At 37.4% G+C, this 144179-nt stretch overlaps 11 protein-coding genes across 22 annotated transcripts in view; 3 read left to right on the forward strand and 8 right to left on the reverse strand.

Annotated features, from left to right (window-relative positions):
• Positions 1-664: 664 nt before the first annotated feature.
• Positions 665-16470, reverse strand: comtb (catechol-O-methyltransferase b). Of its 4 annotated transcripts, none has more exons than XM_082155217.1 (6): positions 15351-16470; positions 3276-3447; positions 3012-3129; positions 1737-1930; positions 1451-1582; positions 665-1261 (listed from the first exon to the last, which is right to left on the reverse strand). In XM_082155217.1, exons 1-6 carry the CDS (start codon positions 15587-15589, stop codon positions 1082-1084), a joined length of 1035 nt encoding a protein of 344 aa, XP_082011343.1. In that variant the 5' UTR covers positions 15590-16470; the 3' UTR covers positions 665-1081. The 4 variants fall into 4 exon arrangements, with proteins under 4 accessions (XP_082011343.1, XP_082011344.1, XP_082011345.1 ...); XM_082155218.1 differs by lacking the exon at positions 15351-16470 and adding an exon at positions 13945-14053; XM_082155219.1 differs by lacking the exon at positions 15351-16470 and adding an exon at positions 13383-13616.
• A 412-nt stretch (positions 16471-16882) lies between these two features.
• Positions 16883-30578, reverse strand: ccdc120b (coiled-coil domain containing 120b). Of its 3 annotated transcripts, none has more exons than XM_082155215.1 (11): positions 30081-30578; positions 24986-25100; positions 24794-24895; positions 24322-24452; positions 23800-23907; positions 23639-23726; positions 22847-22903; positions 22561-22717; positions 22373-22474; positions 20411-21424; positions 16883-19473 (listed from the first exon to the last, which is right to left on the reverse strand). In XM_082155215.1, exons 3-11 carry the CDS (start codon positions 24840-24842, stop codon positions 19374-19376), a joined length of 1806 nt encoding a protein of 601 aa, XP_082011341.1. In that variant the 5' UTR covers positions 24843-24895; positions 24986-25100; positions 30081-30578; the 3' UTR covers positions 16883-19373. The 3 variants fall into 3 exon arrangements, with proteins under 3 accessions (XP_082011341.1, XP_082011340.1, XP_082011342.1); XM_082155214.1 differs by having other exon boundaries at positions 23606-23726; positions 30081-30569; XM_082155216.1 differs by lacking the exon at positions 22373-22474 and having other exon boundaries at positions 23606-23726; positions 30081-30576.
• Positions 30579-37647: 7069 nt separating this feature from the next.
• On the reverse strand, positions 37648-47606 carry mbd1b (methyl-CpG binding domain protein 1b). 2 transcript variants are annotated; one of them, XM_082155349.1, is made up of 17 exons: positions 47495-47606; positions 46401-47005; positions 46134-46271; positions 45915-46038; positions 44465-44826; positions 44282-44364; positions 44125-44156; positions 43268-43438; positions 42583-42645; positions 42466-42498; positions 42298-42378; positions 41235-41399; positions 40461-40643; positions 40270-40344; positions 39986-40081; positions 38995-39120; positions 37648-38907 (listed from the first exon to the last, which is right to left on the reverse strand). In XM_082155349.1, exons 2-17 carry the CDS (start codon positions 46970-46972, stop codon positions 38431-38433), a joined length of 2781 nt encoding a protein of 926 aa, XP_082011475.1. In that variant the 5' UTR covers positions 46973-47005; positions 47495-47606; the 3' UTR covers positions 37648-38430. The 2 variants fall into 2 exon arrangements, with proteins under 2 accessions (XP_082011475.1, XP_082011474.1); XM_082155348.1 differs by having other exon boundaries at positions 40419-40643.
• Positions 47607-48545: 939 nt separating this feature from the next.
• Positions 48546-53596, reverse strand: cxxc1b (CXXC finger protein 1b). 2 transcript variants are annotated; one of them, XM_082155569.1, is made up of 15 exons: positions 53552-53596; positions 53384-53403; positions 52818-52933; positions 52621-52721; positions 52374-52498; positions 51345-51500; positions 51133-51270; positions 50844-50954; positions 50575-50753; positions 50127-50334; positions 49882-49992; positions 49723-49772; positions 49164-49260; positions 48894-49046; positions 48546-48813 (listed from the first exon to the last, which is right to left on the reverse strand). In XM_082155569.1, the coding sequence occupies exons 1-15, from the start codon at positions 53565-53567 to the stop codon at positions 48667-48669; spliced, it is 1728 nt and encodes a 575-aa protein (XP_082011695.1). In that variant the 5' UTR covers positions 53568-53596; the 3' UTR covers positions 48546-48666. The 2 variants fall into 2 exon arrangements, with proteins under 2 accessions (XP_082011695.1, XP_082011694.1); XM_082155568.1 differs by having other exon boundaries at positions 52359-52498.
• A 1482-nt stretch (positions 53597-55078) lies between these two features.
• On the forward strand, positions 55079-58010 carry LOC309487762 (uncharacterized protein; the record flags this gene model as incomplete). The annotated part of the gene is made up of 4 exons (XM_082155571.1): positions 55079-55187; positions 55267-55404; positions 55480-55701; positions 57105-58010. 4 exons carry the CDS (start codon positions 55079-55081, stop codon positions 57416-57418), a joined length of 783 nt encoding a protein of 260 aa, XP_082011697.1. The 3' UTR covers positions 57419-58010.
• A 266-nt stretch (positions 58011-58276) lies between these two features.
• Positions 58277-72513, reverse strand: gnl3l (G protein nucleolar 3 like). Its single transcript, XM_082155577.1, has 22 exons — positions 72444-72513; positions 72302-72342; positions 72007-72114; positions 71750-71866; positions 71061-71144; positions 70810-70945; positions 70617-70720; positions 69761-69905; positions 69594-69681; positions 69305-69482; positions 69062-69204; positions 68360-68496; positions 68078-68241; positions 67707-67918; positions 65342-65576; positions 64606-64830; positions 63545-63640; positions 62443-62554; positions 62281-62337; positions 62113-62188; positions 61242-61389; positions 58277-61106 (listed from the first exon to the last, which is right to left on the reverse strand). Exons 1-22 carry the CDS (start codon positions 72454-72456, stop codon positions 60663-60665), a joined length of 3063 nt encoding a protein of 1020 aa, XP_082011703.1. The 5' UTR covers positions 72457-72513; the 3' UTR covers positions 58277-60662.
• Positions 72514-77389: 4876 nt separating this feature from the next.
• opn1lw2 (opsin 1 (cone pigments), long-wave-sensitive, 2) lies at positions 77390-78869 on the reverse strand (the record flags this gene model as incomplete). Its single annotated transcript, XM_082155570.1, is given in 10 exon segments — positions 77390-77488; positions 77602-77841; positions 77932-78021; positions 78023-78098; positions 78180-78320; positions 78322-78346; positions 78432-78471; positions 78475-78636; positions 78640-78701; positions 78770-78869. Coding segments are annotated over 10 exon segments (1035 nt in total).
• A 1816-nt stretch (positions 78870-80685) lies between these two features.
• Positions 80686-88250, reverse strand: LOC309487607 (uncharacterized protein; the record flags this gene model as incomplete). The annotated part of the gene is made up of 12 exons (XM_082155328.1): positions 87050-88250; positions 86750-86918; positions 86418-86583; positions 85674-85913; positions 85448-85537; positions 84852-84858; positions 82508-82591; positions 81798-82094; positions 81539-81707; positions 81205-81370; positions 80883-81122; positions 80686-80784 (listed from the first exon to the last, which is right to left on the reverse strand). Exons 1-12 carry the CDS (start codon positions 87438-87440, stop codon positions 80686-80688), a joined length of 2118 nt encoding a protein of 705 aa, XP_082011454.1. The 5' UTR covers positions 87441-88250.
• Positions 88251-98822: 10572 nt separating this feature from the next.
• hcfc1a (host cell factor C1a) lies at positions 98823-132653 on the forward strand. Its single transcript, XM_082155565.1, has 28 exons — positions 98823-98980; positions 100093-100297; positions 102927-103075; positions 103560-103720; positions 103805-104013; positions 104116-104200; positions 104302-104408; positions 104817-104996; positions 106863-107201; positions 107333-107484; positions 107591-107779; positions 118552-118770; positions 118872-118976; positions 119071-119284; positions 121054-121196; positions 121285-121417; positions 121554-121750; positions 122442-123720; positions 124669-124796; positions 125741-126073; positions 126335-126560; positions 126645-126914; positions 128000-128103; positions 128196-128333; positions 128434-128619; positions 129817-130114; positions 130211-130274; positions 130739-132653. The coding sequence occupies exons 2-28, from the start codon at positions 100102-100104 to the stop codon at positions 130776-130778; spliced, it is 5844 nt and encodes a 1947-aa protein (XP_082011691.1). The 5' UTR covers positions 98823-98980; positions 100093-100101; the 3' UTR covers positions 130779-132653.
• Positions 131956-139458, reverse strand: LOC309487763 (ras-related protein Rab-7a). 5 transcript variants are annotated; one of them, XM_082155573.1, is made up of 5 exons: positions 135402-139458; positions 134623-134749; positions 134245-134478; positions 133817-133938; positions 131956-133430 (listed from the first exon to the last, which is right to left on the reverse strand). In XM_082155573.1, the coding sequence occupies exons 1-5, from the start codon at positions 135452-135454 to the stop codon at positions 133271-133273; spliced, it is 696 nt and encodes a 231-aa protein (XP_082011699.1). In that variant the 5' UTR covers positions 135455-139458; the 3' UTR covers positions 131956-133270. The 5 variants fall into 5 exon arrangements, with proteins under 5 accessions (XP_082011699.1, XP_082011698.1, XP_082011700.1 ...); XM_082155572.1 differs by having other exon boundaries at positions 133813-133952; positions 134245-134463; positions 135402-139457; XM_082155574.1 differs by having other exon boundaries at positions 134245-134463; positions 135402-139452.
• A 694-nt stretch (positions 139459-140152) lies between these two features.
• gata1a (GATA binding protein 1a) overlaps positions 140153-144179 on the forward strand; it is a 5849-nt gene continuing 1822 nt past the window's right edge. Inside the window, exons 1-4 of the mRNA XM_082155600.1 lie at positions 140153-141373; positions 143026-143233; positions 143605-144096; position 144179. The exon at position 144179 is cut by the window's right edge and continues 145 nt beyond it. Of these exons, the coding sequence (XP_082011726.1) occupies positions 143026-143233; positions 143605-144096; position 144179 (701 nt within the window). The 5' untranslated portion in view covers positions 140153-141373. The remainder of the gene's footprint in view (positions 141374-143025; positions 143234-143604; positions 144097-144178) is intronic.

Genomic DNA, 144179 nt, shown 5'->3' on the forward strand with positions numbered 1-144179 from the left:
CAACATTATAGTTGAACACTATTATTAAGTATTACCAAACCATCATATCATCAAGTTATCATATCAAGTTTTCATATCCATCTTCATCCTCATCTCCATCTACGCTCTGGAGGCAACACCGTACCATAGAGGGTTAAGGTGTCTATAATATTTTTATTTATAAGTGTGCTTGTGGATGTATTATGTTGAAATGTGTGGCTGGGCTGTAGTGGTTCATTTTCAATGCTATTAAAGATTTATGACTGTTAAATTAAGTTGTGGAATATGACACTATAAAATGTGAGAGGGATGGATCCGAATAATAAATGAACAAAAAATAAAAATGTAATTGTCTGTTATATCTTCATAGTCTTGTGTTTTGAGACAAAGGTAACAATTTTTCACAGGCAATTATTTTTATACTGTACAAACTTTATTCTATCCCCTTACACTAACCCTATCCTGGCTGTTTACCTCATGGGGAACACAAAACGAAAAGAATTTCGGATACTGCCATCTTTGTGGGGACATATTGTTCCCATATTTCACCTTAAAAATTAAATGAATAAAACATTATTGCCAGACACAAATACATTTGCAACATTAAAACATAAAAAAATATGCACCAAAACGTAAATAAAACAGCAATCCATATAAGCCACTTTCAATAAAAAATAAAAATAAAAATAAAAGCTAAAATGAACACACTCTAAATGACATGACCACAAAGTGGCATTGTTTCAATTATTACAGAATAACTATAAAATAACCTAAAAAGGTTACATTTTCTCTAAAAAATATAAATACAGAATCACTGGTATATACTTTTAAGATAAAATTTCTGGTTACACTGTAAGAGGGGGTCTAGACCACCCATTTTAAATGTGATCCTACCCTCTAGTGGTACAGAGTGGTAAAACAGTGGTCTTGTTTGAACAAATGTGCAGAACTGTGTCCTGATTCACAGATTTTAAGTACAGTAAGTCTTAAGGACTTATGATAATAAATTATTCAAAATACACCTCTTGTTAGATCTGAGAAACTCTTAGCATAAAAAGTCAAGCGAAAAAAAGGTAAACATATGAACCATTTCTGTAAATCTCTAGCCCAAAAACACAGACTTTTCCAAGCCGTCCTCTGCCTTGGTATACTCTAAATGGGATTTAAAATAGCAGCTTTTATAGGAAAGGCTATTGCGCACATATTGAAGATAGTCTGGGACTCCCGGACAGATCACATTATCAGCAAGCAGAACGGTGCCTTTCCTTAGTAGACCACAATCCTATAAATAAAGAAGACAGAAAAAAATAGAAGTGCAGAAAAGGTTGGATATATGCTTCCAGTAAAATCGAGAGGAAAACACTGACATTGCAACTGAATTCATGACGTTTTTGGACATATTTGCATTGTAGAGGCACCATAATCTCTAACTGAGATTGAATGAAATTACAGTGGTCAGAATCAAACACACCTCCATTAATTTTGTGTCAGGGAGGTAACGGTCCTTCCAGTGGTCCAGAAAAACGAAATCAAATGTTTCAATTCCAAAGTGCTCTTTCATGCGCGGGATCCAATCTTCAGACGCACCTTCTACAAGCTGGACCTGATGAAGTAAAACATTGATTCAAGGCATTATAAACAGGAAATTACTCCTTTCATTTGAAATATAGGCTACAAACATAATGTTTGCAGAGAGTAAATAAGAACTATAAGGACTGTATGTAATTGAAGTGTTTGTGAAGGAACAGGGACCTTACTCTGTCTTCAAGACCCGCCCAGGCGATTACTTGTCGAGCAATTGCAGCATAATCTGCATTGAACTCCAGTGTTATCAGACGAGCTCCTGGAGGAAGCAGACGAGCGATGCGCACTGTAGAGTATCCACAGTATGTGCCCAACTCTAGGACCTTCTCTGGGTTCAACTCACTCACCACTGAGTCCAGGATAGAGCCTGAGTGTACACACACACACACACACACACACGTTTGTTTCACTATATTAGTGAGGGCATTGCATAGACTTCCATTGATTGTATATCAGGTTAAGGATATTTTCTATGGCCTAACACAACCCCTATCGCTAAACATATCCCTTAAGAAACATGTGCAAAACACTAAATTTAAATAAAAACATGTTTTGGCCGATTTATAAGCCTTTTTAACTAGTAGTGAGAATCCGTAATATGTCAATATGTCACTAGTCATTATATTTTACTGTATAAGTGAGAATATTTGGCCCTGACAAGTATAGCCAAAAAATTTAAAAATTAAAAATATTTAAAAATGATATAGCTGGCTTAGCAAAAGTTAAAAAAAATTGTGAAATTGATTACATATATTGGAATACTTGGAACACTATTTATGTTTATGAAGGAAGTCTCTTCTGCTCAACAAGGCTGCATTTATTTGATCAAAAATACAGTAAAAACAGTAACATAGTGAAATATTATCACAATTGAAAATAACAGTTTTCTATTTTAATATATTTTAAAATGTAATTAATTCATGTGATGGTAAAGTTGAATTTTCAGCACCATGACTCATTCTAATGAAATCATGAAATCATTCTAATATGCTGATTTGGTGCTCAAGAAACATTTTCTTTTATTATTATAAATGTTGAAAACAGTTGAGCTGCTTGATATTGTTTTGGAAACCATGATACAATTTTTCATGATGTTTTGATTAATAGAACATTCGAAAGAACAGCAATAATTTGAAATAGAAAACTTTTGTAACAATGTAAAAGTCTATACCGTCACTTTTGATCAACCGAAGACACCCTTGCTGAATAAAAGTATTAATTTATTTAAAAATGACTGACCCCAAACGTTTATACGGTAGAGTAAACTTCTTAGTTAAGTAATAAAAATTACATAATTAATAAAACCCATTTCCTTATTTTGAAGCAAACATATTCAAATTTTATCTTCAGAAAAGAATCTGACATTTCTTTCAGATTTTCCCCTGAACATTTCTGTGCAATGAAAAATAATAATAACGAGTCTGGAAATACAAAAGCAGTGCTCTGACCTTTCTCATCTCCAATGTTCATAGCCCATTCACTGTGTCGGCAGAAATGATCAATGGCCGAGATCACACTCTGAGGGTCACCTCGGGTCGCATGCTTCCGTACTGCATTCAGCAGACGCTGGTCACAACAAAGACATAAAGGGTTCTGGTGACGACTTTGTTTACTTTATGGGCCTCAATAGTTTAACACCTTTCAGGATCGAGGTACATTCTGTAATTTTGTATTGAGATAGAAAACTGTTAAACCAGGACTAATTGAGTCACCTGTGGTCGAGTGGATCTGGTCAGAGTATCGAGAGCACGCTCAACGATGACATCATGCCAGAGTAACGCGAGACTGCCGTTGAACTGCACAACAGCAGGGATGAACCAGGAGTACAAGACATATAAAAGCACTGTGACCCCGACAAACCAGCACAGCAACACCAGCAACATACTAGAGCCAGACACAGAGATGCATAAACCATTAGAATACATTTATTAAATTAAGCTGTATTTAATCACATAAAGTACAGATCTAGTTAATTGGCTCAGAAAAATCACAATATAAATGAAATCAAATGTCTATTCAAAGCGCTTGCATTGCCTTAAGTATTTTAGAAATTATAGACATGTATTATTTATTATTTTATTTAACTTTGCCACTATGTAAATATTTCAGATACAAAGCGGAGATCAATATGCATCACCGTTTAAAAGTTTAGGATCATTGAGGCATTTTTCATGTTTGTTTGATCACCAAGGCTGAATTTATTTGATAAAAAATACAGTAAAATTGTAAAATAGTATTACAATTTAACATAACATAAAATAAGCCATAAAAAATAATAAAAGCCTGATATTACTGTGCATCCCTTTGAATGGTCTGTGTAAATTTAGAGTTAAAATAATACATCTCTACCACCTTTCAAGACAGCACACACACACACACACACACACACACACACACACACACACACACACACACACACACGTATATGCAATTTAATTACACTCTAATAGAGCCCAGGTCTGCCCTCCTGCAGGTCATGAGATGAATGTATATGGAAATTAATGTTCTCATTCAGTACTGTGCTTTCATCTCTCTGGCCATTCCTCTATTGTATTGGTCTAATGAGATGGGTGGTTACTATGCAGCAAATAAAGCCTGAACTGAAAATCTCTCTCATGTGATTATTTGGTTGCTATTGATACAACATGTTTCTGTTGCTCAATCTTTCCATGAAGCAGACATTGGGATTGGGACAAAACTACAATTTTCTCACAAAATGTGTTTTCCTTAGTCAACACCTCTAGATATTACAATAACATATACAATATTTATTATACACTACCATTCAAAAGGGATTTTTTAACAGATTTTTTTATTTTAAATTAATGCTGTTCTTTTGAAGATTCTATTTATCAAAGAGTCCTGTAAAAAAATGTATCACAGTTTCCACAAAAATATTAAGCAGCACAACTGTTTTCAACATGAATAATGATATGTGTGTTTTTGGTGGAATAGATCTGCTACACTGCTGCTTTGGCTGTTATTACTGCTGCTGCTGCTGTTGATTATTGCTGCTTTACTGCTGTTATTGTTGCTGCTGCTGCTGTTGATTATTGCTGCTGCTGCTGCTGCTGTTGATTATTACTGCTTCTACTGCTGGTATAGCTGCTGCTGCTGCTGTTGTTGATTACTGCTGCTTCTACTGCTGTTGTTGCTGCTGCTGCTGCTGCTGTTGATTATTACTGCTTCTACTGCTGGTATAGCTGCTGCTGCTGCTGTTGTTGATTACTGCTGCTTCTACTGCTGCTGCTGCTGCTGCTGCTGTAGATTATTGCTGTTGCTTCTACTGCTGTTATTGCTGCTGCTGTTGATTATTACTGCTTCTACTGCTGGTATAGCTGCTGCTGCTGCTGTTGATTATTACTGCTTCTACTGCTGGTATAGCTGCTGCTGCTGCTGCTGCTGTTGATTACTGTTGCTTCTACTGCTGTTATTGCTGCTGCTGTAGATTATTACTGTTTCTACTGCTGTTATTGCTGCTGTTGCTGTTGATTATTACTGCTTCTACTGCTGGTATAGCTGCTGCTGTTGCTGTTGATTATTACTGCTTCTACTGCTGGTATAGCTGCTGCTGCTGCTGTTGATTACTGCTGCTTCTACTGCTGTTGTTGCTGCTGTTGATTATTGCTGTTGCTTCTACTGCTGTTATTGCTGCTGCTGTAGATTATTACTGTTTCTACTGCTGTTATTGCTGCTGCTGCTGCTGTTGATTATTACTGTTTCTACTGCTGTTATTGCTGCTGCTGCTGCTGCTGTTGATTATTACTGCTTCTACTGCTGTTATTGCTGCTGCTGCTATTGATGATCATTACTGCTTCTACTGCTGTTATTGCTGCTGCTGCTGCTGTTGATTATTGCTGCTTCTACTGCTGGTATAGCTGCTGCTGCTGCTGTTGATTATCATTACTGCTTCTACTGCTGTTATTGCTGCTGCTGCTGTTGATTATTGCTGCTTCTACTGCTGGTATAGCTGCTGCTGCTGTTGATTATTGCTGCTTCTACTGTTGTTATTGCTGCTGCTATTGATGATCATTACTGCTTCTACTGCTTTTATTGCTGCTGTTGATTATTACTGTTTCTACTGCTGTTATTACTGCTGCTGCTGCTGTTGATTATTGCTGCTGCTGCTGTTGATTACTGCTGCTTCTACTGCTTTTATTGCTGCTGTTGATTATTACTGTTTCTACTGCTGTTATTACTGCTGCTGCTGCTGTTGATTATTGCTGCTGCTGCTGTTGATTACTGCTGCTTCTACTGCTGCTGTTGCTGCTGCTGTTGATTACTGCTGCTTCTACTGCTGTTGTTGCTGCTGTTGTTGATTACTGCTGTTTCTACTGCTGTTATTGCTGCTGCTGTTGATTATTACTGCTTCTACTGCTGGTATAACTGCTGCTGTTGATTATTACTGCTGCTGTGCTTCTACTGCTGTTATTGCTGCTGCTGTTGATTACTGCTGCTTCTACTGCTGTTAATGCTGCTGCTGTTGATTATTACTGCTTCTACTGCTGGTAAAGCTGCTGCTGTTGATTATTACTGCTTCTACTGCTGGTATAGCTGCTGCTGCTGCTGTTGATTGCAGCTGCTTCTACTGCTGTTGTTGCTGCTGCTGCTGTTGATTACTGCTGCTTCTACTGCTGTTGTTGCTGCTGCTGCTGTTGATTATTACTGCTTCTACTGCTGGTATAGCTGCTGCTGCTGCTGTTGATTACTGCTGCTTCTACTGCTGTTGTTGCTGCTGTTGATTATTGCTGTTGCTTCTACTGCTGTTATTGCTGCTGCTGTAGATTATTACTGTTTCTACTGCTGTTATTGCTGCTGCTGCTGCTGTTGATTATTACTGTTTCTACTGCTGTTATTGCGGCTGCTATTGATGATCATTACTGCTTCTACTGCTGTTATTGCTGCTGCTGCTGTTGATTATTGCTGCTTCTACTGCTGTTATTGCTGCTGCTGCTGCTGTTGATTATTACTGCTTCTACTGCTGTTATTGCTGCTGCTATTGATGATCATTACTGCTTCTACTGCTGTTATTGCTGCTGCTGCTGTTGATTATTGCTGCTTCTACTGCTGGTATAGCTGCTGCTGCTGCTGTTGATTATCATTACTGCTTCTACTGCTGTTATTGCTGCTGCTGCTGTTGATTATTGCTGCTTCTACTGCTGGTATAGCTGCTGCTGCTGTTGATTATTGCTGCTTCTACTGCTGTTATTGCTGCTGCTATTGATGATCATTACTGCTTCTACTGCTTTTATTGCTGCTGTTGATTATTACTGTTTCTACTGCTGTTATTACTGCTGCTGCTGCTGCTGTTGATTATTGCTGCTGCTGTTGTTGATTACTGCTGTTTCTACTGCTGTTATTGCTGCTGCTGTTGATTATTACTGCTTCTACTGCTGGTATAGCTGCTGCTGTTGATTATTACTGCTGCTGTGCTTCTACTGCTGTTATTGCTGCTGCTGTTGATTACTGCTGCTTCTACTGCTGTTAATGCTGCTGCTGTTGATTATTACTGCTTCTACTGCTGGTAAAGCTGCTGCTGTTGATTATTACTGCTTCTACTGCTGGTATAGCTGCTGCTGCTGCTGTTGATTACAGCTGCTTCTACTGCTGTTGTTGCTGCTGCTAATGCTGTTGATTACTGCTGCTTCTACTGCTGTTGTTGCTGCTGCTGCTGCTGTTGATTATTACTGCTTCTACTGCTGGTATAGCTGCTGCTGCTGCTGTTGATTATTACTGCTTCTACTGCTGGTATAGCTGCTGCTGCTGCTATTGATTATTACTGCTTCTACTGCTGGTATAGCTGCTGCTGTTGATTATTACTGCTTCTACTGCTGGTATAGCTGCTGCTGCTGCTGCTGTTGATTACTGCTGCTTCTACTGCTGTTGATTATTGCTGTTGCTTCTACTGCTGTTATTGCTGCTGCTGTAGATTATTACTGTTTCTACTGCTGTTATTGCTGCTGCTGCTGCTGCTGTTGATTATTACTGTTTCTACTGCTGTTATTGCTGCTGCTGCTGCTGCTGTTGATTATTACTGCTTCTACTGCTGTTATTGCTGCTGCTGTTGATTATTGCTGCTTCTACTGCTGTTATCGCTGCTGCTATTGATGATCATTACTGCTTCTACTGCTTTTATTGCTGCTGTTGATTATTACTGTTTCTACTGCTGTTATTACTGCTGCTGCTGCTGCTGTTGATTATTGCTGTTGCTTCTACTGCTGTTATTGTTGCTGCTGCTGTAGATTATTACTGTTTCTACTGCTGTTATTGCTGCTGCTGCTGCTGCTGCTGTTGATTATTACTGTTTCTACTGCTGTTATTGCTGCTGCTGCTGCTGCTGCTGTTGATTATTACTGCTTCTACTGCTGTTATTGCTGCTGCTGTTTATTATTGCTGCTTCTACTGCTGTTATTGCTGCTGCTGTTGATGATCATTACTGCTTCTACTGCTTTTATTGCTGCTGCTGCTGTTGATTATTACTGTTTCTACTGCTGTTATTACTGCTGCCGCTGCTGCTGCTGTTGATTACTACTGCTTCTACTGCTGGTTTAGCTGCTGCTGTTGATTACTGCTGCTTCTACTGCTGTTGTTGCTGCTGCTGTTGATTACTGCTGCTTCTACTGCTGGTATAGCTGCTGCTGTTGATTATTACTGCTTCTACTGCTGTTGTTGCTGCTGCTGTGCTTCTACTGCTGTTATTGCTGCTGCTTCTACTGCTGTTATTGCTGCTGCTGTTGATTATTACTGCTTCTACTGCTGGTATACTTGCTGCTGTTGATTATTACTGCTTCTACTGCTGGTATAGCTGCTGCTGTTGATTACTGCTGCTTCTACTGCTGTTGTTGCTGCTGCTGCTGCTATTGATTACTGCTGCTTCTACTGCTGTTGTTGCTGCTGCTGCTGATGTTGATTATTACTGCTTCTACTGCTGGTATAGCTGCTGCTGCTGCTGCTGTTGATTACTGCTGCTTCTACTGCTGCTGTTGATTATTGCTGTTGCTTCTACTGCTGTTATTGCTGCTGCAGTAGATTATTACTGTTTCTACTGCTGTTATTGCTGCTGTTGATTATTACTGCTTCTACTGCTGGTATAGCTGCTGCTGCTGCTGTTGATTACTGCTGCTTCTACTGCTGTTGTTGCTGCTGCTGCTGTTGATTATTGCTGTTGCTTCTACTGCTGTTATTGCTGCTGCTGCTGCTGCTGCTGTAGATTATTACTGTTTCTACTGCTGTTATTGCTGCTGCTGCTGCTGTTGATTATTACTGTTTCTACTGCTGTTATTGCTGCTGCTGCTGCTGTTGATTTTTACTGCTTCTACTGCTGTTGATTATTGCTGCTTCTACTGCTGTTATTGCTGCTGCTGTTGATGATCATTACTGCTTCTACTGCTGTTGTTGCTGCTGATGTTGATTATTACTGCTTCTACTGCTGGTATAGCTGCTGCTGCTGCTGTTGATTACTGCTGCTTCTACTGCTACTGTTGATTATTGCTGTTGCTTCTACTGCTGTTATTGCTGCTGCAGTAGATTATTACTGTTTCTACTGCTGTTATTGCTGCTGTTGATTATTACTGCTTCTACTGCTGGTATAGCTGCTGCTGCTGCTGCTGTTGATTACTGCTGCTTCTACTGCTGTTGTTGCTGCTGCTGTTGCTGTTGATTATTGCTGTTGCTTCTACTGCTGTTATTGCTGCTGCTGTTGATTATTACTGCTTCTACTGCTGGTATAGCTGCTGCTGCTGCTGCTGTTGATTATTACTGCTTCTACTGCTGGTATAGCTGCTGCTGCTGTTGATTACTGCTGTTGTTGCTGCTGTTGATTATTGCTGTTGCTTCTACTGCTGTTATTGCTGCTGCTTTAGATTATTACTGTTTCCACTGCTGTTATTGCTGTTGATTATTACTGTTTCTACTGCTGTTATTGCTGCTGCTGCTGCTGTTGATTATTACTGCTTCTACTGCTGTTATTGCTGCTGCTGTTGATTATTGCTGCTTCTACTGCTGTTATTGCTGCTGCTGTTGATGATCATTACTGCTTCTACTGCTTTTATTGCTGCTGCTGCTGCTGCTGTTGATTATTACTGTTTCTACTGCTGTTATTACTGCTGCCGCTGCTGCTGTTGATTATTGCTGCTGCTGCTGCTGTTGATTACTACTGCTTCTACTGCTGGTATAGCTGCTGCTGTTGATTACTGCTGCTTCTACTGCTGTTGTTGCTGCTGCTGTTGATTACTGCTGCTTCTACTGCTGTTGTTGCTGCTGCTGTTGATTACTGCTGCTTCTACTGCTGTTGTTGCTGCTGCTGTTGATTACTGCTGTTATTGCTGCTGCTGCTGTTGATTATTACTGCTTCTACTGCTGGTATAGCTGCTGCTGTTGATTATTACTGCTTCTACTGCTGTTGTTGCTGCTGCTGTGCTTCTACTGCTGTTATTGCTGCTGCTTCTACTGCTGTTTTTGCTGCTGCTGTTGATTATTACTGCTTCTACTGCTGGTATAGCTGCTGCTGTTGATTATTACTGCTTCTACTGCTGGTATAGCTGCTTCTGCTGTTGATTACTGCTGCTTCTACTGCTGTTGTTGCTGCTGCTGCTGTTGATTACTGCTGCTTCTACTGCTGTTGTTGCTGCTGCTGCTGATGTTGATTATTACTGCTTCTACTGCTGGTATAGCTGCTGCTGCTGCTGCTGCTGTTGATTATTACTGCTTCTACTGCTGGTATGGCTGCTGCTGTTGATTATTACTGCTTCTACTGCTGGTATAGCTGCTGCTGCTGCTGCTGTTGATTATTACTGCTTCTACTGCTGGTATAGCTGCTGCTGCTGCTGCTGCTGTTGATTATTACTGCTTCTACTGCTGGTATAGCTGCTGCTGTTGATTATTACTGCTTCTACTGTTGGTATAGCTGCTGCTGCTGCTGCTGCTGTTGATTATTACTGCTTCTACTGCTGGTATAGCTGCTGCTGCTGCTGTTGATTATTACTGCTTCTACTGCTGGTATAGCTGCTGCTGCTGCTGTTGATTACTGCTGCTTCTACTGTTGTTGTTGCTGCTGTTGATTATTGCTGTTGCTTCTACTGCTGTTATTGCTGCTGTAGATTATTACTGTTTCTACTGCTGTTATTGCTGCTGCTGCTGCTGCTGTTGATTATTACTGTTTCTACTGCTGTTATTGCTGCTGCTGCTGTTGATTATTACTGCTTCTACTGCTGGTATAGCTGCTGCTGTTGATTACTGCTGCTTCTACTGCTGTTGTCGCTGCTGCTGTTGATTATTGCTGTTGCTTCTACTGCTGTTATTGCTGCTGCTGTAGTTTATTACTGTTTCTACTGCTGTTATTGCTGCTGCTGTAGATTATTACTGTTTCTACTGCTGTTAATCTGAAAGCATGCTGCAAACTGCAGATGCTGGCCAAGTATTTGAAAGTTTAGCAGCAAGCTCATTGGCTGCTTTACAGCAGGAACCAATCAGCTTAGCCCTATAGAGAGGACCTAATCAGCCTGTGTCATCTAGAATTTCATGACAAAACTTTGTGTCTATTTTAAATTGTTTTAATATTTCACAATATTACTGTTTTTGCTGGATTGCAACCTTGGTGAGTACGAGACTTCTTTCAAAAACATTAAACAATCTTATCCCAAACTTACCCAAACTTTTGAACCACAGTGTAAATTGCAAATCTAGCATTCACTTCATTGAATGAATGAATTGAGACTACAGGATGGTTTCCAACTCCACTTCAGAATTCTCTGAACTCTTATTTTGATATTCTGTTTCCCTGCTCTGTTTAGTTTCGGGTTTCTTGGTTTCTGATTATGTGCCTGTTTCTTTCTATGGTTACACATGATTATGGAAAAAAGAAATGTGATGTCTGCACACTGAATTCACAGCTCCAAACAACTTTTATTGAAAGCGCAATGTTTCGACCGTCAGGTCTTCATCAGGCACAATACCCATGTTGAAAAATACAACTCTAACAGAAACAGATAATCACCTTAATTAGACACACACTCCAAAACATGTGACAATTAATTCAAATCACGTGAGACAAAAAAATACTTTAAAAAAATGTAAAAACGTAATTATCACATGTATCTAATTTAGTTCCTTGTTATCTCTTGCATATACTTCCCTGTTCAGTTCAGTCCTCTGTCATTATTATGTGTTGTTTATCTCCTGTGTGCTCCTAGTGATTTCCTGAGTTTATTATTAAAGACTTTTTAAAGTATTCCTTTTTCATGCATGTTGCTTACACAACTAAACATTACACCTTTTCTGAATTTTTTTTTTTTTTTTTTTTTTTGCTGAATAGAATAAAAATATCCACTGCAAAGTAAATATGTACTTTATCACAAAAAATAAGATCTGTTAATAATTGTTCAGTTAATAATGAAGACTAAAGTAGTCATGGAGAGTGAGAAATGCACTTCTCAAGTTGGATTTTAGAGTTGCATGGCAACAAGCACAAGGTTAAGAGCTATTAGACAAAGAGTGTATCACCCCTGAGAGAGGACCGTGACAAGGTCTTCTCTGGCTTTCTTTAAATATACACACAAATGTAGCTGGGGTCTGGAGTGGAATGCAGAGTTCAGCCACTTTGCTGGACAGCCATTGTTAGTGAGAAAATCCTCTCAAATGGGTGTCAGAAAGGAATGAGAGAAGCACAGAGGCTGGCCTGGTTGAGGCTGGTTACTATTTTTTTAATAACAAATGTTACTCCTGCTGTAAATATTTACCAGTGTACACATTTAATACATTGGAAAAGTTCAGTATACGTACTATAATGTTAATTCACACTGCAATAGCAAGTATCGCAGCAATAATGCTAAATAGCACAAGGATCTTATTATAAAAGATAAATTATTTCATATCAATATTACATGCTATGTTAAAGATAGTATTAGAGCCACATGATCATTTAAAGAGAACAAGAAATGTGATACACTAAAAAAGACCGTTCTGTCTTCAGTGATGTACAAACATGATAATTGGTATCGGCTGACCAGAACACACACTGTGAAACATTTGCTAAAATAGATTTAACGTAAATTGGGCTTCAATTTTAAACTAAATACAAGTCTAGAAAATACTTAAAAAGTGAGCACAAACACAATGACACATAATAATAAAAAAAATTGTTCTTATTTAAATAATGAAAGAGACCAGAAAGAGGGTTATAGGCAGTGTAACATTATTATGAACACATCATATTTTCATATAAATGTGCAGTAATAAACTATGTTATAAATGGACAACATCTTTAAAAAAGGCAATTAAAGGAAATTATCTTAATGACGGATGGTGTGCAGTACAGCATTTTCTGAATGTTCATAATTCAACAAAAATGAGAGTAAATTACCATTTAAGAATAAATGATAGAGAGAAAACACTTACTTTCGATGAGGGCCTCTCCTTTCCTTTTACAAAAATGACTATTTCACTTATAAGGACCTTCTGTTATAACCAACCTGCAAGGATGCAAATGCACTGTTCAGCTCGCTCGCTCGCTCTCTCTCTCTCTCTCTCTCTCTCTCTCTCTCTCTCTCTCTCTCTCTCTCTCAGCTGACCTTCTAATATGCTCTCAGCTGACCCTGTAATATGCTCTCTCACCTCTTTTGGGTAGTTTGGAGCTGTGAGGAATGTTTGGCCGCAGGCCTTTTCGGGGGATATACACCCCCAGAAAGTAAATAGAAATCGAAGCTACGCCAAAGATTTTTTTTAAAAAGAAGAAAAAAAGGGCATTTTTACAGTCTATGGTCGTGATGCAGCTGCATGTGGCAACAGATGAACATAGATGGTCATAGGCTACCGTTACTCACCCTAATCTACATGCAGATTTTCCATAAAATGGAAGTTCATATAGTGAACAGAAGCGACCAATCGATCAATGTTCCAATATTCCAAGTCTTCTGAAATCATACGATGCATTTATATTAGAATCATACAGGAATTTAAATTGTTATTCGCTGAAAGTTTCCCCTCTAGTTGTTTACTTTTTCTTAAAGCACGCGGTAGCGACCGGATCTTTTACTTGTGAACCAACTCATTCAATTGAACCGATTCACAATTCGATTCGTTCGTAACGGAACGGCATGAAATGAGTAGGCCTAAATAATAACGCTAATGACAGATATCAAATTTGCACATTTTAAACTGTTGCTTCAAAACAAAGGGTTTCAAGACAAACACTGAAATTTCAAGCTAAATAGAGGTCAAATTAAACCCTCTAGGGCTTTAACAGCGTTTTTTACGCTGCTTAGCCTACATGTTAGTTCATCCACAATTTATTATCTAATTTCGACTGACTAAAATGTAGATTCTGTTCTCACGGAACAGGCACACAAATCAGCTATTTGAGTATCTCAAAAAGATAAAACATACGGAGAATGCCAGCACAACACCTCCATACGCCGCTCCTTCCAAAATGCTGCATAAATATAGGCTGAGTAGGCTATACATATACTTTGTTAGACTGATGTAACCCCTGTCAATAACTTCGTCTGCTTTATCTTGTTTATTTTATCTAATGCGATAGAATGTCCCAGCCATACTTATCTAACACATTCTACATGATTAGGCCTACTGCTAGGGGAATGGCATGTAAACAAATTCAACTATTATATAGGCTAGTTTATTTTTTTTATTTTATTTTTTTACAAACACGAGTAAATATAGGCCTAATCATGTCAGGGGTAAATAAATACATGGGGGGAAAAGAAAGGCATTTCACTTTTTTGTGTGTGTATTTATTCAACAGCTGTATAGTTGTCATTGCATAGGCCTAGTTAACATGAATTTTAAATTGTTAAAAAATGTGTATTTTTTCATTCCGTTTGACTTTATGAATATAGAAACGGGCAATTATAACAATTAAGTCAAGATTTTCTTTTTGAAAAAAAATAAACCTCTTCAGATACTGCCCCTTGGAGGTCAGATAAAGAATTGACAGAAACTGTCTACTGAACTCTAAATGTCATTTTATTAAATTGGGTAAATACTTTTACTATTAGTAGTACTTTTAGTTCATACACACAATCAGTAGAAAGTATCTTTCTGTCTATTTAAATGAACCATAGGGACTCCAGACACTGATATGTTGTGGCTGAGCATAGGCACTGGGCTGAGTTCGAGCATGGACTAAGTAAATCACTGAACTGCTGACTCAGACCTTACAAAAATAAATAATAATATAACAATAAGTGCAAAATATGGGGACTGTGACAACCTTCCTGTACCCCCACCTAATAAGGCCCCTCCAATCTGAGAGTGCTCTAAAACATCTTTAGAGCCATTCAACACTAAATAATAAAGACCAACACTAAAAATAGCACAGATCAGTCATAGAAATAAGACCATACTAACTGAAGGTCAGTGGATCCAGCCAAGCTTCCCGGACACTTAATACCAATTATTGAATGTCTTTCCGATATTTATTGGACAATACCCTCCTGAGACCATTCACAGACTTTGATGCAGACAGGAGAGCACGTCATATGTCTTTATCCATTCCTAACAGTCATTTCTTATCCCAGAATAACAGTTGATGCCAAAAATGAACGTAGCACTGTACAGTCTTTTCAAGTCAAAACAAGTGAGCTTTATTGTCATTCTACTATATGTGGAGACATACAGTGGAACGAAATGTCATGCCTTGCAGGACCACATGCTACATGAAAACAAATATAAACAGTAGAAGTAGCCTATAAACATATAAAGAGATATAAACCTACACATAAACTACTGAAAAAAGTGATCTAACTATACCAGTACTATAATCTTTCTGTTACGTTTTAAGCAGGGATGAGGAGAGGTGAGAATCCAAGTGCAGCAACAGTTTATTAAAAAAACACAAACCAAGATAATCCAAGACAGAAACAGGAACATAATCCAAACAGGGGAACCAGAGACCTAATCCGACAATGGGAACAGAAAATAACTTCAAAATAAGAGTCCACATGACAACAGAAATGAACACAGACCCAGGGCACGAGTTACACTTACTATACATATACAAGTAAGTACACATATACTATATATATATATACTTTCCATAAATACTGTACATATACCCTGGACATATAATCTGAATTTCACATGTAACTACACACAGTAGTGCAGTGGTACAAAAAGAGACATTCAGGGAAAGCAGCACAACTGGGAGACAATGAAAGGTGAGTCTGTAGTATATGTACATTGTAAAAAAAAATTATTACCCTATAGTGAATCTGGGTACTAGTGAGGATGTGTCCAGTGCAGATAGAGAGAGAAGAGAGTATAACCACAGATGGAGGGTTTGTATAGGCCACTCATCGTGTGTGTGGTTTCTGGTTCAGGAGGTAGGAGTTTGGACAGGGGTTTTAAAGGTGAGCGGGGTGACTGGAGTTGAAGGCTCTCACAGCCTGGGGCAAGAAGCTGTTGAGTAGTCTGGCAGAGCGGGCTCTGATGCTCCGGTACCATCTTCCTGACGACAGGAGCTGAAAGAGACTGTGGGAATGATGGGCGGGGTTCTTCTTCGCGATCCTGGTGGATTTGCTGGAGCATCGTGCAAAGAAAACGTCCCGTATGAAGGGGATAGAGACACTGATGATCTTTGCAGCTGTGTTCATGTCCTGCAGTAGCGCAGGAAGTGGAGGCGCTGTTGGGTCTGTTTGGGGTGATGTAGTGTTGGTGGTCCAGGTGAGATCCTCTGTGATGTGTGTGCACCCCCTATAATTCAGTGCTGCTGACTCTCTACAGTCGAGCTGCTGATAGTGGGAGGTGGTCAACAGAGTTCCTCCTGAAGTCCATCACAACCTCTTCTTCCCCACATTGAGAGACCGGTTGTGTCACCAGGTATGTTGTCAGGACCAGCAGCCTTTCATGGGTTAATCCTGAATAGGGTCTTCCTTATGTCACCTGGTCATTGGGTAGTTTTTGTGCAGGCGTGTCATTCTGCATTTCAAACCGTGAGTAAAAGGGGTTGAGTGATTTGATGTAACTTACAAAATTTTGTTATATTTATGCTTAAAACATGGGATTAGTCATATAGAAATCAGTTAAATATGAATAGATTTAAGAATAGATGAAGCATGTATCAAAGAGAACTGACTGTACGCCAGTTTGAACAGGAGAGAATCACTTGAAGTGGCCGAAAAACATTCCAACACATTCCAAGTGTTCAGTGGGCATGCAGTGATGTGACCAAAGACCAAAGATAAACGCAAGGAATGGGAATTGAACACCCTTTCAAAATGTACTGTGTAACCCCAAATTTGTGCTTTCATGATGAATTGTATGTGTGATTCATCTTTGAAAAAGAGTGACACAATGTGGAAAAAGATTAGACTTTATATCATGATCTTTATTATGATTTCCCCCCACCTAACAGACCATCTTGATGCAAAATGTAAAAAAACAAACAAAAAAAACAATGGAAACAGTATATAAAAAAATCTAGCAATACATTTATGATTCTAAAAGCTGCAATGATAGCACAATTTAAAGCCAAAACAGGGTGTCATTCATAAAGATGACAACAAGAGTCTCTTTCGCTGGTGTAAACAAACAAGAGGCGTGAACTATGCAAATAAATATGTATACAAAATCTGATCAGTTCATAAATATACAATATATATTGTTTTTTCAAGTTGCTACATATAGGTATTTTTCGTTATTTATAATTAATTACAGTACAGACATTTATGTCACCAAAAAACACTAAGAGAGACTAGCAATGCACAGCTGTTTGGTCATGAGTTTCAGATACCAGCTTGAGGCACCTCACAAACCAGCAACATGAAGAGTAGTAAATACATGTGAATTAACAAAGTATTAAATAAACCATCATCATTTCAAACTTAAACCATCATATGACCTATGTTCTGCAGTGTTAGCGATAATACATAGGCTTAACATTAGTCTACAGTCTTGTTTTTAATAGTGGACACCAAATTGTACTGATTTCAAGGGTAATAATCGGTAATGACAGAATTACTATTTCAGGAAGAACAATCTAAAGAAGAAAAACTAAACCATCAACTCAGGAACTGTAACAAAAGGACTTAAAAACAAGTCGCCAAACTAGTTAGTAAACAGATCGATGACACACTGACTGGTTTAGACAATTATAAGGTATTTTGCTTTCAAAAAGTGCAAACATAAGACCAGCTTATGCCACATCTCAACATGAAAACTACAGTAAATGCTCAGATATATTTGTTGAATACTGTAGAATATCAATTAAAGGGGTTGCCAAGTCGGATGCGACTAATCATGAAAGTATAAAATATATGCAACCAATTTTCTTTCTCAAAATTGTTGAAACAAAAAAGCAACTAAATAAAATAAAAAAATTATATATTATAATAAACATTAATATATTTCTGACTCTGTAAAGGATTTCATAGGGATGCATCATTTCATTTTGAAATCTTATCATGCAGGTTTTAAGATTTAAATTTTTTACTCAAAACTGCCATTTCAGTTCAAGATCACAATATTTTAGGTCAACAGTCCTTTTCAAGTTCTTTGAAATTGTGGAATCGATGACTGTGGACTTAATGGTATAAATCCCTGTATTAGAGCTTTAAAGTTCATTTTAGAGACCAGGCATATGTTTGTTTGCATGTCTAGAACTTCAGAGAATATAAGCCCTCCAGGAGAAAAAGCTCATCACTTCAAGGTCCTCTATATGAAATGCTTTTATCATACTCTTCATAGCTACATATAGATATTTAGATATATAGATATAAACAAACAAGTATGCAACACATTCACTGCTGTTATAGTACATTAAAATGCATGAGTTCATTAAACTTAGAGTAGTCTTGTATATAATTAAATGACTGTTAACCTGAAACATATTAGTTACAAAATAGTAATTAAGAATACATATATCTTATAATCTATTTTATTCTCTGAAAATATATAAATATATCTCAGGATGAAGTGGAGATGATTAACTTTACATTTTGAAAACAAATTATAGATACATTACAATAACATCCCATTAATACACACACAGAGTATGGAGAAAAATAAACAAAATGTATCTTGTAAACACCAGTTTACAATCAAGCGCAGCGCTAGATCTATGACAGCCAACACACTGATCTACTATTTCAGTTCTGTGTCGTTTAAAGACGCCTCCTGATTTGCTGAACAATGTAAGGGATGAATCAATAGGGATGAATGCGGTACAATAATTGTACTTTTAAATAATGGTGTAATTTATATAATATTGTGGCAAGCGGAGCGGGGTCGAGAGCCGTGGGAACGGAGCGAGTGCTAATGAGCGTCACCTGCGCGTCACACAGGTCTCCAGTCCCGTGGAGGAGCTCCGGAAGGACAATAGGAGGAGTGACGACAGTTTAAGACGAGAGAGGACCAGGCCTGGCCTTTTATGTTGGTATTTATTACGTTTATATGCGGCAGTCATCCATGAGGAGCTGCTGCTTTACTTTACTTTTCTTATTTCTTTATTTAATGATTAAAACTTTGCGTTGAACGTTCGCCGGTTCCCGCCTCCTTCTTCCCTGAACGTGAACTTTGTTACAAATATATATAATTTATATAATAATAAATAATTATTATAATATATATATATATAATGTTCAATATCTCCAACCAAATGCTATTTTGTTCTGCTGTCATTTTTTCTTGGTGTTACAGCATTTATGCTACAAACTAAGGGTGAATTATATCAGTTTTTCTTAAGGAGTACTAGTACTTGAGCACAGTTTCAGACCGGTGCATCCCTATAAGAAGGTGACATTTTGCATTGGATTTTGCAACATGTTGCATTAGAGGCCCTAGGGTGTGTTGGCTGCCAGTCAGACCAGTGTTCCAGGTGAAGGGGGCTCAGAGCCGGACTCTTTTTGAGTGCTCCCCTCTGAGGGGAAAGGTTCTGGGTAGAGAGAGAGCTCCACGGACCTGCCATGATGAAGAGAGAAGATCAAACTGAAAATGGCAGCATCAGAAAATATCTAACTAGTTATCTTGCAGCTAAACTATTCAATCAATAATAATAATATTTTAATAATATAATTTAATATAATAATAATATAATAATTTTTTTCTTTACAATTGTGATATATATATATATATATATATATATATATATATATATACAGATATATAGTCAGCAAGGATCTATTAAATTAAAGAAATGCTGTTCTTTTCTATTCATCAAACAATTTTGTTTCAACAGATATTAAGCAGCTCAACTGTTTGTTTTTTTGTTTTTTTACATTGATAATAATAAGAAATGTTTCTTGAGCACCAAATCAGCATATTAGAATGATTTCTGAAGGATCATGTGACACTAAAGACTGAAGTAATGGCTGCTGAACAGCGTTGCCTTAAAAATAAATTTAAGGTAAAATATATTAAAATAGAAAACCATTATTTTAAATTGTTATAATACTTTATAATATTACTGTTGTTACTGTATTTTTAATCAAATAAATGCAGTCTTGGTGAGCATAAGAAACGTCTTTTAATTTTTTTTAAAGATCTTACCCTAATATTACCTACATACAGTATATTAGGGTAAGATGAAATATAATATAATATAAAGGATAAAAAGGGTTATATTTGTATGCATTTATAACACTGCTACTACTACTAGTACAAGTAGTAGTACTACTACTACTACTAATAATACTAATTATTATAATTTCATATTTGTAGCATGGTTCCCACACCTTATGATCAATCAAAATGTTCATGACTAGCTATAAAATTGTATTTACTATAGTAATTTTCAAGGCTATTCCAGTCATTTCCATGATTATTTCACATTTTCTGATATTTTTCCAAAACCATGGGCCCCCTGCTGTGGGGTGAAAGAGAAATGTGAAAAACTCACCTGGCATGCAAGGGATGTCCGTGAAATGAAGCTGACTGAGGTATTTGACGGTGCACAGAGTACAGTGGGTCGGCTGGGATGGACTGAGGCTGGTGCACTAGGTGGTGGTGAGTATGTGAGTGGCGCATGGAAAGTCCGTCGTGACCTTTGGCCGTAGTGGAATAGCCTAAGGCGTTCCTCAGATACCAGTCCCGGAGTCCCTCCAGAGCCAGTGCCTTGTGCAGACTGCGGGTGGAGTCCTCAGGAGTGGGCAGAGAGAACTGAGGCGGCCTGCGTCCGAACGCTGCAGCAGTGGACAGCTCTGTGTGGTGAGGGAGCAGGTTGGGAATAGAAGAGGTCGTGGATCCAGAGGAGGGATGTGACAGATCATAAGCCGAGAACAACACGGCATCCTGTGGGATGAAGGGTCCGCAGGATTTCGTTCGTGTCACTTTGACGCGACGGGGTTCAGACTCTTGACCCCGCAGTAGCATGGGGCTATAGGAAGGTGGAGCAGCAGCCAGATGTAACTGTGAATGTGAGAAACCGTTATAATGCGGAGGGGTGCCCGTTTGAGGAGTGGAGAAATCCGGCCAGATTCGTCCTGTTGACTGGTTCTGCGGAGCCTGGACGGGCCTCTTTTGCTGTTTGCCCCAAATGTAGTCTATCAAAATCTCATTGTAACCAGTGCCACTGCCACCAAGAGAGGAGCGCATTCGACCTTGGTCTTTAAAGCCCATCATCTGACTCTCTGGGCTGCCTTGATATATCTGACGGAGCTTCCCATCTGTGAGGGACTCAGAGCTCTTGTATGGTCCAGCTCGAGGTGGCATGCCGTTGCGGGGAGGGCCGGGCTCAGGGAGACTCGAGCGGTCAAGTAGCGCCTCAGAGCTGTTGCTACGGCGAGCGCGGGAGCTGTAGGGGCAGCTGCGGCGCTCAGATGAGGAGCCCTCCAAAGATGCCAGTGGGACAAACTGAGGAACATCTGGACTGCCACACCACTGCTTTAGTGCAATACCCCCAGACATCTCCGGCCTAGCAGAAGGAGAAGATAAGACAGTAAGAAGTCATTAGTGGTAATAAGATTAAAAAAGAAAAAAAACATTTGGATCTAAAGCCAGTGAGAAGATGGCAGACAAAGCAAGAACAATTCTAAAATATAAAATGTAAAATATTTCATTTCATACTGAAAAGTTTTAAAAGGAAAAGTTCATTTTAAATTGTTTAATTCCCAATATTTGTGTGTAATATGTTCTAAAGTTTGGGATCAGTACTTTTTTTTTTATAAAGAAATTAATTATTTTACTCAGCAAGGACGCATTCAATTGATCAAATGCAACAGTAAAGACATTTATAATGTTATAAAAGATTTCTATTTCAAATAAGTGCTGTTCTTTTGAACTTTTATTAAAAGAAAAAAACATGCATCATGGTTTCCACAAAAATATTAAATGTTTTCAACATTGATAAGAATAAGAAATACTTCTTGAGCAACAAATCAGCTTATTAGAATGATTTCTGAAGGATCATGTGACGTGACACAGAAGACTGGAGTGATGATGCTGAAAATTCAGCTTTGCATCAGAGGAATAAATTACATATTAAAATATATGAAACATACATTTTTTATTTTTTATTGTAATAATGGTTCACAATAATATTGGTTTTACTGTATTTTTGTAAATGCAGCATTGGTAAGCATACGTTTCAAAAACATTAAAAAAATATGAACAACCCCTATCTTTTGACCGGTAGCGTTTGTCTATGCTTATAAGAGTATTTTATTTTTAGCTTCGCAACAAGCTAATATCAAACTATATTAGAATCATTCGTGCAGATTGTGCTATTTCTGTTTTGCTGGCCATTCAAATGCCAGTTTGGGTGTTGCCTTAGTAGGCAACTCATTAGGTTTTGGAACAGAGCCAAAGTGTAGACACTACAGTGTACAAATAGCAGGAGGAATGGCCAGAAAAGAGTTAGTACCTCACATGGACACTGACTGGTGCAGTGCGGGACAACAGCGGTGTTGCTGGAACACTTCTGCCCTCCACATTGGATGCACTTCTTGGCATAGAGTCACTCGGGCTGGATGAACATTCATAAGTTTTAATTATAGTGTAAACCATATCCATTTCAGCTTGTGAAAACATCCCTTCCTCCCCTCCGCTCACCTCACAGAGCTTGAGGCTGAGTTTCGGCGAGTCCTCATCTCGTAGTAGATCTCCACAGGCGACAGCTTCCTACAGAGCCTACTGTCAGGACTGCCTGGGGCCAGCCGGGGGTGAGACAAGGAGCGATGCTCAGGTGCCACACTGGGAGACGAATCCTCTGTAAACCACAGTTGACAAGAGTTGTACAATATCACAGTTACAGCCTGCCAAACACAGGCCAGTGTGGTAAAATGAATCAGAGTACTGAGATGTACATTCATTGTTTTATATTGTTAAGAGGCCTCACCATTGTCATGTGATGTTGAGTCTGACATTGAACTGCTTTCTGACTTCACAGTTTCCTCTGAAAATATTAAAAATGAGAATAATTCCATAAACATAATTGCACAAAGATCAGATTTCTTATTATCTATTATATAAATCATGAGATGAAACAATTGTTTACACTACTGCTTAACAGTTTAGGGTTGGAAAGATTTTTTTGATAATGTAATATAGTTTTTTTGATAATGTAATATAGTTTTTTTTGTTTTATCTTTTATTCATGTGATGGCATTACTCCAATCTTCAGTGTCACATGATCCTTCAGAAATCATTCTAATATGCTGATTTGGTGCTCAAGAAAATTACTATTATCAAAGTTGAAAACAGTTGTGCTGCTGTACAGCATTTATTTGAAATAGAAAACTTTTGCAACACTGTAAATATTTTTACTGTCACTTTTAATTATTTTAATGCATCCTTGTGAATAAAATTTAATCCATAAAAATGTGTCTGACGGTACAAGTTTTTTTAAATATAAATGTTCTGTTGCAGTAATTTATTGGTTAAAAACATATAATCAAGTAATTTATAAATATCAAAGTCTGTCAACATTAGTCCATTGTCCTTTTTAAGCAAAACAACAGTCTTGCATAATGAGGAGAAATTACTCGGTTATCATGCATTTCCTGTAGAGCCATTCCCAGTGCATTTTGTACCAAATAACCAATGTTAACCAGAATATAATTTGTGCTTGTGTGTGTGTGTGTGTGTGTATTGTTACCCGTGTGACATCCCCGATGAACAGTCCTCTTACTGTGCAATGTGTTTTTATCATAATCGATGCTCCGGCGCAGGGCACCACTGAAGAGAGCCTTCATCTGCCTTCTCTGACCTGGGTCATCCTACATGGAAAACAGATATGGTTATTATTGTATTAAACGGTTCCTTTTATTAGCTTTCAGCAAACAGACTCACCTCTCCTTTTGAGGTGACATGAGGGGCCAGGCCAGCTCGGCGCTGAACAAAGGGAGGTCTTTCCCCGTCTCCTAAAGGAAAATCCTGTGGAAGCTTCCCTGTGAGCTCCTGTACAGACATTTAAAATGTTACTTTGTTCCAATCACTTCACTATGGGGAATATTGTGCCGTTTGTTGCCATTCGTTAGAACAGATGGTTCTAATAAGTACGCCTAGTTCAGATTTTTTTTGTACATCTACATATAAAACACAACTTAATAACAAATAGTTCTTCACATAAATGCAAATCCGAACAACCAAACTTCGAACATCAAATGAGAAAATTCGCTTTTAAAACAAAGAGAGGGAGAAAAAAAAAAGAATAAAAAATCATGTAGATCTAGAAACTTTGTTGATCAGCTCGATGCACATTTCCTTCACTGCTGAAGTCATCATTTTGTTTGTGTTTCTTTGAGAGAATACTATTTTATAGCGACTAACTAAAAGTAAAATACAGTTCCAAAATTGAATAAACCATCTCACCGCCTCCAGAAGACACACTTGCCGCAGCTCTCCAAGACGACTGTTCAAAAGGCTCTGCAGACTCTGTTTTCGCTCCTGCAGCTCTGTGATTCGCTCTGCTTGAAGCTTGCTGTCCTGACAGCCCTTGACATCTGTGAAGGAGCACAATGTGCATGAGACAGAAAGCCAAAGTTGTATAAATCCATTCTAAGGGTACAACATTCTTAATTAAATATGCACTTCCCTGCATAATTTTGGGGTCAGTAATAATTGTATTCAGCAAGGATGCATAAAATGAATCAAAAGTGATAGTAAAGACATTAATAATGTTAAAAAGGGTGTATGTGTGTATTATTAAATCATACAAGAATTAAAATTAATAGGTTTAAATGGTACAAATAAGCCCCCAATATCAACAAACACAAAAATATATACTGTGCAGCCCTGCTTTTCATAAGGAATTCTCAACAAGGAATTATTTAAGTAGGCTTACCTGGAGCACCTAAGCCCATGGCAGTGATCAGGTGACCTTTGACCTCCATTTAATGTATTTCAGGAAGTCTTGTGAATTTAGCTCCCAATTAACCCTCAGCTCCTGTGGACAAAGAAGAATGTATATCTAATGAACGTGTCTAAATTAAGATGCCAATGAGCTGAGACTGATCTGAGAAGAACCTCCCATCACCTTATAGTTTGAGTCATGTGAGGCATGTCATTCAGTGGTGAGGGCCACAATACTGCAGTATCCCAGTGGACTGCGGAGGGAGCCACAGTGCGACTTCTCGATTTACTGCTGAGCCCTTAGTGTGGAAGAAAAAAAGTACAATTGTTATACACTGATAACTTCTGTATGTTCCTAAGATCGATTTATTTTGACTTCTGGCTGTAACTCAGTCCTCTAAATGATGGCTTATGGGAGGTTAATGGCTTGTTCTGCCTTAAAATGCAATTTAAAGACACCAGAACACATTAATTTACAGAGGCAAATAGTGCTATCAAAATAAATGAAAAGATGGTGATCGTTTTTATACTTGAATCGTTGCTGTGCCAGTAAATCATTCATTTAAAAATGAATCTCCTCTTACTTTCTGGAAGTTATGTCATCAGAGAGGGTAACATGGCCGAGGGTGTGAAAGTGAAAGCTTATATAAGGTTGTGGAAACCCAGATTATCCAACAATGTTCTGCAATCTGGGGTTGCAGAAACTTGAGTCTCACAACCAAATAGCTCAGATTCTAACGAATGAGTAACAATTAATGAAACATAATAAATAACAACAAATGTCAACAATTTCACCAATATTGTGTAGGCTATGCTAAAATTAATTTTCAAAAAATCTGAGCTCACTTATGAAAATCTTTCAAAAAAAACCCCAGAAATAAATCTTATTTTTATGTCATAAAAAAATACTGAAATTTTATCTCCAGATTTATTTATTTTTATACATTTTGACTACAGTAGTGGCCAAAAGTGATGTCTGGAGGAGATATTTGTTTTGCGTGAGCCTACAAGTTCGATTAAGTCATCAAAATATGAGGAAAATATTTTAAAGGGGTGGTATAGTGCCCCCGTTTTACAATATGTAAAATAAGTCTCTCTTGTCCCAAGAGTGTGTATGTGAAGTTTTAGGTCAAATTATTTTATTTTTTACAGCATGTTTAAATTGTCCCTTTTTGAGGGTCAGTAAAATCACGTTTCGTGTGTGTCCCTTTAAATGCAAATGAGCTGCTGCTCCCGGCACAGAGGGCGGAGCTTCAAGAGCTTGTGTGTCAAGTCACCTTTATTTATATAGCGCTTTTTACAATACAGATTGTATCAAAGCAGCTTCACAGTGATAACATGAAAATAATACAACAAAGTTTGTTTCTAGAAGAAAATTGCGTCATTGTCCACCTTAAGGCAGATCAATAATACTGTTGAATATTAAATGTCCCCAACTAAGCAAGCCAAAAGCCAAGACAACAGTGGCAAGAAACCAAAACTCCATCAAGGTGACAGAAAGGAGAAAAAAAAACCTTGGGAGAACCAAGGCTCAGTCGGGGCCAGTTCTCCTCTCTGTGTGTGTGTGTGTGTGTGTGTGTGACAAACACCAGTCGAAACTGCAGCCGTACAAAATACAACTTATCACTGTGGTTTCCCTCCACCTATTCGCCCCTCTGTATGCCGCAGACACCTGGAGTCAGTAGCCCACATCATGAATAGTTGTTCACTTAAAGGACTATATACTGCCAGACATGACAGACTTGTGGACCTCATTGCTGCTCAGGTTCCCTGCGTGTCTGATGAGCGGATCTTTAAACACACTACTGTACAGTCTGAATGGTTTAACTCACCTGCAAACACTTTTTTAGGAATTGCTAATACACCAGATATTGTTAACATCTCTCAGAATGGCAATACAGTTACACTATCTGAGGCGTCATGTGCATTTGACTTGTTTATGGAGGACTCTTACTGCTCTAAGATTCTAAAATATCAGTCATTGATATCGACCATTGAGAACCTTGGGTACAAATGCCCGTTTATTGTGCTAGTGTTTGGTATTCTAGGTCATGTTCACAGGCTGGCGATCCGTGGACTTTGCATTGGGGGGATTTCTAAAACAGGGGCCAAACAGTTGGCAAAGTACTGTTCAATCTCAGCAACTATAGGAAGCGTGTTTATTTGGAAAAGGCGATGTTTCCTGTACCCTTAGAACTGTATAATCCATAACAATGTGCTGATTTGTTTTAATCTGTTGGATTATAAAAAAAAAAAGATTCCTAGTGAAATTTGACTTGTAATGTGGAATCAAATAAAGTATATAAAATGTGTGTGTGTGCGCGTGCGTGCGTGCGTGTGTGTGCGTGTGCGTGTGTTAGCAGCTCCGATTACCTCACAGACAAGCACTAAAATGTCAGAAACTGTTCTGCCTTTTATGTTTAAACTGGAGTCGGACAATGCTGGAGAGACTCAAGAAGAGGGACAACAAGTAGAATGTAACAGGACGTTTCTGAATGGTTAGTTGATTATTAGTTGTTACTTGTCTGAAGTTTAAAATCATTGGTTACCCGTAAGCCAATCACATAACGTTTGGTTATGACGTGTGTTACTGTAAACACATGTATGATGCGAAAACAAAACCAGCGAGCGAAACACCGGAGTGAACATGGCTGTGAACAACTTTTGCAGATTGTGAAGTAAATCTACGCATCCATGGTACAATCAGCGTCTACATCACGGCTCTCAGCCCGCCCTCTGTTCGTTGATTGGCCGGCTGTTTTGAGGCCGGAGGAAAACTGGGAGATAGACTGATATCTCAGACTGAGTACAGAAGCGAACTGAAATTGAGCGGAAGTACGAAGTCTGACGTAGTCAGGCTAGAGTTAACCATCTTCTATTAGCATATTCTGTCATGATAATCTATAAAATCGCTTGTGTGGGAACTGTTGTAAGATGCCTACAGAGTGACATGCTATTGAATTTGTGTTACGTACTGTATTGTAAAAAGATGGATGCGACAGCTTAAGCAGACCCCGGGGGCGGGGTTTATGTAAATTTTAGGCTTAGTGATGTCACTAACCCGGGAGGAATGTCATGTAGTCGCTACCAGCCGTTTGTTGTAGTCCTTAAAAAACTATTTATTTCAAAGCAAATATCTCCCTTTGCTTTGAACTTTGAGCGTTGTAACTTTGCAGATGTTGTTTATGCTCAAACAGCAACATTACACACTAACTAAAGTTAGAAAAGTGAAATCATAATCAACCACCCCTTTAAATATGAGGGAAGAACAAAACGCTAAACTTGATTAAGGTTTTTATCTGACAAAAGTATTTGGCAAAAAAAAAAAAGGTAAACTACAGCCACAAGTTTTATATTACTATGCAAAAATTGCATTAAAAAACAACAACATTTTCACAACATAATCAATTATTAATATTTAGTTGGTTCTCTCGTTTTTGCATGTATTCAGCATTTCTTTGTATGACAGCCTGGCCAAAAATTAAGTCTGCAAAATGTTGTATGTTTCATTGCGTTATCACAAATAAAACATTATTGACTTACAAGCACAACTACCGTACTCAATACGCTTGCAAATCTTGAACAATATTTTTAAAATATTCGAATAAAGGGTAAATATGTCATTTTCATGTCAATGCATTTAATGACTTGCATACTGACATCTATAATAAAATAACTTGCATACTGACATCCACTTAAAATGTATTTGAATCCATTGTACGTTCACAAACAAGACAAAACATTTCACATGCCAAATGGCACAAAACAGTCTGTTCATGAATCACACTTAGGTTATAAAGCCTGCTGGCAAGACGGACAGAACAAGCAGAATGTGTTTTTGTTTATGAGGAAGTGGCGTGGGTCATGTGGTACGATGGATGGCTGGGAATGCACCCAACAACAAAACAAGACATAAAACTACCATGTGCAGAGTAAACAGACAACAAAGAATAGCAAGTGCAAGTAGGGGTATATGCAAAAAAAAAGGCAAAATATGTATTAAAAAAAGCTGCTCTCATACTCCACAACAGAACAACTGCACGAATAAGATTCTTCAAAACAATATGAGCACATCTGGCAGACACATGCTAGCAGATATCGCACACCTCGGCTCTTGTAGAGACCTGGCAGAGAGCATGATGGGAGGAGAGAGTTGAGGATAAATGCTCCGAGATCAAAACCTGACTCAGAGAGAACTATGAGAGAGATATAAACAAGGGATTTGTGGGAATTTGATGACAAAGCACTCAATGTCCTAGGACAAAATATGTGAAAGAGATAAAGTGTGAGAGAGGGAAAAGCAAGAGAACCGGAGATCCATTATTGTCTCACAAATAAAGATTAGACAAAAAAAAAAATACTAAAGGAAAATACCAAAATCCAACTACAGTATCAAGCATAGTGATAGAAATCTCTTAAAAATAAAACACTGAGAACGTTTAATTCATATTTAGTGTTTGTTCCATGTTAGGCTGATCGTATTTCTGCTGTTGTATATGCATTTACAAGCTTTCATATTCATGGGCCTGTGTATATCATGTAATATTAAAAAAGTTCAAAGTTTAATTTTGAGGTACAATTTTGGTATAGCGTAGAGTAGCCGCTTGTGTAAAACCTGGCTAAAGGGTTACATTCATCAGCCAAAAAATATACAATCTGCTCACCTTGATGTCATTTCAAACCTGGAAAACATTCACAAAAGCAGGTGTTTGGGAGAATGACAGTCTCAGACATTCACTTTCAGCAGCACAGAGGAAAAATGCAATCAAAGTGAATGGTGACTGTAAACTTCTGCCTCTTTTTGAGTTTCATGGGAGAAATAATGTTATACAGGTTTGGAACAAACATAGTAGAATAGAAACATATTTAATAGAAAAAAAATGTCTATTTGAAATGATTGATCTGTTTCTGTTGACAACCACCAATAAAACAAAATATAAGAGTGTGTGAATTGACATGTTAATGACAGCTGTGGCACATGAGACTGTATACACAGCTGTGACCCCAATGCATTTGGAGTATCTACATGACATCCAAGTGTCAAAAGAACGTATATGAAGCGATGTGAATATAAATGGTCCGCTTTACTTGGCTAAGATTTTCATTTTATAGATTGTTATCACTTATCACCATCAACTAAACAGCAAACGCAAGTCAAACGAGAGCAAAAAATCATTCCAATTAACTAACATTTTGAAAGCAATTATTTATCACGTGACACGCTTGAGCTAAGTTACTGGAGAAACTTTTTGCTTTAATGTACAGTTACAAAGACTTACCTTGACCGAATTAAGTCGCTAAGAAGATATCCGAAAAAAGGAGAGAAAAGCAGCTGCTTATTTCGTTACATGTCCGATTTAATTAACATGTTACTCTAGAAAGTTGTCTTTAATGCACGACGTCAAATGTTTATCGCGTTTCTTCTTTGCAGACGTTGCAGCAACTCAGGCAGTAATTTCTACGAGCCCTAAAGGCAACAAGGACGAAACCATTTCCATGCGCTGACGGGGGTTACACACTCATAAAATGGCAATAAAATATAAAAAATACACAAGTAAATTTTATTATACATTTTAAGTTATATATAAATTGTATCTGGGTCTGTCCAGGCAATTTGGCTTTATATAAAATCGAATTCAAGTCCAAATAATCTATATAAATGCAGATTATGTCGGCAAGTTTAATGGTTTGGTCTGAAAAGCGGACAGGTGAGACTGTGGCGTCCGTAACAACCATATGGTTTCTAACTTAAACGTCGCAGACAAGAATGTATACTCTCATTGCATTTCTCTGCAGAACATAAAAGAAAATATTTTGAAGAACATGGGTAGCAAACAATTCATGGACCTCACTGACTTCAATTAGTAGGCTATGAAAAAAACTGGGGTTACCGCCATTCAAGAAAGAAATGTTTGGGCGAACTATCCCTTTAAAATAGCAAATTGTTTTAAAAGAATTGAAAAAATTATATATATATATATATATATATATATATATATATATATATATATATATATATATATATATATATATATAATTGTGTGTCCTTTTTTAAGCTTTACCTCTTTGGTCACCATGCATTCTCATTGAATTAAAAAAGTGCAATCTTCACAATTTCCTATTTTGTTTTCCACAGCTGAAATTATGTCACATAGGTTTTGAATGACATGAGGGTGAGTATATTGAATTTTCATTTTTAGGTGAACTATTCCTTTAAGTCAATAGTCATGTGGTCAAACAAACAAGTGTCAGCAGTGTTTACTTAGCAAGTTACTGACCTCTGCATGCAGCATTCCTCTCAGCTTTCTTCTGTGCTTTGGAAGAAAAACTGTGACAATACCACAGGTAATTTATTTTGTTTTAAAACAGACTTTTTCAAGCTTTAAAACAATCAAGTATTATATTATTTGATTCAGTGCAAAGTCAGTCTGTTATTAGGTGATATTTTTATTAAAGAGTCAACCAAAGAAAATTTGGAACGTAAAATGAGTTTATGAGCTTTCGAGCACTAAAAATGACACATTGAACACTTGTTATTAGTTCTCTGCAATGTTTTACACCTCCATCTGCTAACTGCATTTCTTTTTTGGCTAAACTGATGTTTTAGAGAAGTGTACATGTTTTGCTGAATTTTTATTTATTTTACATGACCTGACATTTAATTTTAGCGTAGGATCTTCTAAGAATCGTACAATCCATGTATACGAAACATTGTAAAAATGCATATGAAATCACTAGCTTCTAAAATAGTTAACGTTTTTTTTCATGGGATCGGTTAGAATGTCTGACAAATGCTGCAACACTATCATATAAAATGACATGAGCATGATGAAACGAACATGCAGCCTAGAAATTTATGACACACTTTTCCTGCACACGACAGCATGGTGAATTGGAATAGCAGAGGGATCTGACGCTATTTGTGACCATGAGACCTTATTGTAGTAGAAATTGGAGGGGCTGAGATTAGCGCTTGGGGGAGAAGTGCTTTCTCAAAGCAGACAAAGGCAATTCCAAGGACTTGTCATGACCTGTCTCTCATTTGCACTGCCCTGTTTTAGCACACCAATAGGGCTCTGGCACTACAAAGAATCAGAGGATTACTGCTGGGAGATTACGCTCATTCTCACTCTCTGTCTTTCTTTGGCCATTGCATCACTTCAGAGTTCAAAATACAACAGAGATGCAATGAAGAATGTTTCTGGGTCACAGGCAAAAGTATTTGAGCATCATCTATGGGACATGCTTTGAGGGTAATCATGCATTTTGTAAGTAAACAAAAATACATAATTGAGGACACATTTAATTGACATGGAGTCTAAAACAATTTGATTGTAAATATGAACAAAGTTTACATATAAAATAAGTGTACACAAGTCAGTATATTAATGTGCCCCTATGCCTTTTTGAGTGTTAACTTTTATTTAGTGTGTAATATAGCTGTTTGTGAATGTAAAAAGTCTGCAAAGTTTTAAAGATCAAAGTGCACGCCAAATAAAGTTATTGTCTCCTTAGAGAAAGAATTGATTCTGAACTGCCGAAACGAGTTGTCAGCAATTCCAGTCTCAAATCCATAACATCTCTAAGTAGGTTTGCAACAAATTTGCTTAATACCAGCCTATGTTCTTCATTGGTTGACCGCAAACAATGTCTACTTAGTACTTAGCCTGCAAACACTAGCTGAGAAGCAACATGTTGTAGCAACATGTCGACATGTCGAGAAGACGCTGTTTTCTGTGCTGTGACTCCATTTTGCATGCACTTCCAAAGGATGAGGACTCACGCTGGATTTGATAGGGTAAAACCGATGCCATTGTTACTGTTTGCGTATACAAGTGCTGAGGAAGCCTTCGGAGCTGAAATTCAGATATGGTAATGGCCGTTTTGTTTCAGAAATACGCTGGGCGGTAGACGAATCACAACAGACTGAGCCATCTGACCAATCAGAGCAGAGTAGGGGTTTAGAGAGTCTGAATCATTTATTGATAATTTCAGACACTGTGAGAAAAGAAGTGGTGTGCAATGTATATTATAAGAAAATTAAAGTGGTTTTTGACCTTGAATGCATGTAAACCTGTTGTAGAAGACCTCTCAAGCAAAATGTAAAATAGCATAATAGGGGCACTTTAAACTTAATGAGCATAAAAGGAAAAACACTGCAGGTGGAGTCTGTTTTATTCCTTAATGATTGAACTGTGTAACCCTATAGCAGTGATTTGTGAACAAAGTTGTCAAAAGTAATATCAAAGACCATTAGTTAAGGGCAGAACTAATAAAAGATGACTGTGCTCAATATAATGAAATACAGCTCCTTCATCTGAGCAAGTGAACAGGAGTGACCCTTCCTCCTTACATCTGATTCTCAAGAACAACCAGCTGCTGTCCTGCCAACCTCTACTCTCTTTCACTTTGATGTCTGCAGATCAGGTTACAGGGGTCAAACAACAATCACTGTGTTCAACCCATTTTACTAGCTACAGAATCCAGGACCTGCCCTATTAAGCACTTTATATGCTTAGACTTAACAGATAGTCTGCTTATTCAGTCACCCTTCATACTTCTACAAGTGATCTTCTATGAACATTAAACAAGTATATTGTATAGGTATATCCTTATTTTCATAGTCAGTCATAAAGGAAGTGACATACAAAAAGCTTTCCTACAACATGTGTGCCCTAAGGTAGTATTATGACAATGTCACTGGTCCATTATATGCAAATTGTATTAGAGATCATTATGTCCTCTAATTCTTATTTAACTTCACTCTTAAAGGGGAAGTTAACAACAACAAAAAACCTGTATGACTTTTTCTGCCCTTAGGCTTCAAAACAACGTTGGACCCCATTGACTTTCATTGTAAGGTGAAAGTTTTTACTTTCAAAAACATACTTTTAAAAACATTTGATTTTGTGTTCCACAGAAGTAAGAATGTCATACAGGTTTGGAACAACATTTTTGGGTCTTTTAAAATAAGTGAAAATATCTCTTGGTGTCTAGAATATTTTTTGTCAGTCTGAACAAGCGTGAACTTCAGTGCAGCTTTAGTGAACATGCCAAGTAGGTAAAACTATTATCCTTTTAGATGAAAAACTATTTCAATTCGGAGATGATGTGAGCAGTATTGCACTACAGAACATCAGAGCCTTACAAAACCCAACATGAAGCTAAACCTCTCGTAGAATAGTCGAATGGCGGCTTAAATTTGTGTTATTTCTGCCTGAGTAATTGCTCAACTCCTCTTTCTTGTCCACCCAAAGATGAAATTCTTCTCTCCGTGTTTTCTTTGCTACTGGATAAACAAAGACAAGACAGACAGTCTGCAACAAAGCTGACCACAGCTTGGCAACACTGTGGTAAATCCCTCTGTGAAAACATGTATACATTCACAGCCTAGCCGGGGTGGAGACAGAGTTTTGCCACCTCAGACCCTGTCCTGGGGTCAGACAGCATGGCAGCTGGACAGATAACAGAAAGCCATTTGTTTGGACACTAACACTCACACCCTGCACTGTAATTTGTGGTGATGACTCAAGACTTTAAAGGGATAGCTCACCCAAAACTTAAACCTTATGTCATCATTCTGTCATGACTTTGTCTTCGAAAGAACACGAAAGAAGCTATCTTGAAAAATGTTTCAGTGTTGTTTTTGTCAATACATAAATGTTTTGATGTGAATGATCCTTTTCAGCATGTAGCTGCCGCCTCTATATATTGTCACTTCCATCTAACATATTTCAAAACCCTGCAAGCTGCAAGACGGGTTGAAAATATAACAAGCTTAAACGATGTTACCCTGAAATTCCCAGCATGAGTCTTTTGTGCCTGCTTGTCTACACATGGCTACAACATCAAGCCACAGTTGACTCAGTTTGAACTCTTTATTGCTGTTGCACCCTGGAGAGGGAGGAGGTAAAAAAAAAAAGGAGATCTGCTGAAAATACACTCTTGACAGTGCTAGATGGAGCAAGAAATCTGTGCTTTGCAAAGCAGAGTGACTCAGAGTCTAGACACTTCAAACCACACCATCCTCAGCAGTGAACATAGTGGGACCTGAGAGAGGGAGCTCAACTCAAGAGCTTCAATTATAGAAGCGCAGTTCATTATGTGAATCTCATTTGAATGAATGGGCAAATCTGCTGATTGTCATACAAAATAAGCATTATGATTTGGTCTGGAGGAAAGTACAAGACATGACATGAGTGACTTTTGTCTTGCTGCGGGTCAGTGTTGTTATGTTGAAACTAAAATGATTAAAAATTGTTTTCGGTAATTGAAATAAAGCTGAAATAAAATTCAATATAAATGTTAGATGAAAAACTTCCAACGAAAATGAGAAAAGTCATTCAAATCAAATCAAAAGTAGTAAATGAATATGTATGCAGACATTATATTTATAAACTTTTATGTTAGATGCGATTATTGCGATTAATCGATTTGACAGCACTAAAAATTATTTAAAAGTACAAAAATTATTCAAACTAAAACTCAAGTAAAAATAAATGTAAGTTTAATAGAAATACTGAAAATACTAAAAAGTAAACTAAAAGCACAAACTTAAATGAAAAATTAAATATATGAAAAATAGAAGTTAATTCAAAATATTAATAAATAAAATTATAATGTAAATAAAATAAAAAACTCACTGAGGATGGCATTTTTTCATAAAAAAAATGTCATGGTGGCATCATGGTAAAGCGATGATATTAGTTTTTGATATACTACTAAATTAATTCTGTAGATGCTATTGATGCTATTTACATGGTTTTATACCATGGTATAAAAAATAAAATAAATAAAAATTTAATAGAGCTTTAATAGAACCTTCAAAGAGGTTCCTTTGTCACTTGTGGGGGAAATTGGAAGCTCAATCACTCCTTTGGTAGATTTGTAGCCTCACGAAAATGTTTAATTTAAGATACGACTTTCGAACGACTCAGTGTTTGTAATGAATCGATTGAATGACTCACTCAAGACACACAAAATTCATAGTAGCATACTAGTACACTTTAGTTTATATCGTTATGCCATAGTAAGACTAGTATGCTATTCCGAATTCAGACTTGTGGTCACTTACTGGCGATGTAACCTGCGGAAAGGGTCACTGAACAAATCTTTTTACTGTAACTGATTCAAAAGATTCGAATCATTTATAATGAATCAAACTGAGACAAACGCATGGATAAATAGTAATAATATTGATCATTGTGGCTTACCCGAAATAACACATACATTGACACATTTACGACACATTTACTGTTAATCAATCCAAGACAATAACAGGCGTGTGACTGTTTTGCAGCATTAATCCATGGCATAGCAACATGCCACGGAAAATCCCATTTAAAGCCACGCGCGACGCTTTCATCAGCAGAACTACATGCTGGGTGAATGAGACGATAAGAGAATGTTTGAACGCTGGTTTTCAATGACAAGACGTTTTAATACAAACATTTAGCACAACACCAAAAAGGTCCTAGAAATCTGACACGACAGGAGGCAGATTTCTCCTCATGCGTCCCTGCATTTAGGGAGCCTACGTTGACTGAAATCTCAAAACCATAATAAATCAAGTGATTAATGGTTCAAATATTACTCCCATACATGCTGTCTGTTTGAGAAAAGGCGACGTTTCATAGAAGACATCGTAAGAAAAGACCATGCACACGGACCTGCGATGCCAATTAATATTCTTCTGCGGCTCTCCTCAGTCACATCTTGCAGATCACATCCTCCCCTTTATGAAAAACATATGGGTCCCTGCATAACGCCAGCACAGTGATATTATAACATCCTTTATCACATTTTAGTATTCATCCCAGTTATCCACAGTAAAGCGCTGTCACACCTCTGGAACGAGACTGGCAAACAGGGAAGAGCAACACGCGTACTTGTCTGATTAACTCTTTCAGTCTTGCCTATTTATATAGACTCAATTGCCTGTAACTATATACAGCGTGTCTGAACTGAGTCTTGCACTGCTTTCTAAGATGTTATAGTCTGTTCGCAACGAAAAACGAATATATAATTACATCATGTGCACATTCCAGTGAACGACTTTTCATGTGCAATGACGAACTGTTTAGATAATTCGATTTTTATATATTATAAATTATAGTATTTTAATAACTACATAATTAAAAACAAATTTTCATTTGAAGTTCAACTTCGCATGAATTGAATGCAGAGGTGCAGTTATACTGTGTTATGGCGCCCCCTGTAGCGCACGTGTGTATTGCATATTTGATCCGTGATACCGCAGGAGAAAATTTACATGTGGATGCTGCAACGAATGTTAAAGAGACTTTTAGTTAATCCAACATCAGTGAGGCTTTTTGCCTAGCATTTAAATTCTGTTTTCTGAGTGAGGCCTCATTAAGATAATTACTACAGGCAAAACCATTGTTTTTTTAGATTTCAATTGCAATGCATATCTTTTTTTCTCATAATGTATTTGCCAGAAATCTTCAGTAGCACTTGCCCCAAACTTTTTTATTCTGAAGTTTTTATTTAATTTAATTTTTTACAAGGGGTTTGTTCATGTATCATTGCGCACTGATTTAATATTTCATTCCTAGAAACGTGTTGAAAATTGACTTTCAGACCAAATTCCTCTCTGTGAAAACCTTTAACTGTAGTATGTCACCAAAATAAAAACAAAAATGTTGAACCTGGCTTTATTTAATGTTCAGTTTTCTGTTCTTTAAATGTATGCAAATTAGTGAATGTATTAATAAAATTATACCTAATTTGCATATTTAAACAAGGTTTCAGAAAACTTGTAAAATTACATTTACTGATTAACTGAGAAAGTATGGTTATATGTATATAACGAGCACATAATGACAGTTATCCAACCGATAATATGATTTATTAAATAAACGGAATTCAGATTATTCATATGAAAGCACATACAAACAAATCCAGAGTGTTTTATAATAAAGGAAACAGAACTTCTGGAAAGCAAAAGACATGTTTATAAAAACATTCTCACTATATTTGATTTAATTTCTCTGCCACCACTTGCACTATGTACAAAATTGTCTATCCAAAACAAGAGAGCAGCCTCACCCCATATCATACAGCAAATATTAAATCTTTTAACAAACATGGATCTTCCACAAGATTAATGCATTCTGAAAAATCTCCCCTGAGAAGTACATAAGCATTCAAAAGATGTACAGATATCATTGGTGTGAGGAATTAAACCTAAATGAATGTGAAGCACTATTATAACTTCAGTGCAAGGCAAGATGTACAGTTAAACTGATCACGGGTTAATTGTGTAAAACATCCCCATTCACTGCCTCCATTTATATGACCAGGATTCAATGTGCATCCTTAGCCAGAGCGGGTACCAGTATGTGTGTCACATTCTCTAGGGTAAAAAAACATCTTTATGTTTAGTGGTCGCTCAATAATGTGGGAAGTAATGCCAGTCATGAGTTGTGGATTAAAGTAACCAAAAATTAATTCAGCATTCAATGTAATGGTGGCATCTCTTTGAGAAAACAAAACAAAACGGTGCTCTAATATTTTTACATTAGAGTAGGGAGAAATTTAATCTAGCAAGTGGGCTGGAATAAGAGATGTATTACTTTAAGACCAATCTCCTTGTGCTGAATAGTCTCTTTATGCCTTTTGTGGAGCTTTGCATTTTTCACAGCATTCTGTCTCTGGGAAAATGAGGAAGTCACAGGTAGCCGCCCGCTCGGGAAGCACAGGCTCTGGCGCTTTTGCTGAATCCTTGTGCCCCGAGCCCTGGCAGACAGAGTACCTTTCCAGCTCCTCGAGGAGGGCAACAACCTCTTCTGTCGTGGTGAGACGAGACGGGTGGCTGTCGTACAGTTTGTGGGTGGGCAGCAGGGGTTGTCCCTGGACGCTGATGTGGTAGTGGAAACTGGGCTCAATATGAACTATGGTGTCTGCCATAGTGGAGCGCTTGGAGCACTGCATCAGCTGTAACCGAGGCCCTTCCACCACAACGCAGAACCAAAGGACGGGAAGCACCATGCTACGAAGAGATTTCAGGAGCGGCATCAGTTCATGATTGTTGTCGATGCCTTGGATGGTGGGGTCACTGTCTGCCATGCTGAATATCTGAGTGATCTGCAAAAGGCAGATGTACATATCACTGTTACCACAATGACTTCCATATTATGGGATTCCGACAACATCCATAAAATAGCTCCTTACCGATGGACAAGACTCGCCCTCCTGTTGCTCTTCCTGACCTGCCGAACCTCTACTCAAACTCTCCCCAGCACAGCTTGATGGAATTGCTGCAGTATCGTATCTAGCTGCAGAAAGGACCTCTGGTCTCTGTTAATAAATGGGAAATGCAAATAAAGCTCGTTAATCAGAACAAGCGAACAAGGCAAGCAATTAATCGATCGACAACGTGTACAACAATTTATTTATGTTTCGAAAGAAATCAAAAATACATTTAACGCAGTAATAGTTTTGAAATATTATTTAAGTTTAAAATAACCGTTTTCAATTTTAATATATTTTAAAATGTAATTTACTTCTGTGATGCAAAGCTGAATTTTCAGCATCATTACTCCAGTCTTCAGCATCACATGATCCTTCAGAAATCATTCTAATATGCTGAGTTGCTGCTCAAGAAATGATATATATATGCTGCTTAATATTTTTGTGGAAACTGTGATGCATTTTGTTGTGGATTCTTTGAATAGAAAGTTCAAAAGAACAGCATTTATTTGAAATGGAAATTTTTTGTAACTGTATAAATGTCTTTACTGTCACTTTTGATCAATATATTGTATCCTTGCTGAATAAAAATACAAACACAAAGTTACATTTTTATATATTTTTCAAATATTAATTATATTGAATTATTATTCATATATATTACATTAATATTTACTAGTATTATTTCATTTAATACACTAATCTAAAGACCATGCATTATGCATTTCAGTCTTGTTTTCTCAGAAAACTTTTTGTCAAGACAACCAAAAATCAGTGTCATTATTGAAACACTGCCTACTCATTCAGCTTCAAAGAAGTCACTGAGTCTGCTGTTTTTTTCCTCTCTGCGTGGGAACAGTATCAGAAGTGTGTGGCTATGCAGCTTACTAGATTTATTTCCCACTTGCTGATCCTTGTTTTTTGTTTGTTTTTATTTGTTTAAGCTTAAGAGAGACACCCATAAGAAGCTTACCATAGACAGAAAGGCTCTGCTACTGATGACACTGCCTTGAAACCCATTTTCTTTGATCATCTCCGCCCGTCCTGCGTGAAGCTGAGGGCCTCTCATCTTCTCAAAAGATGGGGGATGAAGAGATACAAACATATTTATATAGGACTATTCAAACAATAAAAAAAATTATTCTGGCAACCAAATAAGCTTATTTCCGTCTCTAGGGAAATCTTCTCTGGGATTCGTTTTTTGGAAACATCATATTATATTGAGGTATTATATTGATTTTCATGGTGAGAACATACCTCAACTTTTTGTGGATGGTAGAGTGGGATGTTGTTCATCATATGACTGTTTGGAACATCTGTATAAACGTAAGCCTAAAAAAACAGAAGAAAGTTACTGGAAGCTAACAGGAATAAGCAATAATGCTTTAAGGACTCCACTGGGATACCTTTCCATTGTAATTTGGCTGGAGGAGCCTGTCTGTATTTACCATCCGGCCAGCACCCGAGGAAGCCTTTGGCACATACTGTTCAGCCTCATTATCTGAAACCTCGAAATCCCACAACTTTTTGGACCTGGGTCTACCGCGTCCATACGTGTAACGTGGCCTACCGCGGGTAACCCAGCCCTGAGCAAACAACATCTCCGCCTCATCCATGGGCAGCAAATGCTTCTGTAGAACACAACACAATTTACATGATTTTCATTTCTTGTGTAAAAAGTCTTACGCAATAATCAGCAACACAATAACTTTTAGGAAAAACAGAAGGAAAATAAATAAATAAATAAAGCTGCTAAATGAGAAACATAACATACAGCTAATAACACCAAAGAAGCACAAGAGATTTAACTGTTCTCATTCCACTAAACAATTCCAGTTTCTTAACGATTCTTTTAGTGAACATATCTTTATGACAAGTAACAGTACTTGGTTCCTTTCAAACTGAAGAATTTTTTAATTTTGATCATTAAAAGGTTATGACCAGATTATAAAAGTCATTGACCATGAATCAGTTAAAAATTGTGAATTTACTACTTAAAAGTATATATATCTTTTTTTTATTATTATTACATATGTAATATAATGTTATATGTAAATGTGTAACATTTTAAATTAATATTATATGACAATAATCCTAAATCTAGAAGACAATTAAAAGTACAATAATGACCCATTCAACAATATTCTAATTCATATAAAAAGGTGAAAACTAAAATAAATAAAGATACATAATACAATGAAAGTCCTATTTTGGAAGCCCACCATAGCCTCTCTTTGGCACTGTCGTAGACGGCATTTCTGTCTTTTTTTATTTCTGCCTCCAAACTTAGGTTTGTCCATGCAAAAATCACAGCTTCCACAGTCTGTGCGACGAACGCAGCCTTTACACTTCCCGCAGGAACGGCGACGCACCTTAGGAACACCCATCTGGAAATCAAGTGATAAAAATAGAATCTATTAAAAACATTATTTGAAAAGTATTAAGGACATTATTTTAAGTCTCTAATTACATCTGACTGTATTAAATATTTGCAGTTTAAAGGGTTAGTTCACCCAAAAATTTTAATTCTGTCATTTACTCACCCTCATATCGTTCTAAAACCGTAAGACTTTCGTTTATCTTCGGAACACAAATGAAGATCTTTTTGATGAAATCTTCTTTCTTCTTGCTGTCCCTCCATTGACAGCTACGCAACTGACACTTCAAAAAGTTCATAAAGAGATTGTAAAACTAATCCATATGAATTGAGTGGTTTAGTCCAAATTTCCTGAAGAGACTCGATCACTTTATATGATGAACAGATTTAGTTTAGGCTTTTATTCACATGTAAACACTGATCAGCGAACAAACAGAAGCTGTTTGATGCGCGAGAACAAACCTCATTGGTTCTTGTGGAAGCTCAAACATGTTGCACAACACGAGAATTAACCTCATTGGTTCACGAGCCAAGCGAACATGCTAGAGCTTCCGTTTACTTTTTATTTGTGAATAAAAGCCTAAATTCAATCACCATATAAAGTGATCGTGTCTCTTCATAAAATTTGGACTAAACCTCTCAATTCATATAGATTAGTTTTACAATCTCTATGAACTTTTTGAAGCTTCATAGTAGTAGTTGCGTAGACTGTCAATGGAGAGACCAGAAAGCTCTCAGATTTCAACAAAAAGATCTTCATTTGTGTTCCGAAGATGAACGAAAGTCTTACGACTTGAGGGTGGGGGAACAAATACTTTGTTTTTCTCTTCAATCATGTGCATATCTGTGATCAAGGCACTTGGATAATGCTACTGCAGTGAAACAATGCAGTGTAGCTAGAACTCTACCTCATCCAGACCATTGTCACCATCATTACCCCCAAAGAACATAGACAGATCCTCTGAGTCACTGTACTGCAGATAGGGACTCTGCTCACAGGAAAACAACATTTAGATATAGTTGTTTTACAGCAATCCCTCAGATAACTTCTGACAGATTATTTATAAGACTGTTACCTGTGAGTCCTCAAATTCCTCTGAGACTGAGGGCTGAAAAAATAATTAACGATTAATGCTTTTACAAGCATAATGAAGTAATAGTGCACTGTGTGAAAATATACTTTTTTTCCTCACTTTTGAAATATATGAAGCTGTGCTGAGTGATCCAGCAGTTTTTGAAAACTGCCCCTCTGATATCTGTGGATTAGATAAAAAAAGGGTACTTAAGTGACCTATTTAATTATTAGACAAAAAAGGTAAATCCTTATATACACTACCATTCAAAAGTTTGGGGCCAGTAAGATGTCATTTGTATTCAGCAAGGATGCATTAAATCGATCAAAAGTGATAGTAAGGATTTCCATTTCAAATAAATTCTGTTTTTCATAAAAGAATACACTTTTTTTTTTATCACATTTTCCACAAAAATATGAAGCATCACAACTGTTTTCAACATTGATACTAAGAAATGTTTCTTGAGCACCAAATCAGCATATTAGAATGATTTCTAAAGGATCATGTGACACTAAAGACTGGAGTAATGGCCGCTGAAAATACATCTTTGCAAAAACTAGGAATAAATTATTATTCTGTACATTTTGTCATCTAATCCAATGCTATTCATACATTGCAAGTGTGGCCAAGGGTCAAAATGCCTTCTGGGTAACAACTGTAGATTATATTCTTACACAATTTTAGACATAACATTGAAAAAAACAAAAAAACAAAACAAAAACAAAACAAAAAAAAACAAAAAATCATCTGCCCACTGAAAAAAAAAAGAAAGAAAATAATATTATTCAGATTTTAACCACTGTACCTTTACACCCTTGTCCTTACGGATGGGGTGCAAACACTTCCGTTTTCGACATTTAACGACTTTCCGAGAGTGGATATTAAGTCGTAGGCGTAGTCGACCATTTCGGCAACTAACACATTTTCCACAGTCCACTGCAGTTTGGCATGCTCGGCATCGGCCACATGGAGTCCACTAAACAAGCACACACACACAAAAGAACACACACAAATAAATGTCCTCATATTTGTAATGCAATACACTACATACAGGGCTTGACATTTAACTTTTTGCTCACCAGCCACTGTGGCTAGTGGTTTTCCAAAGTTACTAGCCACTCAGCATTTTCGCTGGCCACAATTTTGACATCGATACCATTGGGAAAAACTATAGATATTTTTCAGAATTTGGCAGCAGGTATATTTAGGATGCAATCACTTTAAGACCTGACACATTATGCAGAAGACACACAATCCCACGCTGAAATTCAAGCCCTGTAACACCAACAATATTCATCCGGAGCAAATGAAACGAGTGAGTGAGGGAAGGCGGGTTTGTGTGTAAACTCGCTGTCTGAGAGATGAGAGAGAATAGATACACGGTATCATACACGTGTATCTATTCTGCGGAAAATGAGTATTGGAAGCGTTTCAGATATATTTAACTATTGATATGCATCGAAAAAACTATATTTTTGACAACACTTTAAAAAAAATTATTTAGGCTATATTATAAATAAATTTTAACCCACCAAGGTGGCTAGTAGGAGTGACTGCATTACACGCCACTGCTGAAATCCATCCACATCTGGCGGGTGTTAATGTCAAGCCCTGATTACATAACACAAAAAACCCAAATAAAATAAATAAATAAAAACATACCTTTTTGTAGGGTTTTCTGCGTCTCGTTATTGCTAAAACAACAGAAAACATGATCACCAAAAGGAACAGCAATAGCCAAAAAATACACTTCTGTTATTACGATAAAGCTGCTTTACTCACAAAACTGAATGTAATGCTAAAAATACTTTTGACTTACATGTGTTAACCTCAAGCCTGCAGTTCTGGCACATAGTTTGTCCCTCTTCAAAATTAAAGGTTTTATTACATCTCAGGCAGATGCTGAGTACAAACAAAATGAGAGTGACATGAAGAAAGACATTCACACCACTGTTTTTGACATGTATGCTAAAGTGTAAGAAAAAGAAAAGTCACTGCCTACCCAAACAAACTTTGTCGAGTTCCACCGGTGCCATTGATTGGCCTATCTGCAGACACCGAACCAACCAAGGGAGGAACAGTTGGATTTGCAGCAACTCTAGTCAGATCAACAGGAGATCGAGTGGCAGCATTTGGTAAAGTGGTATCTGTCCCAGGACCAGTAAAGGTACTGCACTTCGGTGGGGTCACAGTATTCACAGCCTTTTGGGTGGAATATGTGCTCAGCTTTGGAACAGTACCACAGCTGAGACTTGCTGAAGACCCTGGACTGCAGGCCGTGCCACCTGCATTCGTTATTTCATTTGAAAAACCGGGTGTAGAAGAGCCGCCATGGTGTGCCATAGGAGAATCCACTCTTCTTTTCTATGGGTACCAGAATCAAATTTGTTTTATAATTAATGCATTTTGCAACATCGACACTGTTATAGAACTGAATCAACACTAACTCGAGGTGAATAATGACACTATTGTCTTCTGTGGAGCTGCTTATAACTGATAAGTATTATAATTGATGAACTTTACACATCTGAAAAATGACACAGTTGTCTCTCTAAAGCTGCTTACAATAGGACTGTAAAACCGATTAATCACAATAAATTGCATTTATCATAAAAGTCTGTGTTTACACACACATATACACATACATACATACAGACATATATACATATACATATATATATACACGCATATAAATATATATATATGTGACCCTGGATCACAAAAGCAGTCACAAGTAGCACGGGTATATTTGTAGCAATAGCCAACAATACACTGTATGGGTCAAAATGATCGATTTTTTTTTTATGCCAAATATCATTAGGATATTAAGTAAAGATCATGTTCCATTAAGATATTTAGTAAATTTCCTACTGTAAATATATAAAAGATTTATTTTTGAGAGTGAATGCAGTAAAATCGCGAACATAAATTGACAACTTTAAAGACGATTTTCTCAATGTTTCGATTTTTTTGCACCCTCAGATTCCAGATTTTCAAATAGTTGCATCTCGACCAATATTGTCTATCCTAACAAACCACACATCAATGGAAAGCTTATTTATTGAGTTATCAGATGATGTATAAATCTCAATATAAAAAATTTACCCATGTGACTGGTTTTGTGGTCCAGGGTCATATATATATGTGTGTGTGTGTGTGTGAGTGTGTATAGTATATATACACAGACACAAACAGAAATATATATAATACATATAAACATGCACATATATTATGTAAACACAGACTTTTATGTTAGATACGATTAATCGATTTTACAGTCCTACTTTAAAAACAGAATTTGAATTAGTCTCATATTTGATTAAGTTTGGATCATTAATTCTGTCATTTTCCCGTTTATTACTGTGACACTGCTTTGAAACAATCTGTATTGTATATTCTATATAAATAAAGGTGACTTGACAATTAAAAAAGCATGCTGAACATTTCCTCACCTTTCTTTTTCGAGGACCGTCACCAAGAAATTGGCCCGTTTTAAAATCAAAATTTGTGAGGTCCACAGAATCGTTTATATGTTTCATAAGCTCAACCCTACTTCTTACTTTGTGACCTCTTGGACTGAAAAAGGAAAAAAAATAAACAGTGATTCAAAATGAAACTCTCATTATTCAGATTGTATCGGTTACATTTTAAACAAACTGTTTTATATATACCTTATATAGTATGTATCACTGCGTCCTTCACTGTTGCCTGACCGACGAAAAACCTGCTTGCGTTTCCATCCTTTCCCTAATGGCGGACAATCTTCCCATCCTTCATCGACCTCTAGTTGTGTTCTCCGTCTAGGTCTCCTAGATGAAAAAGAAAAACATACATCTGTTTTAGCTCAAACAACGTAATGCAATGCATAAGATGAAAGGCATTTTAATAAACAAAAGTTTGATGCGTTTAATGAGGAAGAATCCAGGTCATGTACATACCCAGCACCTCTGCCGCCAGCAGTTTTCAAAACACTAACCACACTCCCACTCCACTCGCTACCAGCAAGGCTCTCTATTTCTCCATCGACGCTCTGGGAATCAACATCCTCACAGTCTTCTTCGAGTGGCTCCAGCCAGTCACAAGGAGGCTTGTCGACATCTTTGGAAGATTCACCTTCTATTTCAGTTACAGCTTCCTCTTTGTTTTTGTCCGTGACATGGTCCTGAATGTCTGTGCTTGTCGTAGGTTCTTTGTTTTCCTCTGTATTTGCATCTTTTCCTTCAGATGTTGGTTCTGCAGGAACAGGTTCTTTATTTTCCTCTGTATTTGCATCTTTTCCTTCGGATGTTGGTTCTGCAGGAACAGGTTCTTTATTTTCCTCTGTATTTGCATCTTTTCCTTCGGATGTTGGTTCTGCAGGAACAGGTTCTTTATTTTCCTCTGTATTTGCATCTTTAACTTCGGATGTTGGTTCGGTGGGTACAGGTTCTTTGTTTTCCTCTGTATTTGCATCTTTTACTTCGGATGTTGGTTCTGCGGGTGCCTCAGCTGCTACTTCCTCTGTCTCCATGTTAGTAAAGCCTCCCTGTTCTGCTTATTTGAGCTGCAATAAGAAAATATGCATTAGTAGAAATACAGTTTCTTTCAAACAACAACAAAAAAATCCTTGATTTACATAACTGAATTTCAAAAGGAGATAAACATCTACTTTTTGTCCATCTGAAGCTCTTATAAAGTCGAATTATCTGAATACTCTCTTTATGTTATGCATTTAGCTCAGACACCTGCAATTGTACTCAACGGTCAGCTGACTCTGCCTATTGTTGCTCTCCCTATAGGGACCAATCGTTTTATTTACAAAAGCACGACTTTGATGCGCAAAATACTGTCTAGGTAGTCAGCACACTAGGTTTTGAGACACAGCCTAACACGTATAAGCGCCAATATTTAGCGTGGTGGCTAAAGTGTTAGCAAGCGTGAAATGATAGTAAATAACACTGGATACTGATATTTACCGAGACTATTAGCTGTTTTTAATGGTTCGGTTAAACTCAAAGTCATACATACAATACGCCATTTTAAAAAAACCTACCTGTGAACCCCTTAACGAGCCCTCACATTGATATATTTTAAATAACTGATAATGGAGAGAAGCCGGAAGTGCTGTTGTAACCCGGAAACACGTGACTCAAGCGTTCTGAATTAAAGATCCCATATCACGTCACACAAAAGATTTGTCGCGTAGCTTGATGTATCATTTACTTTTATTTCATTTATCTGTCATTCTGTTCGTTGTACTGCTACACAACAGATCATAGAGATTTAACAATTTCGAATATATACAAATTACTGTCAGTGTAAACATCTGCGTGAATATTTTAAAATAAAATGTATTTATTATTATTTTAGACTTCAGACTTTTGGATCCTACTGTATGTATATGAAAAAATATGTTATATATACCTAGACATGGTAATACAAATTTAAAAAGGGATATTCCCTTTAATTAAAAATAGTCAAAGATATATATTAATTTCTTTGACTATTTTTTATATTTATTACCATGTGTAGGTATTTATAAAAAAAAATCAGATCCAAAAGTCTGAACACTAAAATGGTAATAAATAAATACATAAATAAATAATTGCAAATCATCCCATAAACAAAAAAATGAAGCAAGAGATCTGAGGATATCAGATTAAATTGTTTTATAAATGATTCACGGATGTATGTTTAAGAATAACACACACATTTTTTTTACTATTTTGTAATTACTTGTGCACAGGTGAAATTACTTAACAGATGCCAATTAACCAGCCATCAATTGGAACCATTTTATTTTATTTTATTTTTTTTTATGTTGGCCGATGTCTGTTCTGAACTTGCACGCAAACAGCATTGCAATCATTTCCCAAAAAGTTATTTGAGTGGAAATATTATGAAGTCTGTAAACAAGATGTTAACACACCGGCAAGAGATGGGACACGCTGAAAAAGCAAGCTCAGTTCGAGATGCTCGAAATATTGGAAGGAACAAATATATATATTGAGGGTTGGGGGGTTAAATGCATATATATCTGAAGAGAACTGACTTCTGAATCTATCTGAATCTTCAGAGCATCCCTAAAATTAATCAATACAGACTGAAGGAGACATGAAGAATGTTTATTATGAATGACTGTCCAAATAATGACAAATATACAATATGAAAAGTATACAAATATAAACAAATAATTATATAAGCAAGCACTGATAGTTCACAAGGCTATCTGTCTTTGCTGCAGCGGAGGTCAGTGGTCAGGGGGTCATGCTGGATGGTCTGGTGGAGCATGAGGGCCAATAGTCCTGCTCTGTTGGTCATGGCCGTCCTCACATTGCGTTCTTGTTCAAACAACTCATCCAGCTTGTACCACTGTTCAGAGGGGAAAAATATGAGTACATAAAAATACATTAAGACTACAATGACAATAAGTTTTGAAGAACTTAACTGACCACTCTGACACGCTCAAGGTCCACCTCTGCCCGTCTGAGCTTCTCCCAGCAGTAATGCTTGTTGCACTTGCGTTTTGAAACCCTGCAGTAGTCTCCAGTTGGCTCAAACACGTTACGCACTAGTGGACATCCACACACCTCATCTGCAAGGACCTGAGAAGAGAAAAGCAGAATGGAGATGTACTGAACACAAATCAAGTCATGAAGAGATTTTATAAGATGTAGTTTAGTCTGAGCAGAATTATGGCAAGACCGTAACTAAACTCTCACCTTTGGATCTCTGGAATGTTCTGGACATAATACTTGGAGTCTCTTGCAGTATGTTTTACTCTGAGGGTTGTACACATCACAGAAGAGTCTTGTTGCCCTGACAGAATAAAAAATGAATTATAAAAAATGTGTGTGTGTGTGTGTGTGTGTATATATATATATATATATATATATATATATATATATATATATATATATATATATATATATATATATATATATATATATATATATATATATATATAATATGCATGTGTGTATATAATAGTATATTATAGTATAAGTATTTTTACTATATTCAATTACAATATTTACTTAAATTAACCAACAGTCTTGGTTTAAAAATAATTCAGTTGCAAATAACCATTATCACATTGCCATTATAAAGTAATAATACATTTATTTATTAAATTCCATAAAAATAACGAGCAAATAGAGGAAGTGTCGATATAACAGGCACACTAAGATAGTGTTTCTCTAAGTGAACTGAGGGTATTCAGGGACATTCAATCGTAACTGCTGTAGTGGATCATAACAATTTCAAATATATCTCTCTTACCCTTCTATTCTGGTGGGGAAAATGGAACCGAATGAGGTCTGGCTTTCGTACTGTTAAAATAATAAACCAAGCATTAGTATTACATAAATTAATTTTCAATGTTCAGGTGATCATAAATCAGTAACCAATAAATGGGCTCAGAAAATAACATATATTGACCTTGGCATAACATCTCTCCATATGCCTCAGCGCCACCTTGGGGTTGATGGGGTGACTGCAGGACACACAGAATATCTGAAGGTCTGTGTCCTCACTGTCAGTTTCATTCACCTGCAAGAAAAGACATTAGCTTAACACCCTAATAAATATGACAAGATCCCTGAAACACACAAATTCCCTCTCTTACCAGTCATTCTATAAAATTCAAATGACATTAGCATGAAAAAGCTTTACTGGAAACTCACATCCTCATCCTGTTGGACCACCTGCTGCTTGGCTTTGGCAATGATGCCCTCGAGCTCGTGGAAACGACGCTCCATTTCGGCAAGGCGCATCCGTGCAGCCTGCTGCTCCCTGCGGATGCGCTCCAGCTGTTTTTTGCCCTGTTCCTCAGCGACGCAGGGGCTCTGCTGCCACTGCTGGATTCGCTGCGGGAGGATCTCGTAGATCCGGCTGCACAGATCGGCAGATCAATAAATCAATACGATCTTTTTAAAACACATCAAACTGTTGTTGGTATAACATTGCGCGATCGTTCAATGCCAGTTGGCTGCACTTAAAGTCGCAGGAAAAAGTTTTTATGGTTTAAAGCAGTATTTATTATAAATAATTTATCTGATTTATCTTTAATCAAAATAACTTGTGACATCAACCAACTTCTGTTTCATGCCGACTTTAATGAAAAAAACCTACTTGGCAGCCAGCTTCATGCCACAGTCTTCAGAGCAGTATTTTGAGTTTGGACGTGTCAGCTCAATACAGTTCGGCCCCAGGCACTGTTGCATGTCTCCTCCATGTCTGCTGTCTCCCCTCTCGCTGTGCCTCAAACGATCACGGTGCTTCTGTTTCTGCTTGTGGCGACGGGACTCCTTCTGTAAAAGATGAGCACAATTAACAAAAACTATTTCTTAAACGCAATCCCAAAAACGATTATGTATTAAGCACTGTGTTCCTCATTGCACCTTTTTGTCAAATTTTTTGTCTCTCCTCTTGACGTGCTTGACTTTTATAGCTTTCTTCCGTGGGACAGGACTGTAAATTGGGCCGTCTTCATCATCATCACTGCCCCATGACTGGTCACAAGAGAAGGGCGAGATTTATTTTTGAGTGCTGAGACCTAAAGCATCATCCCTAACAAGCAAATCTCAAACATACTCATGTTATAAAAACATCTTAGAATTTGACAAGAGTTCAAATGAATGTATGTATATACTAAGTGGTTGTGGTTGAGCAACAGCAATTAGCCGTTACCGCATTTCTGTCCTTGTAGTGCTCATATGGCTCCATATCGTTCTCGTCGTAATCATCTAAGTATCGTCTATCTCTGTGCATTATATTGTCCTTCCTCTCACGCAGAGAAAACTCCTCGTCCCGAACACGTAGCATTTTCTGCAAAAACAATGAGAGAGAGTTAACATCAAAACAAAAACTACCTAATAAACCACCTATATAAAGACACTCACCCGAGCACGGACGACACACTGCCTTAGACGACATTTCTGACGAATCTTGTTTGGGCCCCCAAATTTCTTCATGTCTTTACAGAAGTCACACTGACCACAGTCCTCATTCCTAGTGCAGGGTTCGCACTCACCACACATACGGGCTGATCGCTTCACCTGGAACGCAGTTAGAGGACCACACTATTATATTGTTCTATATTATCACTAATAAATGTAATAAATATAAATTCCTATAGTATCCATTCAGGTTTAATGACTTCTTGAAGGTTATTAGGTAAGTTCAGTCTTGTTTTAAAATTAATTAAGTTCAAATTAAGACAAATTGAGATGAAATATAAATTAAGATGAGATATAATATAATATAAAAAATAAAAAAAAATATATACCATTAGTGAAAAATGTCATTCACTTGTTATATCCAAAAATGGGCATTATCACATGGTTATTATTAAATAAAATACATTACTAAACATTCCTTTTGCCGTTAATTGTAATAATCCAGTGAGATTTTGTATGCACAAGGATTTCCATATGGAGATCTGATCTTACCATTATCGAGTCCGTCTGGGATTACATGAAGAAACAGAAAAAAACTGAGACTTTCCAAGCATCTTGGAGATGTTGCCACAGTTCTTTTGGATTTAGTCTGTCTTAGTTTTTTTTCTGTTTCTTCATGTAATCCCAGACGGACTCGAAAAAGGTGAGATCAGATCTCCGTTTGGATCATACCGGCTGTTGTCAGACTCCTTTGTGCATACAAAAATCTCACTGGATTATAACAATTAATGGCAAAAGGAATGTTTGGAAATGTAAACTGATATTTCCTATTGACAAACTACACCAATAGATAAATAGCTGGCTTTAAAACCATTTTTTTGTTGGTGAAAATACTAACGTGCCTAAGACCTTTGCAAAGTACTGTATGTACCATAAAAAATTGTCAAACTGCCCAACAATAATGCAATAGAGAAAGTGCCGAGTGTATAACAAGCAAACTTAGATATAAGAACATACTGAAGAAACACTAACTTTCGACCCACGGCGCTTATCGATCTTGTACTCTGGAGTGCTGGATCGTTTTTCAACCCTCTCTGGCTCAATGTCTTTATCACGGTTCTTTTTCCGATAGCGTATTGAAAGAGATGGATCCCTTTCTAAGAGAAAGAATTGGAACTGATTAACTGATATTGTAACAAAATATATTTTAATATGACAAAGTGCATGTTTAAATATTTTAAGGTGAACAACAGTGGATTAAAGGTCATCAATCACTGACCCCGACACTGGTGGCAGTACCACTCCCTGATAGCTTTGGCCATCTTCTCCGTCACATTTATACAGTGACCATGAAACCACTCATTGCACTTGTCACAACCACTGTGGGGAAAAGATGTGATCCAAATTAAGCTCTCAGTTTGAACGCATACATATTCATATTCTTTGGGAAAGATTTTTTGGATAGATTTGTCTCACATCATGAAGCAGTTAATGTCTGGTTTTCGACAAATGCAGTAGAGAGGAGCATTCTCTCCATCTACGACAGTCTTCTTCATAGCTGGAGCCTGGTCCATATCAGACATCTCGCTGTCCTATGAAGACAATAGAACGAAAACATTGAAAAGAACACAATACAATCAATACAATAAAACTGCAAGACACACTCAATAGAAATATCATCATCAAAACATTATCGTGCTTCAAAGACTATGTTTGTATGGCATTAATTAGAAATAATAAACAATAACAATAAAAACTCATTAAATTAGTTATCCATTTAAAACAAATACAAAAAGTACATGTTTTGGCCAAAGTTCAACATCAGTGTGTCACAATACATATTAGCATGATAGCACACTTGATAGCGAGAATATAGATTAACTATCCAGTGCTGAAAATCTATTGCTGGTTTACAATATAACTAGAGAAATAAATAATTCGTTCTTTCATTTGCAACGATAGCTTTTAGAGAACTAATTTTGTATTATTTTGACTGCTCAAGCCGGAGCTAATATGCTATCAAATCATAATAGCAGACTTACCATGGCTGCTTCCCCGCCTTCTAGAAGATCCGATCAAACAGAGCGAATAAGGATAAATTGAGATAATGCATGAACACGTAAATGTCCGGAATAGTCCGACTTTGATAACAGTCAAATTTCCCAAACAAAACTAGGAACTGGAGCAATGTTACAAAACCTAATTGTTACCGTGGGCAGTGGACATCAGCGTTGTTTCGGTTCTGTTTCGGCAGAGGGTTGATTGTCATAATAAAAGTCCTCATGGAGGGAAAAGCTATGTTCATTTTCTAGGTCGTTTACAGACAAAGTACATTCTATCACATGACGATCATTGAAAGACTTAATAATCAACATGCTTTCTGTTTAAAAAACAAAAGTAATATTTTAAAAACATCAACAATACTAACATTTATACTTATACTAATACTACTATTAGTTATTTAATAGAATTATTTAATACTATTATTATTATTATTATTATTTATAATAATTGTTGTTGTAATAAATGTTATTGCATTTTTTTATTGATTGGGGGTGTGGTCCTATCAACACTATAAGCATGCTAACGAATGGATAATGATTAGGCAACGGCCCCTGCAGAGCAAGTATCAATCTGGTATCTGAGGGGCGATGAGAATGAGATGAATGTCGTGTTGAAGGTTAGTGAATTTTCATAAACTTGAATGATCATAGATAATAAATAATACGTAAGATTGTATATATGGTATAACTTGGCAATAGTAGAAAACAAGTTGAAAAAGACGGGAGGCAACATTATGTTGTTGTTGATTTACATTAATTGTTTTAGGTTTACAAAGTAACTATTATAAATATTACATCACTGTTCGCCTGCTAATATCAGTATCTGGATACATTTGGTGACAATGCCGCAAGTTGATATCCTACTGTTTACATGATGAAGAGGCAGCAGTGTGTTTTTACGATAAATATTTGGTCCTACAATATCTTTGGTGAAATTTAGGTTGAAGATTGTTGAATAATTTGTAATGTTGAATTATTTTTAATAAGAATATTACATGTATAGACTATTTTTGTTTTTATTTCTATTGTATTTGAATAATTTTAGGTAGGCTATCTGTTTATTAATATACTGCAAACTTATTTTAATTTTTTTTTTGTTTCTTTGGGATTTGAAATCTGCTCGGAAAGAAATTTTCCTGGCATCTCTTTGACTCAAGGTAAGCAAACATTGGACTAATAGGTTGCTGAAATTTATTGCCCTCTTTACATCTAGGATGCCTCTTATCCCTGTCACACAATATGTTTGCCAAATGGATTGAGATTAATAATAGATTAATGACTCTGGCACTTTTTGCTCCATCAGTACTTTTTTACGCTAAGCTTTGTATTTTTTTGCGCATATCAATATACTTTGCGCATATCAAATGTATAAATCAAAAATGATTACATCCATCAGTAAAAAGTAGTCATATTACTCACAGAACAAGAAAACTGAAATGGTGTTCACATTATTAACTGTTAGTTTCATAATATATCAATATGTCAAGTGATCAATTAGCTTCCTCCATAATATTTTACCATTAGTATTTAATATATGCCACAGACATATTCTCTGTGCTTCCTGTGTTTGAATATTTTATGATATAGTTAGGAGTTCAAATGCTCTGGCATTTTCACTCTACATCTTTACACTTATTTATGTGGTAGCGAATACTGTTAGAGGAGTTTGGAAAGATGAATTGTGACCATGACGAGGAACATGGTCGGTCACCAACTGGATCAAAATCCAGCTTTCGTGAAGATGATCCTCAAGTTCATTCAGTTCCAACTTTTCAAAACTCTGGTAAGACTTTTCCGTTTTCTTTTAATACATAAGTATAGAGGAAAAGAGCAACTAATAATGTGCTTTATTTATTTTGTAGAGTCATCTGACAAAAAAGACTTGGAATCTACCAGAACATGTCTAAAGGATAATGAACTCTCACCAACAGAGGAACTCTCTGGGAAGGAAAACTCATGTCTTATTTCTCCTCTTAGTAAAACGAAACCACTAGCATTTGGTAAATATCCTTCACACTACCTATCATTCTTTAAGGCAACATCCAAATAACTTTATTATTGTCTCCTCATCATAGACGTGCATATCAAAGAAGTCCCAGCAGATGCGAAAAAGCCACTTCAAGACGCACCTGGCAGAGACATCAGTGATGCTTTTCCTATCTGCGTTCAGCTACCCGCAAACCAACTCAAAAACTCACATATCACCGCTTATAAAGCAACACACCGTCATCGCAAAATCAGCCTCTCCTCCACCTCCACATCGAAAAGTCGTCTGAACCTGAAAGCCCCTGCTGAAGGTAAGCAACACCTCAAATTACATTTGACTCAATGAAATGAGGGATTCAATTTTTATGACATCTAATGCATTATAGATGCAGTTGAAATCCTCGCTAGCAGGACTGATAACAGCTTTCCTTCTTCCTGTCCTCTTTTATCATAAGTATTTAGCAAAATTTACGAGGGAATGCATGCACAACCCAAACTTTCTTAGTGTGGTGCTTAAACTTATACAAACAGGATAGCAGTTTTATGATGGACCACAGTGTCAGCAAATCTGCTTTATTTTCGTGGTTACCACATCAATATTTTGTCTGTGTTACAGCCATTAAGGAATATTCCGAGTTCAATACAAGTTAAGCTCAATCGACAGCACTTGTGGCGTAATGTTGTTGATTATTACAAAAATTAATTTAGACTCTTTCCTCCTTCTCTTAAAAAAAAAAAGCACAAATCTGGTTTACAGTGAGGCATTCAGGAAGTGAATGGGGCCATAAGACTTAAACAATGTGTGTAAACATTAAAGGACTGTAAAAAATTATGATTTAAAGTGGTGGTTGATTATGATTTGATTTTTCTAACTTTAGTTAGTGTGTAATGTTGCTGTTTGAGCATAAGTTACGACGCTCAAAGTTCAAAGCAAAGGGAGATATTTTCTTTTAAAGAAATTGTTTTTTAAGGACTACAACAAACGTAGCGACTACATGACATTCCTCCCGGGTTAATGACATTACTAACTCTAAAATTTAGGGTTTTAGGGTTAGAGTGTTCCCCCCCACCCCCCGAAGTTGCGAAGTCTTTTCTTCCCTGTTGTGACGTATATATGAGTGAAACGGCTTCTCGAACAAGGAAAAATGGCCGGGACTTGATTTTGTCCATCGGGAATTAAATGGATGGTTGTGGTTTGCTATTGTTGTGATCTCATGTGAGTGACAGGTTGTTCCGCCCTCACACCTGAAGAGAAGAGAAGAGAAGAGAAGAGAAGAGAAGAGAAGAGAAGAGAAGAGAAGAGAAGAGAAGAGAAGAGAAGAGAAGAGAAGAGAAGAGAAGAGAAGAGAAGAGAAGAGAAGAGAAGAGAAGTCGCTGCAATAGGGAGGGGAAGTTATTTTCATTGAAGATTACGATGGCACATGAATAAAAAAAAAAAGAATGATGTGCATGGACAAATGAATTATAATGAATACTGCAATATTCCATAAAAAAAAACAAGCAAGAATTGTCTATTTTGATTTCATAGTGACTTTATCAGACTAATGTAAGTGCTTTTATAAAATGATATGCTTATTATTATAAGGCCTCATTCACTTCCATTGTAAATGGCTCACCGTAAGCTCTTTACAAAAAAAAAAATGTGTTGAATGCAGACCATGCATTTAATCTCACATGTAATACATTTTCTTCTCTTCTTTTCTTGCACTTCTAGACCTGTGTGCATCCTTTCTGTTAGCGTGTTTGTTCTGCAAGTTTTGGGATTGCTTGCTGGCCGTTGGTGATGGTTGTCAGTTCTGCGTGGCCTCAATCTGTACATCCTTCTGCTCTCAAGCATGTTGTTGCGACCCTTCCTCTCTGGAGGACTTAATAGATTTTTGCCAATGCTGCAGCTGTGCCGACTTGGTGCAGGCGTGCGGCTGCAGTTGGGGAGAAAACGCCTTCGACTGCTCCTCGTGCGACCTCTGTCTACAGACGGCTGAGTGTCTGGAGCTCGGCATGGAACTCTCTCAGCTTCTGTTTCACTAGCTGCACAGTCTCACTGTCATTTATGTACTGGTCATGACTATCAGATCAGGCTGGAATGGAATGTAGCGAATGTTATGTGCTGATTTCACAAGCATGTAAATCTGCTGGTTGATTGTGGCTATGATACTGCACGGCTGCATTTGATACTGCATTTTCACACTGCATCAGAGGAGAAATGCATATGCTGTTTACATATCACCTGAACTACAATATATCAAAATATTAAAGGTTTTGTCCAGCTCATGCAATTTGAGAGTAAACATAATTGGTCAAATAAATTGTCAAAGGTACACTGCAAAAAAATATTTATATGTTGCCTATATATATGGCAAGACAATGTTAGAATGCATTAGACTAAATGTATCTTATATATATAAAAATAAAAACAGTTCTCTCTTTTTTATGTTTTAAAGCTCTTTTGTGTGAAAAGAATGCAAGTTAGCCAATGTATGCAAAAGAGCTACTAGATTTGTTTACCTAAAACTGATAACTTGCACATCAAATCTGCCATATTAAATTAATGTTGAGATGAAACTGGAGGTAAATGTGCAAATGTGCAGATTTGATTGAATAAACAATGACAAATGAGTTATATTGTTGTATTGGAATCTTTTTAAAAAAAATAAGAGAAACATTTGAAAAAAAGTCAAGCATAAGATTTTTTCATTAGATCAGTTTATTATTATCAGCCAATTAAATGCACCAACACATTAAAATTTAAATAAATGTTTTTTTCTCAATTATAAATTATGCGCTTGAAAAAATCTGTTTATAATATTTAAAAAGAACAACACCTTCCTTTAATTGAGTACAGATGTAATGAAAGTAAAGACGGCAATAAACAGGGAAGCTGAAATATAACTGGCAATTCGGTTTTAATGAGTAGAAATACGTCTTTAGACACACACCAATGCTTATTTCTAAGGACTGTACTGTCAGCACATGTGACAATAAACATTTTTATTGCTTTGTGACTTCACATAAATCATTTCAAACATTCAAGTTTTGAAATATATTTTACAAGTCTATGCTTTTAGCTTTAAATCATATAGTTTTATATATCATACATTCATTTGAATTGCTGCAGAACTGACAGAGAACAACTTCTAAAAATGTAAAGACTCATTTGTATTAATTTCTCTATATTTACAAACCAAACAAATGACTTTTGTTCCTTGAAGCTAAAGGCACAGTCTGATCAGAGATGAAACTTAATTTGGCTTTGACTGGCAATACGCTCAATGTCATGTTTCTGAGCAGATCTACAGAACATTTACATTCGCAGGTAGGTGTATGTTTAACTGCATCTAACAAAATGCTGATTTAGATCTATTGCTTAAAAAAGCACTTTAGGCAGAGGTAGCTTGTGAAGTTTTACACCTGAAAAGCAATTTGTGCATGATGTTTATGTGGCTTGTTTCCTTATATACATTCCAAAAATCTGTAACACTATGCGCATAATTCATTAACATAAGTTAATGCGTCAGGTATCAAGAAGTAACAATGAACAATTTTTACAACATCAATTAATTGAGGTTAAATGTTCATTTATAAATATACTACTGTACATTGATAAATCAAGTTTGTTCATAATACATTAATTTATTCAGCATAAAATCTCAAAATATATTATTTAAAAAATGTATTAGAATTGCTAGAAATTAACTTCTAGTATAACTAGAATTTGTTTGATATTGTTTTTTATGATACCTGACGTATTAATGGCAAATCATTTTTTGAAAATATATATATATATTTTTAGGAAGTAACACTTTACAATAAGGTTCCATTAGTTATAGGCTAATGCATTAACTACAATAAGCAATATATTTATTACAGCATTTATTCATCTTTGAAATTTAGTTAAAAAAATAAAACTAGTCATTTTTAGTTTATGTCAGCTCAGATCCATCAAATAATATTAACAGATACCACTTTTGACTTTAATAACATATTGGTAAATGTTGAAATTAACATGAACGAAGATTAATAAATGCTTTTTTTAATTGCAAGTTCATGTTAACTAATGTTAACAAATTGAACCTTATTGTAAAGTGTTACCAAATGAATTTTACCTTTTTCTAAAATGTCACCAAAAAAAAAAATATATATATATGTATGAACACCAGCACCATCACAAATTTGTTTAGCAATGTAACATTGAAAAAGGTCAAATTAACTAAGCTTAAAAGGAAGTGTTGTAAACAAACAAATAAAAAGAAGAAATTTCAAACCAGTTAGTAGTAAATATGCAAGTACTAGGCTGAAAGTAAAGCCAGCAAAGTGTTAAAAAATTGACTTTTCTGATATACGCAGTAAATATTGCTTGAACATTTTCATCAACAATATAAATAATGAGTTCTTGCAATTAAACACAACTCCGAAACATCCCTTTGGTATGGTAAGTGACTATAAAGTGACTATTACACTCCAAAAACATATATATGTGCACTTGCATGCTCTGAATGCAGAGTCTAATAACACATCTATCACATTAATAAATGTCACATGATTTACCCTTATGGCAGCTGAAGGCTAAAGGAAGGCTTAGAAAGGCTAAAACGTCCTACATTTTAGCTACAAAAAGGCTAAACGGTTTGGGTGCGTTTCAGACTTGGTATACACATTTGGGAGTGTTGCAATCACTGACTGCCAATGAAACGCTGTAATACTACAGTTACATTTTTAAATGAACTGCCTTGAATCAGAGAAAACAACAACACAGAGTGTTCTTTAAAGGGATAGTCCACCAAACAAAGAAAAATCCATCAAAATTTCTGCAGAACACAAAAGAAGATATTTTGAAGAAAGTTGGTAACCAAACTCCATTGACTTCAACACAACAGACTAGAGCTGCATGATTCTGGATAAATTGAGAATCACAATTTTGTTTGCCCCAGATCATGATTGCCCCACAATTCTAAACAGACAACTAAACAAAATAACTTACATTTCTAGAAGTTCTGATAAAATGTTAATTGCTGCGGTCTATATAAAAATGTTTCATTAATTTGAATGAATGATTCAATGACTCACTCATAAAGACCACTTGATCCATCACTAATCGTGAAGCTCTAACTGAGACATTTAGCTAAATATCTTCTTTATGTTCTACAGAAGAAAGAAAGTCATACAGGCTTGGACTAAATGACAGAATTTTTTATAACTCACTGTCCCTTTAAAACATTCCACGTCGTCCCACATGAGGAAAAGCACAGAAACATACATAGAGTGGTCAGTTCTGTCACAAGTCATCCTCCATGTTTACACTACTATCGTGGTTGCTGGTCTTGGAGGCTCCAGGGGAAAAGAGCACATCTGAAGACCTGACAGTGGCCATCGTGCAGCTGTCATCCATCAGAATGTCACTGAGACCAACGTCAGAGTAAAGATCAGAGGCCGTAGGGTCGTCCAGATCTGCAAAGCTAAAGGTATCCAGATCGAGAGGGCCGCTTACTGCCGCACCAGCCGGGGAGCCGGAGGGAGGTATATTGAGGAAGGGAGAGGGGGAAGTCTGTGCCAATGCAGCATCCATGCTGAGGTGGCTGTGAGGTTGGCCCTCCCCGACGCCAGGCTGCATGGACTGATTTGCCTGTAGTAGCTGTTGCTGAAGGAAGGAAGCATCTGTGCTCAGGCCTTGTGACACAGCTGTGCCGAGGCCATGGCGACTAGCTTGCATCTCTAATTCCTGTGTGCAACAAACAGAAGGGGGTGTTAGAGTCTATCTTTTCACAGGTTTTAACATAATAAGGAAGTGGAACAAGTTAAGTGTTAAATAGGAATGTTGTTTTGGTACAGACAGGAAAGCTAACGTTTCACATACCTGTATGCGGAGCAGAAGGGCCTGGTTGGACTGTTCCATTTTCTTTTGCCTCATCTCAATCTCTTTGGCCCTCTGTTGCTCTTTCTGAAGTTTTCTTATATAATCAACAGAAGCCTTTAAAATGGTTCCTTTGTTCCAACGCATCTCCCTGCCATTTCAACCAGACAGGAGATAAATATAATGCATACACACACACACACACACGTTCCAAAGTTTTGGGTCAGTACGATTTTTTCTTAGGAAATGTATTATGCTCACCAAGACTGCAATTATTCGATCAAGCATACAATAAAAACAGTAATATCCTGAAATTACAATTACTGTTTTCTATTTTAACATATTATAAAATGTAACTTTTTTCTGTGATTGCAAAGCTTAATCTTCAGCAGCCATTACTTTACTTTAATATGCTGATTTGGTGCTCAAGAAACAGAAAGAAATATTTCTTAATATTATTAATGTTGAAAAGCTATCCTGCTTATTATTTGTGGACACATTTTTTCAAGATTCTTTGATGAATTTCTTATATTTGAATTAGAAATACATTGTAACATAACATGTATATATTATAACATTATGTAACATGTCTTTACTGTCACTTTGTTCAATAAAAGTATTAATTTCTTTCAGGAAAATAAAGACTGACCCAAACTTATACAATAGTTTATAACATCACTATGATGTGCCATATATACATTGCAGTGGCTCAACTAATAACAATTTAAGAGAACTAAATTTTTTTTTTAGTTTTGGCATTTATAATTGTCTTCAAAACTAATTTCAAGCATAAGCCTTTAGATCAAAAGGTTAAGATCATTAAAAAAAAAAAAAAAGAGCCACAAAGCTTAAGGTTTCAAGGAAAGAAACGTACGGATCACTGGATTTGGGTATCATAGCCCCTAATTCCTTTATTCTGTCATTTATGTTGAATCTTCTCCGCCTTTCAACTACACAAGGAAAAACACAGATTTGTGCTGAGTCATGTAATGACACGGTAAACAAACAATACACAACTGGAGCATGTGTCTTTTGAACTCACTGAGATTGTGATTATCTTTCTTCTGCCTCTCCTTCATGAAAGCTCTAGCATCTGTGTCTGACAACAAACAGCTATTATGACTACTACACAATACTGTAGATTCATAACGCAACAAACAGTTGAAACCAATGGAACACAGAAGGCTGTTAAGTAAAACATTACCAGAAAATTCCCTTTTGATGTTGGGCAGATCTGCTGGACAGGAATTGCTGACGGTGATGTTGGAGGTTGCCATGCCAGGACTGCTGTAGATATCCAGAAGGTTACCTGGCAGCTAAGACAACAACGGAGAAGAGAAATCAAATCAAAACACTTCAAAACACTGAGCTGTACCAGGAAACATATCAGCCTAAAACACATTGATTAAAATCAAAATTTGCTTTCCCATCATGTATACTATTGTTTAAGAACATGAATTTAAATAAACTTTGCAAGGAACATTGATGTGCTATAACTGAGGGAAAATCTTACCATTTTATTATTCTAAATAAACGTAGTACTATTATTCTGGACGTGAATACATTATTACATCCAAATTGTATTACTGAACTATTCATTTTATTCACACATTGAGGAAAAAACAACAACTTGCAGACAAATTAATCATTTTAAATCAACATTAATTCAAATTATTGTATTTTATTATGTCATTTTATTCTGATATACATTTTCCTGATATAATAATGAAATACATATTATAATACAATTATTTTCATTTCAAAACAGCAGATTCAAAACAGATTTCTTTAAGAATAAAGACTAAGAAATGGCTAGTAATTCAAGAATAAGATTTTACCTTTCTTTTTCTTTCATGCTCCTGCAATAAAACTAAAATCCTCATTTTACGTCAACTCACTTTTTTCTCTTCCCTCCAGAAAATAAATAAAGGAAAATCCTTCTCCAGTCGTTTCTAGAGTTCTTTCTATCTTGTGCCATGCTCTGTACAGTCCGTTCACAGTCCTTTTTGTGCCCTCCCTGTTAATTCCTGCCTGGCAGGTGTTAGTAAAGTGTCAGCAGTGAATGTTTATGTCGATTGCCGAGGTGCATCCCGAGTTATCGCCTCCCTCATAAGTGCAGTGGTTAGCATTCACTCTTAAAAGGGGTGGCGACATTTGCATTCAGGAAATGATCTCTCCGTAGCTTTCAGAATGGCTTGTAGCGGTTTACCACAAATACAGATGGGGTTCAAAGAGCCTTTTATTCAGAACATTGCCGTAATGTTATTGATGTGTTCATCAATAATGAAGATCATCGCTCAGCTTACCGTGTTCGGGAGTTGTAGGCCAGAATCTATCAGTGACATGATGTCATCATTGAAGCTGGACTCAAGGCTGATGATGTCGTCGATTACATCATCCATCTGAGGGGATGCAGTCAAGGTTTAGAATGAGTACTGTCTTATTGCATATCTAATCGCTTCAGAAAAAGTGAGTTATAAACAGGTTTGTATTTAGGGAACCAGTGAACTGTATTCTTAACAAGAGTGTGTTTTGTGGGCGATCTAAAGCAGAAGTGCTGTATGGAGTGAAAGAGGGGTGCAGATATAATTAAGCTGCTGGTGTGGTATTTTGCAGTTAAATGCGACACAAAACTAGTGAGAGGGAGAGTTGAACAGAGAAAGGTAAACATGTCCACATGTCAAAAGAGTGGCACACAGTAAAACATAATTGGGATACACTTTATTTGAAGGTGTCCTTGTTACAGTATAATTATATACACAAGTACTGAGTAATGTTAATAACAACATGAACTTATGATAGAATTAGGGTTAGGATTAGGGCTAGTTGTAATTATGCATAATTTACGACAACTATTATTAATAGATTTAGTTTTAGTTAACAATTACAAAGAATAAGATGGCTGAGTGTGATGGGGAGAGATGAGGCTCAGTCTGTCCAAAACAAGGAAATCCTCATGCGAGTAATGGCGATACTTACAGCAAACTCGCTGTACTTCTGCTAACACCAGACGTGTAACTCAACTAACTTTATTTCCACTCCTTGACGATCTGACACGCATGTATAAGCCTTGTTAATCTCACAGTAATTATGAGTGAATGGAAGTTGAAGAAATTAAATCCAGGCAACGTGCCAATTTGACGTTGGATGACATGTCAACTAGCTAGCTAGTTAGCCTAGCGCTAACAGCTGGATTGTGCCAAAAACAACCACTGCATGTGTTCAGCGATTACAATATAAAACGTACAAAATGTTCATCATAAATTGGCGTTAAGACCCAGAATCTGCCCTACCTAAATTTACAGTCAGGAGCCGCTACTGTTTAGATATAAATAAATATATCAGTGTATATTTAGATGTGCTTTACCTCTTCTTTGTTGGAGCCCAGGTTAAGATGTGCCATTGGGCTATTGGGAGCACTGCTTGCAGAAGGGCCCATCTCCGGAGCAGAGTTTGACTGCGGGACGGGGGATACACCAAGAGTTTGTGTGGCAACTTTATTGCCTAGCGTGGTGGACAAGTACTGCTTCACTTGCTGCCTCTGAGCCTGCTGGATGTGGTATTTAGTTGGGTTCTCAAGATGAGTTTGCACCTACAGCAAAGTCAAAACACTGGGTCAATGGTCATGTAAAGACATCAGTGACATTTCATTCTCTACAATACGTTTCACTCTGTGTATTAGTCATGAGGAGAGAAATTTTGCCACTTTATATAAAAAAGGGAACTCGCACTTACTTATGTTGACACTACATTTTATGCATGTGACATCAAAAATACATTTTAGTGGACTGCAGAATGCCTTATTTCTGAAAATGTCTGTAATATTGAAAAATTATCATGTAATATTTAAAAAATTATTAAATTTAGGTTGAGTATTTAAGTAACTTTTACACTCTTAAATTTAAGCATTTATTCCACATTTTTTTATACCAAAGAGTTTCTTTTGCAATGTTTATTTTCATTTTCTTAGGTCAAGCTTCAAACTTTCAAACAAGCTTCACGGTTACTAGACAGCAGTTAGGATGCTACTCGAGTGCACAGTAGTAGAACATTTTTTCGACCGAGAGAGACTTCTTTAAGGCTCATAAGAAGGTCCGACCCACCTTCAGAACCTCCACCGGTACTTGAGCTGGAGGAGGGCGGGCAGCCATGGGTGGCACCGTGACGGAGATGGCGGGAGTGGAATCTGTTGGGCGGAGCTGAGCGACAGACGCCTGCTGCTGCACCTCCCTCCTTTCCTGCTCCTGCGCCTGCTCCCGCATCAGCTGTTGCCGTAGCAACACTCGGGATGACATGGCTACGCTGGTTCCACGGGTCAAGTATGAGAAGAATAACAAGCTGCAATGGTGAAAGCATCAAGATAAAGTTGGTAATAATGCTACAGGATCAGCAGAATAAAAGGAAATAACAGGGATTATCACTTCTCTTTTTGGACAATGAAGACTTGAGGAACAGGGACATTTTACTTATCTGAGTCATCATTCACATAGTTGCATTCAAAGAGAAATATAATTCTCTACCAAAGCACAATCAGCAAATACATTAAACTCTGTCTTTTTAAGAAGGAAGAATATTATAGTTCATTTATATTATAAATATTCATAATATTATAAATACAGTATTGTTAAAGGCTATAACACTAACCATTTAACTAATATAAAACATACGCAACAATATGAAATGACAGAGACAAGTGAAATATTTTTTTCATTTACAAGAAAACATGTCTGACCAAAAACTGAATCCGTAATATCTCATAGGATTTAAATCTGCAACTATATCATGGGGAAGTACAGAATTTACCAGATGACAGCTAACCAAAATAAAAGTTTTGCCTTTAAGACTGTCACTGTCCCTCTAAATATCAACAAAATATCAGGCACAAACACTAATCTGAACGTGTTCCTTTAGCTATAAATGGACAAAAACACTTTTTAAATTATGATAGTGCAGTTAGCTCTGCTGTGAGTTATGTAATAGTTTGCTATAGGTCGGGATTAGCCGAAGTTGAGCAACTTCGTTAACATTAACCAAATTAACTTGTGTCTTAGTTATTTACAACAGTAAGAAACTGTAACTGCATATGACAATTCCTAAAGCGCAATTAACAAACCCGGAATGGTTGTTTTTAGCACCATCCAGCTGTTAGCGCTAGGCTAACTAGCTAGCTAGTTGACATGTCATCCAACGTCAAATTGGCACGTTGCCTGGATTTAATTTCTTCAACTTCCATTCACTCATAATTACTGTGAGATTAACAAGGCTTATACATACGTGTCAGATCGTCAAGGAGTGGAAATAAAGTTAGTTGAGTTACCAGTCTGGTGTTAGCAGAAGTACAGCGAGTTTGCTGGAAGTATCGCCATTACTCGCATGAGGATTTCCTTGTTTTGGACAGACTGAGCCTCATCTCTCCCCATCACACTCAACCATCTTATTGTTTACTAAAACCTAAATCTATTAATAATAGTTGAAGGTAATTAAAATAAAGATTAAATAAAATACAATTAAAATGTCATGTAAAACTTAATTTAATAGTTTAGAAAATTTGAATTTTTTTAAAAAGTAGTTTAAGATGAACTACTAAAATGACAAACTAAAATTGAAATAAATTAACACTAAATAGACAAAACAAAACTAATAAAAAAAATGACTTAAAAAAAAAAGATCATTCAACATATTAATAAAAACTACTATAATATAATATTATATAATTAATAAATAAACATTTCCCCCCACAAGAACACTTAATTTTACTTTTATAAAAATAATTTTAATACATTTTTTACAGCACCAGACAAAAGTTGAAACACCTACTCACTTTTACAATATTATTCTAAAATGTGGAAAATATTAATAGTCAAAATTATAAAATGACAATGGGGAAGGATGGGGAAAAGGTTATGCCTAAAAATGTGTATGCAAAATATTTATGTATGTATGCATGTTTTTATTTTATGCACTTATGTATAAGTTAGTTAAAGCAAGTAGCCATGCTTTAAATTATAGGCTGCTCTTCCTTCACAATCTGGTTTGACTATTACTTATAAAAGTGAATAAACTGGTACCAGGACTCTGAGAAAGTTGTCACGGTAACACTTTTTTTTTTTTTGCTTTTCTGATTTATGGGTAGAAAGGAGGTCAATAATAGTCATAGAGGTCTAGTTGAGTCATTCTTCTCAGTCAGAGAAAAGATGATTTATTTGCATATTTTAAATTGTAAATCATTTAAATATACAAGTATGTTAGTATTTCTAAGGAGAAAGTAGAATGAACTCCCAGAGCATCTTGGTTTAATGCTCATCGCATCAGCTGTCAGAGAAGGAGAAATTTAAAGCTGAGGTAAGAGAATCTGAAAGTTTGGTGCCGAGTTTATCTATGAAAGAAGAAAAAAAGAGAACTGATGTTATAATACATAGTTTTAAAGCAGTGTGCCTAGCTTGTAATACATGTATGCACGGGGATCACTCGTGGATGAATTTATTCCAAACAAAGAGGGTCTTACCCGCTCTCTTTTGCTGCTTCTTTCTTTTTTTGTTGGCAGCCGAGAGGGCCTGGCCTTGCAGGAGTGGGTCAACATCCAGAATGTCTTTTAGGTCCACTGGCTTTGGGCCTACAGCTTCAATTGCACCACTGCTTTTTGTCTTGGGAACCTTGAGCTCAACAGTCATCGGTCCAAACTTAATAGAAGAATTATAATTGAAAGTCAAAAATGAGATCCGAATCTTAAAACACACCATAACAAATCGCCACCAAACTAATCTTTGTGCACTTAATGATTAATATAGGTGGATGTAAAATTATCTTGAATTAGGAACTGTTCCATGTAATGGATGTACCTCTGGGTCCTCATCTGCATCCATTGATTCAACCGTGTCTTGAAGTTCAGGGTCCTCTGATGGTTTGTCTATTTGCAGTTCTGCTAGATCTTCTCCTTGACCGCCTTCTGTCAATCCAGATGTAGCCATACAGAACCCCATCTGTGCATCAGATGTGCCACACTCTAAATTGTAAAAAAAATCAAAATAAATAATGGCAAATGTGTGTATAGGTAATGTGTGGTTATAAAACTTATATCAAATATGTTATGTCTATTTCATTGATAGTATGGCCAGAGTTACCAGCCATTGCCTCCAGATTTCCCTTCTCCAGTTCATCCCAGTCAAATGCTTTGCCCATCTCAGCTACAATCTCAGCACTGACATGTGTGGGCAGCGTGTGAGTCTCAGGAGGATGTGTGAAGTAGCTGATACGACCCCTGTACAAGACAGAGAAAGACTTCTAAATGTACTTTACACTACAGACGACTGTTTTTGACCAACAAGTAACAGCTGTGCTAGTTATTTCAGTCTGCAAAAACGCAAAAAAAGGTAGAGTGGATTTTTAATGGATGGACAAAAATGATGAGAGAATATTAAAAACATCTTTATTTGTGTTTCAAATGTGGACAAAGTACTTTGGGTTTGAAACGACATGAGGGTGAGTAAATTATGAAAGTTTTCAAAATGATGTTCACTTGATATCACATTTTCTTATTTACATTAAGTTGAAGCTTAAAGGGACTTTCTTCTGTGAAACACAAAAGATATTTTGAAAAATGTCTGTGGGGTTTTTTACCATAAAATGAAAGCCAATTTTGGACCCCATTCACTTTCATTGTATGTGCAAACAATTTAAACATTCTTCAAAATATAATAATTTTTTTCTACCACAGAAGACAGGTGAACAAGGTGAGTAAAAGACAGAATTTTTTTGGGGGGGGAAACAATTTTTAAAAGGTCAACACGTAACTGACGTTAAATTCACCGGGACTATAACCTCACCCTGTCCAATCCATTAGAACACTTTTGGCAGCTTTGTCGGAGTCAGGAAGCCCTCCTTTCCTCAGCTTGCCTTGACGACGGGCAAGTAAGGCCAGGAACTCATGTACTGTCTGGAAGTCTGGAATTCCATAATGATCCATAATCTACACAAGAAAGATTAAAAACCAACTGGCTCTCAATCATACGTAACACTGTGATTCCACATTCAATTAAACTGAAGTTCTTGAAATATAAGTTGCAAACCTGTATTTTATTGCAGCGCCTCAATATGGCTTCAACAGGTGGAATTGGGTCAACCAGCTGCTCAATCTTCACACAGTTACGAAGGATCATGGCAGCATCACTGGTTGAGGTTGCCATTACAATACCAGGGCAATCTAAAAGTTTGATATGTTTGTCCAGATGGACCTCCTGTAAACACCTGAAAAACACATTGATTCGAGGGAAAGGCAGCTTAGAATGATAGAAAAATGTACTTTATATTTACCAAAAAATTTAATAAATACTGACAAAACAAAACTTATTAGCATACTTGGTAACTCCAGGTGTAGCTCCAACATTACATGCACGAGCACGCTTCAAGCTGTTAATTAAACTGCTTTTCCCCACATTCGGAAAACCTGAAACATTTCGGTAACTTTTATAGACATTTACGACAGAATTTTTTTTGTACATATCATATTGCAAAAAACAACTTACCAACCACTCCTACAGTTATGGCTGTTTTTATATCTTGGTTCCGGCAGTAGTTTCCTAATAGTTTCATTAAACAATCCGCCCCGACACACGCACTGCTTTCGAGCAGCTCTTGAGTAGCCTGGGTCACAGGCACACGACTGCGTTTCTGTGGAAGTCAGACAACAGAGTTAAAACAAAGTTACTGTAACACTATATAATAGGTCACAGTAAAAAAAAAAAAAATTGCTGAGTCTGATAATAAAATACATCTCCATTCATAGTTTCCACATGATGTCAAACCTTTACAGGACCGCCCACCTGGAGAGCAAAACAAGACTTTCCTCCATGCTTGCCAGTCATTTTTACAGTACAGTGTAGTACAGTGATATTAAAATACCAAATAATCATGCATACTATGCACAGGCAAGCAGATGAACAAAGAGCTTAAACACAACATGCAGTTACTTAAGCATTTTTCCATAGAAAAACATTATTTAAAAACACAATAAATAAAAAAAACACTTAACCAATTAGCACATTGTGTTCATATTCCACCCTCATCTGCTCAGCTGTATATAGAATGCATCACCAATAAGGTGTGAACTGAATTTGATCATTTAATAACAGATATTTATATATTTTTTTCACATTAAGCGTTTTAGAATGTCTCAGCAGGTGTTGTTTATGGATCACAAGTGGCCAAAACTTGCATTTTGTTCACACATTTTTGTTTCTTTCTTTTGAGAGGTGATCTAAATATTCGTGGCTTGAAACAGATGGAACTTTTGACAGGCCTGTGCTTCAGTTCTATGGATGTTTTGCCCTCCCGGTTTCTGTGCCAGTCATGTGATTGAAAACTATGAATTGTAGCTCTCACCAAATTTTTGTTCTGCTGCTGAGTGGAGGATTTGAAAGCCACAGTAGGAAACTCATTGCGAAGATACTTGATCCATTTTTCCACAATATCCTTGGACACCAAATCTTGAGGTAGACAAAGTCGTGAAAAAAAACTATTTTTTGTCTGTTGCAGAATGAAGTTTTCAATTGGACATGCACAAATTCTCTCTTACCAATTTTATTTAGAACGAGTACAATTTTTTTGTTGGTTCCACTTTGGACAACAGCCTGTTCAACCTGTGGACAGCGGCAGCCTAAGGGATCTCTGGCATCCATAACCTCTAAAATAACATCTGCTGCCTCTATTACCTAATAGAAAAAGAGACAAAAGAAGTAAATTGTCATTAAGAAATGGCCATTAGAGGTTCATCTTTAAAGGGAATTATAATGGGTCATCAAAACATGCCAGTACAGGAAATAGTACCTTTTTAAATTCTCTGCAGTATGCCTTTCTTGAGTTCTCAGTTTCAAAGTTGACATGCTTCTCCAGGTTTTGCATTTGATTTTCCTGCATTCATTGCATTAACAATAAAGAGTTATTAAGACAAAGGTGCAGATCTACAATGATTTGCAAATGCAAAAAAGATAATTTATAGATGTGTTACAGTGGTTGAACAATATAGTGACATGGTTAAATTAGGGCTGCACGATTAATCAAAATGAAGCAACACACGATTTGGCAAAGGCTGCGATTATTTTATGTGCAGCTTGTCAGTGAAGTACGGCTCTGTGATCAGTAGTAAATGCTGCTCCATGTGGAAGCCAGAGGGCGTCTCACGCAGACACACCAAATATGCCCCGCAGAAGTACAATAACACACATCATTCCAGGAAATCCCTATGGGCATCATACTATCGCTGTAGCTGAATAAACAGAAGACTGAAACCCTTTCATTGATTTTGACAATAAGCCAAATCGTATTAAGCATGATTTCATGTTAATTGCGATTAATCGTGCAGCCCTAGGTTAAAGTATATAATGCAATTTGCAAACATATAAAAAAACTAAAAACATTTGTATGGTAGTATATTTTAAAACTATGAATTTATTAAATTCTATTCAAGTGAAAGGCTAAAACTTTGTCTTCAATAGTCAAATGTCATAGACACCAACCCTCTGTTCAAACTCTCTTTGTCGTAACTGGATGTCTTTCTGGAAACTGTCCAGACTTCTCCTTTTCATCATCTCTTTATCTCTTGACAACCTCTGTCTCTCCTGTTGCTCCTCCAACTAGAAAACAGTTGACACAAACTGCACATTAACATTTGTTGTGATATACATCAATATATAAATAAAGGTAAACTTATATGTTACTCAGATCTGGAAATGTGCAACATATTTAGAAAAGGTAGTACAGATCCCTTCCTCACCCTCTGTTTTCGGAGTTCAGCTTGTCTCTGACTGTGTTCTTTGAAGCTGCGCATATTGGGTACGCCAGGATCTTTCTTCCCTCCTTGAGATTGCTGTCCATCCTTGGACTTTAGAGAAGACAGTCAACATACACTGCCAGTCAAAAGCTGGGACACTGAAATTATGTTTCTCATTATCTTAAATTCCTCATAAAGTTGGTCCAAAATGTGCAGAGTACACATGGATACATAACTTCAACAGAACTAAAGGGAACATTGATTTGACAGTAGTTAGCATGTAGGCTAGATTACGCACCTTTTTACCGCTAAACCCCAGCCGTTTCGCTCGTTTTTGCTCTGTAACATGGTAAACAAGTAATTAATTAAAATGGCCATTATGTCAGCACTTTTTAAAATGCTCTATAAGTGAAAAAAGACTCAAATGTACATATACTCACTTGCTTTGGACATAACTCCACGTGTGAATGGTTTAAAGCGCAAATGAAGACAGCGACAAACTCTCGTCTTTCAAAATAAAAGTCTAAGTGAGAACCCGCAGCGTCCTGTACTGTGTATAGTCTTTGGGTGGCACACAATCATACTGTCTATGCACACCAAGCTGCCGCAAACTTAGTAGTAAAACATGACTTTAGAAAATACGTCGTTAAAGCGAGACATTTAACTTTTAATAAAGACTTTTAATGTATTGCAATGTGCAATAAAGCCTTGAATTCCATTCATAGTCAATGAGAATGTCGAGAAAGCATTGAACAATTGTATTGTCCTGGTATGGACCTAGCCTATATAATTCGATGTCCAAAATGAAGTCCTGAAGTCTACTCACGTAGATTTGTAATAGAATAGAATAGAATAGACATCAGTATTTTTTTTATGATTCACACTTTTTATTGTTTTTCCTTCAAACTGACAAAACAGTCTACATTCCATTTTTACAAATATAGGTGTTTTATCAACCCCCTCCCCCATTACAGACTCATCAAACACGTGTAGCCTAAGACATAATTAGCCTAGCCTATATGTCGATTGCTAGAGTAAATCCACAAAAACAAACACTTGAGTAAAATAAACTTGCAAAAAACAATAAAATAAAACTATGGAAAAAGTTATTCAACAAATATGCTATGAATACACATCAGTAATATACACATTGAATAAAATGTCATATATCTTAAGATGCTATAGAAGAGAGGTGGTAATTTAATAATAATACAAAGTTTTACAAAAGGGTTTCAGGTGTACCTTATGGCCAATCAATAAAAACAAAGAATCTAAATTGTTTGTTTGATTGATTTTTTTATTTGTTTTATTCTTTAAAATGAGCATAAGCTTTTCTATTACAAAAAGGTGCATTATTTTTCATTTGTTTAGACATTTTTGTCACCATAACCAGTAACTGACTGAAATTATTGTGCACGTAAATATAACAGCATGTCCTCACAATTATTTTACCCTGAACCACAGTCAAGTAAGATAATTACCACAGTCAAGTAACCCCTCTCTACACTCACACGAATGCCCTCATATATGCACTCAACAGTGTTTTAACCTAATGAGTTCCGTCATATAAGCTTCCTAGCAAAAGTCTTGACTTTACTGGCCAGGCTAGGTGAAATCCTCTATCCGCTTGATGTGGAATTGAGCTTATATGAGATTACAAGATTTTACCATGGCTTCATGTGCTCTATCCTTTCTAAAAGCCTTGCAAGACACATTCTTGGAAATTCTATTCTATTTCCAATTCTATGAATCTTCTTGAAACATATACGTGCAGTTATGTTTTTTTTAGTTTTTTTTTAGAAAGTGATCTATCCTCCTTGTCTTGTTCTTCTCATCTGCCCATCAACTTTACATTGGTTTTCAGTGGTGCATTTTAACAGTGGGCTGAAATAATAAAGATTCTAAAATGGGTAAATAAACAATGCCTCTATTCGAAGTCTATTATAAATGACCTCTATTTACAATTTGTGAACAGTGTCGACATTTGAAAGCGTTTTCAAATGCTGCTCTTGTTTTCAGTGTTTCATTTTCCTGCATTAATTATGTTCTTCAGAAAACAATGAAACAATATAACATAAAAAAAAAAGTTCTTCACTGTTAGACTTTTCAAGGGTTTTTTACAGTAACTTACTGGCAACACTGTTGCCAGTAAGTTACTGTAATTAAGAGTTACAGTACCAAACCGTATTTCAGTTTTGTGTAATACAGTGCATTACTGTAAAAACGAAGCTAATCAGTACAGTGCATTACTGTAAAAACTAAGCTAATCAGTACACTACTGTAATTATTTTTATTTGTACTAAATATAAATTAGATTTGATAATTTTGATATATGATTAATTTTATTTTTATCCTACATAAGTACTACTTTCATACAAACCAATTAGACAGTTATCACAAAATACAATTTTTTTATTTAAAACATTTCATATATATCACAAAATAAACATGCCAATGCTGGAAATGATGTGTGAAATTTTTACACATTAATGGGTAAGTTTAGAGACAACATTTTTTGTGTTAATTTTAACTCATTCATTGTGTTAATGATTTTAACAAAGTAAATATGTCAGAGAGGTTAGCACAAAGATGTGTAAACGTGTTAAATTAACACATTATGTGCTGTCCTTCACTGCAAACATTTTTGAAAACATACATAAAATCATAAATAAAACATTAGCATTTGACTAAATGAATGTAGAGTCATTGGTTGTTTAGCTTATACAAGTATTATAATGAAATATCAACCATTACATTCATAAAACTGCAGAATATAAATACATTAAGCATTCAAAAAGGAAATGTCCAAAACAGGACAAAACACAGTTCTTTTCACAATACAAGACACATAACCCCACCTTAAAAATAATTTCACTTATTTCCAAAAATGTGTTGGATTCATGTACACTGGTGGCCAAAAGAAGTATTTAAGTGTCTTAATGTTTTTGAAAGAAGTCTCTTTGATGCTCAAGAAACATTTATTATTATTATCAATGTCTGACTGTCTACTCCATCTTTTCTACAGCATAGGAGTAAAAGTCATCATCAAAATAATCTTTAAAAAGCCAACACAATGTTTTTGTCCACCTTTGTGAATAAATGAACTTCTCCAAAGATTGGTTCCTGTTCAGAACTTGATTGACAACATCAGAGTGTTCCCTGGTCTGCATGCGTGCCCACAAACACAAATGTACTCAGTCCTTCAGAGGAGATCCCGGTTCCAAAACTATATGAGAGAGAGAGAGAGAGAGAGAGAGAGAGAGAGAATATTAGTGTCACATTATTTTTAACCTCCTTTTTTGTTAATTTTTATTATTATTTTCACAAAAACTTAATATATATTTGTAAACAGCTTTTGTCAATAAATAGCATACAAAAGAACTAAATTAAATTATGCCAGATTAAATTTTAATACTTACAAATCCTAAATTCTGTCCAAAAATGCTGAGATGCATAGAAAGAAGTTGAACGACTGAAATAGATGATTTTAGCCCATTTCAGCTTGTCTGCAGTGAAGGAGTACCTGTTTGAGACAAATACACAGTAAGATACATGCAAGAAATCACTGTGTGATGATCGTTCTCCTTCCTACAGTAGTTAACCCACCTGTGCGCTGATATTAGGACCTTCCTAGTCAGGTGGAACTGCAATGGTAGAGTCGCTGGCTAATAAAATATAAAAATAATGCAAAAATATAAACTTAAGTTGTTTAGAATGCTAGATTTGGTCTGAATGAATTAGTGAGAGTTTTACTGCAGTGCTTACCTGGATACATTTAATCTGGTGAGACTGAACAAAGACAATGGTCCATCTTCTGATTGGTTCATTTGCTGTGTAATAAAGTTAGACATAATGCAAAGGTCACTTATTTGATATAAAGTTAGCCAATTTTATAGAGATTTTATAAGATATTGTTAGCTACCTAGTCTGCACCAGTGGCTCAAAAGCAATTTTCACATAGTGTATGCTAATCATTTCAGCAAACTTCTCAAAATATATCACAAATGGGCTGGCCTACCTCTGGAATCTTGCTAAGTCACTGGCGCGAATTGGCGCTTTGTTGCAGTTGACTTTAAACACAAAAATGGAAGTAAATATTAAATTCCATAAAAATAAAAATAAACTATAATATGGTATAGTTTGCAAACTAATGCTAAAACTATAAAGGTTCTCATCAGTAGGCCAACATTAGGATATAAACAGAATTTCACATTAGTTTATTCACATTTATTGTTAATGTAAACGCGTTGCTCGTTGGCATATTTTAACTCGACAATTCAATAATCTAACAAAGTGTGTAAAATGAAACGTTAGCTCAGTTTACCATGGTAAAGTTCGTTACCGCCATGTTGACGACGAGTAACGTTAGGCTAACGTTAACGTTATAACATACATTAAACTGGGCACAATCCTGTCAACATACACAGAATGTTTTTTTTTTTTTTTTTTTTTTTTTTTACCTTGCTTGCTGATCTCTCTCTCGGTGAAGTGAATTCCGTCTCTTCCCCGGGCCAGACACGAACGTCGCGATCCAACAAAAGACAGACCCCATTACCTACACTGGATGTCTGTCTGACGCGACACGACAAATCCCAGACAGTATAGTGATGCGCCGCGGCCGTTATATTTCAGACGTAGTCCGATACGAGTCCAAGCGCTCGCACTAGTTCTTACAAGGGATAAACAGGTTTGCATTTAAAGGTCCGGTCGCTTCAATGTGTCCAATATAGACAGCCTCTGGCTATTATAGCGTTGTAGACACGTGGTGTAAGGCAAAAATTAGGAAATAAAAAGCACGGTGGAATGGTGCCAGCCAGAGAGGCAGTTACGTCAAATACAGTAGTATACAGCAAATTTAAAAAATACAGTAAGTCTCTGTATGTGGTGTTAGACGTCACAGAAAATGCCCATGATGCAATTGGAATCACAGTTATTTACTGTAAAGAGAAATAGCAGTATAATACTGGGGGATTTAAAGTAAATAACTGTAGAAATTACAGAAAAGTCTAACAGTGTTCTTTTTTAAAATTTGTAAATCCATCTACAAAACATAGCTCTGTGACAACAACTTTTTGTTAACAATTTTTTTTTACATTATTCATTGGACTGTTTTTGAATATATATTACATGTTTCAGCATATTTGCATATGAGAAATTAAAAGATTATGAAAGATTTGAGTGACATTCAAACATCATTGCATTGCAAATAAATCTTTTAAGGTCTTGCTAAATGATGTTCAATTTGAGTTCAACATTTCCCAGGACAGTAAAAGTTTCTTTCAGAAGACTTTTAGCAACATTTGTTGTCAAGACTATTTCAATTATAAGTCCAGTTCTCAGAAACCCGTTTTCTCTTGTTCGGAAGGAGCTATAAATTACGTGAGGTTTAAGCCAGAGCCACAGAAGACCCTTCTGTTTTGGATGTGGACACTTCAGATCCGTCATCAACTTTCTTTCCAAAGAGCTGCATGATGCATTCGCGGAACTGCAAAAGCAAAGACAGTTTCTGATTGTTGACCTACCAAAAGCAGTTTAAAGTAACTAAAGAATAAGCCATACACCTTCACATTTGAGTATGCCCATTCAATGCAATATTACCTGTCGGTTCATGAAGACATAAATGACGGGGTTGTAGATGGTGGCGCTCTTGGCAAAGTAGGCAGGCAAGGCTGCTGCCAGTGGATGGAAGGAATAGCCTGGGTTTGTGGCTGCAAAGCAGGCGAAGGAAGCATAAGGACCCCAGCAAAGGCAGAAAGCAATGATCATGACAACCACCATTCTGGACACTTCCTTCTCAGCTTTCTTTGTGGACTCAGAATCCTTCTGTTGCTGGGCGACCTGCCAGAGACGATCGAAAACAAGCTCAGTTCTCCATAGCAAACAAAGTGAAAAATTTCCCTGTAAAGGTTTCATAAAAGATTAGCTTACAGCATGAATGGCCAAGTATACAGCAATGTAGCAGAGAATGATGATGGAAAAAAGGAAGATACAACAGGTGACCACTAGGACAGTCATGTAAGGACTGGACACCGGGGTCCTCGCTTCCTCCAAATACATCAGGACCGCAGGAGGTCTTCAGACCATGAGGCCAGTATCTTTAGAGCAGGGAAGATTTTCTTTATTTGTGACGGAATCAAATCATTTACAATGGAAAACTATGATATTTCAGTCCTTACCTGCTCCAGCCAAATATGGGAGGTGCACACCAGACAGCATTCCGAACCCAGCAGAAGATGATACCACCAGATGCCCATTTACCATCAAACTTGACATTTCCAAATGGTTTGCAGACGACCACCCATCTCTCCCAAGAGATGAGTCAAAGACCACAGACCAGCGATACCTGTTGATTGTAAGATATCATTAAAAAAGTTTTGGTCCACATTATTTGCATATTTATTTGCTTCCTATTGGCAGTAACTTATCACGTACAGACACAGTGTAGCCCTCAAAGACACACATGGGATGTCAGAGGATAAAGTAGCCGAAAACCTGGTTGATCAACAGAGTCTCTGCTAGATCAGTTATAGCGAGGTTGACCAAAATCCAGTTGAGAGGGTGACGGAGCTTCTTGAATTTGGCCGTGGCCACCAGCACATTGGTGAAGGTCGAGGTGACCATCACGAAAAACATTCAGACTGTTGCAAGGTTGCACACCCATCGAGGGGCAATATGGTGGTTGGGTCCCTCAAAGGGATCTGAGAACAGATGAGATATTATTATACAATTTTCCTCTTCTGCAGCTGTGTTCCTGAAGATAAAATACCCCTTGTGTTATTACTGTTGGTGTAGATGAAAACAGACTCCCTTGTTGTGTCGTCCCCTCGTCGTCTGGCAGCATACATCACATTGGCCCACTCTGACATTTTGTAAACCCTGGAGATCAAAATATTGAGATTTATTCACAATAACCCATTTTTATGTGACCAAAAATAGTAAATGTTGCAGTGGTTGTACCCGTCATAGGATTCTTCTGTTGGTGGTCCCTCCTCCTTTGCCTCTTATTTCTCTGTTTGTGGTAGAAATTGGAACTAATAAACTGGCAGACGGTGTCAGAGGCATTTACCAGCTCATCGCCATAAAGACTTTCTGACTTGAAGCGAATCAAGGCTAGCTGGGAGGTACAGCTGTCTCGCATAACAGGAAGTGCCCCCAAATCTGCATAGGAAGTATGGGCATTAACTTCTGTTCATGACCTTACACGATGAAAGCACACATCTATGCATACATTAGCCCCCATACATTAGCCCCCACATGGATACTCAGATTCAAAAAGGTAAGACTTTGATTTGAGGTTAATCTTCCGAAGCAGTGCTTTTAGTGTCACATTCCAGTTGAATTTGCTTAGCTCCCTCAGGCTTAAATGGAGGAATTGAACTTGACTTGCTCCTCTTATTTGCAGACTTCTAAGTAACTTTTAAGCTTTAAATCCTTTCTAGCACAAAAAAACAAAAAAACAAACATTAAATTGAAAGTTATTTTCCTTAAAGTGGATTTTTGTCTGGGTGTCTTAGGGATTTCAGTGCAATTTCTTTATTTGCACTTTCTATTAAATTAAATCTATAGGGAAAGTGTACAAAAGTGAAGTTATAGGGACTAATTTTTAACAAGATCATGGATCCTTTTCACATTTCCAGGTTAGGAATGAATGCAGAAGTAGGCCTAAACTATAGCAGAATAAATGTCTCTAGAGGTACGTGGGATACCACAGCAAATATTATTTTTCCATTCCCATTTGCTTCAGCAAAAAAAATAAAAAATAAAAATGACTATTGCATTTCCAAGATTTTCTAAAAGAGAAAAAACATATAGAGAGATGGATTATGGCAGTCAGAAGCGATAAGGATGTCATATTTTTAGTCACTCATTCAGCATTAGTAACCTCCTTGTTGTGTTAGGAGGTAATGCCAGGGGAATATAATAAAGTATAGCGATAAAAATGCACATAAGATACAAATTTTAAAGTTTCTGTACATGAAAATGATATGCGAAAATGCTGTGAAAGGGACCATATCTTGACTATTTCGATTGATGCCCTATGGAGACCCACAATGAAATAATTTCAGAGAGATGTGCATGTGTAATAAAAGACACTGAGAACAGAACATTTATTTTGCTGCTTTTTTTTTTTATTTTCATCAAAGAAAAAAATAGAACCATATTACATGCTGTACATGGGCAGGCCTCTATCTATCAAACACATTTTTTTGTCATTTTTGTTTTCTTGCAAGATGGCTACAAAATTAAGATTACAGAGATATTATTACATTGCCACTGAACAGCAATTCAGCAGAAATTGTACATTACAATGAGGCGATTACTTTTTGCTGTTAGTTAAACCACGCTGAGTGTCACATTCCCACAAAGCAGTGCTATATATAGGCATACAACCTTCTGAATAGTCAGTGGATGGAGTATCATGGACAAATGATTGTGTGACAAATGAATACCATAAAAACTGTAACATCATTCCGGTAGATCTTAAGCCACGGGGCCGTTGAGCAAGTAATGTGTTAACACACAGTGCCATGCAACAAGGTATTCCCCATCACTCCAAGGGAAATATCTGGAAGCAAAGTTGTCGAGATACGTTGAGGGTAAACAAGGAATATAAAAAGTCCCATTTTCATCTTTTTTCCCATGTCTGACTCAAGACCATTGCTCTGAGATCTGGTGTGCAATTTATGCAGGAGCCACAGAGGACACTTCTGTCTTGGATGTAGACACCTCAGACCCATCATCCACCTTCTTTCCAAAGAGCTGCATGATGCATACGCGGAACTGAGAAGAAAGAGAAATCAAGATTATTTTCCAAAGATTCATGCAAGGTTTTCTCATTGTGCTCAAGGTTTGAGCTTTGTTAAACAGCATTGACTTACTTGTCGGTTCATGAAGACATAAATGACGGGGTTGTAGATGGTGGCGCTCTTGGCAAAGTAGGCAGGCAAGGCTGCTGCCAGTGGATGGAAGGCATAGCCTGGGTTTGCAGCAGCAAAGCAGGCGAAGAACGTATAAGGACCCCAGCAAAAACAGTAGGCAATGATCATGACAACCACCATTCTGGACACTTCCTTCTCAGCTTTCTGTGTGGACTCAGAATCCTTCTGTTGCTGGGCGACCTATTGGAAAGAAATTATAGATGCTTAGTGCCTTTTTAGAAACTGGAATAAACTTTTGAAAGCAGTGAAGGAGACAACTTACAGCATGAATGGCCAAGTACACAGCGATGTAGCAGAGAATGATGATGGCCAGAGGGATGATACAACAGGTGATCATTAGGACAATCATGTAGGACTGGACACCGGGGTCCTCGTTTCCACTGAATACATCAGGGCCGCAGGAGGTCTTCAGACCGTGAGGCCAGTATCTGAAAAATAATGGATTTGAAAGATCCACATATATGCTTGTGTGGAACTTATTTGTTGGTCTTACCACCCAAAGAATTAAACGATTTCATGATGAATTACTAAGATATAAATGTACGTAGCTGTAAAATGCCTTCATTAGTTATTGATCATTTAATAAGTAATTTTACCTGCTCCAGCCAAATATGGGAGGTGCACACCAGACAGCAGCCCAAACCCAGCAGAAGACGATGCCACCAGTTGCCCATTTACCATCAAACTTGACATTTCCAAATGGTTTGCAGACGACCACCCATCTCTCCCAAGAGATGATAGTCAAAGACCACAGAGCAGAGATACCTGTTGATTGTTAGATATCATTAAAAAACTCACAAAGTTTTGGTCAAAATAATTTGCATATTTATTTGCTCCCTATGGGCAGTAACTTACCACATACAGACACAGTGTAGCCTTCAAGTACACACATGGGATGTCCGAGGATAAAGTAGCCAAAAATCTGGTTGATCACACTAATGGTGCTGGCCAACAGAGTCTCTCCTAGATCAGCTATAGCGAGGTTGACCAAAATCCAGTTGAGAGGGTGACGGAGCTTCTTGAATTTGGCCGTGGCCACCAGCACCAGGCCATTGGTGAAGACCGAGGCAATGACCACGAATATCATCCAGCATGTTGAGATGTTGTATACCCATCGAGGGGCAATGTGGTAGTTGGGTCCCTCAAAGGGATCTGGAAATGAGAAATAAAGAGCAGTAATATTATCATCTTGAAGGAGTTCTCGCCTGAAGCCTTTGTAACCAACTCTCATTATTCTGATGCTCCATATTCATCAGTCTGAAATTGTTCTCTGGCTATGTTACTTCTGGCCAAAATGCATAGAGAGTGCTAAGGTCAAAAGACCACACATTTGAAGTTTAAGAGTAAGACTGCCAAAATGTTCAGTCCTATTACACTGTTACTATTGCGGAAGCTTTTAAAGCCCACAAAGACGTTCACTTAGCTTTATCATTCTAACAGAATAGCTACGAATGAACAATTTCCTATACATTTTTTGTCAACATATTCAATGCACACAACCTACCTATTTAAACCTACTCAAATTACAATTTAAAATAGAAATAGAAGAAATTTTAAAAGCTCACCTTTGGTGTTATTGCTGTTGGTATATGTGAACATTGCTTCTCTCGTTGTTTCATCTCCCCTTCGCCTGGCTGCGAACATCACGTCTGCCATTTTTGGAGCTTGTTATATAGCCCAAACCTGTAGTTCCTTAGCTGCTGTAAAGGTCTGGGCCTTTGTGCTTTTACTACCTTCTGTCTCTGGCCGACTCACACCGACAGACTTTGGGCTCTTATCAAAGTGCTTTTATATGCAAAAAAGGAGGATGCCCTGGCTTACAGGGTGGAGAATTGTTGAGGTCAAAACAGGTATCAGGAGCAGAACAAAAACTCATTCATTAGGCTTACAGGAGACCTAAGCTACTGTTCCTTCCTAGGATTGTTGAAGCCATCACAGGTAAACCAAAACATAGTGTGCGGTGGTGACCTTTGGCAAGACCAAGAAGAGTGATTAGAAGGTGACGGCCCTTTGATGCTTTCTACAGTTTTAATTTTAGGCCACTGACCTCTTTGTGTTGTCCATGACTGAAGCTTCGTGTGCAGTATTACTGTACAGCACACTTTTATTAAAGAGGCATGAGATCATTATTGCAAAAAAAGCAACAAACAAATCCATTGTCATTCTCTGAAATAGCACCAGATTAGAGTGCTCTGGCTCCTTTGTTGGTGCTCCGTACAACAAGAGCAGAATATAAGAAACATTCCATATGGGATTTTAAGTTAAAATTTAAATTCCAATAATAATGTTTCTGAGGCGGTACTCTTTCGAAAGGTACTGATATGTACCATTTGAGTGCTAATATAAACCTTTAAGATGGTATGCATTGCTTAGGTGTAAATAAGGTTCAAAGGTGTACCTTTTGAAAGGGTACCGCCCCAGTGACAGCTTTTGTACCTTTTTTTCTGAGAGTGACACACAAAACATTTCAGCAGAAAAAGTTGTTTTTGTTATAATCTTTTATCTCTATCAATTAAAGAGGCTTTTTTCATAATTCAAAAGATTTCGACATTTCAAAACACCTAATTTTATCAAATGTAAATAATGACAAAAAAGACTGCATAACTTGGCTAAAGAGTATTTTATAAAGGACATAAATTTTTTTTCATTTATATCAATTTCATTGTAAACACCGTGCCACACAGTTCATGCCCAAAAACGCTTAATCATTCATATTATCTCATGTCCAATTAAAACAAATGTAACACAGTTTCAATCATCAGTATGTGCAGGGTAACTGTAAGTCAGACATCTAGGTTACGGTCCAAGTCCAAATCAGCTTATTGGGACAACTGGGGTACCCAGGTACCCTCATGAGATCCTAATTAGTATTGACAAGGATGCAGCCCAAACCTTCCTAATCCCAATGGATTGATGGTTCAGTTTAGGGAAAGCAGGGTTTATCTTAAAATCTTGATGAGGTCAGTTTTAATCTCTCCCTGTTTCTGACGATAGGCGTTTTCTTTTCTTTTTTCAGCCATCGGCTTCTCCATCTACTGTGGCAAAGTGGAGCAGGAGGAAGTGAACACTAGAACGTGAACAGAGGGTGAGGATGGAGCCAACACGAAGACGAGAGCAGTCTGTACACTTTTTTACTCTATCAATTGTTTCCTTTTCATTCTTAAAATTGCAGAGAATTGTACTGATATGTATGTGTTTATCCAAAACGAGTATTTGCTCGTTTTGATCTTTTACACTTCCTTTTAAAGTGGAAGCTTATCGAAATAAATTGAAGTTTAATAGACTATTGGAATTAATGTACGCTTTGCGGGATTGAGAGTCAAGGGTCACTGTAGTGTTTTTTGTTGCTATTTCACAGTGTAAATCACAGATATTCAGAGATGTAGTTGAAAAGGATGTTTTTCAGAAACAGATGGATCAGAAAGTATCAAGGGGCAGCACTCAGTCAGTCCTATGTCTGGAATTCCGCTAGTTCTGAACTATTCGTGATTGGCAAAAGTTCACTACTAGCAGAACTCGGATATACAACTGAATTCTCAACGAAAGCTCAAGATAATAGTTTGGTCTCACATGGTCTGCCATTGGACAACTGCTATATTCATGGTATTTAGTACTGAACGTTTATTTAACAATTTTTACATGTTTGAATGGAATTAATCCATAAAATAGATGTTAATCTAACATGGGCAAAACTTTGCTTTCACTGCTCATTGTTTCTCTAACATCATTTGTGGTTTAATTTCTAGATTAACTATATTGATATTGTTCTTGTATTTATTGTGTTAGGCTAGTTTGGAAATGACAACGGCTAATTTCATATTCTTTCTTTGCACTTGTATCTTGATTTGAAAGTGAACTGCTTATTGGATGAAGTACAAGAAGAAGTTAAGGTGAGTAAGCAATTAATACATTTCTTCTGTATTTTTAAAGAGACATTGAAAATTAATTCTCATTATTATTTTTTAGTGAATTAACAAAAAGGATTAATTATTAGCAGTTTTGCATATCAGATAATAGTCTGTTTGACTTTGCTTTTCAGACCATCCCTGGATGTGTTACTCCATTTCTCATAACTGAAGGGCTACGGACTTGATTACAATCAGATATGAGATACTTCTCTGTTTTCATGTGTTAGTTGTTGTAAAATGGTGTGCTCACTACAACAGTCCATTTAAAACAGGAAGAAATAAGACTAATGTAATATAATTCATATAAACTTGTATGTCACAACTCTTGAACTGATAAATTTACCACCACAATTCTTTCTTTCTTTCTTTGCATTTATTGTACATTTTTAATGATAACAATGAACTTCTACTCACTCTACTTGTTCAGCAAGTCAAGACCAAGTTACAAAAATGTTGACATTAAAAGCAAAAATTCCTAGTGTGTCTATGTTTATTATTTACAATCAATGAAAAATATTTTTTCACTGCCATGCAGCAGAGTGGTTCTGTCCGCAGGATGAGGTTACATTAAGAATGGGTTTATTTCTCTGGTGCAACAGAGGAGACCTGGGTGACCTGAGATGAAGAAGAAGCCTCATCTTCCTCAATATTCTTGCCACAGACCATCTTCATCATACAGGAACGGAACTGGGTTTCAAAAGAAATGAGTAGCACATATTATTAAAAGTGATTAGTTATGCCATATGAACATGGCATTTAGTACTGTAGCCTTATGGGAAAAAACTTCAACAATACAACTCCAAATGTACACATAATACTATACCTGTTTGTTCATTAAGACGTAGATGACAGGATTGTACACTGTAGAGGCTTTACAAAGGCAGGATGGTATGGTTGCCAGTCTCAGGTCAAATGGTTCACCACGGTGGGAAACTACCCAGATAGCAAAGCAAGCATATGGTCCCCAGCATACCAAGAAGCCGACCACCATCACCACCACCATCTTTGTCACCTCCCTCTCTGCCTTCTGGGTCGAAGCTGAATCTGCTTGAGCTTTGGCTGCCTGGTAGGACAAACAAGGGATTTTAGAGCAACGGGCAACATGACCACAGTAACCCATTCATAGTCTCCATCTAGTGGACAGGGATGTGCATCCCAATGTGGCAGAGCAATGAAACACATTTATCATTTATCTATGTAAAAAATAAATAAATGATAAATTGTATTTTTATCAGTTGTGTTAGGATTTGGACCAACTAAGTAAAAATGTTAGTGTGAAGCTTACCTTCAAAATAAGAAAAGTGTGCATTTAATTTTAGCATTTGAATGTTCACTTTCCTATCTAGTTTTCAGATCAAAATAAAGAACAGGAATTAACTTAATATATAAAATAATATGGTTTCGTGGTTTTAATATGTATTTAATATATATTAACTGCCATCTCAGAACCACACTACAGGGTGAAAGGGATGATCCGAATTAGCCAGGTTTTGGTGCTGGAAATGAGATTACTTGAAATATCAGTCTAAATTACAACACTGTATGTTTGCATAAAATTTGTACTTACTAATTTGAGTGTGATGAGCAGCTGACCATAACAGAACACGATGGTGCTGAAAGGAACCGCAAAGCAGAAGCAGAACAAAAACATGACATAGGATTCGTTGTTGTATTTGTTGTTAGTCGTGTACCAGTCAGGTCCACAAGAGCACTGCAAACCTTCAGGGATGTACCTGTAAAACAAATCTCAGTGAGGTTGATGGGATAGACAACTCTGCACAATTCAATCAGAGTACTTCACTCAGGGACTTGAACAAGTTGTACAGGAGTGGGGGAAAAAAGGTGTTAGGCATTGATTTTTGGCATTGTGTCTTCCTCAGTGTGAGCAGTGGGACTTACCGGCTCCATCCAAACAGTGGAGGGAATGCAGCTGACGATGCAATACACCAAGGAATTATGCAGCCAATTATGGCATGATGGGTCTTGAAGGTAAAGTTCCCAAGGGGTTTGCAAATGACCAGCCACCTTTCAAGTGCCACCACAGCAAGAGACCACAAACTCACCATTCCTGCAACAACAGAGAAAAAAAAATGGAAAAAGGGTTTGGTGAAACCATCTTAAATCACAATGTCTATTAACTGCAGTGAACTATAACAGACTAACACAGAAGCATTAAAATGATGTGGATGCATGTTATACCTCCAATTGTTGAAGTGAAGCCCTCCATTATACATCCTATCGGCCCGAAGATAAAGTACTTATGCCAGAAGGCGTAGAATGCTACAGAGGAACCAAAAACGGACACCCACAGGTTTGAAATGGCAAGGTTCACAAGAATATAGTTAAGGTGAGATCTGAGTTTCTTGTATTGAATTGTGCAAACAATGGTAAGGACGTTGATCGCAGTCCCTGCGATGAAAAGGAAGAGCATAAAGATAGCCATGGCCATGAATACGCCATGGTGACCCAGGTGGTCCTGGGGGACCAGGAAAGGACTGTAAGCAGAAATATTGTTGACATCTAAAGCGATGGGGAGGTAGAAGTCCTCTTGAAACTCTGGTACTGCCTTCATCTTGCTTGAAACTGGCATTCACTCCACCGAGAACGCTGTAACACCTTAAAGCTTCAATCAATTGTGTTATTTCCTTCTGTAGATTACTGCAGCATCGCAAAAAGAGTCCAACCCGTATCGATGTAAATTCTCTCTTCGTTGAACACCAGATGAAGGCTCCCTCAAACTACTGTCAAGTGATCCCTCTTTTATAGGGATCCAAAAGATACCATTTTGCTCCTCCCAAATGGTCCTGATGGAAGGATTTGAGGTTTGTTGTCATCTACCAAACACACAGGCTCTTGTGCAGGCACACAAATACATGACAAACAGATTCAACACATGCAAAACTACATTTGTGCAGTGCAAGACACACAATTCACTTAATCTCATTTCCAGCACCAAAACCTGGCTAATTCGGATCATCCCTTACACCCTGTATTGTGGTTCTGTGTTAGAGATGGCAGTTAATCTGCCGCCCAGAGCAGATAAAGCAGCTAATCACTCGTTAACCCCTCTTTAATCTGCTTCCCATCGTATTATCTCCAGCTTTGAGCCTGGAATCATGGCCTTTGTGAAAAGCCTTAAATACTTGACAGCTGGATTGTCCTTGACACTCGTCTGTATGGGTTCTTGTGTCAGAGCCGAGAAAGGGACTATTGGAAGTGAAATGTTCACAACTTAGTGATGAACATCTTGTACGGACAAAAGATAAAATAATCATGAATTTGAGTTAGCAAATGACATTAAGCTACTTTAAACTCCAAAACAGAAGCAAAAAAAGAGGTCACTGCTAAATGCTGTGAAAAAAGAAGCTTGTCAAGCAACTAAATCACACATAATTATGATTTTTTAAATAACGTTTAAAGAATTCAATTGTATTGATCAGCAGCAATAGCCTATTTTCAACATTTGGTTTTTTCATTAACAAAAAAGCCTGTTCATGACAGTTCATTATTTTATGCTAATTAATGTTCTGTATTTTAATTGAACAACCTTAGCTAAATGAAAGTTGAAATGGTTCATTAACCATTAATTAATTATTTAATAAATTAATTAAATTTACAAAAAGAAATGTAACACTACACTTGTATGCAACACTTATAAAGACAAAAGCTCACTAACATTAAATAATTGCACAAATATTGCACAAATAATGAGGTTAATAATCACATTATAGTTTTAATAAAAGTTACAACAAGGCATAGAATTACATATTTATTTAAGACTATACCAAACATATTTTGTTATATGAATATCTGAACATGCAATAGCCTATCAAGAGAAAGAACAGATCCTCTGCTTAAAAAAAACTAAAAGTTTCAAAACTAAAAGCTAGCTGAATGCATTCTTTTTTTATCAACACTTGAATGTCGTAAGTTTTATAAAAAAGCAACATTTTGAGCAAAGAGCTGAGAAAATCACGTTTTTGTCAAAGACTGCACCCAGATCGGATTCATAACGGTGATCAAAACATAGATGGAGTAGATTGAGTATCAACACCCCCTGGTTGCACCATCCTAATCCTCATCCTTGGTTGACATTTCATTTGGTAACATTAGGCACTTTTGATTATGTTCAATGTTTATTATCGCGTTATTTTGCATCTGCCTATATGATATCGCTTGTTTCTGCTTCTTTTTCGCCTGTGTTTTGATCCGGATATTCTGTACTCTTTCAGAAGATGTGTCAGCGGCGCCCCCAACCGTATAACAGACGGCAGGTAAAAGAGTTAATTAAAGACCCACTGAAGTGCCTTGAAACGTGCAGCATTATTCAATGTGCTGTTCGTGTGACACTAACTTGAAACCTGACTTCATTTGCCCCAATGGAAAGCCTATTTACACGGTCTGAATTGTTCCCTATCCCTAGTGCATATGCCATTCATGTAGAAAAGAGTAAATGTGTGAACAAGTGACCATTTTAGTCGCAGCTTCAACATCTATTTGGGGGCGGGACGTTGTAGATTCTAGAGAGCATTTGATTGAACAGAATCTCTGATGAGAAGTTGAAGTGCAGAGTGACCATTGATCCATTTTGGCAGAAGTGAGAGAACATACATTTTGAATGCTTAAATGTGACCCTGGATCAGAAAACCAGTCACAAGTAGCATGGGTATATCTGTGGCAATATGGTCAAATATGGGTCAAAATTAACGATTTTTCTTTTATGCCAAATATCATTAGGATATTAAGTAAAGATCATGTTCCATGAAGTTATTTAGTAAATTTCCAACCGTAAATATATAAAACATTTATTTTTGTGAGTGAATGCAGCACAATCGCACTTTAAAGGCAATGTTCTCAATTTTTTTGCACCCTCAATTTCCAGATTTTCTAATAGTTGTATCTCGGCCAAATATTGTCCAATCCTAACAAACCATACATCAATGGAAAGCTTATTTATTGACAGCTTTCAAATTATGTATAAATCTCAATTTCAAAAAATTTACCCATGTGGTCCAGGGTCACATATCTTCTAAATGCAAATTTTGTCAATGTTTTGGAGCACACTAGCTTATAGATAACAGTAATACTAACATATTCATAAAAAGCCAAACAACTTCAATTTTGATTTCATGGGGACTTTAAGGCAGTCACTAAGCTTGCCAAAAATTTTATGAAAGACAAATTCTAAGATAGAGATTAGTTCATAATTGTGACGTTGGCCTATTCCAACGTCACAACATAATTATTCAATAAATATTTTAGTAATATTTGTTATTTATACATATTTTGAAAAATATATTTAAAAAAATTAATCAAGCAAAGGCACAGTCACATGGACCCTTTTACAGACTGTGATAATACGTTTTCAGATTTATTAACATCGCAAAACTATAACGGTTTTCATATTTTTTTTATTAATATACATTTATAACTTTATACTTTGCTTCTACAACAGCTGAAGGTGTGATGGCAAATTTGACATCTTTTTTTGACCAACGTAATCAATCTCTCAATTAATCAATCAATCACTTGTCGTAATCAACCAATTTTCCCTCTTTTAGAAAGTTGTGGAAATGCTATCATGGATTTTTTTTTTTTTTTTTTTTGGAGCAAATGGGAATGCAAAAATGATATTTGTTGTTGTCTCCCATTCGCCACTGTAGTTTACCCAACAATGACAACTTTCACTTCTGAAAACCCCGGAAATGTGAAAAGTGTTCATTGTGTCATCCTGTGAAAAGTCACTGCATGAGCAAAGTAGGATTTAAATGAAAGTCTTCCGGCTCATAATGCTCCATAATACTCCTCTAAGCTAATCTCTCCCTGAAAAACAAACAGCAGATTTCCCATACAACCATGCTGAAAAGGTAAGATGACAGAACAAAACATCCAACACCAGTGTCATAGTGGTATTTTATGTTATACTCATTTTGTCACAAAAGCTTTCTCAAAACTCATCAGGTAAGTATATCAGGACCTTGGACACTTTGCTTTACAAGAGTAGCAGGAACTCAAAGTATGAAAGGGATACACACAGGTTGAAGTATTAACATTCAAAAGAAATATCATTATCTTAAAATCGTTCTCATTTTTATCACCAAAATCGCTGCAGATGACCTCTTTTTATATCTGTCCATTCTGTCACCCTCAGTGGGCAAAGCTCATTCCCCTCCTTCCTCTTCTGTTTTAATCTCTGGTCTTCCTCACTTGTATGACCCATACAATGATCTGTTTAGTGGCTTAAGACTAATTATTGGACTTGTGCTAAGGCTCTTAACTACCACAGTCAGTGTAGACCATAAGAGGGGTGCCTAAGGTAAAGATACATCTAAGTGCGTCACAGTTATCTCCGGCCTATTAACCTGTTTCAGCGCAGAGTTTATGTCAGTATGCCTGCAGACAGTTTATATAGTTTTATATTATATTTACCAGTCTTGATTAACACAAACAAGTGAACGTAGCCTACAATAACAAATACAAAAGCAAATACTCTCAAGTGAAGATTTGCTGTTGTACTGTTCTGCATATTGGCTTATAAATTTCATAGCATTTATTGTAATAATGATCCGTTAACAATTATAAATTGGATGAACATCCCAGAGCAAATAAGTACATTGAAACCACAGCTCTGCTATGGAACAGATTTTTGCAAACTTTGCAATAAATGAGTATCTAATGTAATATTGATTTAAGTCGATTGCTGATAAGTATTATGAAATGCAATAATTTTACTTAATGTTAATAAGGTAAGACATTATAAATTGTTACACACATACAAATAATTAACATGAATGGCTCTTCTTTTAAAAATGTAATTTGAATGAAATTTACTGATGCTTGGGCTTGAAAATAGTACAGTTACAAAATCACTTCGGGTAAAAGTAAGCATTTAGAGAGGATTAATTGTTTTCATCTCTTTACGCCACAGCCTGCTCCTGCCTGCCTGCTAAAGCACCTTGCATGATGCCTTAATTAGTTAATCTAATCAACACATACACCAGCACTTCATTTCACTGTTCTGTGGTTGCTAACGCTTTATAATAACTTTCATTAATAAATCATTAACAAACATTTTACAATGCTTAATAGATCATTGGTTAATATATATTCACATAGATAATGTGCTTTGTTAATGTTGACTAATCAACTTTACATGTTTGTTGATTAAGAGATCATTATATAATGTAAATAAATTAAAATACAAATATCATTAAACTTTCAATTATTATCATGCATTTCTTGATAATCTACTCAATTAAATCATTAAGATAATCTAATCATTAAACTTCAGTTCATATATTACCTAATGCACTTTTTTTAACGTTTAGAAATGTACAAATGCAAAAAGGCGTTTGCTATGAGTGATCTGGATGTTCAACAGAAAATGTAACAATTTAAGAATGACTGGTTCCACTTTAAAGTATGTATGTACTTAATTGTTAAATGTACTTCATGTTCAATGTTCATGTTCTATTGCAAAACACTTTTGCTGCTATTGAGGTGGGATACGGGTATTTAGGGACAGGTTTAGTGATATGGGTTTAAGGCTTGGTTAAGGGGTCAACAGTGTAGGGGTCGGTCTGATTACTATAAGGGATTCACGGTTCAAACTGTTTATAATACATTGTTTTGACAGGTCTAATGAACAAAGTATTTTCTTGGAAGAAAAAAAAAAAAATTTTTTTTTTTTTTATGTAGGCTGTGATTCAAGGAATAATATCCTGTTTAAGGATTTAGGGCCAGATTTACTAACAGCTGTCACCAGCGCAGACCCTCTTTTGCCATTAAAAAACTACTGTCAGGATTTACTAAAGACACGTACTGAAAAATTAGCACTGAAAAAGCGTGGACACATTTTTGCAGCTGACCTTATTGCATTTGTAGGAGTTTCACTTTCAGATGAAAAACTTTTGGGAGGAGAGTATTTAAATGAATCATGTAAGGTGATTTACTAAGATATTTGCACCATTATTTACTGCCCCAAAAAATCTAACATAGGTGCTTTTTTGGACCTGCGCTCTCACGCTAATTTGCCCTGTTTAGTAAATCTGGCCCATAGCAGCTATAAGTGTTGAGGCAATAAAAACATGTTTTGCACCCAAATTACAATTATGTGGTGTTGTTAAGTCTTTAGAAAGCATTTTGCTAAACTCAACTAACCACCCGTTACGCAAACATTGTTAAAAGTCCAGTGCCCATAAAGGTAAATGATTAACAGTAAACATTTACAAATGATGTACACTTTTGCCACTGAGATGACAGTGCTCATAAAGGTACTAAATGACAAAACGTTTATAAACATTTACAATTTTAACTTTAGATTGTGCACTAATAATTAACAAATGATTTGTGAACAATATTAAAGACCAAATTTAGGCCTATGACCTTTACAGACTGTGGTTATAAGTTAATGAGAAATATGTTAAAATGACTAATTAAATTACCAAATTATTTTTCTACAACATTTGTAAATATAGACAAGTGCATTTTAGGTAATAAATTAATTGACGTTTATTTTTCGATTTGTTTGCATTTTATTTTCATTAAATAACAATTTGTTAATAATTATGTAATCATCTAAAAATATTTTTTAAACATCAACAAGCATATTTAGCGATTTGAATATATATTAACTAATGAACTAAGATTATATAATTTTGTTAATGATTTATTAATGCAGCTTAATCTTTGTAAACCATCTGTAAAAATCACTTGTAGATTTTTTTAAAAGTGCATGATCATATGAATTGGGAGTTTAATGACATTTGTAAGCATTTCTATTGACATTAAATAATGATCTATTAATCAATCAACATTATCTCATATTTCTAGCTATGTGAATATATATTAACTAATGATCCGTTAAGCATTATATAATTTTTGTTAAAATAAGGTGTCATTGTATATGCAAACGTATACTTTATGCAAATAGAAGCTTGCTTAATTAAAAGCAATATATTTGCCCATAATTCCATTTTCATTAAGCTTTCAAAATTGAGTTTTGACAGGTTTCTTAGATTATGATCTGTCCTGTGGCAGAGCGATTTAGCTCTGCTTTGCTCAGATTAAAAGAAAAAATTTACCATTGGCATGACATAACATACATTGATACTGAAATTCACATCCTGACAAACATAGAATTTTCCATCACTTGTGTAATGGATTTTAGTGAAATGGATCAGGTCAAAGACAGACTGAAGGGTCAAAACAACAAGTCCAGAAGAAGGAGGAGGCTAACATAAAGTTAATAATCACAAGCCTCTTTGTAAGACATCTACAAGGTTGCAATGCAACCTTAAGAAATGCAAAGACTTTGTGCTTAATCTGGGTCCATAAAAATGTTCTTCAGTAGATTTGTACAGGGATATAATATATACTTTCAATTTAAGCTTATCGCTGACCTTTTGATGGATCATTTGTGAAAAGGTCTGTATTTAGATGCGTTGGATTCCACTGCCACCTGTAGGAAAGATAAAACCCAAATCTCAATTAATGTAAAGTAATTGTTAACCCATACAGCAATACAATTTCATGGAGAGTAAAAAAAGGGGGGGGGGGGGGGGGTAATAATAATGTCACATGTTCTAGTTTCAGAAGACATATCAACACAAACTGTCAGCACATTTGCCAACATCAATGTCTGCAATTTCTATTAATAATAATTATCTTTTCTGATTGCCTGTAAAGCTGTGCCAACAACAAAGTATTTATTTTTTCATTTATTTCAGTGAATAAACATTCCAGGAAAATGTTAATGAGACAGAGGCCAACATTACAGACACATTGTGTCTTAAAACTATAGATACTCTTGTTGTGATGATAGACCGGGTGCATTGCAGGAAAACTGAGAGATGCTACACTGCCATCTAGCTTGAAGACGGAAAGAACTAAGAACTAGACAATGCTGGGTTGTAATAAAGTTTTTTTTAACTTACTACTGTAGTTAAATGGTCAAATTAGTTTACTGTTGTTTAATGAAAATTAAATATTTGAAAATTAAATAAAACATGTCACAAGTTCTAAAAGATTAAATTACACAATTTCACATGTAAATTGCAATCAGATGTCTAACCAAATAGAACAAACAAATGACGAATAAATAATTTCTTGGATAAATAAACTACTTATATTTAATTCCAATAATCATCATGGGTCATTTTTAAAGGAACCGTATGTAAGAAATGTATTTCAATTAATCATAAAATGGCCCTGATATGTCGACATTAAGAAATCATGTTCATTTCAAATACTTATATCACTGACAACAGTAGTCCGGCCAGGATATTGTCATTTAAAAGGGAAGTTGCAGCCCTCAACTGATGTTGATGTTGTCATGTTGTGTTTTGGCCTGATGCTCCACCCTTCACCTATCTACCAATCACAAAGTCAGTAGTGTTTCGGCATCCGGGTTGCCAGCTCTGCTCTAGTTACCACAGCTGCAGCTACAAACGTGTTGGATAAAAAAATGTCTAACGTTACGAAACCTAAAAGACCTCGTTATGAACCCGAAATACGTCGTGACAAAGTCCGAAAAAAAACTTACTGTGTAGGACTCGTCACTTGCCATTGGAAACTCCTTGTAGCAGCCTACGTTCCTGCTGGATCCTGCAGCCTAACTGGCAACCTCGAGTGGGGGAGGGGGAGGGGGGGGGATACACCGCTCTACAGTAATTTGAAAGTGATTGCAGTACCAGTTTTGGCCACAATCTCACATACGGTTCCTTTAATTTGAGTTGACGACAAGTCCCTCTTTGAAACAGTTTAAATAAAGTTTAAATACCAATAAATCATAAAATATTTGCATATTTGTAGGGTGAAAAAAATCTGTGCAATCTGTAAAAAGTTAGTAGTACTATTACAATTTTAAATAACTGTTTTCTATTTGAATATATTTTTTAAATGTAATTTATTCCTGTGATGGCAAAGCTGAATTTTCAGCAGTGTCACATGATCCTTCAGAAATCATTCTAATATGCTGATTTGCTGCTCAATTATTAAAATTTACTACTGGCACTCAAATATAAAAAATGTGGTTATTTAAAATTTAACTTTAACATTTTAATTGTTAAATAATTTAAATGTATTTTTTTTTTAAATCTTACATGCCCCTTTTTACAAGATGTAATATAAGTCTCAGGTGTTCCCAGATTGTGTCTGAAGTTTCAGCTCAAAATACCTTTCTATTATATAAAAATGAGAATACCTTCAGTTGAGTTGAAGCAAAAACATGCTGTTTTCGTGCATGTATCTTTAAATGCAAATGAGCCGCTGCTCCCCGCCCACTGTGACTTTACAGCTCATGCTTAGGAAACTCTGCCAAAAACTAACAAAACATCTGTTTGGTTTTGATTATCATCTAACGCGATCACGCTCACGATGTCACGGTTCTGTTTAGTTAGTTTCATTTTCATGGACTTTTAGTTTGTTATTTTCAGTCACATGTGTTCATTTGTAGTTTCCTTCCACTCATTAGTTTCTATGGACACTGATTGTTTTCACAGGAGCTGCTTGTCATTCAGCTCTTTATCTCTACAGCCAGACCCAGAGCCCAGCCCACCACCACCCTAAAGAGAATTCGCCCAGGCCCCTCACAGACGGAGAGCTTCCACCCTCCGTGAGTATAGAGCCTGTGACGACAGCGCCAACCAACCATCGCCCCGACACCTAAATGTAAGTCTGACCAGGGGTGTGAGCCGGCAACCACCGTGACAGAGAACTGGACATTGGAGGACTGGCTAATAGACCTGCATTCAGATATTGCTTCCCACCCAACTCAACGCTGAATCATCGATTTCATCATCGTCTGGGTCTTCATTTCTGCTGGTTCTGGTCCAGCTTGAAAACGGTGTTGATGAACTATATGGGCTAAAAATTTACGTCATTGATCCCATCCAGCTTTCCTCTCTCACCTTCACCGCAGAGCTCAGGCAGTCCTCCAGCCTCGCCTCAGCTGAATGCCTGCAGCCCTTCGTCTGTAACGGCTGTAACACCTCGCGATGTGGTCAAGCCTCAGGTCATGCACTCTCCAGCTGCACCTAAGCAAGAGAATCCCTCGTCTCCACCTCCGGCCTCTGATCCATTCGCTCACCCTCGAACCGTCAACCTGTCGGCACCCCTCAGCACGACCAGAGACCCTCAGCCTTGCGGCTCCACCAGGCTCCATCGTCCCTCCGGCTCCAGTTTGGTCAGCCGTCACCCTGCCTGCGCCGCTGACTTACGAGCCATCCGCGCCGCTGCATCTCTCCACCCCTTCAGCTCCAGCGGGCTCCGCTCCCTCCAGATCCACCTTGGTTCTCGAGCGCACCAGCTCCGCCTAAGTCCCAAATCAGCAAGAATGATTTCTGAATGATCATGTGACACTGAAGACTTAGTAATGATGCTGACAGGAATAAATTACATTTTAAAAGACATTAAAAAAGAAAACTATTTTAAATTATATTTCACCATATTACTGTTTTTACTGTATTTTTCAATCAAATAAATGCAGCCTTGGTGAGCAAGAGACAGCTTTACAAAATATTATAAAATAGTACCAACCTCAAACTTTTGAATGGTAGTGTATATTATTTATTTTTTTAAACTTTAACATGTACAATTTAATTTAATTGTTTTTAAATACATATTTTAAAAATGTTATGTCCCCCATCCTTATCTCTGTGACGTGACATCAATGGATGTCACTCATTATAAATACGCAGCAATATATTTTACTATCATCCCGCTAGCGGGATGCTTGGCGTTCTTTTTTTATTACCTTTTTTTCCTATCACATATTTTAGGAATCATAATAAATGATGTATCATTCAAAGATTAAAATTCATCCTGTGCAAACCGAATTGATATCGAACACTGTGTGTTCAAGAAAACGGTACTTTAAAACCGGGCTCCTCCCCTAGTGTGTGGTGTAATATTTCATATTACAAAAAATATTTTAATTTTCTAATCTTGATAAAACACATATCGTCAGAAAAGTCTGAGTCTCAAAGGTCCATATTTGGTGACTGTTTTGTGATATAAGTTATATTGTGACAGAGATTTAAGAATTTACAGGAGAATGCATTAAAAAAACTCAATGGAATGTCTGGCTATTTTTGGTATAGCACCTAAACAAAATCTTATAGGAACTTTAAGTTTTGTGATATCAACTTCAAATTTGGAACACAACTTGGTTAAAGATAGCCTAGGGCCCTAGGCTATTTGTGAAATAGCCTACATGTTTTTTATAAAATAAAAAAAATTGGTACAGTACTTATTACACTTATATTTTTAGAAGTGCTGCTGAGTGTCTTCTTTAAAAAGAGACCAAACTTAGGACTGTATTCCAAAGCATTCATAAATTACAAACATTTAAGTTTGGATTGTGCATTTTCACTTCTATGCTCAAAAGGGAGGGTAAAAGGTTAATGGGTAAAAAAAAAGAAAAAAAAGAAGCATTTTTACTAATTCTGCCTCTGGTTTGCCACTCCAGTTTGAATAATGAGCCATTTGCATTTGACAGATGCTTTATTCCAAAGCAACTGTCCTTAATGATCTTCCAAAAAAAAGTGTTTTTGCACGAGTTTAAGAATTTGTTTTTAAGAATTAAAGAGTTTTTTTAAACAAAGTTTGTATTTTAGGAAGATTACAAAATAGGTTTTATGTAGGCGATAAAGTGAGGTATTATTTAACATTAAGTTAAATTTATTAACGCATATTTGTGGATTGCACGAAAATGCGGCAGAGAGGAAAATCTATCAATAAACTTCGACTTAGGTCGCCATCTTTAGTGTGGGACAATAAGCCCTAAATATATAAAGTGTAAAAAATATGTTCAAATTATCTCGATAGTTTAAGCTAATCTCAAATACATACCTATAATGGTATAATAATTATAAAACTATCGCTAAAGAAATGTAGGATTGTATTTCTAAACTGTGAGTGAGTGTTTCACAAAGAGCTCTAGTTAAGGACGTGGTAATTCCGCCATATTTGTTGCGGGTGGCTGCAGGAGCGGCTGTACATTGTCAAGAACATGGCGGCTTCCAGGCAGGCATGAGAGTGGATACTTCTTAACAAATTTGGATGAACCTGGACTATCATCTCAAAAACAGACCGTCAAAAGATCTCCCTGGATATTGCAATACGAATCTCGTACGTATGATCAATGGCGAAGAGACTGCATTAAGCCGAAATGTGTATTTTTTGATCGCAAACATAAACTTAGCCGCCATTTTTCTTGTGGGAGCTGCTAGTGGGCTGATTTAACGACAAGATGGCTGCTTACACCGGGGCGGCATGAATTAAATAAAAATTCATCCATCGACTTTTTTCGCTCGGAGGAGACTTGCTCAAACATATTTTCTCACAGTATGTATCGGGATGTATTTGCGTTTACGTATTTATTTGTGGACGTAACAACGTAACGATGTCTGTTTTTGTTGCGCTGTTAGTAACCGCATTCCGCTGCATGATTTCATGCACGCGCAAATATCTCGCTTAAATGCTCAGACCGCTTGGAAATTGCAGAACTCGGTCGATTTTCTGAATCTGCATTGCACTGGAGTAAAATCGCACGTTTAAAATGTATTATTGTTGCTATTTTGAGCGGCTGACAAGATGGCGACTCCCAGAGAGGCATGAAAATAGCCTTCTGCAGCAAATGGGGACTGGGTTTCGAGTACTCTTTTGAGTTTGTATCTTTGTTTAGTATTGCAGCGTTTCACTGAATTATATTTTAGAAAACATAACTCCCGCAGTTCGTATAGAGTTTTATTTGCATTTGCTACTTGGCTGACTAAAATTTGTTTTTATTTGCCGCGCCGCCATTTTTCAGACTGGCGGAGGCTTGTTTCAAGATGGCGACTTCCATGGGTTGATACTCTTTCTGCACCAGGGACATTTAACTTGATGATGTAATTTTGTTGTTTGCCTTTGGAACCAGAACTTAGTGCAGTGTGGTTTTCTGTATGTGTAATTATCGATGATCAAGCTGCTGCACGCGGTATTGTAGACAAGCTGACCGGCTTTTAGTCCGCCTACAAGCGCCAAAATGGCGGCATTCCTGAATTAATCAAACTTCTGAATTACCCACACTGTTTAAGACTTTAATTGTACCGCTGTAATGTTATTACAATGCATATATTTATGCATAAAGTGTTTAATATATACCAGAGTCATGTGTGAAATATTTGCGTTGGCTTAAGCTTACAGAACGGATATATATTTGTGGCTAAGAGTCGCTGAAGTGCATTATTTTTTTCCAGTAAAAGGACATGACGTCCCCCGGTTCCGTTGTGCCTGGAACCACCGGAGCTGCACTGCAGCCGCGATGGAAGCGGGTTCTGGGGTGGTCCGGGCCGGTACCCCGACCGAGACACGGACACAGAGCCGTAGCCATCAAGGAGCTGATGGTCGTTTTCGGTGGAGGAAACGAAGGAATCGTTGACGAGTTGCACGTTTATAATACTGGTAAGTAAAATGTTTGTATGTGCAGAAAGTTTGTACATGCGTAACGTTAATGCTTGCAAATCGCTGCTAAATGTGCTCTGTGTTTTCACTATCTTTTCTAACGCGAGAGTATGAAGACGTAGCCATAGTCACGTCTTCTTTACGGAGAAAACTATAAATGTTGCTTACATATATGTATATGAAACATTCCGTGTGATTTTTGCAATGTTTGTGGTGGTTCAGAGCCGCGTCTCGTCTGCAGGCCGATTGTTGTGTTGTGACTATGAGGGAAAAAGGCGCCATAAAACATAAATGGACGTTGACCGCCGCCGCGTCACGCGCACGCCCCTCCTGCACGTGCACCAGTGCGCCTTTTTGTTATCTTTCTTCGAGCAGTGTGGCTGTTTAGCCCACAATGACGTTAGCAATAATGTGGAAATTAAGGTGCAGTAGACAATACCTTGCATTTGATGCCTTAGGTTTTTCCAGAAATGTTATGTGATATTGATAACACGTTTAAAATGCGAAATGTATATGAATTGCATTTTATAAATTAACTTTAATTTATGGGTCATAGTGGAAGAACACTTGATTTCCAGAATGCCCTAATTTACCTCACAGTCTTCCTAATGTAGCTAAAAACATAATTCCTCTGTGACTCTTTCATTTCTTTGAATTGCAATTCAGTAAGATTCTGAAGGCACAGTCTCACTAAACTTTATTTAGACACGGTAAAGAACGAGAGATGATGTTTTACTCTGTGGCGTCTTTTAAAAAAACTTAAATTAAATGTATATAAAAAATTATAAATGCTTTATATAAAACATACAATGTACTTTACTGCAATGTTACAATGTTTTTAGTTACCTGGCTGCTGCTTTAAAGTTGGCATGAAATGAAAATTCACCCTATCTATTTTTTAAATGCACGTTATAGATCTTATTATTAACAATCAATTTGTGCATGTTTCATTTTTTAAATGTTTTGACCTAATTTAATTGAAATGTCCATAAGTTTTTCTTTTCAATAATCTGTTTCACTCGGATGTACCTCACAATACAGGAAAATATCTGTCGCTTCGTCAGTTTTTTAGTGACAAAGTTTGTGTGTTCTTTTAATTCAACATGTGATGACCGTGATCCGATCAAGCAGATCGGATCATAAGCCAATCAGGACACGGTGCGTTTACACTTGTCCACGTCAAGTGGATTCTGTATCTGGATAACAGATCAGATCTTGCATTCCCGCGAAAAATAAAATAAAAGGATGGCTCTGGTGCAAAGTCGAGCTGAAGTGGTGGGTTTTCTTTTAAAAACAGTTTAAAGTCGGGGTACATTTTACAAATCTCTCAAAATGAGGAGGATATAAAGAGGCTGCAAGTACTAATAATGTGGATAGATTCCGTAATGGAAATGGTACAGAGATTTATCTGAGAACATTGCCAGTTTTGGTGGGAAAAAAGCATGTTCTTTACAGAAAGTGAATGGTTCTGCAACTTTAGGGTGCAAAAGCAAATATTTCAGTATATTTGCGATGTAGGTTACTTCGCACTTGACTGTTTTGCAAAACCACACAGCTACGTGCAGCAATTCCTGGAGAGAGGAGGGGGAATAATGACAGTGGGCGGGGTTTTGTGACGTCCACCTGTGAATGCAGACATGATGGCTGGATTGCGTTTACATTACACTGAGATTCGATCACAATGCATCCTCGACTACCTCCGAACCTGGACATGCTGATCGGATAACATTCTGATCAGAAGCGAGTTTACAATGTGTATGTGGACAACATCCGGATACAGGTCGCATGTTAATGCCAAGTGTAAACGCAGCCTTAGAGATCACAGCGTGATGTATAGTTCTTCTATTGGTCACGTCTTCACGCAATACTAATTCGCAGGTCACCATTCACATAGTCTCGCATAACCAGATCTTCAGATTGACGCAAGAAGGTTTGGTTTCTATCGCAGCTTTCCTTGACCAAGAGGACGTTTGACTGACATGTAATGCAAACCAATCACGGTTCGTTTTGTTCTGCGTCATGTTTAGAGGCGTGCCAATATAATGTTGATGTCCCTACAATAACAGACCAGCGTGCATCTAATAAATTATATTCATTCAAGAATGTTGTGCAAGTTTACTGCAACAATAGAGCCGCGAACTTCACATACTTTTGAAAATCCAGCGTTCAGTTAATCCTGGTAAGCGCTCATTGTCACAGTTGTAAACATAACGGCTTTCTTCTTCCGCGAGGGGTTTTGGCGTCACAGCATTTGTTTCCAGGCGGACCGTTAAAGAACGCAACACACACATCTCCCGGACATCTTGTAGAAATTCAACCAATCAGATTGCGACTTCGAAACTCCTGAAGTGTTTCCAGAAAAGTGTGCCATATGCATCAGACGTTCAGCCAACAGTCTGTGGGCTCACGTCTGATGCTGAGACTACCGTTCACCAAACTTGAACTTGAACCGCCCCATTTCTCAGAATTTTGTCCTACTCTCCATTTTATGTTGATAGTTAAAAAGTGTTTTTTATTGACGTTGTCTTCACTTCCAGATAAGCTGAATTGCAAGAGTTTTATTGCAAGTCGTCTACATCTTATCACTGAGACATTGACTGAACAATTAAATATTTTTTTTCTTTTTCAGCAACAAACCAGTGGTTCATACCAGCTGTTCGCGGAGACATTCCTCCAGGCTGTGCGGCTTATGGTTTTGTATGTGATGGTACACGACTATTAGTGTTTGGTGGAATGGTGGAATATGGAAAGTACAGCAATGACCTTTATGAGTTACAGGTAAGGAAAAACTTCTTTAAAATCACTCTGTTATGTGACTTAAGGCTGGAATACACTACATAACTTTTGCCCAGGTTTGTAGTATGGAGGAGTTGACGCTAGTTACCGAAAGTCATATCTGGTCTGCTGATTTTGGGCAGTCCATTGACCGATTTCACAGAAAATCGCGTAGTATAATATGATGGGCACGAACTCTTTTTTTTTTCAGCTTCAGACTATCAGACTTGTTTTTATTTGCCATACATCTTATAGCCATGAAGGTGCGTGCATCTGCGCAAGTTTGTGTTTGGAACGACTTGAAAGTCTGATAGTGTGTGATCCTCAGTTCTGTAGTGTATGATGCCCAGTTTTTCTCTGTAACTGTTTATGAAGTTTTAAAATGTGCTCAGATTTTAAAAGTCATGTTGCGTAGTCCAGCCTTTATTGACTGTTGTTGACTCTGTCAGTACAGATCTGAAATTCTCACTATGGTTATGATTATCAGGCAAGCAGGTGGGAATGGAAAAAATTGAAACCAAAAGCCCCTAAAAATGGAGCACCACCATGTCCTCGTCTGGGCCACAGTTTTTCTCTTGTGGGCAACAAGTGCTATCTTTTTGGGGGGCTTGCCAATGACAGCGAAGACCCCAAGAACAACATTCCCAGGTATTCCTACCATATGATAATGTGGTTAGTAAGTAAATGTATTTATATTGTTTTATTCATAGACTCACTTATGTGTGCTTCCAGATATTTGAATGACCTTTATACCCTCGAACTGCGTCCGGGCTCCAACGTTGTGGGCTGGGACATACCAGTCACGTATGGAGTACTGCCTCCTCCAAGAGAGAGCCACACTGCTGTAATTTATACTGAAAAAACTACTAAGAAGTCCCGTCTTGTTATATATGGAGGAATGAGTGGTTGTCGTTTGGGAGATCTTTGGACATTAGATATTGGTATGAAGATTACGGCTGTTTTTGCTGTGGTGTTTGCCACAAATAGTTCATTCAATCAATCAGTTGGGTGAAGCAATAATTAGGCCATTCTTTGCTTTTCAGATACTCTGACCTGGAACAAGCCTGCAATAAGCGGCGCTGCTCCCCTCCCCCGTAGCCTCCACTCAGCCACCACTATTACAAACAAGTAAGTTTCAGTGTAATCTAGAATTGCTTCACCACATGCATTCCCTAAATGTACACAATGGCATTACTGACCTTTAATCCCTTTATATGCTTTATTTGTAGAATGTATGTTTTCGGTGGTTGGGTTCCCCTGGTGATGGATGATGTGAAGGTGGCCACACATGAGAAGGAATGGAAGTGTACAAACACACTGGCCTGCCTGAACTTGGGTATGTTCTCAAATTGTATTTAACTAAAGGCCAAACTGTTATTATACACATAATCATTCAGAAATCATTCTGATTTGCTGCTGAAGAAACATTTCTTCTTATTCATGTTGAAAACTGTGGAAACATGAACGTACATAAATGACAGAAGAACAAATTTTATTTGAAATAGAAATCTTTTGTACCATAAATGTCATTGCTGTCAATGCTGATCAATTTAATTAATCTTTTCTGAATAGAAGTAAGAATTTCTTAATCATTTGAATGGCAGTATACTGGTATTTTAATGTTTGGTATCATCACATTCCTGTGTGTGAAATGTTTGGACTATTTTACTGAGCCCTATTTTATTGATGCATTTTTTTTAATGTAATGCCATATACTTTAAATAAAAAATGAGCTTCCTTTTAGACGCCTTGTCATGGGAGACTGTTTTGATGGACACTTTGGAGGACAACATACCACGTGCACGAGCAGGACATTGCACTGTTGCCATTAACAACAGACTTTATGTCTGGAGTGGACGTGATGGGTACCGCAAAGCTTGGAACAATCAGGTGTGCTGCAAAGACCTGTGGTACCTAGAGACAGGTGAGTACAGCAGATATGCAGTAAAAAGTAACACCGTTAAACTGCATTGTAAAAATATCCAAATCAGTGATGCGCGGGTTGATCCGAAATGAGCGGGTGCCTGCGGTCACCCGCGGTTACCCGCGGTTACGAGTCATCCAAAAATATTTTTAATGATATTCGGGTCGCGGTCGGTCGGGTCGTTTGAAATAAAGATGCCAATTAAACCTTTGTAATTTATATAGTAGTATAGAGAGCATAAGCGGAGGGGAGCGGTGAGAATCTTCGCTCATCGCTCACGGAACTGTCCACCCCTCCGCTCCCCCGCTCAAAGCTACATCAGGCCGCTCCGCTCATTATCGCTCGATCAGCGCTCAACGCAGTTTGATCCGCGCTCCACTCAAATCGCCCCCCGCTCGCTCCAAAAAGGGGAAAAAAAATCTACATGTAGCCTCACTGTAGCTTAGACCACAGCCTTACCTCCTAAAGAACTAATGAGCAACAACAACATTTTTCAAATAGAAATGTTTTATTTCAAATGACAAATTAGGCCTATGTAAGAAGGAATATAGCCTACACAAAGTCCTGTAAAATTAAACGAATAAATGGGCCTAATAATATGAATAACAATTATATAAACAAAAATATAGCCTACATAAAAATTTTAAAAGTAAATTTACTATTAGGCCAGAATTTTGATAAGTTAACTTTTGTGCAACGCGCACGATTAAAATTTAAATGGGCTTATATCCATTGTACACACAAACTGCTGTAAAATAAAACGAATAAATGGGCCTAATAATATAAATAAAATTGATATAAACAAAAATATAAAATAAATATACATAAACGTTTTAAAAGTAGGCCTAGGCTAAATTAACTATTAGGACAACATTCTTATAACTGAACTTGTGCGCAGCGCGCAGGATTAAAATTTAAATGGGCTTGTATCAATTGTTTGCATTTTACGCTGTATTTAATTTAGGCTACACTTTAAGTTACCGTATTCAATTTGCTAACCTTTTGCTTTCTTCCCAGCGTGTTCACATATCACACTGCATGTTTTCGAGAGATGTGTCTTTTTAGATTCCAAAATTAATCTTTAGGCCTACTGACTGAAACGATGTCGTTTTCTTCTACCACATAATAGTAGTTTTACACCTGTATGACTTCTTATTTTCCTTTTTGAAGTAGCCTACTTTTTGAACTCCATTATTGAGCCGAGTTTTGACTGAAAATAGAATCCATCTTGCAGTCATCAACAGTAGACTGAGTCAGGCTTGACTGAGCATGCTTCAGAATCTTGGTGTGCGCGGAGCGAAATTGGAGCGGGAAATAGGGCGACGCTCCATCCTTTTAAAAATGCCGCTCTGCGTTCTGTCCAAGATCCGCCCGCTTGCTCCCGCTCCACTCCGCTCACATGCAATTTTCTATGAAATACATAGGCCTACACTTTATTGGCTAAATAACTGGCGCGAAGATGACGCACGAGCTCAGTCTGCAGGTAGAGATGGAGGCGGCAAGAGAAAAGGTGAAGACTGGGGAGTGGAAGCTCCGCAAATACACAAACAGAAAGAGCAAAGTTGCCGAAATAATGAAAGATAATGACCAAAGTGCTGGCTTTGTCATGTGTATTTCTTGCTATGCATTTACTAGCCTACTTTTAAAAAATGCGGGTCAGGAAGCGGGTCGGGTACAATGTTTTCTTTCTTTTTTTTGCGGTCCGAGTTGCGGGCGGGTTAGTTGAAAACGTCGGTCGGGTCCGGGTTGTTTATACATTGACCCGCGCATCACTGATCCAAATGCATAAAAAGTTACATATTGAGTATTTTTTGCATAAGCTGAATGTGTTAAATCTTGCATAATATTTATTTATTTATTTTGCAGAGCGACCTAATCCTCCTTCACGGGTACAGCTCGTCCGGGCCAACACAAATTCTTTAGAGGTTAGCTGGGGAGCGGTGTCTACAGCAGACATGTACCTGCTTCAGCTTCAGAAATATGATATCCCAACAGCCACTGCTGCCACATCACCAGCCCTCAATGCAGCTCCCTCCCTCCCTGGAAACTCGCCTAAGAGTCCAGCGCCCGCTGCAGCTGCTCCGTCTGCTCAGAGTCTGCCGCATAGTGGCATCACCTTCGTGCCCCAGGCTGCTTCGCCCACTGCCTCAGTTTTACCCACCACGCCCGCAAGTCCTCTGGCTGCCTCAACGGCGCGTGGCCCAGGTACAGATTTGTTAAATTGTTAATAGTTCAGCAATATCTTCTGTTTACTTAAATATAATATTAAATTAAAGCATTTTTTTCATAGTATTTGTATTAAATGATCATTTAATGGTTTTTATTTTATATTTAAGCTATTCTGAAAGTTGCAGCCCCTCAGTCAGGCACCGGGGCATCGATTGTCACTGTGCGCCAAGCCAGCCAGGCTGGAAAATCCCCAGTCACTGTGACATCACTTCCTGCAGGTGTTCGCATGGTAGTGCCACCACAGACCACTCAAGGAACGGTATGAAGTGAATAGTAAAGGTGGAATCTTTAAAACCGTTGATACCTCATAAATTGTTTTATTCAAATGTGTACTTTTAATCTTTTTTTTCTTCTTTTTTTTTCAGGTCATCGGCAGCAGCCCTCAGATGAGTGGAATGGCAGCTTTGGCTGCAGCTGCTGCAGCCACACAGAAAATCCCTCCTTCCCCCGGAGCCACTGTTCTCAGTATGCCGGCTGGGGCTACAATTGTCAAAACGATGGCTGTGACTCCTGGGTCCACCGCTCACCCGGTTAAAGTGGCATCACCTGTCATGGTAATTATCTTAAGATTGTCTCTGTTGCTGCGTCCCAATTCGCCTATTTACACTGTGCTCTACAAGTATGTACTGTTGTGAAGAAAACGTACATGCTTTTGAGTGTGTAGCACAAGAGTTGGCAAGCTTTGGGACATACTACTTCATCATAATTGCTTCTTTAATGGATCACAAAAGTTCACAATGCTGTTGCACAGGGCTCCAGACTAACTTTTTTCACCTCCGTCTTGGAACCGTCCTGAAAAACGATTTGAACCGTCCTAAAGTGAAATAAACATGTTGTTTCTGTACTTTGTTATTATCATCTATAGTTGTTAGTTACATAATAAAAACACCATTAAAATGTTTATGATATATATTATTATATTTATTTAGCTCCATTCAAAGTAGTTATCTGTAAACAGGTAAAAAAACAGATTTAATCAAAAATAACGAGTTAAATGCTTTTTTGTATTCATGCAGAACAAATCTCTTTTTTTTTTCTTTTTTTTTTTTCCATATACGAAAAATAAGATAAAAATACATACACAGGGTGGCCGCGGGTCCTTAAAAAGTCTTAAAATGTCTTAAATAAAGTTTTCCTAATAAAAGGCCTTAAAAAGTCTTAAAATGTCTTAAATTCAGATTCGATAGGTCTTAAATATTTCTGGTCACGTTACCACTAAAATGTCTCCAGTCTGACGGACCTAATGTCCGTCAAATAACCAGTGAAGCATCGAATCGCGAGAATGATTCAGATTTTATTACATAAACAGCTATTGATAATGATAATGTAGGCTTTTTCTGGTAACGCTGTTGAGGCTCGCGCTGCTTGTCTCTGTGATAGATTTTATATGAAGAAATCAAAACAAATGAGCATAACGGCACACATATAAAAAAAACTCCCAGAAGAAACATACTGAGGTAAAAATTCAAAATGTTGAGTTTTTTATTTATAACACATGTGATATAGTTAAGTGACATAACATGACAGGAGCTATTTTGCTGAATATTCTCACGATTGCAAATGTTACATTGATTTTAGTTCAATAAACATGTAGTGACAGGGCTCGAATTTCGGCGCGATATTGCGCATAATTTTAATCATTCCCGCAGGTCTCCCACTTATAATGCGGGAAATTCCCGCAAACATTGAATCACTTTAGCATGTAGGTTGTATTGGTAAATGAATCCACACAGATTATAAAATCAAATCAGTCATTTTAAAACTGTCTGCGAGACGCAATTCCACAAACAGCGTGAGTGATTCAGCGGTGCTGCGTCTTCTCTCTCTCGTCTCAGGCGGCGATAATACACTCTTGTGTTTCGGGAGTCGGGATAGACGAAATTGTCACTTGCATAATCGGGCCAGCATTGCATCACGAGTAACTAAAGTTTACCATTTGCACGTCTTTTAAAGTTTTACCAGTTTAAACATTCACGCGATTTGAAACGATTCAGTACTTGCGCGCTGTCTGAGAGATGTTTCTCTGCACACATACATAGAGTAAAGCCGCCTCACACACAGCTCGTGGGTAACACAAGTTATTTTTCGTGGATTTTATCGCTTTAACAGTCAAAAACATGCGAAAATTATGTCAATTTCGGTCTTGGTGTGTATCCTCTAAACACAGTCGGTTATGTCTTAAATAAGCATTAATCGCACATGATCGTATGATGAACACAGGATCCGTGCACTAGCTCTTAAAGGGACAGCAGTCATATGTGTCTGTCATTCATTTGGTTGTCAAAACAACAAACCATAGCTTTCATTTTAAGGAATCAGGATCAATAGCCTATGTATTTAATTTAGTCAGGACTAAAATACTACCCAGTGTTATTTTACATTTGATTACTTTATTCAGTCTCTGTATTTCTGAATACTAGTGTTAGACCTAAGCAAACACTTCTCTCTTTATTTCTCTTTATTGGGATCTTTATTCTATGGTATTTATTTGTGCTACTTTTTTTCAATTTAATTCAAAGATTGAAATCAAGCTTCCTTGTGTTGTGTAAATTCTTAAGAACAAAATTACCCCATTGTAAAAATGCAATGAGTGAGCATACATTTAGGTGAGATACATGTAATAAAAAAAAAATTCCCCCCCATAAGAATCACTTAAGTGGGGATCCCCCCCCCCCCCCCATTTTCCAAAATGAAATTCAGGCCCTGAGTGAATATTAAATTATTTCAATTACTTAGGTTAAATAGGTAGCCTACTATACGGTTATCCGGACCACACGATGGCCTACCCCTAACCCCGCCCCTAAACCTACCCGTCACTGGGGTTAAGACCAATCATACGATGGCCTACCCCTAACCCCGCCCCTAAACCTACCCGTCACTGGGGTTAAGACCAATCATACGATGGCCTACCCCTAACCCCGCCCCTAAACCTACCCGTCACTGGGGTTAAGACCAATCAGGGATGACTATACGGACTATACAGGACTAAAAGACACACGTGTGGTCCGGATAACCGTATAGTTCCGTTAAATATTACATATACGCATGTAATATAATGTGTATTTCCATCACAGGTTTGGTCTTAAATTTCATTCAAAGTGGCCTTAAAAAGGTCTTAAAAAGTCTTAAATTTAACTTGTTTATATCTGTAGACACCCTGATACAGCTCAAAACGTTTTTGAGTTGGTTGGATTAAAAAATAACAAATAAATACTGGTGACTACATATCTCAAAAATATCATCATTCTTTATTCTTTCAAGCAGCAGACATATTTATTTGTATGGATTAAATATAATGAATCATTATTAAAGCTATTAACGAGCAGTGGATGCTTTTCTCTTTTTCTTTTGTTGCTTGATCAATATTAAGGACACAAATTGCACTGATGCACATCCGATACACTCAAAACTGTTTAAGACATAACCAACATAGTTTACGTGAATACTCTCCAAAACGGACATTTCGACATAATGTGGTGTGTATTTGTCCACTCAGACACGAAAGAGAGCTCAATTCAGTACTCGCGCGCTGTATAGCATAGGTGTCTATGTGCATGGCTGCACGCTTCGGGTGTGTGCGCACAGAAAACCGTACCGAATAGAGCTCTTTTTTTTGCATCGTCACTCTTATTCAGATCTATATGTCTGCTCTACTCATTCTCCCAGACGTGTACGTTTTTTAACGTTTTATGAGACATGCAGGATTCAGCGCATGTCAACCCGTGTGCCGCTGGGTAGATCAGCACGTTACAGTACAAATGTGCGCATCTACCACAAACGCAGGACATCAGTTCTGACTGGATCGCTTCCCAAATCGTCACTATCTAACGTTTTTGTCTAGTTTTTATTCGTTGACGAAAATGTCAATAGATTTTCATCATGACTTTTGTCATTCAAAACTAGTTTTATTTAGTTATCGTCTCGTTTTTGTCTGTGAAAATAAGCCATGTGATAGATGTACCGCGAAACAAGTCTCCGGGTGAGTAGCCGGCCAGTGATAGTAACTATTGTAACAGCATGAGAAGACGCGCTCCGTTGTAGTCAGCGCTTGGTCGGTTAATTTTGGCATTTTCTAAGTAAGTTACCCTAATAGGCTAGTAATAAATGAACACGCATACAAAAATGTCTTTCGTCCTGTAGGCGTCCTGGAGAATATTTCTGTTCGTCCTAAACACATTTTCTATCGTCCCCAGGACGATAGGACGCCGTTAGTCTCGAGCCCTGCTGTTGCAGATGAAAGATAATGTGGATAACATTGAATAAATGTATTTTTGTCAGGTTAGATTACTGATTATTAATCACTCAAACAGGCATGAAAACTCCTCACCTTTCGGCGAAATTCGCCGTTTTAAAACCAAAATGGGTCACCTACGTGATTTGTGCAGATCCGATGAGAAAATATTTATGGGGTGGGAGGGGAGGTCGTGGCCAGCATTTACCCGCTATATCTCTATGTAGTTACCATAAACTTAGCAGCTTTAAAAAAACAATCATCATTCCTAATGCCGAAACCTGACAGCCAATTCGAGTCAGAGTAGGGCAGAATTGTTTTCAAAGTCTTTAACACTGCGAGTCTAACGACACACTGCCGAACAAAGAACCGCACGTCGGAAAGCAAGCCTAAGGTAAGTTAGCTTACAATGTTAATTGTCCTGTCAGATACAGACAGCGATGTTGCCAATGTCATTATTTTTAGTTTTGACATAGAAGAGGGCGGGATAATATCGCGAGCGGGCGCCGTGAGCGCTGAGCGAGCAGGAACGAGTAGTGAGTTGTCGTCGAAAAAGATGGATAATGCAAAAAAGCTGTCGGGGGCTAAACATAGAAAAAGAAAGAGAGAAAAGGAGATGGCATGTCAATTGATGCAATAGCAGCTAAATAAGTGTGTAAGCTCGAAAGATAACTCCACGTTGAGTTCAATCACATTTTTATTCCATCACCGTCATGCACATACAGGAACAGCCATTCCACACACAGGAACAACCAAAACACAAGTAACTCTTCTTCGCTCCCTGAAGAGGGGAAAACACCCCACACTTCCCCCGCAACAGTGCCCCCTTATGGCAAGATATATCGTTAACATAACACACAGGAGTAACAATCTCCCTCTCTCTAAAGAGAAAAAAACCGACCAGCTAACCTGTCATAGTGTATTAAATAAGAACAACAATATAACATAAAAGGCTATTAGAAAAGGGGGGGGGGGGGGGGGAACTCATGCTTGAGTTCATTTAACAGTCCAGCATCCTTCATAGAGAGCCCTAAGAAGTGAGGTTGAGGAAGCTCCCTTTTTTGTAAGACAGTCTGCAAGTTGATCTTTTGTTTCAGACCATAACACTTGATCAACCCTCTTAGTTTGGATCAGTTCTTTTATCGAACTGATTTCCAAACGCAGTCTTTTCTCTGCAACAAACTTAGTAGACTTCAGTGCATCAACAAGAGAGAAATTATCGGTGACACAGATTATGGGTACAGGAGAAGCAGTACAACCAGCATTCAGTTCAGAAAACAGAGTTGACAAAAAAATTGCATTATCAATCCCCTCAGACATAGCAAGCGTTTCACCTGCAAGAGTGCTTCTGACAACTCTCTTAATTCTCTTAGATTGCCATGAAATAGGAGAGAACTGCCCATTTTCACCCATCAAAACGATGAGGTACCCACCTTGAGTACCCCCATCTGAAAGATTTGCAAACGATGCATCAGTGAATGTAACCATCTTTAAGTTACTGTCTTTCCCAAGCTGTTGAAAATTCAACTGAACTGACTTGGTCTTGAGTTTACAGATTACCCTGTTAGCTTCATTAATGTTCTGTACTGTAGCTTGTTTGAGACAAGATGCCAAATTACTTGCATCAAACATGACATCAGGCATGCTCTGTCTCGCAACCCACAGAAGTTGACCTATCTTTGACCTAAGTTGTTCTCTCTCCTCTTCTGTGAGAGGTGAAGCGGACTCTGCTGCTCGTGAAGGCGTGATATGTATGGGCTGCAGGTGCTGAATGTATGTAATTTGGTGTATTTGTACCTTCTTGCCCAAAGTCACAAAATCCACACCCACATAGGAAAAGTTATTGTGAGCTTCACGACCAACATTGAACTTTGACCTAAGGTAAGGTATGACACTCTCTGAAAACAGCTGAGAACCTCCCCATATGAAATCATCAACGTGACAAGCAAGTACACCAGTTACCTTCGCGTCCTCATCAAGCCAGTAGAAAACTGCAGGGTCAACCTTAGACACAATACCTCCTGCTTCAGTCATAATGCTTTTAACTCTGTTATACCAATACAATGAGGCATCAGCTAAACCATACACACATTTTCTTAGTTTCCAAAGTGTCCCTGTGCCATTAGCCTCCAGTGGTGGTTTGATAAAAATGTCTCTGGACAGCTCCATGCCTTGTAGGAAGGCAGATTTTATGTCCATTGAGTGAAGTTCCCATTGTCTTTGACATAACACTGCCACTAGAAGTCTCAGTGACTCTGAGGCACAAGTTGGCGAGTCTTTTTGCAGCTCAGAAACTTGTAGCTCCTCAAATCCTCGTGCAACAAGTCTTGCTTTGGGAACTAATCCATTTTCAGTCTCTTTCAAAGTGCACACCCATCGAGTGGAGACGCACTTTTGTCCTTTGTCCTCAACTTCTTCAAACACCTCGTTCTGTCTCCAATTTTGTATTTCCTTTTCTTTTGCTTCATCAAAAGACACATCCTTAGTCACAAAAACATCCTCATGTGTATCCGAATTTGGAACCTCTTTCTGGACACGAAGATCCTCTAATTGTGACAGATCTGCTGATTCACTGTTACCAGCAACCTCCGCAGGCTCAAGGAGCTCCAAGTTATACCAGTTCTTATATTTTCCAGTGGCTTTTCCAGCACGTCCTAGCACCTTTGCTGTTTGTGAAACACCACTTGCTTGGTTTCTAAATGTCACAATTTGTCCAGTCTTTATGTTAATGTTTCCAATGTCTGGTCTCTCTGCTTCTGCATTTTCAACAGCAGGTAAAGGATCATTCTCTGCGTTTTCTACATTTGTCTCTTCCTCAGTGATGTCCACTGTACGTTGTCCTTGATTATTCTCCTCAGAGACAATCTGAGGCTCTTCATTTTCATGAGTAACTTTTCTTAACCTGAGTTGGTGCACTCTGACACAAGTGCCTCCATGTCTGACAAAAACAACTGCACTATCCTGTCCAATGACCACTCCAGGCCCTTTCCATTCTGGACAGTCCACTCGTTTGTAATAAACCTTATCTCCAGGTTCGTATCGCTCGTCAGTGGGCCGTAACTGTTTCTTTAGAGCTCTCCGTATCCTCTCCGAACATTCAGCTTCTGTAAAAGCCTTTCTTGCAGCATGCAGGGCTGAAATGTGCTTAGCAACCCATTCACTCTTGGTAGTCCCCTCTAGAGCCGGTCCTTTGTCAATTAACACTGAGGGCAGATTAGGATTCTGCCCGAACACCAGCTGATGTGGACTGTACCCATGGACACTTTGCATACAGTTCTTTGCCATCAAGGCCCAGTCCATTGCAGTGCTCCAGTCACATTCAGTACTAGCTTTCACTTTCATTATGATCTCAGTTAGGGTTTGATTATGGTGCTCCAACAGTCCATTGCTCCAGGGGCTGTAGGCAGGTGTTGTCTTAACTTCAATATTAAAGTTCTCGGCCATGTCTCTCACTTCTTCATTATTAAACTCGCCACCATTGTCACTGAATAGCTTTTGCGGTGGGCCATGTACACTGATCCAATCGTGGATAAAACGCTTGACAATTTCAGAAGCCCTCTTGGTGGTGAGGACACTACCAGCACTAAAACGAGTAAACTGGTCAATAATGTGTAAGTACCAGACCCCTGGCTCAAGCTCGTGCAAATCTATAGCAACTGTTTCATTATACGTAGATGCCAGTGGTAATCCGACAGCAGGTTTTGGTTTGGTTCTACAGTATTTCTGACACGCTTCACATTGGTTTATGATCTTTTGCAACAGACTGGGGCATTCTGCGTCCTTGTTGCCAGAATTATTCATCAGTCTTAGTAGTTTGTCTGCAGAGGCATGCCCGAACTGTTTATGAAGCTTTTCCAAAACTTTCATCTTCTCACTTGTGTTCATCTTGTCTGTGATTGACAATATTTCATCTTCAACCGTTAATATCTGATCAGAGTGAGCAGGATTTTTATTGTCATTGTCCACAATGTTCACACAATAATGTCCAGAGCTTGTAAAGTCTAGTTTGACCGGCTGGTTGAACATTACTGCGCTGTCATTTTCCATGTCCAGAACGGTCCCTGCCCTTTTTAATGATGTCTTACTCAAAAGCAGGGGGATGTTTACAGGTACCACTTCTGTTTCAATATTACACTTCATGTTGCCAATCTTTGCAGGAATCTTGACTCTTTTTCCTGAGTAAACTACTTTTCCATCTCCAAACTTGAAAGGCCTGTGACTTTCTGCTTCTGTTTCTTTCATCATCTTTACACTTTTCTTCTGTAACACAGTTCTGTAGTTGTCAAGCCACTCTTGTCCACAGACTGTCCTAGTACAAGCAGTGTCTATTATTGCTGAGCCAAAACATTCGGTCATGAATATTTCTGCATCTGTCGGTGATTCTTTGGTGTACAGAGTAATATTACACTCTTCCATGTCAGTTTTATCTTCTGTAATCTTAACACTCTCACCTTTATGCGGACAATCTTTGACCCAGTGATATGTACTTTGGCACACTGCACATTTTGATCGCCGTCCGTACTTATCTAGCGGGTTTGTACCGGGCTGTGGAGTTTTCTGATGAGCGCTTTGCTGCCAGGACTTACTTTTTTGCCGTCGCTGCTCTGTCACAAACGCGGACTCCTGGCTAATACTTTGTGCTGCCGCGCTCGTTTTTCCGTCAAATATTCTCTTCAGAGCGGACTTCATCGAGGCATAAGTTAAGTCAGTACATGCAGTTAGAGCCAACTGCCTATCCGTCGTATCCAAACACGCAGTATCCAAAAGCTTAAAAGCTAAAACTGCGTCGGGTAGCTCCATGTTGTACTTTTTCATCCGAGAATAGCGCTGTTCGAAATCAATAATATAGTCCGCCATGGACATGTTCGCTTCTTTCATAATCCGGTCGAAATCTGAGTAAGCATCGTAGATCCTGTCCTTTTCCTCTTTAAGGAACAAAGCATCCAGTTTCACTAACAAAGTGGTCATTCCAGTGTCTTTATTTAGATCATCTACCGGAATTTCCATCGCCGTATCCCGCGCCCTTCCTGATAGCGCCAGGGCGACAGCAAGAGCTTGTTTTTTTTTTTTCAAATCGGTAACTCTGGTCCAAATGTTGACTTCATTCTTCCAGCTTTCGTAGGGTTTTCCTTCTTCAAACGTTGGTGGAACCCTGTAGTTAGCAGCCATCCTCTGCTACCAATGTAAGCTCGAAAGATAACTCCACGTTGAGTTCAATCACATTTTTATTCCATCACCGTCATGCACATACAGGAACAGCCATTCCACACACAGGAACAACCAAAACACAAGTAACTATTCTTCGCTCCCTGAAGAGGGGAAAACACCCCACACTTCCCCCGCAACAGTGCCCCCTTATGGCAAGATATATCGTTAACATAACACACAGGAGTAACAAGTGGATGGTGAAAGGCCACAGGTAGGATTTTGTTTTGTGTGATTGACGTCCAGGCATGTAGGCTAATGCCATCGGGACTACCGGGAGATTCCCGGTGGGCCGACGTGCTTTTTGGGCCGATACATCTCATACTTTTTTGTTTCGTTTCATAAAACTCGTACATCGGCGGCCCATTCGTTTTGTTTTGCTTAATTGGCGGCGCTGGGTTAGTGCGTAATTAGTGTGTAATGCATTGGTCAATAAAAAGTCAGCGTTAGTTTTTTTTTCCGGACACCCCATGAAACACGTAGATCAGCGGCCCATTTGGTTCTTTTCTTGATTGACACTGGGCTAGCCCAATCACACCTTTAATGTGAAGTATAGAAATATACTCTTTCAAGTATAGAAATTAGTACAAAACTAATTATGAAAGTTTCCTTTATTTTTCAGTGCATTTGTTTTACAATATATGGCTATTACTATCATGGGATTAATATTATAACTATTATTATGTAGTAGTAATGTAGACAGACACTGTAACTAAAATAATTTTTCTTTGTTTAATTTGCACCAGATTTATGAATTTAACATTAAAAAGCACTATATATATATATATATATATATATATATATATATATATATATATATATATATATATATAAGTTGATTGGATTGGATTTTTTGCTGCCGCTTCCTTCTCACCTTTTTTACCCCTGACCTGTTTTCATGCCTGCTCAAACCTCTTTATCTTAACCGTCGGACTCACACACCCACCATGTTTGTAGTTTTTTTTTAACCTTTTATATATAAGGTTAAAAACTTGTGGGGAGGGTGAATTTGTAGTTCTAATCGAATACTCGTCCAACATGCAATGAGTTGTGGGCAATGTTAGCCATTAAGAGTGTGCATGGATCTGCACTTTGGATTCTAACCTGAAAAAGTAGACCATCTGGGTATCTATGGAATACTCATTTCAACAGTAGAAGAACAGTCAATTCCCTTTATAGATATATTCATATAAACCCCACCCCCAATTCAATATTGATATTTTTCTTCCAAGATTTCGGGAATCGCGAACAGTGAGCTTGCTGTGCCTGGTACAGTAATCTGCATCTGTCTTCAGCGTGTTCCATCTCTTGCCTGTGTGTTAGTCTCCTGTTTACAGACTTCATAATATTTCCACACAAATTACATTTTGGGTTATGATTGCAATTCAGTTTGTGCTCAAGTCTGGAATAGAGATCGGCCAAAAAATAACAAAATCTCCTCGTGGCAGCGTGTGTTTCTTCTGGGTGCGCCGGTTTCCCCCACACAGTCCAAAAGACACGCAGGTTAGGTGGATTGGACATGCCAAATTGGCTGTGTGTGAGTCCCAAGCATGTAATGGGGAGGGTTGGGGAAAGACCTGGTAACCTACCCCGGAGAAAACATTGCCAAGAAAAATCATGGACAGTCTGATGGCCAAAGAATCATCAGTCAGATAAAAACCCAAAAAAATTTTAAAGGTAGCATACCATCACATGTAATGTTTGGGTTAAAAAATAAAACACTCAAAACTGCAAAGCTTTGATTGAATGAGTTGAATTCAAAACTTGCATTAGCTAGTATGTGACCACACATCAGTTGAATTCTATATTTATGTGGAAATTTGTCACGTTGCTCATCTGCAGTCATATCGGCCAGCCCTAGTCTCATGACACATTTTTTTTTTTTTCTAGGTAAGCAACCCTGCCACTCGCATGCTGAAGACCGCCGCTGCACAGGTGGGCACTCCGACAGTTTCCAGTCCTAATACAGGTGCTCGGCCCATCATCACAGTGCACAAGTCTGGCACAGTTACCGTAGCACAGCAGGCTCAGGTTGTGACCACTATGGTGGGCGGAGTCACCAAGACCATCACTCTTGTCAAGAGTCCACTTTCCATGGGAGGAAACCTGGTACAGTATATTTTAAATTCTGGCATGGGAAAAACATGAATGGGAAAAACATTGAATGGACTATTTATTATTTAATTATTTATATATTTTTCTTGTTTTAGATCTCTAACTTGGGCAAGATGGTGTCAATGGTACAGACCAAACCAGTCCAGACGGCTGCTTTGACTGGACAGGCCACCTCCAACCCACTGGCTCAGATTTTACAAGTATGTTAAACATAAGTAGTTTTAAGTTTCTCAGACACTCACATTATTTATAATTTGAAATAATATACATTTTAATGTCATTCTCATTCCATAGTCAAAGGGTACCCTTCCACCCGGCACCATTCTGAAGCTGGTAACATCTGCGGATGGAAAACCAACTACCATAATTACCACCAGTCAAGCCGGTGGAACAGGAAACAAGCCCACTATCTTGGGCATCAGTGGCATGTCCCCCACTACCAACAAACCGGGCACTACCACTATCATTAAAACAATCCCAATGTCTGCTCTACAGCAGGGAGCTGCAGGTAAACCATTTTGTCAAGAAGTGTCATTTTTAGGGTTGGGTACCGAAACCTGGTCCCAATATGGTACCGGTACCTAAGTAACCAGTATGTAACCGGACCATATCAAAACGCAGATTTCTGTGCCTCATTTCGTTGCCACTTAAATGCTTCAGCTGTCGGTTGAAATATTTGCCCTCTGGTTAATGACTTAAGAAGCATCATCACTGCATGTGATTGCTAGTTAACCCTTTGACGCGTATGAACGTTCACACCGGTGAGATTAGAACGTTCAGATCGCGTGATCATCAACTGCTAAATTCAAATCTGCGTTCGCTCGTTGGCTGGAGCTGAGCCAGAGATAGACGCGCTCAGCGCTGTCATATATCACAACTATTCAGTGTTTTCAACCACATAAGGTTTATTTTAGGTTTCAGACATTTAAATACACAAGTACTAGCAAAACAATACATTTATAGTTTATAAAATACACACTGTTGTCTATGGAAGCGGCAATAACAATCCTTTCAATTATAAATTGATGACGTGTTTAGATACACATTGTGTAGGTAACTATAAAATGTATTAGGAGTAGGAGAGGTAGTAATATATAATTTGTCAGTAATGTTTTTGTTAACTACAGCTATAATAATTACTTCTAGTAGTAATAATACTAAATACATTTGTTTTATTTATATTTGTCATTATATTATTATTACTGTTAACAACTATAATAATATTAATAACAATTAGTTGCAATTATATAAATTAAACAAATAAATATAATTGTATTATATGTATCATTAAATTTATATAATAATAATAAAAGCAATAATAATTATTAATGTTCACAACTAATAATAATAGTATTAGTAATAATAATAGATTTATATAGTTTTTATTTACTTGCACTTAAAGGACAACCTACACCACACAACCTGCAAACGAACACCACTAACCACTCGGTGAGTTGCACAGTTTTGAAAACGAACGTTAAAGCTGCCGTCGGCAAATTTTTCTTGATCATATTCAGTGAAATTGACACTATAATCCGACAGAACAACATAAATTAGATGGTTTTAGAAAAAAACCCGAGCTTCTAACTCCACCTGGAGCGTGTTATTTGTTTTGCAAAAATCCACCGCTCTCGGATCATCGGGTCCAATCAGCGCAGGGGGGTGTGAGATCTGACTGTCAATCACAGGTCGTGCACACGCCACAGATCCCCCCTCACTCGCGCACGTTAATATCACATGCACACGCCACGCCTGAAGTTCGCCTGGAGATTGCATGAAGCGTGATGGCGGAGAGAAAATCTACTAACAAGCTTCCAATTCCTCGGTTATTGCTATCTATGGATAGATTAGCCAGGGCAGCCTACCTCCGAGTCCATGGTGTTGATAGATGCTGAAGAGACGGACGCGTTCACAGAAAATCAGGTACACACGCACAGTGACGCACTGACGAGCACGACCTCGATGGGAGGGTGCTCGCTGGTAGTGGGGAAGGGCATGAGAGTTGTAAACATTCAAAATTTTGGCTAATCGACCCAATCTGCCAGACTTGCCGACTGCAGCTTTAAGGGTTGTTTTAAGGACGTGTTCGTGCATGTCCATAGACAGCCATTCTGAAGCGGTCAAAGGCGATTCTAAAAGAGACAAAAAGTCGAGACAGGACCCATTGTCTCAATTTCTGTGTCCACCACTCTAGTTCATCCAAAACAAACTACAAAATAGACTCAAGGTGTTAAATACCGGAATTATACTTTAATGAGTGCCTGTTTTCCGTTGTAGGCGTGACTAGTAGTACCGGGATGAAGAGCCCCATTACCATCTACACCACGAAGGTGATGACATCTGGAACAGGAACTCCTGGCAAATTCATTACAACAATGCCTAAGATTGGTACAGCAGCTGGCCAGCAAGGCCTAACACAGGTATTGGGGTCAGAATATCTGGTGGAAAGCTGATGTCCTTGACTTGGAGGTCCATTTTCTCACCTGGGTTGGGTTTTCCTCTCCTAAGGTTGTTCTGAAGGGAGCCCCTGGTCAGCCTGGAACCATTCTTCGCACCATGCCAATGGGAGGAGTGCGTCTCATGTCTCCAGTATCTGGGGTCAAGCCAACTGTAACCACACTGGTTGTCAAGGGAACAACTGGTAAGGATGTGAACTTGATAGTCAAAAGTTAATGTTCCTGAAAGACTTCATGCTTCTCTGCCAAGTGTAATTCAGCAACTGCTATTGATGAATGATTAAAGTATTTCCCTCCTGCCGTGTCTGTCCTCTTTCCAAGGTGTAACAACTCTTGGCACAGTCACAGGAACTGTTTCTACCAGCTTAGCCAGAGGAAGCCTAGCCAGTGCCAATGCCACCCTCGCAACCCCCATCACCACTCTGGGCACGATTGCCACCCTCTCCAACCAAGTCATCAATGCCACTGCTGTGTCAGCTGCTCAGACCAACCTGACCACTGTCACCTCCAACATGCAGGTTAGAACCACTTTATCTTTTCTGATTAGATTTTTATTTGCATTTAATTATTCTTTCATTACTGCAGCCATTTTGTGTGTCAAGTTATTTTTATAACTATTATGTAATTATAATATATAGTTAAATATTTAATAAATAATTGTACACAATGTTTACACAATTACCCCCCCCCCCCCCCCCCCCCCCATGAATTGATATGGCTGTATTTTATTTATTTATTTTTTATTATTCCTGTGATGCAAAGCTGAATTTTCAGCATCATTACTCCAGTCTTCAGTGTCACATGATCCTGAAGTCATTTGGTGCTCAAGGAACATTTATTCTTATTATTATTCTTATTATGATCAATATTTACAATGGTTCTGTTTTTCAGGATTCTTTGAACAATGTTAAAAAGATCATTTATTTGATGTAGACATCTACATTTAGTAAAACTATAAATGACAATTTAGTGTGTCCTTGCTGAATATAAATATTATTTGTTTAAAAAATGTACCCCAAACGGTAGTATAGTTTATATAATGTATAATAACAGAAATAATTATAACTGTATGTTAATGATATAAAATACTATTTAAGGATACAAAAAAATTGCTGTATTTAAAATTAACAGTTTTACACAATATTTACATTAAATTCACTGAAAAAAGAACTATCTGTAGTCACTAATTTTGTCATCCTTTCTTAATAGCCCACCCAGGTGACTCTCATAACTACACCCACTGGTGTGGAGGCTCAGCCTGGCCAAGATCTGCCCGTTTCCATTCTGGCCTCTCCCACGTCTGAGCAGCCCACCTCTTCTGAGTCTGGTGCAGGCGAAGCTTCTGGCACTGTTACTCTAGTGTGCTCCAACCCCCCCTGTGAGACTCATGAGACGGGCACCACCAACACTGCCACCACAGCGACGGCAAATATGGGCACTGGACCAGCTGGCACAGTACAGAGAGTGTGCTCCAACCCGCCCTGCGAAACGCATGAAACGGGTACAACAAACACTGCCACCACAGCATCTGCCAACATGGGTGGTGTTCAGAGGGTCTGCTCAAACCCACCATGTGAGACCCACGAGACGGGCACCACCAACACAGCAACCACAGCTTCATCAAACATGGGAGGAAACCAAACTGGAGCGGTGCAGAGAGTTTGCTCAAACCCACCATGCGAGACCCACGAGACGGGCACCACCAACACAGCAACCACAGCTTCATCAAACATGGGAGGAAACCAAACTGGAGCGGTGCAGAGAGTTTGCTCAAACCCACCATGCGAGACCCACGAGACGGGCACCACCAACACAGCAACCACAGCTTCATCAAACATGGGAGGAAACCAAACGGGAGCGGTGCAGAGAGTTTGCTCCAATCCACCTTGTGAGACCCACGAGACGGGCACCACCAACACGGCCACCACTGCTTCATCAAACATGGGCGGAAACCAAACAGGAGCGGCCCAGAGAGTTTGCTCCAATCCACCTTGTGAGACCCACGAGACGGGCACCACCAACACAGCAACCACTGCTTCATCTAACATGGGCGGAAACCAAACAGGAGCGGCCCAGAGAGTTTGCTCCAATCCACCTTGTGAGACCCACGAGACGGGCACCACCAACACAGCAACCACTGCTTCATCTAACATGGGCGGAAACCAAACAGGAGCGGCCCAGAGAGTTTGCTCCAATCCACCTTGTGAGACCCACGAGACGGGCACCACCAACACGGCCACCACGGCTTCATCTAACATGGGCGGAAACCAAACTGGAGAGGTGCAGAGAGTTTGCTCAAATCCACCTTGTGAGACCCACGAGACGGGCACCACCAACACGGCCACCACGGCTTCATCTAACATGGGCGGAAACCAAACTGGAGAGGTGCAGAGAGTTTGCTCAAATCCACCTTGTGAGACCCACGAGACGGGCACCACCAACACGGCCACCACTGCTACCTGCAGTATGGAGACAGATGAGGGAACAGGTACTTCAGATTTCAGAAAGATTCATCTTCAGCTTTCACACAAACATTATTTACACCACCAATCGAAAGTTTTGGTTGGGTTTATAAGTAAGGGATAATAATACTACATTATCCCGCTTATTACATGGCTACTTGTCAAATAAATCAATAATTTGACACAAAATATTGATTTAAAAAGGAGTTTATTGATTTAAAAACGATTGTATTGCTTCCGCTAAAGAAAATAGTCTGTTCCGTCTCTACGGTTAGAATCCTGCGTCCATAGCAACGCTCTGTTTTTCATGGCAACGGTGTGTTATACTTAGCAGCGGTCTGTTATCAAGAAATAAGACCGCATTCTACATTAGAATTCAACTAAGCCATGTAATAATGCAGTATAACTGTATTTTGTATATTTCACAATAGTACTGTTCAAAATAACTTTTCTATATAATTGATTCCTGTGATGGCAAAGCTGAATTTTCAGCATCATTACAGTCTTCAGTGTCTCATGATCCTTTAGAAATCATTCTGACATGTTGATTTGGTGGTCAAAACTTTTTTTTTTTACTATTATCAAAGTAAGAAAGAAAAGTTGTGCTGTGCTTACAATTGTTGTGGAAACTAATGATTGTTTTCCCCCCCAGGGTTCTTTGATTAATGTAAAGTTCAAAAGAACAGCATTTATTTTAAATATAAATCTTCTGCAACATAAAAAAAAAAAACATTTTAAATACGTCTTGGCTGAAAACAGTTTGAGCATTCTGACGTCTGCTGTCAAGAGTTTGAGCCCATCACAAAGCACTGTTTACTTGTGCTGTAAGAGATTTAAATTAGTAACTCGCTACTTTATTGTAGGAAATCTCACCAAATTTGTCCACTGATAAATTGAACTTGTTTCCTTTTTCTTGTTTATTCCCTTTTGTACTTTTTAAAGGTTTATGGTAATGATTTATGTTGTGCATTTAGCCCAGCAGAGTGGTGAAGCATCAGAATCTGCCACCAGCACAGAGGTCCTGCCGTCCACTGTTGCGCCCCAGAGCAGAGCCATTACCACAGTCACACAGGCCACGCCTCTACCCGGACCAGCTGTTCCAGTGAGTGGAGATACAAACTCTGTACTTAAGTTTGATGCTAAATTGTGAATCCAATGCAATCGACATACGTCAAGTCAAAATGTCACCCATTTTTGTGGGTCCTTAAAAAGTTCAGTTTGATAAAAATGTAAGGTAATAAAGTCTTAAATACCTTAAATGGTCAAATAAAATAAATTTTAAGGGTTCTTAAATTTGGGAACCAAAAACCAGGAATCATGAATATGCCTTCAAAAGATTATTGAATTAAATAAATGTTCTGCATGTTCAAAGTCAAAACGTGGCGCTGTTGCACGTTCTACAGACTCGTGGTTTCAGAGCAGTTTGCAGTCAGTCAATGCCACATTTATGCCAAGCGATTACTTATGATCTACTGTTGCTGAATTGTGATAGTTTACTTTTTTTTTTTTTTATTGTAATGCGTTGTAGATTGTTGTAAGATACTTTATATAAAATTTGATCTCCGTCATCTTTTTAAATGAGCAGCTGGAAGTAGTCAAGCATGGACATTTCAAAATAAGCGTCCTGGTGTATTTTGGGCTTGTTAATGATCTTCTGTATTATTCATAAAAAAAAAATTCTGGTTATTAATTTTTATTTGACTAGTATCAACACAATACTAATTAAAAGAATCAGAGATATCTTTTTGGTGGTGGGGTGTGAATTGTAGTAATGCATATGAAACAGGAACATTTTACTTAAGTTCAATTATATTTAAGTCTTAAATTTAATTTTAAAAACTCTGCAGATACCCTAACTTTACTTCACTCATTCAGTATAATATTTGCATCCAGATTTCAGAAGTTGTAGGGTGAGACTTTTGGGAACTGATGCATACAACTGAAGCCGACCTAAATGTTAGATTGAAGGTGGTAGGAGGGGAGGGTTGAGAAAAAAGAGGGATTCCTAACATCACCAATTTTTCTTTCTCTGTCCTTCTCCTGCAGTCTATTTCTTCCATCACAGAGTCATCCTCAGAGGCAGGAGTTGAGCCGGTTGTTATGGAGAGCTCGGAGGCAGAGTCCTTGCAGACAGAAGGCCAGGCTGAAGCGGAGGCAGTTGCCATGCAGGCAGAGTTCCAGGCAGAAGCGGGGGCAGTAGCTATGCCTAGTGACTTCCAGGCGGAGGCAGCAGCCTTGCCAAGTGACTTCCAGGGAGAAGCCATGGCGGTAGCCATGCAGGCAGAGAGCCAGGCAGAGGCAGGGGCAGTGCCCATGGAGCATGACGCTTCTAGCATGGCAGTGGGAGAAACCGCTCAGGAGCAGCTACCAATAGCAGAGGTATAGTCGTTTGCATTCTGGCTGTACAATTTCCAGTTATTATTGCAAATTAAGACTAATGCATACAACTCTTAATAATTAATTTTCAAATATGAGTAAGGACAAATTATCTAATGTCTAAAGAAAATAGATACATTTTAATATATAAAAGTAAATACTTTTATTCAGCATGGACACATTTAAAAGTGACAGTAAAGACATTTATAAAGTTACATCAAGATTTACTTTACTATTTCAATAAACGCTGTTCTTTTCTTGTAGATGGAGGGTGTAGAGGCGGCATCAGCATCACAGGCCGAGGCACTGACCTTGCCACCAGAGCTGATGTCGGACGTACAACCCACAACGCTGATGGTGACTGGTCTGACCCCAGAGGAGCTGGCTGTTACGGCAGCCGCAGAGGCAGCGGCCCAGGCTGCAGCGACAGAGGAGGCCCAGGCCCTCGCCATCCAGGCTGTACTACAAGCAGCACAGCAGGCTGTTATGAGTGAGTCACCATCCTTTATCAACAAAATCCCAACCTCAAAATCTAAAACTCACAGTAAGCATCTTCTTCCTCATTGCCCCTCAGGCTCAGGTGACGGAGATGCCGGAGAAGACCAGCAGACCCACACCATACCCATCGTTCTGACCCAGCAGGAACTGGCGGCTTTGGTTCATCAGCAACAGCAGCTTCAGGCAGCCCAGCAACTAGCCGCTGCCCAGGCCGCACTACCAACAGAGGGCCTGGCTCCAGCTGACAGCCTAAATGATCCCTCCTCAGAAAGCAATGGACACAACGAAATGGCCGCCGCTGCCACAAGTGCAGTAGTCGGACTGCTGCCTCGCACCACAGCAGAGAGTATGTGTGATGTTTCAATTTACTCTTCAATAGTATACGCTGATTTCACGCAGCCGCCATTTTGAAATCGAAAGTGAGGCTCCGGTGGGAAGAACCCCGGAAGTAAAGATAAACAACAATGCCTTGGATTACCAACCTGAAGCTGCTGCCGCGATTTACACTATTGGATGTTAATATTCAATATAGGATATGTATATAGTTCATTCCTGCTTCTTTTTTTACATTCTGAATTATATATTAAAAAAAAAATTTATTTATAAATGAATTTCACTGTATATAGTCTAAAGTATGAAATAAATGTATGTACATTTTTAGAATTGACATAACATCATTAAACACGACTCCCCTGTGATTAAAGGCGACACTTCCGGTTTTCTTCCCACCGGAGCCTCGCTTTCGATTTCAAAATAACGGCTGCGTGAAATCAGCGTATTGACTGTTAGTTGTTTTGAACCATTATAGTTTAAATAGTTTAAATATACCATTATAGTTTAAAATTAAAAAGATAACACTTTACAATAAGGACCCTTTAGTTAACGTGTTAACTAACATTAACTACCAATGAACAATACTTTTGTTACAGTATATATTAGTCTTTGTTAACGTTAGTTAATAAGAAATAAACTGTCTGCACACTTAAATCCTTTAAGCAAATTTAATCACCAAGCTTTCGGTCAAACGACCATCCTCAGGGCGTTTGACCGAAAGCTTGGTGATTAAATTTGCTTAAAGGATTTAAGTGTGCAGACAGTTTATTTCTTGAGATCTTCAGTCTTGTTTGTCTGGCACCTTGGTGATCGTGAGTGCGGTGTAACTCCTTAACGTTAGTTAATAAAAATACTGTTTATTGTAATATTAGTAAATTATGAAATTAACATTAAGATCAATAAGTGCTTTAGAAGTGTTTCATTGTTGGTTTATGTTAACTAATGCAGTTAAATAATGTTTAAGAAATGGAAGATTATTGTGAAGTATTTTCCATGAATACATTCTGAATGTACAAGTCTGAATGTAATGTTTATGTCAGGATGTTACATCATATTTGTGCACATGTTCCATTTTAATTCTGTTTATTCCTTTTGTAGCCTTGGCTCCATCCAGCACATTAGCACCTGTTGTAGTTGCCAGTCCAGCTAAGATGCAGGCAGCTGCAGCTCTCACTGAAGTGGCCAATGGCATTCAGGCTGGGGTAAGTTTAATAATGGGTAAAGGGTCACGATGATATGCATTGAAATGTGGAAGAATAGTTTTTTTAAAAACTTTTGTTGTTTCTCCCCACAGAGACAAAATCCTCCCACTATTACAGTCAAACCTCAAGTGAAGAAAGAAAACCAGTGGTTTGATGTTGGCATTGTCAAAGTGACCAATATGGTTGTAACACATTTCTACATGCCTGCAGATGACTCCACTTATGTTGAGGTAAGCCATAATGAGATTGTACTTCATACAATATTGTTAGACGCCGTGACATTGCTTATTTCAAAATGTAATTATACTGACATAACTTTTTTTGTTGCAGGATGATTCAGGCACAATCCCTGACTACAGCCAGATGAAGAAGGTGGAGCTTCAGCCCGGGACCGCCTACAAGTTCCGTGTGGCGGGTATAAACACTTGTGGCCGTGGAGCCTTTTCTGAAATATCTGCTTTCAAGACTTGTTTACCAGGGTTCCCGGGGGCACCATGTGCCATAAAGATCAGCAAGGTACACCTCAAATCTTAATTTGCACTTGTTACATATGGTGTTATAATCAATAGAGCACCATAAAATGTGTGATTAAGTTTTTTTAAATAGGAATTGCATAATCATTTTGTTTTTCAAAGATTCATTTTGACAAATTTTTGATTGATTTTCTAATAAGGAAAAGTTTAAATGAATGGGATGCTTGTCATGATTACTTGATTCTCACTTCATTTAGAATTTTAAATTTAGAATTATCGATACACCAAACTATGATTTTTAAAGGGATAGTTCACCTTAAAAATTTTAATCGTCATCACCCTCAAGTTGTTCCAAATCTGTATGAGTTTCTGAACACAAAAATAAATTTTGAAGAATGTCAGCAACCAAACAGATGATGAACCCTTTTGACTTCATAGTATATATTTTTTTCCTCCATACTATGGAAGTCAGTGGGGTCCATCAACTGTTTGGTTACTGACATTCTTCAAAATATCTTTTGCGAGGTTTTCAGGTTTGGAATAACTTGACAATTAAAATTTATGGGTGAACTATCCCTTTAATTCAGTAACTTTAATATTTAATGTAGTATTTATTAGGATTTTTCTTTATGTAATAATGTATATATTTTTTATAAATTACTGACCAGCACAAACAGTTAACACTACCATTCAAACCATTAGGGTTGGTAAGATTGTTTTAAAGAAGTGTCTTTAAGACTGCATTTATTTGATCTAAAAATACAGTAATATAATAACTAGTGCTGTCAAATCAATGAATCGCATCGAACATAAGTTTTTGTTGACACTGTGTGTGTGTGTGTATATATTATTATAATTATAATAATAATAATATTATTATAAATATATTATATATTGTATATATGTCTGTGTGCGAGCTTCTGTATATATGTACATATACATGGAGTATACACACACACATATATATATATATATATACTGCACTAATAATAATTCAAAACAACAAAACATTTTTTGAAATAAGTTTTAGATGTATTTTAAAGTGTAATTTAATCCTGTGATGCAAAGCTGAATTCAGCATCATTACTCCAGTCTTCAGTGTCCCATGATCCTTCTGAAATCATTCTTATATGCTGATTTGGGAAAACCATGAAGGACCCCCCATGTAATTGATGCAACAAGAAAATGAATAATTACATCCATATAAATGTGTACTCTCTTTACTTGTTTCTCTCCTCAGAGTCCAGACGGTGCCCACCTTACATGGGAGCCTCCATCGATGACATCAGGGAAGATCACAGAATACTCAGTGTATTTGGCCATCCAGAGCAGCCAGACCACCGAGGCGAAACCCTCGGCCCCGGCCCAGCTTGCCTTCATGCGTGTGTACTGTGGGCCAAACCCCTCCTGTCTGGTTCAGTCCTCCAGCCTGTCCAACGCTCACATAGACTATACCACCAAACCCGCTATCATCTTCCGCATCGCCGCTCGCAACGAGAAAGGTTACGGCCCGGCTACACAAGTGCGATGGCTGCAAGGTACAGGTTTTCTTTGGTGAGAAAAGATGTTTTGTTTCAGCCAGTGACAAGGTGGATTTTACAATTGCTGTTTTTTTTTTTTTTTTCGCTTTGTAGAGTCTAACAAAGATGGCCTTTCTGCAAAGCCTGCCCCAAAAAGAGCAGTTTCTTCACCAGATACGTAAGTGTCCATGTCTCCATTATCATAAAAGTGCATTTGATGAAACATAAGTTAAACAGTATTATTGTGAAGTATTATTAAACTATTTTAAAATGTAACATTCCTGTGATGGTAAAGCTGAATTTTCAGCATCATTACTCCAGTTTTCAGTGTCAAATGATCCTTTAGAAATCATTCCAATATTCTCATTTGGTGATCATGAAACATTTCTTATCAATGTTATGAATGAAACCGCAGTAATTTTTAAGGATTCATTGATGAATATTAAGTTCAAATGAACAGCATTTATTAAATGAGAATTTTTTGTAACATTATAAATGTCTTGTACTGTCACTTTATATCAGTTTTAATGCATCTCTGCTAAATAAAATTAAGTTCTTTAATAAAAGTCATATTGACCTTAAATTTCAGAACAGTGGTTTGAGTACGAATGAGTATTAAAATATATGTACGTTTAATTGCAGGAAAGGGATTGGTCAGAAGAAAGCAAGAATGGACCAATAAGCCCCTCTCTCCATTCGTCCTCCAAGACCAGGAAGACTTACACTACTCAAAGCGCTCCACCATCTGGATTCAACACATCTTCAACTGTAACCATCTATTAAAACGGCAAAAAATCAACAAGGAAGTCATTTCTAGGGAATGCTTTTTTTTTTCTTCGTGTTAATAGTATGAATGGAGAAAAGCACATTGCATATTTTTGAGTATTTTTCAACATAGTTGGAGTGGGAGGGGAAAAAAAACTAATTTGCATTTTCCATTGTAGTCTTCCTTTCTCCCCCATTTCTTTCAATACATGTATCTTGCTTCAGTGAATTCAAACACCAGTTTTAAGATATTTGTAATGTTCGTTCTGTCAGTTGGGCTCAAATGAAGTTACTCTCTTTTCTGTGATGGACTTCAGGGTGAAGTTTTAGTTCACGTTAAATATGTGGACATGGCGGGAGGATTTCTGAATGGAGATGAGTCATTTTCATGTGAGGGGGACAGAAATGGGGAAAACAAACCAAGCACTTGTCCTCAGACAAGAGGGGATTTTTTCACTCAAATGGCTAAGTGAAATTAGATCTGCATACGGATTTGTTCTGGACTCAAAAGCCTTCTGGTGAAGTCTGTGCACTTTTGCATTAAGCAGAAATGGAGGCAGAACTGCAGATAAAGAAATGGCCATGGAAGTACATTACCGGCAGGACAGAGACTTTGCTAAAACTGAGATTTGCCATACAAAAAGAAAAAAAAATGAAAATGAAAAAAAAAAAGAAGAAAAAAAAACCGCAAAACTTCCCAAAAAATTAGTGAGCGACGATGGAGAAGATCTTTTGTGTAGTTTATTTTTGTATTTTTAAAGCTTTTCTCCTGTGTGTATGTGTATGTCTGTGTGCTTTTTTTTTTTCAGCTTTTTTTTTTTTTAACTCACAACTTTTATTTTTTTGTTTTTGTTTTAAAAATTGTTGGCCATCCACCTTTGGTTTCAGGATTTGTGGGATGAAGGGCTGTGCTGTTGTCAAGTGCTTTGACACATTGTATTTGTGCTCAAGCCGAGTGGTGATGTGCTACAACTGAAAAGGATGTAAACAAATGTAAACATCTGAAGGGCTTTTACTTTGTTTACTGAGTTTTTCTACGCTTGTTTCCACTCTGTGTTTATGCCAAACCTTGAGATGTAAAAATCTTAATTTCATTTTTTTTCTTTTTTTTTTTTTTTAATTCAATTCCTCGCCTTACCAAACCACCATTATTAGTAAACACCCAGCTTTTTCCCTTTCTCTGGCTTGTCCTCTTAACTTTTTCACAATGTAACTGTAGAATTTTCTCTGCCCTAGATTGTGAAGGAAATTGTCCATGTGAAGATGAATTTCTACTTTTTTCCCTTTTGATTATCTGAGAGGTATGCAAACTAAATGTTCAGTGTATACCTGTACGTCTCCATGTGGGTGAGGATGGCCGTTCTCATTCTTGGTAAAAGCCAAGTTCGGATTTGACTGTAATATAGTTCATTCATACCGCAAGAAGTGAAGATGATATTCTGGCCTTTTATATATTTACCTGTACAACGTTTTTACATGTTGGTCATCTCCTGATTGCCTTTTTTGTCTTGACTTATAAAAGAAACCGAAATATATAAACTGTCTCCCTGATTAATTATCAGCAATTTCTTTTATTTTCATGCAGCACATCCTGGGAGTTCATTTCATCCCCAGTGTCTTCCAGAAATGTGAATTTGAGTAGCCATATTTGATGAAACGCCCTTCGGATAGCTGAATAGATAAGGCGGTTAACTCGTTTGCATTTGACATGGAGATATTTCTTCTGAAATAAAGGAATGATATCCCAGCATAGTATTCATATGAAGTAGTTCAAGAGGTTTTATTTTTCTAGTGAAGTCTTTCACACATGCATCAAAAACAGTTTTTTTGTTTTTATTTTTTGATAAGTCTTTTAAATCTTATCCATTTCATTGTTGTTCGTTTTTAGTCAATTTTACATTGACTAAAATGGTAATTTTAGTACATTAAAACAGCATTTTAGTTGACTAGATTTGTTTTGTTTGACAGATACATTTTATATATTTAAACGTTGAACAAACATTAAAACATTTTTAAAAAGTGAAGTTTTTGTGTTACTTTTTATTGTAAAAAAAATTCACAACATGACTAATTCTGCCAGAACGCAATTACTTATTCATCAGCTGGAAAAAGAAAAGCTCCAAAAGTGATTCCAACAACATTGTTCTTTGTTGTTATTGTTATAGCTGTGGTGTGGACTTCACTATTCTCATAGTATTAGAACTATTATTAAAAATTTATAGGAATCATAATGGATATCATCCTTGTAAACGGGCCTTAAAGTCGGCACGAAACCGAAGTTGCAATGGTCTTTTTTTCCCTTTGTGTCTTGTATCCGGGTGAATATATATCCGTACATCCAGCTTCATGAACGGCAAACAAATTAAATGATGTGCACGGATAACTTATAATAAATAATGCAATATTCCATTAAAAAATAACTGTTTTGATTTCATGTTGACTTAAACACAGAACATTAGCACAAGAGATTGTCCTTGCTTTAACAAAAGCATTTTTTATTTGGCTTCTTATCCTGTTGTTTCTGTATAATCTGGATGTCTTCTCCATTCTCCACATGGTGGCTTTTGAGCTGTAGAGAGTGTGGCACAAACAACTGTAACCTAATACTGCTGCTTTTTTGGTCAAGCTGAGTATTAAATATTCAGTTAGGACTGGCTAGTGTCTGATCAAAAACTAAATTTAATGGCCTGGTTTCACAGACAGGGCTTAGAGTAAGCCAGGAATAGGCCTTAGTTCAGTTAGGACATTTAAATGTGCCTTAGAAAAAAAAACATTACTTGTGTGCATCTTAAGACTTTTTTAAGATCTGTCGGTACAAGTTGCGTTCAGTTAAAACAGCTCAAACATGCATTTTAGTCTGGGACTGGCTTATGCCTTGTCTGTGACACCGGGGGAATATTTGTTAAAATACTCCTAATTTAGTCTTGGTTATATAAAATGATTGAACTCACATACTGCAGGGCAGCTCGTGCGGCACTGTGAAAGGTCGTGTCCACGCCAATGTCTTCCTTGGCACTACATTCAAAATATTCAGCTCCAATTTCACTGCACCACTGCTGGGCTTTGTTTGGGGACACCTGTCAATCAAATCCTGCTATCAGTTAGAAGTAAAGTAATACATTATTGCCTGGTTTTACAGACAAAGCTTAAGCCTAGTCCCAAACTAAATTGTATGTTTGAGGTGTTTTAACTGAAAGCAACTTGCACTGAGATATCTTAAAATAAGTCAGTGCCACTGTTTTGTCTCAAGGTGCAAACAATGTTTGTTTTTTTCTAAGGCACAATGACCTGTTTTAACTAAAGCCTAATCCTGGTTTAATATAAACCTTGTCTGTGAAACCAGGCCTAGATCTATAGCTCATAATGCAATAGAGTCGGCTAACCTCACGATGATCCAAGTCAATTTTATTGCCGAGCACTATGAAAGGGAAGGCAGTGGGGTCAGAAGGACATGCCTGCACCAGGAACTCTTTCTTCCAGACGTCTAGTGCATCGAAGGAGACGGACGAGGTAACATCAAACACTAGGAGGCAGCAGTGAGCTCCACGATACAGTGCGGTACCCAGGGAATGAAACCTCTCTGTACCTGCAGTGTCCCAGATCTGGTGCAAAAACAGCTGAGTATTGCATGACATAGTTTGTAGAGCCCTGTTCAATCAGTTGAGATGTAACCTGTGTTATTGTTATGAAAGCTATCTGTGGATCCAGTGTATGACATGATGTGAAGGATTTTAACATAAATTCATGTAAATGTATCTCACCTGAAGAATCACTGATCTTTTATCAATAGTGACTTCTTTAGCAAGGAAATCTACCCCAATTGTGGCACGATACAATTTAGTAAAGCGATGGTCAACAAACCGGGTCATAAATGAAGATTTTCCCACTCTGTTCAGACAAAAAAGAAATAGGGACAACTAACTGACCAGAGAATTAACTGGTAAATGATACTATTAACTACAATGCATTTAGTGCATTGACCTTGAGTTACAGAACCAGCTGCCACTGTAAATTACAAACTTTTTAGAAACGCAAGCAGCTGTTGAGGTTTTTTCATGTTTAGAGAGTCACTTCTTTTAGTTACTTTCTGTACTTCCTTGTTTTTGTGTAACAGTATATAGGCTTTTGTTTTTGGGTCGCACATACACTGGTATTCAAAACTTTGGAATCACTAAAACATCTTGAAATGCATTTTTAAAACGTACTATTGTAAATTAATAACTGATTTTTCCATATATTTTAAAACATTATAAGCAGCCATTACTCGTGTCTTAGAAATCTTTATGTAATCTTTAAAAATATAAATCAAATGTATTTACAATATTGTTTTTATCAATATAATGCAATCTTGGTGAATAAAAGTATCACATCAGAAAAATAAAAAAGTCATAATGATACCAAACATTTCAAGGGTAGAATTATTGTCTTTGTTCTTGCAAAAAAATTCTGGACTAATGGGAAGCTGGAAAGCTGTTATTCATTTATGTGCTTTACATGCAAGCTTTAGATACCATCATTACTTTCTAAGACAGACACTCACCCAGAGTTTCCGATAAGAATCAGTTTCAAGTGTGGTGTGCTCCACTCAGTCATGATAAAAATAACCAAAGCTGTCTTCAATGAAAGGAGGTCATGAAGGAACTCATCTCAGTCAACACTTCTCCTTGTTGCATTTCAGACTGTAGTGTGTGTCCTGTTCATATCACTGATCCATAAGAAAACATGGCAAAATAGGTAATGGTTAACCACCTTAGCAGTGTAAGGTAAACAAACGCCTTGCTAAACTAAACAGGTGGTGTAGGCTAACAAAAATGTATGATGTTGTGCTCTTCCTGGACAGTCTTAAATTTCATGATAATATTTTACAACATAATAACATTGCTGTTCATTTTTTAGTAAAAGTGACAGAGGTTTGGAAAGTTTATTTATGCATCATCTAATGCATTGGTCTCATAAATGAACAATGCACAATTTGTACAGCATTTATTTAATGGTAAGTTGTAAATTAGTGACATTGATCTATGACATTATTTTGAGTATCAAAGTTTTTTGTGCCTATTTGTTCATGAGATTTAGATTTGTGGAGTTTATATAGCCTAGAACTATAGTAGGCCTAGTTTTAAATAAAATTGTTGATTTAGTCTTTTACATTAATGACACTTTAATATAGGCCCTATATATACATTTGAATAACAATGATATCTAAAGTATTTTATACAATTTGTAAAAGCTTACCCAAGAAGTGGGGTAAGATTTCTTCTTTGAATAATTTTATATTTTGTGCTATGACAAGAAATTGCAAATAAAAAAATTATTTACCTATATCTCATTGGCTAATGCGTCATCATCATCATCCTTCATCCTGCACATGCTAAACCTAGCCGAATCTAAAAATGTTACAATTTGAAAGTAGCTAAATGCACATTGTTGTCATGGGCGTCTTCCCGAATCTTACCCTGTTATCGTTTGTTGTTATTAGGCTATATTCGTTCTTCGAATTAGTAAATTAGTAAATGTAGAAATGAACACTAATAAAGATTAATATCCGCGCTCTTCAATACTTAATTTTGATTGGTCAACCGGCACTAGCTTCATGTCATGTCTCTCGGATTTTACCGTGTTCAAATGTGAACTGGCGCCATCATGCATCGTATCGATTGTAGGGAAATTTCCTCAGAAGACTTCAACATTATTATTAGACGTACAGTAAAATTGTTCGTCTTTTTGCTTGGTCGAACTCAGATACAGGTAAAACAAGCAAACAAAAATTCTCTCATATTGTACACCTGTTTTGTTTTAAATCTGTGACTATTAAGGAGCAACTGTCTTGGTCTGGTCAGCTTTTAAAGATTTTTGATGTAATCTACACTAATCTTTGAAATAACTTGGAGTTCCACACATAATATCATACATTTGATAATAATTCAGTAGCCTATCATAGTAGGCCTATCAAAGTACCATGGTGTAACCATGCAATACCATTTATACTGTACCATGGTACCGCCACAGTACTGCTTTGTAAGCGTAGCTTTTCATCATTAATTTTGCTTTCAAAGTACAAAAGATAGAGGCAAACACTTGGCAGAACCTGCTATGTCAGAGGTCCTCGCATGGGAGGTGTCTTGCTCTGTGTCAGTTAAGGGTGTGGAGGGCAAAACTGTAAATTGTAACTGGTTGTAACAGTGAATATTGAGACCAGTTCTCCTCAACTGAAACGTGGTTTTGACTAACTTACCTCACAAAACACAGACAAACTTAGCTGCTACCTTTGAGTCACACTATTACTTATGGGAGCTGTGGCTTTGAGGTCAGGTACACATCCTCTTCTTTAAAAGTCACCTCTAACGTGTCATGCATTGCTCTCTCTATGAATTTTATATAAATACTTTCACATTTGTTCTACAACGCAAGTTATACGCTCAAATGTGAATTTTGAGACAATTGAAAGTGTACTTTTATTTGCCAAGGATACGTTAAATTGATCAAAAGTGACCGGAAAGACTTACAGTATGAGGTTACAAAAGATTTCAATTTCAAATAAATGCTATTCTTTTGGAGTTTCTATTCATCAAAGAATTCTAAACGAACTACATCATGGTTTACATAAAAATATTAAGCAGCAAAACATTGATAGTAATAAGAAATGTAGAGCAGCAAATCAGCATATTAGAATGATTTCTGAAGGATCATATGACACTGAAGACCGGAGTAATGATGCTGATAACACAGGAATACATTACATTTTAAAATATGTTTAAACAGAAAACAGATTTTTAAAATTGTATTAATTTTTCACAATCTTTCAGTTCTTATAAATTATATCTTATAACATAGGCTACTACATAAGAACTGCAACTGCCACAAGGATGTGAGTTTATATGCTTGAAGAATCAACCATTATAGTTACTTTCTCGTTACTTGATGAAAGCCACTATTCTAAAAACAAATGATAAATTCCCCAGGGAACCGATGGCGAACAGTCTTCCGTGTTAGCCTACAAATTGACGACATGAGTGAATAGCTTTATTGCTTATATGTTGTGGATGCAGTGGTGAGGAGGAGGAGGGACAGACTGGAAATTATTTCAGTGCGATATATCCTCTTACAGTCTGCAACCCATAGACAAGAACATTCTGTGTTCTCTCACTCAGACTTATCTTTGGGATAAGACTTTTGACTAGAAATGATTTTTGAGTCTTGAGGATGAGAGATGTAATTATTTGGGAATGAAGATAACTGTGGCGATAACACTTCCTTTTGTGGATGATCTGAAAGAAATTTATTCTAACTTTGGAAATAAAAAAGAAATAATCCGTCGGGGCAGAGAGAGAGAGGCGGTCCTCTGAGTTGTATACCCTCATGACACAGAGCTGCTCAGCTGGCTGTGTGAGGCAGAGATAAGAGCGTGCTTTCATGGAAGTTTCTTTCCTTGGAACTGGAGCGCTGCCCCAAGAATCCACAACTGCCCCAACCCTTCGGCCTTTCTGCTCTGGCCCCCGCACCATCCTGACCAGGAACAGTTCCCGCAGAGGTCATATGTCACTCACCAACTGAAACATCTTTTTGGATCCACATGGGCATTGTGTATTTGGCACCTGGATGATCTGGATCTAAGGACTTCCTGGTTTCAGGAATGGTTATCAAGAACTGTTAGTATATGTACCGTTTTCACTCACTGTGCCCCTTAAACAAAACCCTGGATAGCAAACACATTACATATATGTTGCATGCATATAGTTGTACTAATTGTTGTACTGAGTTAATTTCTTTTGAGTAATGGAGAGCCCAATGCAATATTTTGAAATAAAATATAATATAGGTCTCTCTCTATCTCTCTATCTCTCTTTCTCTCTCTTTTTATGTGTATCTTCAAAAGTTTGGGATTTATTTTAAAAAATTTCAGCAAGGACACTTTAAATTGATTAAAACTGACAGTAAAGATATTTGTAATGTTCCAGAAGATTTCTATTTCAGATAAATGCTGTTCTTTTAAACTTTTTGTTTTCTTTTTTTGCACAAAAATATCAATCAGCTCAACTGTTTTCAACAACAAGAAGAGTGTGTGTTAAATATACGTATATTAACTGTTAGTATATATGTAATATATATACATACATATGCATGTGTGTTTGTGTGTATGGTATACCCTATGTTATGGCAATAACTGAAATCTTTTTGGTCCTTAAAACAGCTTATACATCAAAGTGATGTTTTTTGAAATGTAAAAATTCAGAAAGTTTTCTGTGATGGGTTTAGAGGTATGGTTAGGGTTAGGGGATAGAGTTTATAAAAAATCATTATGTCTATGCGATGTCTGCATAAAACATGAGAACCAAACATTTATGTGCGTGTGTGTTTGTGTAAAAATGTGAAACATGTTCGTTGATTTGGCCTCGGTATATATATATATGTCATCATAATTAGCTTCAAATAAAAATACTACACAACTGAATTAAGTCCTCATTTTGACTGCTAAGTAAACGTGTATGCTCTCTCTCTCTCTCTCTCTCTCTCTCTCTCTCTCACGCGTGTGTGGGTGTGAGTGTGTGTGTGTGTGTGTGTGTGTGTGTGTGTGTGTGTGTGTGTGTGTGCGCGCGTGTGTGTGTGTGTGTGTGTGTGTGTGTGTGTGTGTGTGTGTGTGTAAAAGAGAAGGTTGTCTTACTATGTTGTAGGGTGTCACTGTTCCTGTGAGTTTGTTCATTTAGTGTCATGGCTAGTCTTACGATTCCCTAGCCTACCACTCCAATCTTGATAACCTCTTATCACAGTTCAGCAGCCAGCACACACACACACAGCCACCAGCCACATCCCTCTACGCTGCCCCCCCTCTCTCTCTGGTCTTCAGAGTGTTCTTTTTATTTGGCAGTCTTTTGTGAGGGGATCCGCTTACAGTAATATACAAGTATTTTAAATTCTACAAAAAATAAATAAATAAATAAATAAATAAATACATGTATATCGATAGTTTTACATCTTTACAAAACTGATCTTGATTTATCTTGTAACTTTAAAAAAGTTTAGGACAGAAATTAAAATGATAGTTCACTCATATAATTTATGATATCTTTTTATAGCAGAATACTCAACGAGACTTTTCCACTGAATGAAAGTGAATGGGGACCATGGATGTCAAGAAAGCTAAATTTGAAAAAGTAATGATTTAAATTTGGGCCTGTTGCTCGCACAAAACTATCACATGGCTTCAGGAAACTCTGACTAGTGCACGAGTCGTATGGTCTACTTTTACGATGCTTTATCTTGTTCTTATGTGTGTTTTGTAGCTTGACAGCCCCCTAGTCACCATCCACTTTCATTAAATGGCAAACATTTAATTTAACACCTTTTGTGTTCCACTGAAGAAAGTTTTACAGGTTTGGAATGACAGGAGGGTGAGTAAATGAAATTTTGGTTAAACCATATCCTCATGTAACAATATATTAGCCTATATGCATGTTCAGGTTCTAAAATAGGTCCTTATGTAAATCAATAACCTGGCCCTTGTTTAAGGATTTGCTTCTCTGGATCTCATCCCAGTTTCCCTGAAAATTATAAATGCACAATGGTGGAGGGAAGTTGAAGGTGTTTTGACTGTCAAATGACAGTGACAGTCTAAGTCCTGTGCTCAGGCAGGCCGTGCTGCGTCCATATCTCTGCCCATGATTGCAGCATTTGAGTTTATTTGCATTACTGTTCTTTGCTGAGCTGCACCAGGGAAAAGTGCTTTTGCATTTTCATTTGCTTTGTTCACAGTCACCGTTTCCATTTGGACTGGTCTTTGTTACTTCTTTGTGCCGTTTTAATTCCTGAATTTATTGTGTATGTGCCATGGCATACTTGCTGCTCTATGATTATTTTTTTACGCATCAGCGTTCCTTTATCATTGCTGTGCTGGAATCTTATGTACGATACGTTTATGGTTGTTGTAAACTAAGGTTTCTCATATTCTCTGTGGGATTTTCTCAGTCAGTGAGCTGTTAGATTTCCCTCTTTATCTTTATTTATACACCAAGCCTTTTTATATAACCTCTGGTTTGTGAGAACGCATAGAATAACTGTATAACTCTATATATAGAATAATTTAGCATTGTTTCTGTTCTGGTCAACCAAAAAGCTCAATAACTGATTTACGTTTAAGTGTGATATCTGAATAGTAAACAATTTTGTGTTCAAAATCATGTCCTATAGCACATTCACAATCATAATGGTCAAGAATATTTGATACAAACCACCATTGTTAAAGTGATCTATACTTAGTTGCTGTGTCAGCCGGAGATCTGCCATAGAATATTCAAAACTCTAAGCATGGCCGTATGGTAGGAGTGTCCAAAAAAGTACCCCAACCCCACCCATTGGTGCCCTACAATTTTAAATGAAGTTGCTAGTTCCTAAAGGCTGAAGGAGATAAGCAAGCGAGCAGAGAACCAGTAGACTCTCAAGCCGTCCTCCATGATCTTTGCAGTGGTGTGAATCTACTCACCTGATAAACAAAGATACTCAATACATCACTTGCAGGTAAGTTCTTCTGTACAGTGCCAGTGAAAGTGTCTCAACATTACTCTCAAAATTATTTTGTGTTTAGATATGGAAGAGAGTTTTTTCTTATTTATTTAAAACATCTTTAATATTTGCCGAATATGTGATATACTTGGTTCTGACATTACAGTCTAGACTTAAAAATAAGCCATTTTAATCAATCAGTGAACATATAAACCAATAAATAAATGTGTGCTGTTTGCAATATTTTTTATAAACTTAAACTTGTATATATGATAATTATTTATATGAATTATTATTTGCTATTAAACCAGCACATTTTAAAAATGAGCATTTAATTCATGTTTTGCTTTCTTTCTTTAAGAGCTTGCAACAATAATGAGCCAAAAAGTGGTGTTAATTATTAGTCAAATGTAATTTTTTTCCTCATTTTATTCAAATTGTATTGTAATTAGTATTGTAATAAATAGTATTGTTACTATTATCCAAATTCCAATTTAAACAAAAATATAATTCGGAATGTTTTACTGCCTGTGTTTGTAACTGATTTATATTAACGTAGGCCTACAAAGAGATATACCCTATAATACATATATTAACGGTATATTAATATAGGCTATCACATATTAAATATAGGCTATTAATAGTAGCCTATCAATATACTATATTTCTAAATTTAAATATAGCCTATTTGTGTAAAATAGCTCGTTCACGCTTTGATTCAAGATTCGTTCAATAATTTCCCATTGTTCGCACAGCATTATGTTAATATAGGCTACACATCAAATGGGCTGAATTTTGTCTGATACTTTCAGTGTGTGCAATCATTTAGACTGATAATGATAAAACAGTTATCAGGAGAATATGCGATAGGCCTACTATTCATAATCACTCAAGATTGACGGTTTTTCTGCTTAACGTGATAACATGATTTACTGACGGAAATTACAAGAAAATATGTTCCAAAATTTATGTTAATTATGTCCATATATCCAATCATATTTTGTTCAATTTAACAAAATTGTTTTGTGAAATGATAATGTCTGTTTGTAGTTGAGTAGCCTACAATTATTATCTAGTAGCCTAATCGAATTCTTTTACACAGAAATATAGGCCTACAGATCTGTTCCCGAAAATTTTTGTTCGACATTCTGAGCTTAACTAGCTATAAATTTTTTTTTTTTAAAATGACAAAATTAATTAAAAAAAAAAATTAAATGATGCTTCAAGACTGTTTCAGGACAGATATTAATCAATATTGATCTTGCTCGACCGTTATTCTGTTTTTCAAAGACAATATGGTCTTTCTGTTAATCTTTTAATAGTCAATTCCCCTAAGGGATTGAACGTTGTTGTGAGCTAATGCTAACTGTTATAAATGCCTGTGAGAAATTCAGACATGCTGTATTTTTAGTGCTGACTTTTTGCCACAGTCAAATGAGGACCTTTTAAAGGGAAGTGTGACAGGCCATACTGTCTAGATACCTAAAAAAATATTAAATGGACCAAGGTTTATATTACCTTGTCAGGCTATCTGTTAGCATTCCCATTCATCTTGATGGCAGTTGCTCAGCTATAAGGATTGTGAAAAAATATTTTAACTTAAGAATTGATTAAATTCATAATTCTTTCAAAACGATTGTCTGAACATTATTTCTCCCACTTTTAAGATGGAGAACTCATCTGAGCAGTCTCGTTGGGTGTCCCCCAGCCTGATCAGTCCCGACCCATTAGCAAACTACACTACAGAGCCTGGTTTACTGCCACCCGGTGAAGATGATGAGCCCTTCTACTCCAGCTCTGAGGCTGACTTACTCCCATCTTATTATTCCTCGAGTGTCCAGAGTCGAGCCTCGTCGTCTTACAGACACAGTCCAGGTGAGATCCTCACTGCTGTAGTTCAAGTGTAGCATCACCGAATGGTATTGCAATTATAATAAGAGATCAGTAGGAGTTGTTTGAAGTCATGCAACCATTGTTTCACTGGTTTCCACACCCCCATAAAACGATAGTTCACACAAAAATGAAATATTATTTACACACCGTAATGTTTTTTCAAACTTGTATGACCTTCTCTTAAACACGTTTTAATTGTTGTTTGTCCATATAATGAAAGTCAGAGGTGTCCAATGTTGTTTTGAACCCCATTGTCACTGCTTAGAAAGAAACAGTTGAAACATCCTTCAAAACTATCAATGTTGAGGTACATTATAGTCAAAATGTGTTACTTTTTTATTCCATTGAAATAGTTCGCCAAGTCTACTCCTCTCCATCTCTTCTGGGAAACATCCAGTGGCTGGATAACTCTGTAGGCCACTCTCTAAACTCTTCCTATAACCCCACATCCACTGTCTGGGCAAGCAGCCCATTCACAAAGACACCTCTCCACCCTCACACCACCACGTCCATCTACCCGAACAGTGCGACCTCATCTTTCACATCCCCCAAAGAGGGATTCCCTTCCCCGAGTCATGATGGGAAGGAAAGTCCCAGGCTCCAGGAAGTCCTAAAAGCCGAGCGACTGAGTCCCATGGGTGGAGGGGGAAGCAGCTTTCTCAATCTGAGTTCAGCCGCTGGAGGTGTGTATGGTCCTTCTCCACACATGCTGAGTCCATACGGATCGTACATGACCACGTCACAGGACTATAGTTCAGCAGCACTCTATTCTAGTGCTGGACCCTGGATGAGCCCTTCGTCATACTCACCCAAACTTCGCAACAAAATGAGACTTTCGCCACCAGGTAAGTCAATTTCCTCTAGAAATGATTGAGAAAGTTAAAATCCTGCATGATTCTGAATATGAATTACTTTTGAATTTGACAGA

The sequence above is a fragment of the Leuciscus leuciscus genome (assembly GCF_965113295.1).
Source record: "Leuciscus leuciscus genome assembly, chromosome: 23".
Classification (NCBI taxonomy): domain Eukaryota; kingdom Metazoa; phylum Chordata; class Actinopteri; order Cypriniformes; family Leuciscidae; genus Leuciscus; species Leuciscus leuciscus.

Bases quoted from the DNA above. Each gene is read 5' to 3' on its own strand.
- mbd1b (XM_082155348.1), bottom strand. From the start codon at position 46,972: ATGGAGACAGAGGAAGTAGCAGCTGAGGCACCCGCAGAACCAACATCC. The intron at 46,272-46,400 runs GTATGTACATGA...TTTTTCATCTAG, and splicing joins GCTGGCGGCAGAGGTGCTGG to GAGACCTAGACGGAGAACAC. The intron at 44,365-44,464 runs GTAGGCAGTGAC...GTTTGTACTCAG, and splicing joins ACTCGACAAAGTTTGTTTGG to CATCTGCCTGAGATGTAATA.
- comtb (XM_082155217.1), bottom strand. From the start codon at position 15,589: ATGTGTACTTACTTGTATATGTATAGTAAGTGTAACTCGTGCCCTGGG. The intron at 3,130-3,275 runs GTGACTCAATTA...TGTTGTGACCAG, and splicing joins CCAGATCCACTCGACCACAG to CGTCTGCTGAATGCAGTACG. The intron at 1,262-1,450 runs GTGTGTTTGATT...CTTTATTTATAG, and splicing joins CTGACACAAAATTAATGGAG to GATTGTGGTCTACTAAGGAA.
- cxxc1b (XM_082155568.1), bottom strand. The intron at 50,754-50,843 runs GTGCAATGAGGA...CATCTTTTACAG, and splicing joins ACAAAAAATTTGACAAAAAG to AAGGAGTCCCGTCGCCACAA. The intron at 48,814-48,893 runs GTCAGTTAAGTT...CCCTCTGAACAG, and splicing joins ACCTTGAGCGTGTCAGAGTG to TGGTACAAGCTGGATGAGTT.
- gnl3l (XM_082155577.1), bottom strand. The intron at 64,831-65,341 runs GTGGGTCGGACC...ACTTTGCTGTAG, and splicing joins TACCGGTGGAGGTTCTGAAG to GTGCAAACTCATCTTGAGAA. The intron at 62,189-62,280 runs GTGAGTTCAAAA...TTCCTTGTGTAG, and splicing joins GAAAGATAATCACAATCTCA to TTGAAAGGCGGAGAAGATTC.
- ccdc120b (XM_082155214.1), bottom strand. From the start codon at position 24,842: ATGGAGGTCAAAGGTCACCTGATCACTGCCATGGGCTTAGGTGCTCCA. The intron at 23,908-24,321 runs GTGAGATGGTTT...ATGTCTGTACAG, and splicing joins AAGTGTGTCTTCTGGAGGCG to GAGCTCACAGGGAAGCTTCC. The intron at 22,904-23,605 runs GTAACAATACAC...TAATATTTTCAG, and splicing joins TCATCGGGGATGTCACACGG to AGGAAACTGTGAAGTCAGAA.
- LOC309487763 (XM_082155572.1), bottom strand. From the start codon at position 135,454: ATGACTGAGTGGAGCACACCACACTTGAAACTGATTCTTATCGGAAAC. The intron at 134,750-135,401 runs GTGAGTGTCTGT...TTGTCTGAACAG, and splicing joins ATTCTTATCGGAAACTCTGG to AGTGGGAAAATCTTCATTTA. The intron at 133,431-133,812 runs GTGAGTTCAATC...CACTCTCTACAG, and splicing joins CACGAGCTGCCCTGCAGTAT to CTCAAAAGCCACCATGTGGA.
- hcfc1a (XM_082155565.1), top strand. From the start codon at position 100,102: ATGACGTCCCCCGGTTCCGTTGTGCCTGGAACCACCGGAGCTGCACTG. The intron at 104,201-104,301 runs GTAAGTTTCAGT...CTTTATTTGTAG, and splicing joins GCCACCACTATTACAAACAA to AATGTATGTTTTCGGTGGTT. The intron at 107,485-107,590 runs GTATGAAGTGAA...TTTTTTTTTCAG, and splicing joins CACAGACCACTCAAGGAACG to GTCATCGGCAGCAGCCCTCA.